The sequence below is a fragment of the Sylvia atricapilla genome, chromosome 6 (genome assembly GCF_009819655.1).
Source record: "Sylvia atricapilla isolate bSylAtr1 chromosome 6, bSylAtr1.pri, whole genome shotgun sequence".
NCBI lineage: Eukaryota > Metazoa > Chordata > Aves > Passeriformes > Sylviidae > Sylvia > Sylvia atricapilla.
Genome location: NC_089145.1, coordinates 5,822,925 through 5,967,103, shown reverse-complemented (window position 1 = coordinate 5,967,103; position 144,179 = coordinate 5,822,925). Strand labels below are relative to the sequence as shown.

At 39.8% G+C, this 144,179-nt stretch overlaps 3 protein-coding genes across 4 annotated transcripts; all 3 read right to left on the bottom strand.

The window, feature by feature from the left end:
• Positions 1-11,201: 11,201 nt before the first annotated feature.
• Positions 11,202-31,151, bottom strand: CCDC34 (coiled-coil domain containing 34). The gene is made up of 6 exons (XM_066320293.1): positions 30,994-31,151; positions 27,199-27,331; positions 24,718-24,825; positions 13,454-13,612; positions 12,871-13,012; positions 11,202-11,681 (listed from the first exon to the last, which is right to left on the bottom strand). Exons 1-6 carry the CDS (start codon positions 31,149-31,151, stop codon positions 11,467-11,469), a joined length of 915 nt encoding a protein of 304 aa, XP_066176390.1. The 3' UTR covers positions 11,202-11,466.
• Positions 31,152-37,565: 6,414 nt separating this feature from the next.
• On the bottom strand, positions 37,566-111,854 carry LGR4 (leucine rich repeat containing G protein-coupled receptor 4). The gene is made up of 18 exons (XM_066320526.1): positions 111,302-111,854; positions 79,451-79,522; positions 64,728-64,799; positions 63,123-63,194; positions 53,753-53,968; positions 53,038-53,109; positions 51,521-51,589; positions 50,866-50,937; positions 50,708-50,779; positions 49,974-50,042; positions 49,516-49,587; positions 47,690-47,755; positions 46,994-47,065; positions 46,057-46,128; positions 45,635-45,760; positions 44,392-44,513; positions 43,769-43,843; positions 37,566-40,536 (listed from the first exon to the last, which is right to left on the bottom strand). The coding sequence occupies exons 1-18, from the start codon at positions 111,484-111,486 to the stop codon at positions 39,260-39,262; spliced, it is 2,853 nt and encodes a 950-aa protein (XP_066176623.1). The 5' UTR covers positions 111,487-111,854; the 3' UTR covers positions 37,566-39,259.
• A 13,339-nt stretch (positions 111,855-125,193) lies between these two features.
• LIN7C (lin-7 homolog C, crumbs cell polarity complex component) lies at positions 125,194-138,232 on the bottom strand. Of its 2 annotated transcripts, XM_066320524.1 has the most exons (5): positions 138,172-138,232; positions 132,932-133,050; positions 131,768-131,839; positions 131,214-131,423; positions 125,194-128,711 (listed from the first exon to the last, which is right to left on the bottom strand). In XM_066320524.1, exons 1-5 carry the CDS (start codon positions 138,206-138,208, stop codon positions 128,556-128,558), a joined length of 594 nt encoding a protein of 197 aa, XP_066176621.1. In that variant the 5' UTR covers positions 138,209-138,232; the 3' UTR covers positions 125,194-128,555. The 2 variants fall into 2 exon arrangements, with proteins under 2 accessions (XP_066176621.1, XP_066176622.1); XM_066320525.1 differs by lacking the exon at positions 131,768-131,839.
• Positions 138,233-144,179: the final 5,947 nt, after the last annotated feature.

Here is a 144,179-nt window from a genome sequence, read left to right as displayed (position 1 = left end):
TACCGCTCGGTGTCCACACGGCGGCAGCACTGATTCGAGCGCAACCCGCGGTTTCCAGGGGCTGGAGCTGCAGTACCGCTCTGTGTCCACACGGCAGCAGCACTGCTCGCAGCGGCGCACGGCAGGAGACAAAAAAGCACGTGGCCAAAAAAGCCCTTCCGAACATCCTCTCGAATAAACGGCCCAAAAGACCCACAACTGCAAGCATTCTGCTTCTAACACATTTATACCAAAAAAGCCTTTCTTTAAAGCTAAGTGCCAATATTTTTGTATTTATTATTTTTATATTTGATTTATCATTATGATTTGGTTTTTTATATTCATATCTGTCTACCATATAGAATACATTATAATATATTTAACATATAATTGTAGTAGTTGTACTTATTTTTATTATTGATATTTTTTGTATTTTATTTTTCTATTTTTGTCACATTTTTCTATTTTTGTACTTATCTTTTTAAATTCATGTTTAAAATATTAACAAATAAACAATATTTTAAACTAGATGAATTCATTAACCTTACCCAGCAGAACCATAATTAATTAGAATTAAATGAGTCTGGATTCCAAAGGGATCAAGATTTAATTTTTATATAAATAATATGTGCATATTTTCTCTTTCAGTGTTTTATCTGGGGGAAGTGGTTGAAAAAAAACCCGTAAAATAAGTAACAAAATAAAATGCAAAAAGAAAATAAAATTTTAAAGCAATAAAATAAAATGAAATATAAAACCAAATAATATTGAATAAAAACTAAAATTAATTACTAAAAGTAATTAAAAATTAAGTAAAAAATAAATAATTAAAATTTTCTTTTATTTTTAATTAAAAAATAGAAAGAGAAACACCTTAAAACACAAGACTAACAAAAATAACACAAAAAAAAAGACAAAAAATAAACAAAGACAAAAAAACACCCAAAACATAATATATAAAATACAAAATTAAAAAATGCAGCTCTGCCCTCATGCCACTGCCTAACACAGCTCCAGGGGTTTCCTGGATTATGCTGCAATATGGAAAAAAAAAAAAAAACAAACCCCAGTGCCATCCAATGGGATGACTTATCCCAAGAACCAAAAAGATGGATGCCTGAGAATCCTATGGTCAGAATCCTCTTCCGAACTTTGCATTCCTATAAGACCTAATCCTCAAGAATGGATCATGGCAGTGCACTGCTGTCGATACAGCTCAGAACAAGACCTGAAGAGGCACCAGACTGCATGCTTGTGAAGAGAGATGGACTCTGATCCATTTCTCAGCAACTGAGTCAAAGGTGCCTGGCCGCGGAATGCAGACATCAGAGATGCTAAGAGTGATGCCAGGGTTTTGATAAGCCCCTCTAAGGGCTACGGCAAATGACATGAAAGACAAGACACCCAAAAGACATGGAGCGCACACCAGACAGGAGACACGACATGCCCTGGGACGGCTCTGCTCTGCACATTTCAACATTCGGGGCAAAAATGAGATTTTCCCTTCCTGTAGCCTAAAGGTGTCACATCTTGGACATGCCCGCCTCCAAACCCGACTCAAAACTCCCTCCTGGTGACCGCTGCCCTGGCACCCCACTTTCATCCCCTCTGTTAGCTGTAGCCCTCCACTTATCTCTCGGACATCTGGGGATCCAAATCCACACAGGGTGCCAAAGAAGGCCGCCTTGCCCTCAGGGAAATTCCTGCTGTCGCTGGGCTGCTGTCTTTTAGTCAGCTACAACAAAGAAAATGAAATATCAAGGCATAACATTAGCAGCACATCAGCTAAAAACTAGCAATTCTGGTACTCACTGTCTCCTAACCATAGGTCCTCGGGCAGCACACTTCAGCTGTACTCAGAGGCTGACATAGTGCCAAGGTCTTAGCAGCATTATTGGCACTGCGCCCATGCACCAGAACTGCCATTCGGGGTGTGAGAATCCTCAGTTGTAGCAAAAGAGGGAATGCAGGTTGGACATCACCAGTGAACCGCCGTTATCCCAACCTTGTTGGATTCTGCTCCCCACTGTCATTCCCTACCTGGCCCTAACCATACAGTTAGTGTCTGCACACCTCAGGGCTTCTGGCATGATCCTGCATAAGGGTTCCTGCCTTCACCTCCTCTCAGGGAAATGGGCATATCTTTGCAGGTACACCGTAGGGTTTGGGGTGGGGTGAGGGCTGGTACACCTGTCCCCTAAATGGTCACATCTTGGACATCCCCATCACCAAACCTCACTCAAAAACTCCTCCTGGCAAGTCCCAACCCAGCTCCCCGCTTTCATCCCCTCTGTGGCTCCAAGCCCTCAGCTTATCTCTTGGATGTCTGAGGACGAGAATCCATGTTGGGTGGTTGCCAAAGAAAGCTTCCTTGCTCTTTGGGAATTTCCTGCTGTCACTAAGCTGCTTTCTCTTACTCAGCTACAATAAATAAAACCAAACATCAATGCATGATCTTAGCAGACCTGTTGACCAATCGGTCAGGGCATCTTGATGTAATACAAGTGGACCACCTAAAACATACAAACAATTACAGATGCTTAAAGGTGTACCAGAAACACCACTACACTAACTGCATAAATATATAAATTTTCAAACAGACAACCCCAAAAAAATTTCCAGCAAAAAAAGCCAACTCTTATTATTAGTTAAACTACCAAATACAATAAAAATAACCTCACGTCCAGTCCCCTTAAAAATACTCCATAATATATACCCAGAACTTCCCCTAAGTTAAAAAGACCTGCCTCTAACTAAATAAAAAGGAAAAAGCCCGTGTCTTTCAAACTGTATCAATTCATTAACCTAACATACCAAAACCATAAAAGTTTAAATCCTCAGATGACACTAGTACACCACATATGCTAATCCCATCACTACATACAAATGAAAAACCTATTTCAACCTTTTGTGCTGCTGCTTGGCACAAAGGTTTGTCCCTTGGCACCTCCTGAAGCAATGTTCCGCATCCAAGGAATCTCCTAGCCCCGCACAGGTTGAGGGGAAAAAAAAAAAACAACAAAAAAAAACAAAACCAAACACCTCACCGTCCTTCCATGAGACACACCCGAAAGCCCAGCATAAGCTCCTCTCCACCAGCAGCTTCATGCCAAGCTGAGCTCAGGCTCACCTCTTAAGCAGTGCCGACAGGACCCACCCCCCCATTATCCTTTACAGCTTACATCTGCAGCTGGTCTGTCTCCTCATCATGTTAACAGCTCACACCTGGGGCCGCTCTGTCCCCTCACCACCCTGTGACAGCTCTCACCTGCAGCTGCTGCCACCCCGAGTGTGAGGGCAGGGGCACAGGGGACTTGCTGCTCATTCCCTGGAGAGTTCATTGTCTGCAGCTGACCCGCTGGGGGTCCGGGCTTCCCTTGCTATGGATAAGGACCCCTCTTCTCCCGCAGGTGCCCAAGGCTGAAACTGGGATTCCAAATCCCAAACTACACATGCCTGAGATCCATAATTCTCAAGGAAATTCCCCAGCAACCGTTACCCTCCATTTACATTTTTTCCTTTGGAACCATTACTACCTTGTCTTTCTGTGAAAGTGTTTCAAACATTCATTGAGAGTTCAGGAGCTGGCTGTTTATGACTCAGTTGACAAGCCCAGGTTAAATCCAAACACCAAGAACTACACGAAAATACAGAGACAGTTTATAAATACTGCTCTCCCCTGCACCGTAGTTCTTCCTTGCACATCGCCCGAGGAGATTTACTGCATCCTTTCTTCCGAACAGCACCTCTCCTGCACAGATCCCACTTCTCACACACTAAACAGAAATCTACGTGAACGCGGACCGGGGAGGGGGGGGCCGGGCCGGATCCCGGGCCGGTGCCGGGGAGCGGGCCAGGCGGGGCCAGGCAGGGCCGAGGGAGCGGGGCCGGGCGGGGCCGGGGCCGGGGGGAGCGGGGGCCGGGCGGGGCCGGGGCCGGGGGAGCGGGGCCGGGCGGGGCCGGGGCCGGGGGAGCGGGGCCGGGCGGGGCCGGGGCCGGGGGAGCGGGCCGGGCGGGGCCGGGGCCGGGGGAGCGGGGCCGGGGGAGCGGGGCCGGGCGGGGGCCGGGGCCGGGGAGCGGGGCCGGGCGGGGCCGGGGTGGGGCCGGGGCCAGTCTCGGGACGGAGCCCCCGGCCCTCAGCGCGGGCCGGGGCTGTTCCCGGGGCCCGCTGTCCAATCAGCGCTGCCGATGCCTCAGCGACCCCGCCAATCGCGAGCCCGGGGGTGGGCACTCCAAAGGGTGCCGGAAGTAGCTGCTGCTCTATGGGCTCGGTGAGGAACTCTCCGGTGGGGAACTGGGGCCGTGCACTTGGGACCCGCCCCGCGCCCCTAAAGCCACGCCCCCGGTGCTGCCTGGCCCCACCCCCGGTGCTGCCTGGCCCCACCCCCGCCGCCCCAGTGCCCCGCCCCGAGCCCGCCCCAGCGCCCCGAGCGGGCCGGGATGGGGGCGGGACCATAGCCGAAGGCCCCGCCCCGCGCCGCCCCTCACGGCTGAGCCGGAGGCTGCTCCCGGCCCCGCGCGGAGCCCTACGGGGCCGGGAATGGGACCGGGCGTTCCGGTTCGGGTCCTGTCGGTGTCGGCTGGGGGTCCCGAGCGATCCCGCCTCTTCCCCGTGTGTCGCGGGGCCAGCGCGGCGTTGGAGCTGGGATCGGGACGGGGATCGCTGCGGGCGGCAGGAGCCGCTGCTGCTCCGACTGCAGCCGGCGCTGCGCTGGGCTCCTGGCGGGGCTCCGGACACCGAGAGGACGGCGGCGGCGATTTCCTCTTGCTGACTGGGACCGGCCGGGGCGAGGGGACCCCCTGTGCTGGTCCCGGGATCCCCCAAACCTCTCCGCGGGGCGGGGAATTGTTTTTTCAGCACAGGCAGTAAATTCTTTATGAGAAAACTCAAAATTGAACGATACGGGGTCTGAGGGGAGAGGAGAGATTCTGGAATAAATTCAAAACTCATTGGGAAAAATAAATCTATGACACAGCTCATCTGCTCTCCCAGACTGGCTTCTGTGTGATCGTCTGTGACTGCAACTGCTCCGATGGGATTTTCAACCTGTTGTGGCTATAATGACCTGCCAGATTCTAACAGAAAATAATGGCAGAACTCTCTGGATCCCGCAGTGGAGCCTCTCAGTAGTGTCCCAAAGGTCCAGCAGTGTCCAGCATCTCTGACTGGAATTTGAGGTGTCTCAGCACAGCCGGGCAGCGTGGGGGATAGCTCCCAAATACACAGGCACAACTTACAGATGATCACAGGGTCCTTTTATGTACAAGAGTATTGAGTACCCAAAACACAAATGCGTATTCATAATTCTGGTCCGTCCCATTCCCTGCTTCGTATGGTGTGGAGGTGGGCGGAGCCTCGGTTGCTCTGCCCTGGAGGGAGCTAAACTGAGGAGTTAAGGAAGAATTTCGCAACTTCAGCCAGAGCACCTAAGACAAAGACAAACCTCCTAGCTACTGCGACCTGGCTGGAGACCCACAAGCCCCCTCGAGATTTTATGTAGATCTGTTACAATTGATTGGTTCTGTACCCTTTTCCTCCCACCCTGGTGTCCCATAAAAACCCCTGAGTTTCCTCTGGTCAGCAGAGGTTCCTCGTCCTTGGATCCCTTTCGCTGGTACCCTCTCAATAAAGTACCACCTGCGGAAATTCCATACGAGACCTCTCTCTCTCTCTCACCACGACCAACTAAAAGAGGAGGTAACTAGCAAGGGCATAAGCTAAGAGCACTGAGCTGAAATCACTGAAAGCTGAAATCACTGAGCTGAAAAATCACTGCTCTGCCCGATGCTGAGAAGCCCCTCTACCCAGCTGAGGAGCGCCCTGACCCCCCAAGGAGCTGTTTCTAACGAAACATCCTTTGAAGTGGCTGTGGCTCTCTGGGTCCCAAGCGGCGGACCCCATCCACCAGCTGGCATATTTGGCACCCGAACCAGAGGAAACTCAGGGGTTTTTATGGGACACCAGGGTGGGAGGAAAAGGGTACAGAACCAATCAATTGTAACAGATCTACATAAAATCTCGAGGGGGCTTGTGGGTCTCCAGCCAGGTCGCGGTAGCTAGGAGGTTTGTCTTTGTCTTAGGTGCTCTGGCTGAAGTTGCGAAATTCTTCCTTAACTCCTCAGCTTAGCTCCCTCCAGGGCAGAGCAACCGGGGCTCCGCCCACCTCCACAGTATGGTAATTAGCCAAAAAGCAATTAAGCATGCGTAGTTTGTTCTTTGAAATGGGGCGGTGGTCCTTCTTATGGGGTGGGGTCTCAAAATGATGAAGTAAGATGGGTCTTCCTCGCTTTGACTTTTTAACCTTTTAGTGTTGGTGACACCTGGATCCTGTTTTCTCAAGACTATCTGATTTATGATCACATTGTGTTCTTGGAGTCTATTGATTAAGTTGACAGGCCTCCTGATTTATCGGTTCCTTAAATCCGGCTTCTGTTAACAAAGGGAAGTTTACCTCAACAATATCTAGTTAGCAAAGGGAAGTCTACTTCAGCAATATCTAGTTTAACCAAAGTCCTTAATTCTTCAAAATTAATGTCTCAAGATGAAGAGCCTGCCATATTTTCAGTATTCAATCCCATGATTTTCCACTAAAACCTGAGAGGAGACTGACTGATGAGGCCTCCAGAGCTCAGTCAGAAATGATTCCTGGCTCTTCTCCAAATTTCCTCTGTGACCTTGTCTAAAGTGAGTTTATTCTTTCCTGCCTCAACCCTCTGTCTAGCTGTAAAACACAACTTAAGTCTTACTTGGCAAAACAAAAATACTGCACTTAGGTAGGATTAATCAGCAGGATGAATTCAAAATAGGGAGTGATTAGTCAAGGTTAGGCCTGTTGTTTTTTATAATAGTTCTTGGAGGTTGTAACGGGTCTCCAGCTGAGCGTGAATAAACTCAGTAATTGGTTATGAAAAAAGCACCTCACTGGAACATCGACAGGAGTGGAGCTTACAGACACCCTTCATCTGGTGGTGGTATCCCAGCTAGAAAACAGCATCCCACTTTGGGTGCATGTCTGGGAAGGCAAACCACTAGGAAGGCTTTTGAAAAGGGAGAGAGGGAGACCAGAATGGCAGAGACACAAGAAGAACCTGAATTAATTGCTGTCATCTAGCCAGAAAGAAAAATGAGACCGAGGAAAGCAGGGCTGAAATATTGAATGGTGCAATCTCTTAATAGTATTTGTGGTGGATAGGGAAAGAAACAAAGAGCTTCAATTGCAATAAGAGACATTTATATTAATAGATGTGGATTTATATTAAATGTGAAAGAAGTTCTCTAGCAGGAAGAGGAGAAAACACTAGATTAAATCATCTTGAGAAGTTGGGAAGCCCATCCTTGGAGGCCTTAAAGAAAGGGTTGGACAGACATCTTCCAGGATAAAAATCGGGATAATTAAGAAAAAAAAATTTCTGTGATAGAACAAGAAGTCAACAATGCAGCAGACTATAGTGTGTTCATCCTTACAGATGTATAATAATAGGTGGGACAATATCTGTGAGGACTCATAAATACAGACTGTCTGGATTGCTTTGAGGAAGAAATTACAGGATTTGTCAAGGTCCAATTTAGCCCTATGCTTCTTCAGTATTCAACACTTAAAAAAAAAAAAAACAAAAAAAACAAAAAAAACAACAACAAAAAACACCACAAAAAACCCCCCAAAATTATAAGAAAAGAACTCAGCACTTCCAGTTCTATAACGCCCAAATTAGAGGTGGTATAATTCACTTGTAGTCAGTCACTTTGCATAGTGAAGGCCTGATACTACAAGGAAAAAAACAGTGAGAAACAAATCTGTGCTAGTTTTGGCTGGGGTAGAGTTAAATTTCTTTGCAGTGGTTGGTATGGGGCTGCGGTCTGGATTTGTGCTGAACACAGTGTTGATAATATAGAGAGGCTTTTGTTATTGCTGAGCAGAGCTTATGCAGAGCCTTCTCTGATTTTCATATGGCCATGCTGGTAAAGGGGTTAGGTGTGCATGGGAAGGTGGGAGGAGACACAGCCAGGACAGGTGACCTCAACTGACTAAAGGGCAATGTGACATCATGCTCAGTATAAGAACTGGAGGGAAGAGGGAGGAAGGGGGATGGGGATATTTGGAGCAATGGCATTTGTCTTCCCAAGTAACCATTACCTGTGATGGAGCCCTGCTCTCCTTGGAGGTGGCTGAACTCCTGCCTGCCCTTGTGTCTTGGTTTAGAGCAAATTTGGGAGAAAACCTCCGAATGGAGCCCCTCCCCTCCAGCCGGTCCGGGAAAAAAAAATTTCCTCAGAGAAAAATGGAAAAAACTATTTATTTAACAAACAAAATGCCCAAGAGCATGAGGAATGAAAAAAAATTGAAACAATAAAACCTCTCACTGCTCCGAAGAGAGATGGCAAAACTGAGGAAGTCCTTGCCAGGAGTCAGCTCAGCTCCCTCAGTCTCTTATCAGTCCCAATCCCTTCGGTGCTGGAAAATGTCGAGGTCCAGGCCCCGGTGTGCCACAGGTGCCAGATCCCAGTCCTCTTCTGGGTTTTCAGTTCAGAGCAGATTTAAACAATCCCAAGAAAAAGGAAAAAAAAACAGTCCAGGAAGCTTATTTACCTCAGCTAGCTAAATGAACTAACAGGAAAAAGAAAAACCCTCTCCCTGGCTGCTGTAATCCCATCTGTGTATCCGATGAGCACACAGTCCCGAGGAAGAAGTGAAAGAAAAAGAATGCGGAGGAGCGAACACTGTTTTCAAAACAAACGGCGCGCTCCTTCTTTCCCTGCTTCACTCTTAAAGGTACAGAACACAACATACAGCACACACCCAACAGACAATTGGGGATACAGAGGCATCATAGTCACCCCAGGACACCTTGGATGGCAGTGAATTAATTCCTTGCTTGGTTCACATGTGCAGCTTTTGCTTTCCCAATTAGACTGTCTTTGTTTCAACCCACAAGTTTTCTACCTTTCACCCTTCCCATTCTCTCCCTGATCCTGGTATTGGGGTTGTGAGTGAGCAACTGCACAGGGCTGCATTTCTGGCTAGGGTTAAACCACAACAAAAATCCAATAGGCCATATTTCTGTGGGGCAGAAAAAAATTTCTGTTATGGGGCAAGGCACCACAAAAAGCCTCCAGAAGAATAAAAAGCCCAGACATGAGCCTCTTGGATTCCTGGTGACAGCCCAAACTGCACTAGCCTTCAAATAAGCACTATGTCAATTCTCCAGAATTATCTTCTAAAGGGACAGGTCTGGCTTGCCCTGACTCCACTGGCACATTTTGATGGCTGACTGTAAACCAGTGTGAGGCTTGCCGTAAGAAGCAACCAAAACGATTTCTGTGACTGATGAGCTAAACCAGTTAACACTGGGGAGCAAGCAGAAGGCATTAGCAATCTCCTTTGGTCATCTTTTAGGACAGACAGAGTTGGAAAAGGTGTTTTAGGGTGCCTTTCCCTCCAGCTATGGAATATTTACCAACAGGGCTGTTACTGGATTCCTGAGGTCTTAACACTGAGAACAGTGTCCTGGCTGGGAAGTAAGAAGTGAGCCTCCACCCAGACCACAAGCAGCAGAAGGAATGATACCTGACTTCTTCAGCAAACTAGCTCTGGGAAAAGGAAAGAAAAAAGAAAAAAAGAGAGAGAAAGAAACCCAGCAATACAAAGAAGGCGGGAAAGTAACTCTGAAAGTCAGGAGATACAAGGGGAGAGCAGGGCAGACAATAACACTGACCAGAGGGAGATAGGACAGCAAGGTAATGCAAAATGAAAAATGCATTGGTAAGACAAGGTGTTTTTATTAAAGCTGTTAATTCAGTCTTCACGTCTCCTACTCAAGTCATCCATCATAACATAATCTAAATAGAACTCAGAGTATAGCTGCTCACCACTGTAAATGAGACCTCTGTACATGGAGCAGCTCTGCTGTGGCACGCTGGCATCCTCAGAGGGAAAAACCTCAGCTGCAAAAATAAACAACTCAGGTACCACAATCCTCCTCCCTACACTTTTTCCCAGAAAACTGTCCTACTATGTTTTAACCCCTTCTTGCTTGTTAAGTAAGCTTAGTATCTTTTCTTTGCTTTTAAGCACAGACAACCAGTATGGTCTTGAAGCACTGAAGTTGTTAGTGTATTTTACTGAATGGCATAAAGCTTTTCTGAGGGCCAAATCTGGGCTCAAATTTTACTAATTTTTCCTCCATATCAGAGAGGGCACAAGGCAAGCTCCAACTCCCACTGTCAAATTTATCAAGCAAATATCCATAGACCTAAAATTCCCTCAGTGTCATAAACCCCCATATTTTTCAGTCCCTCCTGCAGGCTTCTTAAAACACTGCAGTTCATGTCCTTTGCTGCAAGCGTTGCCTTAGAGGTAAATTATTATTGACCCACTTTACTGCATGTAGATTTTCAACCCTGAAACAGCTGCATGAAGATATGCTATCAGTTACTGGAAAGTCAAGCTTCTTTATGGAGTGCCTACAGAGAAATTTTCAAACCCAGAAGCTCAAAGGACATATAATCCCTTCACAGTGAGGTTGAGCATGGCATTCTATATATGATCAACACATAGAGAATTGGGAAAGCTGTGAATCCTAGAAGGATGAAACAGTCATTATTTTGAAGTGGTCTAAAAATTCTTACAACCAGAAGTTCTGCAAAAGCATGAGGATGAATAAAATCTGAGGTTAAGCTTCATGTTATTTTAGCAGCATAGGCATCAAGATGCAAAACCTTGTGTTGGTTCCAGTGAGTAACTTGAGATCTATAACCTGATCTACTGTGAAATTTTGTGAGCAGAGAAATCCAGGAGTGACACTAACAACAGACATACTCATGTATGTCATTATGGTCCCAATCTTCACATCCCTGATCAGTTCTCCCTGGTTTGTACATATCAGGTCCAGCAAAGAGCCTGCATCCATTCGTTGCAGTACTCCAGCAAGGTAAGCTATCCCACTCTCTGTAATCCCAGTGACATGATAACCCTGGAACTGATGCAGGCCTTGAATTCCTTCTGCATTACGCGAAGAATTGTTTTAAAATTTGTTGCAAATAGCATCTTTAAAATAACCTAGTTATTTATTTTTATTATATACATATACTATATTTTATATATATAATTATAATATATATATTTATATTATTATTATAATATAGTTATTTAGTTAGTCATTTTAGCCTTCTGCCCAAAAGAATAATCACATATACAAAATAACTCCTTCAACAAGAGAGGAAAGGAAGTAACAATCCTGTACATTTTATTGGCATTGAGGTACAGTCCCATTACAATTCATCTTTTCCTTTTCTTTTTTTAACCAAAATGCAACATAGAAAAAACATTAAAAGCCTGATCGGTCAACTAGCAGTAAACACAAAACCTGCTCAGAAAAATGGAAATAAAAAAAGAAAGGCACAAAGCAGTCTGCTTTGGACATATAACTATACAGAACTTCACATTTATGGCCCAATTTGCTCAAGATTGTAGGAACATTTTTTCTGGACTATAACTTCTTTCTGCACAGGCATCCAGTACAAGGGTTACTCCTGGGCTTAGAAATCACCATTGGTAAAGATGCATGTGGCTGACAAGATACTGGTCTCTTACTCTTCTTCATGGTAAGAATGTTGTCTTCCTTTGGGGGAGGAACATGTACCGGTTTCCAAGGAATGGGGTTACAATATCCTGGAGCTGGATACAAATTTCTATCAGCACTCCCTAAAACATTTAGAAAATACACATAACTAAGAAGGAATATTTACACTACAAGCTTTCCAATGCAAGCAGTTATAGTAATTATCTAGACTAAACACAACACAAAAATGTCTTCAGAGAAAGACAGCACAGGCACAGCACATAATTTAAGTGATCTAAAATAATAAATATTCCATCTTTTTGTTTTTTTAAACAGTAATTGGCATATTCTTCACTTCCACTTAAATAATAAGGAGATTGAATGCTCAGTCCTTTGTGTTCTTAAAAACTGTAAATGCCTACAAATTGGCTATTTTGTTTTACCCAACCACATGATGGATACATTTCAAAGTTTGTAATACATTATACTGAATGACACAAGTGAGTAGACAAATATTTTTCAAAAAATCATTTAAACAAATGATTGCAGCTGTCAGTATGTAATGCAGGTCCAACCAAAACATGACAGCAATGTACATCACTATTTACAAATAAATGTAAGCAGAATAGCAAAGGTTGTTCACCTGCTTACATGTTTCAAATGTTTCTTAAACATTCAGAGACCAGAATTTTGGTCTCAAAATTATCTCTGTTGCAAAGTCAAATAGAAGCAATTATTTTTGTTGCACAGAAAAAACAACGTGTTTTCAAACAAAAAACTGAATAGGAATACAGAAGCCAAGGAGGTGTGATGCAGGTGAAAAGCGAAACAGAAAGGAAATTTTAGCTCAGAATACAGGTTGATGCCCCTGTCTCCTTTTTCAGACAGGACTTCTGTCAGCTTCTAATTGTTCTTGTGTCTCAAATCCCCACCTCTTTTCTAAGAGGGATTCAGATGTGCTAAGGTGACACACACCTTCTGTAAGACAAAAATTAACTTTACAAAGATGCTGACTTAACTAATTTGCTTCACAGGACCCAGTGATTTGCTCTAGTGATTCCTATGCCTGGTAAGAAAAATCAGATAAAAGCATAATTTGATATGCCATATAATTATCTCAAATAATCTAATTTTTCTCCCATATAAAAAAAGGCTAAGAAAAATACACAGATGGTCTCAATTTGTTTCCCTGACTTATAGCATAGTATAAGTAATCATTCCTATGTGCCAGAATACTAGGTATCTTACACAGTCTTCATTTTTTATTAAAATATAAGAAGGAAGGAACCACAAACCGAAGTCACTACATATTTGTGTACTATATGTACAAACCTGTAGATGTCCCATGTGGGAAACCATAACCATATAAAGCAGGTTGTGGTTTATTTCTAGAATTTTGCAGCCACTCCTTAAAAATTTTCTCTGATCTTGTTCTCTTTTCCAGTAGTTCAGCCTCCCGTTCTTTTTCTTTTTCCTAAAAAGAAAAAAAAAATTAAGGTGCTGCTAGACAAAGCTTTGTACAATATACACAAAACAGTAAATAATTTTTTGCAGATTTCCAGACTGCTGAATACATTTCAAATATTTCTTCAAATACAAGCACCTTTTCCTAACAATGGTTTAAGTCTGAAAAAAATCCCCCAACCCCTAAACTCCATGTCACTCCAGTGTTTCCCTGAGAAAAAAAATTTAATGCATTTTGTTAATAGCCTTTATGTTCATCTTACTTTGCTGGCCATACCACAGTGTCTTTAATGCACTAACATTGCAATTCTTGAAAGATCCTTCTTCATGTACAATACTGCCATTTGATGTCAGTATATTCAGTGTAAGATTTGAACACACAAAAATCTTAATCTGTAATAAATTCAAGATTAAGTAACTCCATCCAAATAAATAATCAGTTCATTAATACCTTCTCTTTTTTCTTCTTTTCTGCCTCTTCAGCTCTCTTCTTCTTTAACCACTCTTTATACTTGATGTCAGCCTTTTCTTGTAACTGCATTTTTTCTAGTTCACTTGTGACTTTTTCCATCATTTCTTTGCTCAGCTTTCGTTTTCTTTCTCTTCGTTCCTACGTGAAACACGTCAAAGAAACAGAATAGAAGCTTTTTTCAATGAGCAATTATTTTGAGGAATACAGTTAATTTTATTACACAATTACAAAGAAAATTAGCATGAACCTGAAAACATACGTAATATTGTAAGCTCTCTGAAGTCAGAGCGTATTCATTGCTAGATTCCAGGTATGATAGACATATAAACTTGTCAAAAAAGATGCTAAAAATGCTAATTTTACTTTCAGGTCTCCTCAGGTTTACTACTCTGTTTTATTTATTCCAGAGATTTTTTTAAACACTTCAGACACGTCTCAATATTTCTGGGAATGAAACACATGTTGCAATTCTCAACAACTATGTGTTAGCTTTACTTGACAGTGAATCTAGAGGAAACTACAGTTCCAAATGGAAATCACATAAACTGACCCGTTCTAAGAGTCATTGAGATATGCAGATTGTTCAGCATACTTAAGCATAAATTAACAGGGAAAAAAAAGTTCACAGTTCACGTCTTGTGGTATTTTCTTATGTTTTTTATACTCTTTAGTTTATTCACATGAGGACTACTTCAATAAATCAATCCTCACATTTCTGTTGTTCAAATTATGAAAGGGAAAATGAGAAAACACATTTTAGGGTAGGAAAAATGGTAACCTAAATGTGGAGTGATATTGCTGCCTGTATGATTTGGAAGACAGAATACACCAGGGGTATCATTCACTTCTACATCTTTTCAGTGTGTGCGTATCCAACAACAATGAGGATCTTTCTCTATGCAAACAACCACGTATCCACTGGCCTTTTCTTGATCTAGAGAGGGAGGTATTCTCATTTGAAGAGTAACAATAGCTCTCATTTCTGTTCCTTGTAACCTTTATGAAGTGCCTGGAATCTACTGATTTGATACTATTTCTGCTTAACTCAGCTCTGAAGCAACTGCATATACATTCAGAAGCAAAAATCTACTAGACAAACTGTGCACATGACTTGGAGGTGAGGCACAAGACTAAGACCAGTTTCCTCTTAATAGAAAAGAGCTGTTTAAAAAATATGTTGCTTTTCTTTTAAGAAATCGTCTACTTACACACTTCCCTGCACACTCCTCTTGAACAAAGGAGATATGTAGCTTAGCAGAAACTTATACTGACTCAGAATTATTACAGTTGGGAGTATGGATAGCAAATGTCTAGAACTACAGCTGCAAAGAGTAATAAATAAACGAAATATAGGAAAAACACATTCTCAAGAAAATCAGAAATATATTCCCATTTTACCATTATATACCACCATTTTTCCCATTAAAAGAACAAAAAGGCAGAAAACTAGAGCTCTCCCCATGTGCCCCTCCCCCACCTTTTTCCCAGGCTGACTGCACTTACGGAAAATCCAATTACGCGTTATGAAGGAGAAGCCATAATACTGCAACTGGGGACCACCAACAATTTCTTCAGTCTGGTCTAAAACAGGGTACCTGCTGGTTCAGTGCTTGTCCCGCCATACCAAAACTACCAACAATCCAATAAAGTAGCACATAGAGAATAAAAACTTCAGCTCATATTGCTCTGCAACACACTTACCTCACTTCTGCCAGAAAAGAAGCCAGTTTACAGAACTCCTGGAATTAGTGTATCCTGTTCTGTTTGCCAGCACCAGAAGCATTAGTACAATTTTAACATCAGCAGCTATACTGGACACTGTGGGATGTCCCCTCACTGCACCCACCTCCTCTTACAAGCTTGTGGTTGGATAGGGACAGGCGGCTCGGAAGACATTCAGGTTGTAACGGGAAGGGAAGGACACTCCAACCCCCCTAAGATAAGCCATCACCATAGGAATGTAAGCCCCTACTAACATGTGCCAGTACTTTTCCATTCTCCCTTCTAACCCAGGAAATGTAGCAATACCCCTCTGACGTAGTAAAGACCCCAGAGTATATAAACTACATTTTTGAGATAATAAAAGCCTTTGTAACCGTCCATGATACCGGCGTAAGCCTGTTACTAGGTCTGGCTCCACTCATGCAAGTAAAGTGGACGCCGTGCTGTCGGTTCTGAACCAAGCCTCCACAGTTGCTGAAAAGAAACAGCAACACAAGCTATGCTTTATTAGCTCTCTCTACTATAATCTCCAAGGTGGGTGTTTCTTCACCTAAAATCATAAGGATACTTTCAGTAGTACTGCTCTGGTATACTCTTGTCAAATATTTTTATTTGATAACAAAGACTTCGTTGTATACACAATGCACACAATTTCACAAAACAATTACAAGCAGCTTTTTAGCTAGTTTTCTAGCTATTTTCTCCTTGATTTTTTGTTATTTGGTGAGTTTTTTTCCATTTCACTTCTAATACATTCTAGCAAACAGCTTAATCTGTTTTGTATTCATATTAATTCAAATATGAATACACACCAATTTCAATGCATATCTGTCTTGGTTTAGGAAGACAGGTATCTGCCAGGGAAAGCTGGAGTTTCCCTTGGAATGGAGAATGTAAACCACTCTCCCCTTTTTCCAATTATAAATTTGCAGTTAGAGGCTTTTAGGCAAAAGATTTGGGAATAGAAATAGCAGTTCTTTACTAGTATGTATAACAAAGCAAACAAAACCAACAACTACAGCATTAGTAACAAAAACAGTACCAAGAACCTCGAGGGCTTTGCTTCACAAAATCTCAGGGCAGTTTGGTCTCAGTGCCCTTGTAGGATTCTCAGAGCACCAAGCTGGAACAGTGGAAAGGTCCCAGGTTGGTAGCTGGGATGGCAGGATGTCCCAGCAGGGCAGGGTGTCCCAGCAGGGCAGGGGCAGGGTGTCCCAGCAGGGCAGGGAGATGCAGAGTCACGGTGTAGCAAGAAGAGCTCAGAATTCCAGGGCAAGCAGATGATGGCAGATTTCCCAGGACTGGACCCCTCCAGTGACAGTGAACTCTTCTAGCAGTGAGCAGTAACCCAGCCATTGTCTCTCCCCAAATGCCAAAAAACCAGAATGCCAAGCTGCCTCAAGCTCGGTTTTTTACCTGCCCTAAAACTTGTGTTATCTCTCCTGAGCTTTGGCCACCCCTTTGTTTTGGTTGAGTACTCTTAAGTATCTAACACTTAGTTTCCTTGGTAACTTACAGGGGAAAAAAATTCTTCAGAGTAAAAAAGGAATAAACCTAATCCCCAGCAATATTCTGGAATAACAACTTCATAACAGTGAGGCCTGTACATGTGATAAAACTATTTACAACCAAGACCAATGAAAAAATACATTACATTCTGGGAACTAAAAAGGTTGAGATTCTGAAATGTTTCTATGCTAATGAAGCATGGCAACAAGATCTTTCTTAATATGAAACAAACACTTCCATATTTTAAAATGTTGGAAAGAAAAAAATAATGTATTTTTGGCAAATTATTCAAACATCACCTTCCTGGGAAAAAAACCCCACAACAATTGTCTAAGCTTTCCCTCTTTATTAATCTAAAATTCATCTCAATCTCTTTTATTCAGAGCTGTTTTTCTGTTTCTTCATTACTAAATACTCCCCAAATGCACCAACAGCCCCAGTTTTGAGACAATGATTGTCTGGGACACATAAAAAGCATTAATGTAAATGAGAGACAGAGGTGAAATGAGTGATTTAAACCATGCAAGAAGGTGGCTTACAAAGATTTTGCACATTTTGTTGTTTGCTGACTTACCTCTGATGTACATGAAATTCAGTTACAAAACTAAGGATCATCCAAAACTACAGTCCTTAGCTAAGGGTCTTACTGTATAAAAGACATGAAAATAAATACAGGAGAAAACTGAAAAAAACCCCCATGCTACTTCTATACCTAGGGAAATGGTTGCGTAATGAAAAACTACTATAAGCAGAAAATAGACCAAAAAAAATTCTAAATACTATAAAAGACAAGGAAGCAATATATCAGGTTATATATCTTAAATCACAATGCTTAGATGAGTTTAGCTATCTAGGCTGGCTCAAATTAGGTCCTGTGTAAACAATAACATGCTAATACACACTACAATGAAAGCCACAGCTATTGCTAATTGTTACTTTCAGTGAGACATCCTTAAGACAGGGAGACTCCCTGCAGAATTGAAGACTTTGTCTAGAAATTTTTCTGCTTTCTCTCACAATCAGAACAGATTTTCCCTCATAAAGTTAGTGTACACCACGTTCCCAGCTGCTTTAGCAATCTGTTACACATCAAGCTTCTATCATCCTGACCATCTCAGGTTTTCTCCCATTCTCATTAAAAAAGTTGATCAAAAATGCTATGAACGTGCATATTAATGTACATGTTCTTCACTCCTTCTTTTACTTTCCTTCCATGCATATGTGAGGGAAGAAATTATTTGGTTATGCTTGGTGTTGTTTTAGGTTGGGTTTTAAAAATTCTCTTTGATCTTGTGTTCAAAACAGTCAATCTGTTCACTAAACCACTAATAAATTTACATACACTAAAATATGGTTGCGGGTATTATATAAATTAAGGTATTGATAGTAAAACATCCAATTGCACATTGCAAGAAAGGCTTGTTCTCCTTCCACCCTAGCCAAGCACATACTTAGTAAGAAAGGATACAAATCTACCCTGAAGGTTCACAGCTCTGGGCTGTGATTCTGTCAAGTCTCAAAACCTAATGAAGTCTAGGTTAGGTCGGTATTGGGAATCCCCAACCCAACCCAAACATCTGTCCCACAAAGCAGTGATGGTGACTCTGTTCACAGTATGTGTCTTACTGAGTCACTACTAACTACCAACTTTCCAAGAAAAAACAGATCTATGTGTATGTGGGGAATGGTCAAAGAATTTTAAAGTTTGAAGAAGCATCCCACTTCCTTCGTGACAGAAAGTAGAAATATTAAGTGATTTTCCATGCAGGAAAAAAAAAAACCCTAATTGGTTTCAAAACAGAGGCATTATATCCAACTGGAAGAAAATTACTAAAATATGTATTTCTGTAATTTCACATCAGTGACTAAATGAGAGGTTGGAATGTGTAAAGTGCAGAGGTGCTTTCTGTTCTGCATTTTCTATGTAGATTACCACTGAATAGAAGTATTTCCAGAGGTTAATGATGCAATTGATATTTTAAAGATACTTCTCAAAGCAATCCTTTCTGTCTTATAGTCTGCAGAATGTGACAACTTTTTTTTTTCCATATATAAGTGTTCTACTTCACAGCTGTTTGCTGACAGCTAGCATATTCTAGCATCAGTTAATGCTGACTGATGGCAAAATATAGGAAAAGCCCATACTGCCAACATCAGAACACACATCCAAATTTACCTTTTTATCCTCATAATAATCATGGACATCAACCACTTTTAACAGTCTTGGAAATCTGGGTCGTTCAAACAACTGTAATTACCTTTTCAATTTTGCCCTACAACACATCCCACTGACCAAGCCTAGCCCACACAAATACTTAAATGTCTCTAGAATTTCCATGTGAAAACAACAAGCAGCTAGAAAGGAGGTCAACAAAGGTCTGAGCTGCAGATGTCTCTTGACAAGCTGGTTTACATCAATTTACTGCTGAAAAATCACACACAAAGTCAGTGCAGACCCTACTGCAGTCTGGGAACTGGAGAATTACTGGATCTTTCTCCCAGACTGTGTTCATTTCATGTGGGGACTCAACGCATGTGACAAGCATAAACTTCAGTGTACTTGGTTCCTGGAACACTCTTGGGATCTTCAGAAGAATATGGACTCCACAAATGCTGCTGAAATACGTGAGCACTCATATTCACCCATCACACTGAATTCCTCTGCCAAAACTCCGACAAAACTCATTCTAACATTCACCATGAGAAATTAGTTCATTCTACTTATAGAAAGCTAAAGATAATTAAGATTCAGGTACAACCTAAAATTATAATCATGCCATTGGTCATGCATGACATCGGGCATGCATGACATCACAGAAAAATTCTGTGTAAAGACTTTTCAGGTACAGAGAGTAAAAGACCCACAATATGCAAAAAAAACCCCCACAAAAACCCCATAAACAATAAACCAAAAAAACAACAAAACCCAACCAAACAAAAACCAGCAAAAAAAAACCAACCCAAAAAAAAAAAAAAAAAAAAAACAAAAAAAACAAAAAACAAAAAAAACCCCCAAAAAAACAAACACCTTAAGAAATTATGCCCAGACTCACAAAAGAATTTAGATATTTAAAGATAGACTTAGGTATGTAAACAAAAGATTTTAATTCTTAAATGCAGTTGGTTCTCATGATTGGAAAGCATTTCTACCAGAAGCTTCCCTCACAAACACACTTCTTGAAAGGGTTCAGTCTTAAAAAAAGTGGACGTCTTAGCATCTCTTTAAAGTCTAAACTGTCAGCAAACCATAGTACATGAGGTCTACATTAGCAACCAGTGCTTTGACTCAACAACAGTTCAGCTGTAAGAACATTAACCTTACCTAGGGAAGATCAGGATTTCATTAGATTTCTGCCAGAGGAGATTTCAACTAACATGTCCCCAAGCTGCAGGCTGGGATGACAGGATTCTCCACCCCTTCTGTGGTAGTGGTACCATTCCTCACAAAATAATTAACAATTCATTGGATGAAATAAAGAACATGAGCAAGCATAGCTTTTGAACTTGAAAGTCATGCTCAAGCTGCTGAACAATCTGTGCTCTGTATTAACTATGCTGAGATAAAATATGTATTCAACAAAAAGCCTTTGCTGTAAGAGTTGGTATCTAGGTGTCTCTTCTGGGAGGAATCAGCACATCAAAAAGGGAAGTCTGCTCCAAGAACACTGTCATTCATTACTATACAGTGTATTTGTTGTAGGCTTTCATATACTTCTTACTGCTTTTTGCTTCTCATAAAGACTATCAGCCAACAGCACACTAAATGGTAAGAACAAAATTTTCAATGAAAAAGCATTCAAACAGAACTTTTTTATCCCATACCAAGTTTCCATTAAAAATTATATTATTTCAGTAAGTAAAGGGGACTTATTGAAAAAAAAAAAAAAAACAATAAAAGCCACTGAACATCCAAACTCTATTTTTAATGCCTGCTTATGCCTGGTCAAATTTACTTTTAAGAAAAAAAAAAAAAAAAAAAAAAAAAGAAATGCTGCCTTATTCACCATTTAACAATGCAAAAAGTATTAGAAATGCTACAGTCAATTTCAGATTGGTATTAGAACAACTGGTTTTTCCAATGGGAAACTGTAACTTCACTGCTTGTGCTCTTATAACTTTGCTAGAGCATAAAGAATTACATGCAAAGACTTAAGACAAGGATGCTACCAAAATGAATTTCAGAATTACAGTTATTTTGGGATGCAAGCATTCCTCTGGGGATTTCTGTTACTGCTGCAGGCACATACATAACACAGGTTTTGGTTTGGATGGAGTTAATTTTCTTCACAGCAGCTCCTGTTGTGCTGTGTTTGGATTTGTGAACAAAACAGTGTTTGTTGATAACAGAAGTTATCAATAAGCAGTGCCTACAAAGCTCCAAGATCTTCTGCTTCTTACTCCATCCCACCAGTGCATAGTCTGGGGGTACACAAGGAGCTGGGAGGGGGCACAGCCAGGACAACGGACACCAGCCAATCCAAGGGATATCCCAGACCATACTGCTCAGCAATAAGAGCTGGTGGGAGCAAGTGAGGGGCTATGTGGGGTCTCAGCTGCCTCCTGGGGCTAACACACAACAATATATAAATATTTATATGAACACACACATATATATACGAATTGAATACTCTAGATATTTCTAAGTTCATGTTCTATTGACATTGTAAGAATGAAGCAGCTTTGCAGAGTCAGTAAAGATGGATTAAATATGATTCGAAAATACCATATTGGATTGGAGAAGGTCAAGTGCAGTGCATCAGAGTTGTTTTTTTAAAAATGCAGTCAAAATGCTGTTGTCATCAGGCCTGACCTTTAAAACTAATATTTTATTCAGCAATAATTCATAAGAGGTTCTGAGTGTGATGACAATGTTTAATTCTTTAACAGTCACGGCAGTTTACAGGCTCTTCCCAGTTTATGCATTCACAGTGCATTTCTCTAAAGTTTTTCATACTTTGATTTAAAACCAGTACTTTGATTTAATGAAAATTTCACAATTACAGGTACCTTACTAAAGTGTTCAATCCTACAGCTGATGATAAGAATGAAAGAGACTTCACATTACAGGATCAGAAATTCACATAAAACAGGAACTGAACACCAAATTTACTTGCTCAGCATTTCTAACCATAACCACTTCATTTTTTTTTCAATAAATCTAACAGTAACTCAGAAATAAAAGTTTTAGTTACATAAAAAATCATGTTATATTCATTTTTCTTCAGGAATCAAAAGTATGCTTAGAGTTATTTTAAAGTTAAAATATTTTAATTGATACTTGCTTAAAAGCCAACAGTCAATTTACTGTTTGCCCACAAATGGTTCAACTTTAAGAGGGAGAGAAAGTAAGACTCTTTTTGTCCAGGAGAGATCCAGTATCTTACTGAAGATTTTAAAGGCATTATTAGGTCCAAGATTGTGCCTAAAAATTGATTTTATTAAGCTTTTAATTCCTAGTGACCTGTAATATTTTGCCATGAACAAATACTTGTACAAACATCTTTCATGGCTTAGAATGTTCTTTGGTGGCTCATATTTCAAAGTATTACTTCTAGTTAATTTACAACCTTAAGAACCACAAAAGCCATTTACATAGAAGAATGATAAATAACTAGGTTTCCTGTACTTTCAAAAATAGTTTCTGTAAAGTGATTAGAAGAGTAAGACAATCATATTAACATATAATTTTTTATCTATATTAAACAATTTAAAAAACAATAGTGAAGAAAAACAGTGTTCAAGCTTTGCTTCCTAACCTTGCCCTAAGGGTCTATATTTAACAGCTGGAGAGGGCATCACAACTGAAACTGTCATGCAGGAACACTGGCTTGACATACAGAAAACCAGAATTCTTTTATGTGTATACAAACATTTTACTTCTGACATAAGTGTCTCTCACATTCACAGCACCAAGACTCTTCCAGCAGTGTCTCCTGGTGCTGGATGCTCAAGATGAAGAAAGAAGTTTCATGTATGCTCAAGCGTGCCTTACTTTTTTTATCACTACAGTACTGAGCAATAGAAAAGGATATAGACTTGTGGAGATTACAGACATAAGATCCCTGATAGTACTGCCTTTTGCCAAATAAAGCGTTTTCTGCACTCTACACATAGGGCTCAGAATCAATAACTGAGTTTCAAAAAGGTGAGTGCTTAATCCAAATTCCAGTAAAAAATACTTCAAGTACTGCCTCAAGAAGCATCTTTTGATACTTCTATGAGGAAATGAAGTGTTTTCCAAACAGGAGATATATACATGCTCCCCAAGAAAACTCTGTCAACTGTCAGTACTCATGACTCTTACCTTAACCACAGGTGAAAACTTGATGCATCTTAGTCACTGAATTGACATATTAATCCATCAGCCTGTGTCCAGATCGACAAATAATCTTGCAGAAATTAAGTGGGACAGTCCATGCAGCACAAATGCTAATATCCCATGGACAGCTGAGCTTTTAAGTTCAGTTTATCCTCGATTTGATGTGGTTTATAGGAAGGATTAGCCAACAGATCATCTGATTTAAATGAAAATCACCTTACTTTTCTAAACACTTGGGACATGCTCTAAGGATGACCCTATGCTTCCAAAACATAAAATGACAAAGTCCAGACACAAGTATGTTTTTTCTCATGTCCTCTAGGTTGGTGTGATTACCATAAAAAAGACCTCCTAATCCCACTGACAACAGAATGTAAATTGTTAACCTGCAAATCCACAAAGTTACAAGGAAAACCCAATTAAGTAGAAATTTATGGAAGTTGAAGGAGGTGGTAGGAGTAATGAGGAGGAGACAGAAGGAAAACTACTGCTTTTGAACTGGAACTATTTTAAGAGGCAGACCAACTCCTTCAAGCCAATGAACAGTTACAGACACCCAGAATTTAATTTCCATTTAAATTTCATTTTGGAAGACGAAAATGGAATTCTAGGTGCTGAATAATAAATCTACTTTTTCCTGTGTACTTTAATTAGTAATACACATCATAAGAAATTAACAGACTAGGATAGGTTCTGCAGAGGATTTTTGCCAATTATCCAACCAGCACTGAGACTAAGATTAATTAGGCTGGATCTAAATATATGTTATTCTAGTGGTTCAAGGCTGAATCTGAAAGAGTTCTAAAATCATGAAAAAAAAATGTATGAGATCTCCCCACCCAACCCAGCTAGTGCTGTTGTGATATTTTTAGTGAATTTTCATCTGATTTCATTCAGAAACAGAAGTACATAACAGTAAACAACTGGTATTGCTACAGACCCTAGCACAATGAGCACACACACCCATGAACTACCAGGAGCTGAACATGCCCTTGTCTCCCAAGCATTCCCATTTCTGCCATCCAGTGCATAGGCTCACTTGGTGTGACACAGCTGTTACAGAGCCCAACCCAGATCATGATTCTGTCTGTTTCTGACCCTGGACTCAGGCACCCCCTCAAGAGAACTTAAAATTTTGGATCCCATCCAGAAATTAATTACTGCCTGGAGGAATTCCCAGTTACTAACTGTGGTCTACTGAGAATTCCCTCAATCAGGCCCCCCCACATCTCAATCCCTCCTAAACTATACCCTACAGTAAATACTCTTTGCCTGTCCATGGTTATATTTAACTAAATCCTTCTTCTGGCTCTACTTGGTGTACAAACAACATTGCACACAGTCAAGATGTACACTTAACCAATAATGTTTGGGCACTGACCCTGGGAAGTCTGGGTACATTAAAGATCAAAACCCCAGCTATAAACAGCAGAAGGCTACTGCACAAGATGTATACCAGTTGTCAGTTATCTGACTACTCAAGAAAACAGATCCCTTTGTACCCTAGAGGGGAAAAAAAATCAATCTTGAAAAAACGTTTAGCTGCTTTGGCATGTTTTTGTAATTTACAGTTAAAGCAGCCATTTACTCAGCAAACTGAAAACATGGATGTCCAAATAGACTGAGTAAATTTTACATAGGCTTACTCAATCACGGCATGTACAAGAGTATTTCCAGCCAAAGCAATACTTACCTCTTCTCTTTTTTTTTGGACCCATTCCTTGTGTTTCTCTTCAGCTATCCTTTTTCTTCTTTCACATTCTTGATTTTGCTTCATTTTCTCAAGCTGTTTCTTCATTTCCTAAGTACAGAAAAAAGTATAAATTTCAAATCCATGATGACCACTTACAGCAATACTGGCAATAGTGCTGCAGCTGAAACAACAGAAGCATTAGATTTTGGTATTTTTCCTTCATCATGATCTTGGGGAAGAAGAATGGCAGTCAGCACAGAAATACTATGAAATGTAATCAATGAAAATGTATAAATTTTAGAATATTAATTGGAAATACATATTTTAATTAGGCTTTGGAAGCAATTAAATGTATCAAATCACTCCTCAGTTTATTGAAATGCCTTTTTAGTCAGCAGACTCTTAATTTGCAGCAGTACTTTCCTACAACATTTAAAATTTACACTGTATACTGCTCTGCACTGTGGAAGGTATTAAAAGCTACATGAAATATTATTCACCTGTGATTTTTAGTACCAGAACTACTCAAACTCTAGGGCTTAACCCAAGGCTTACTAAAGCCAAAATTATTGCAGATTTTAGCAAATTTTGAAACAGGAGTTTTATTTTGAAGATGAAAGAAGAAATTTCAAAGTATATTTATATGACAGACAGTATATATACAATCATTCGTATCTCTTCAGCAAAGTTAATAAAGAAAAAATATAACTAAGGAGACAATTTGAGATGTCTAGAGTCTCCAAGAGTAGCATGTAAACCAAGTGCTACTTTTCAATGTAAATTCATACATTCAAACACAGACAGATGGAATTATTTCCATGAAACTGATTTTATGGTCTCCCACACTGCAGACAGTTTCAGAGAGAACTCCCTTTTTTTTCAACACTGAATTTCCATTTAGTAAGACATCAACAGAAGCTCACAGAAAGCTCAAACACCCACAATACAGACATGGTTTGAAAATAAAAGTTATTGCTGTATTGAGGTAAAGTTACAGCAAATAACATTTTTGAGTTCCAAAACACCTGCATTGCAGGGATCCCAGTTTCTGCAAAAGCTGATGGCACTGTAAGCAACTTAGAAGACCCAACCTAATTCCACTCAAAATGTTTATCCACATTTTTGACATTCAGGGCAGACTTGGTACTACTCTCAGCAAAAGATCTGGGATTTCACAGCTGTTTCTCAGGCTATCAGTTTAGAATACTTTTAATATAAAAACGTAACAATAGTTTTTAATGAAAACATCACATATTTTATTCTCTTCTGGCATCTTACAAAAATGCTGATTATATTTTTCCCTCAAATACAAGCTTTTCACACTGTCTTGCTGCAGTTTAACGTTTAATGTTCTCAAAATCTTACAAACTAAAAATATTTACCTGTATGACTATTTTCCACATGGCTTTAAATAATGTTTGTTCTATGACGGTTCTTAATACTTATTTGAGAGACATCTGCTAGCTCACATTGATATTATCAATCCAGAACATAAATGGGAAGTCATGAAACATTTGGTGGATGTGGATTAACAGATCAAAGCATATTCCTCAAGTTTAACAAACTACTTTGATGCACTGCTAACCTGTAAAATTCTGCTCCTGAACCTTCCAGTGGTAGGTGTTTTATAAACAACATGAGGTAGCCCACATAAAACAGGTGTATGCTATATCCACTTTACAGATAATTAAAGAAAGGCTGGGAAAACATTCAAGGTCAAATAGTTAATGAGTAACTAAAGTGAGAAATGATCTAATTTTGATGTGATTGTTCTAGTCACTACCCAGTACTTCCCATTTGATTTTCACCAACAGTATAATTTAACTAAGTGTAACTACAAAAAAGTAATCAAGGAAAGATAGAGTGCTCTCAATTGTGTCCCAGCCCTGGTTCTCAAGAACTGTTGATCTGCAAGGGGACAAAAGACAGAATGAGGGAAAAAACACGCTGTTACAGGGATCCCAACCTTGGGAAAGGACACCAAACAGCTGTAAAATTACATGCTACGTGGGTAACAACACTGTGCATCAAAACTAACCAAGTAGCTTGGCAACCTTACAGTCAGCACACACCCCATTCTGTTCTACAACTGAAATGCAGGCATACATACCCATGATGAAAATCAAGGAAGTGAATATAAAAATGTTTTAATCTTCTAACATCAAACCATTAGCTCACAGTTGGATAAACAAAATATTATACAGCACCAGTTCAATGAAGCGTAACATTCAGCAAAAGAAAATGCACATAACATGAATCATGCCAGCACTGCCAAACACAAACACTATGGAGGCCTAAGACACTTAAAAAAAAAAGGAAAAAACAGTTACTCATATTTCTACAACCAAGGAAAAGAAAATCCTGTGTTTGCTATCTTTTATTAGACTTAGAATTAAAATAACTGTTTGCTATCTTTTATTAGACTTAGAATTAAAATATTAAAATATTTAAATATTTAATAAAATTAAAATCTGTAACCACCTCTGCAACTCTAGCTTGTAAGCGGGCACGCAGCTCCTTCTCTTTGCCAATGAACCATTCTTCCCATGGTGAAAGGTTATCTTTCAAAGGTGACACTTTTCTCTCCCGTGCTATTTCAGGGTGCTCAGCCCTTCTGAATTAAAAACAAGAAACATAAGAGAATATTATCTATAATGTACTTGATTGAAAAATTAAGCAGTGTTACTGCCTTGAAAAAGTACTTTTATGGCATAATGTGACGACGACATAATTTTTCTACTTGCTTAGTAATCTCCCTAATGAATAAATGGTATTTATGATGCACTTCTGACCATCCCCCTTACATTCTACATTTTACTTACTAACTTCTAGCTTGTTGGTGATTCTACTGTAGAACAGATTCAAACATTACCTTTTGGGAACTAAACAAAAAGAATACCCTTAACATCAAAGTGTCACTTCTCACATCTGGAAACCAAGGAAAAACAGAGATTTAACATCAACATCCTGTTCTTGGTCACAAGATACCCCATGTATCAAGTGGTCTTCAGCAAAAGCGAAGCAAAAGCAAGAATATTATTTTCTTTGTTCACGTCTTATACAAGTGGATTCTTGGTACCAAGCAACCTCATCATAAATAATCCATTCATTATGAATCCATCCATTCAGTCCAGAAAGTTTTCCACCTAAAAACACTTTCACAGGAGATGTGCTTAAGAAATAGAGCTAGCATACAATACTTGATGGTATTAAACAAGGTCCTATTAGACACTTAATAGGACATCTTATGTAAGTCACTCATAACTTTCTGACCCATGAACAATGCAGCAATGGGAGCCCCAGGTCAGAAACATCTTTTGTAATATTCTATACAAGTACTATTCCATAAATAACACAGTATATTAGGGTCCAAGTCAGCAAAAATTGAAAATATGCCAAGAGATTTTTAAAAAAAATTTCTTCTATCAGCCACAGAAACTTTTCTTGAGAACAAGAGGTGAAACTAGACTTCACTTTAGTATTTCATATGGATGTACAGGCTCTGGAAATACCTACCTACATACATACTTCACTACAGTGAGGAATTCTGTTTGCTGAATCTAAGCTACAGAAAAAGCACCCAACAAGCACATTATGTCAATGCTCCAGAAATCAATTTTTTAAATGCAAGATATCTGGATTTTATCAGTATGAAAATACAACATATTCACAGGACACAGCAGTACTCCAGTACTCAATTGCACAACATTTTCTGTCCCAGTCACCTTTAGAATACATTTCTGTGGTAGAAAGCATTTGAGGACAATGCCAGTGCTGCAGAGTTTTGTCCTGCTCTCCCTGTTGTTTTACCCATACGTGTTTGCACTAACAGGACTGTTAACTGCTCAAGTCAGGGTAGCTCATTTACACTGAAATCTACCTGAAACAGGTTTACCACCCCAGACAAACCCACTTTTACAGAAAAATGAAATTTTACAGTGAAATGCAGAATAACAGAACTGACAGGGACACCCTGATACACAGACAATGCAAGGACAGAAGCAGCACAGACCAAACACTCAAAAGCCCAGCACAGTTCAAGACATTCTGCTGACCCTAGGGCTTTTATGCTACAGCATTAATAAAGACCAAAAATTTAACAAAGACAGCCTAAGCCACCTAAGAATGCCTAATAACACATATTTTACGTAAACAAGTCTCTGAAAGCTTATTAAAGGATAGAAGTATTATACATTCACACTTAGGTAAAAACCTGTAATGTTGTACAGACTTGACATTTTGGGCAGGGATACTTCCTCAATATATTCTCTTGCTTTGTGTGATTTGCATTATGGCACCTATCGGAACACAACTGACAAATTAAACCAACCTTAGAAAAAGTACTAGGAGAATGAATAAATTAGGAAAAATAGTATTTATTATGACTTTTCTTCTATCAGTACTCACAAAATTCAAGCTGTCAACTTCACAAAAAGGTTATTCACAGTACTGGATTAAAAATTTACTGTAGACAAGTATGAAATAACAGAAAATTAACCTTAAAGAGAAGAAAACAAAAGCTCAGTATTAAGACCTGCTAGGAAAAACACTTCTTCAATACTGTGTGTAAAGCTCTCCGATACCACCAGAACCCAGTCTTTCTTGGTGTGCACTGCAGCCACCGGCCACACTCTCCCTGGCACACCAACTATGCATTTTAAACCACACAGACCTTGAATTTCACAGGATCCTTTTCTAAAATTCTAGCAGTTATGAACTACTTCAAAGTAATTACAATGATAGACTTCTTAAAATACCCCATTTTCAAGTGCACATTTATTTTGAAGTATCTTAAATCAAACTAGACACATTTGGCATTTGACCTGAGGTCTGATTAATAGAAAACAGTGGTTATCATTTGCTGTATATTCACTAAGGTTACACCATCAAACGTATCACTGGATCCACAACAAAAGTATGAAAATGCCTAACATCATCAACAAGGCCTTTGTTTTTACCTTTTCTCTTTTGCAAATATTGCATTTCCCACATTGCACATCTGCCTGCAGCTAATTTTTGTGTAGCTTCAAGAGGACAACACGATTCAGAGTGCATGTGTACATGGGGGGCTATGCAAGAAGTGGTTTTTATTATTATACTTCCGAGATCTTGGCAGCTATACACAGAAGCTGCTACATGAACACTTTGGTAGGCACTTAGTACAGCACAGCAGCAGTGTTACTCAGAGGCAGTGTCTGCACCAGCAAAGCATCTATTTTGCCCACAGTTTAACAAGACTGCCAACTCAGGCCCCAAAACAGGCTGTCTTCTGCTGCATCTTACTGCTGCTGGAGAATACTGCAGAAACAGGTCCAAGAATTGGGAGCTACAAATAGCCTCTGAAGCTTGCAAAGACATGCTGTAGCTTGAACAAACTGCAACAGAACTTCAAGGTACAAGAACAAAATTGCTTCCTGGGAAGTAGTATATGGAAGGGTAACAGAAAAACTGAAAGAGAAGGGAACACAGACTGACTGGCAGATGTCTTCACTCTGAAGCTTCTGATGACACTTGAACATTCTTTCCCTGGACTTCTAGCACGTTTTTGAAGAAATGCCCTTAAGTCAAGTTTAGTGTGGTCCATATTCCTTCACTTCTCCCCAGGGAAATTTGAGAACCATGTGGAAATCTGCACCCTCATGAAGCTCTGCTGTCCTTCCTTTACCCTGCCAGCACTTTTAGCGCAGTTCAGCCTTGCTAGTTACATTCACCACCAGTTAATGCACAAGCCTGTGAATTTTCCATCATGAACTTGTATTCCAGAATAGGATAGGTTCTCCCTGCTCTTTCCCCCTTCTCTTTTAAAGGGAAGAACTACTTATTCTCCTGTCAAGCTGGCAAGATCCCAAGTAAAAAGAATGCATGTTATGTTTGCATATAATTAAAGTGGAGTCAGATTTAGCCACTGGAGCAGGAGCTGCACAACGCAAACATACAAAACTGACTCTGGACCAGGCTATATACACTATGCAAAACGCCCCTTTAGTCTGTCAGCACTTTTAAATTAAGGCAGGAAAGACTGTAGCGTTTTATCAGGTTCAGGTCAACTGCTCATAGATAATTTATGAGCCCATAAAAATACTCAGTTGAGTGCTACCACTAAGACTTTCCAAGACACTGAAAAGGGACTAAGCGCTTAGCGCGCTTATCTACGCAAACAAGCCTGTATTTATGTAAAACCATCTTCCGTCTCCAAGGTCTCCAGCGGAGAGAAGCGGGGGCAGGGGCCCGGCCAACAAAGGGCAGCCCGAGGCCGGTCCCTGCCGCAGGGGTTACCTATGGCCCGGCGGCCCGCGGGAGGCCTCCGCCCGCTCCTCCTCCTCACAGCCCGGGGAGCTGCAGCGGGACGCGAGGGACAGCGGCGAGCCTTTGGGGGGGCAGCGGGGCTCCTGGCCCTCAGGGGGCGGCGGGCTGAGGAGCCTGGCCCCGCTCATGGCGGGGCGCGGCGGCGGGGCCCGGCGGCGCTCACCGGCACACACAGCCCGGCCCGCGGCCCCGGCGCTCCCCGCTGCCATAGCCGCGGCCCTGCAGCGGCCCGCCCCGCCCCGCCGAGGTGGGCAGGGCCGAGCCAATGCCGGGAACAGGCACCGGGAAAGGCGAATCCCAACGCCTGAGGCGCGCCGTGCCCGCCAGTCCAGTGCTGCCCGCACATGGCGGCTGACTGAGGCGCCCCGGCGAGGCAGAGGGTGCGGGAATCATGCCTGGCCTCTTAAAAATGGGCCAGGAGACCCGCTCCTTTGAAAGGCCTTCATTAGTCAGCTAACAGACTGTGCCAAAAATGGGTGTTTCTCACATTCTATTCATTTCATAGCCCACGGCTTCTCCAGGGCCATCACTGCTAATCCATAGGGTCTCTTCACAGTTGTTCTTTGTTCGTTAATGTTTTTGCACCACTCCGATAAACAGGAACCAGTAACCGCATCTGCAGGTGACAATCCCAACACGTCAGAAAAAAGGCATCAACGTTTTCGAATAGCCAAGTCAAAATTTGTAATCCACGCTCGCATTAAATTGCAAAATCCTATTTCAGGCCTCACTATCTTGTTTTTGATTCAGAGTTCTAAAGGCTTGATTTTCATACACCTCTGCTAGGAAAACAGTGTCCTTTGCCTTCTCTATCAGTTAATTTTCCACTGAATCTACAACTACCTGTAATAAATAGGTCAGACTATATATCTCTATATATTCCTATACTACTGTTTGATACTACATTCTTTGTCCACCTTCTACTTGGGTTCTAAATTCCAGGGAACACACAGTCCCCCTTCACTGCTTATGCTGGGGCACCTAACCCCCCTCTTTTAGCCAAACCTTAATCATGATCAGCAACAAACATTTGCATTACCAAAGCTTTTCATTACCTTCAAATTTTATCAACTTGCTAATTAAAAATGCATTTCTTGTTAAACTCACCTGAAGAATATTTGCAAGAACAATTAATACGGCAGCCAAATTTACAATCATTTTCAGACTTCTGTATCTCATGTAATTATCAGTAATGCTACAGCTTAGCCACAGCAGAATTACTCAAGAGTTTTATTTTTAAAAAATTAGCAACTGCTGATCAGCAAGTTGAAAAGTAAGAAACAGTATTAAGAATGCTTTGTCTTAATCAAGAAAGTCAATTGTGACATCTGAGGCAGCTGACTTGCCATAAAAATTGAATTTCAGTAGCTGAATGATACAAAAAGGTCATCAGATCTGCATTATCTACATCATATCCAGAGGTGAGGTGTAAGGGATTTGGCATTTCCCCCTTTCAGTGGTGGAGCTTCTGCATTTGGCTTACCATTTCACAAGGAACTGCAGTTTTGACAGTTTGGAGAAATAACATTATGGTTCCTGTAAGAAGAAAAACAAAACAAAACAAACCACCAAATGTTACTGCATCACCGATCACCAGATGATCATACAGAACTGTTTTCCAGCAAGCTGAAAAACACAAAAAAAGGCCTGAATACATCTCTGATCTAAGCACCCCCGAATATTGAATACATCACTATGCACCAAACTGATGCTCATGATGCTTGAATAACTCCATCCAGTTGTGGTACATTGTTGAGCTGATTATCATAAAATAAAGCATCAAGTATGATTAGGCACAGTATCTAACAAACAAATTATATCTGTTGAAATAATTTAGGTTGATGATTCAGGTATTGGAAACAACAGAGTTATCACTAGAATCTAAATTTTATGCCAAGTAAAGTTACAACAGGAAGAAAATTTCAGATTGGTCTTAATTCTTAGGATACAAGTACACAATGCAATGCCTCAGCTTTGTTCAACACAAACCACCTATGGTTTTACAGGAGCTTTTGTGTACGTGCTGCATTTAGCTAAGAAATAAAAGCAACACGAGAGTTGTTCACTCCATGGCTACCCAAGCACTGTGAGCAAAGCTCCAGGTCATGGCAAGCAGAAAAACTTCACGTATTTCAACAAGCTGCAGACCAAGGTAATTTCAAAACATCTCAGGAAGGCTTGAAAACCTTCCCAGACCTGAAAGCCCATCTCATAGTGAAGACTGGCAACAGTCATAAATGAATAGAAAAAATGAAAAGCCCCATGTTGTCTCAGTAAATTGAGGAATTCTGGAACTCACTGCACTAGGCATCTCTTACGTCTAATGGAGGCCTACATCACCTGGAATGGCTAGAAACTATGAAATGGATGTCTCAAGATGAGCAGCAATTTTGCCAAACACAAACATTTGTCTATTTCCTTGCTGTCCTACTATATAGAATATAATAATTTCTCAGGATGCAGGAGCAGATATTGGGCAAATAGCTTATATTAACAAACCTTAGCATTGGAACAAGCTAGTAGCGTTTATGCATCAAGAGTTTATGCACCCAAGAGAGGGGACAAAAGCCAGTTCACCCTTCGGGAAATTAAAGTATTGTTGCAGGAATGGCAGAAGCATTCCAACTTCGAACAGATGTGAAAACATAAAATAATATTGTTACTATCCCTCTTACCATTCTGCCCAACTTGTCAAGCCAGCTCCACAGCCATTGTGCCCTAGTTAACACAGGAAAGGTATGAGCCCAAATAATTAAATTTTGTAAAAAAGGCATTGAAACAACAATCCTGCAGGTTTGGGTACACAACTCCTATAGCCACAGAATGACTGACAATATAAATAGAATTTTGCAAGGATGGCAAAATCTTAATTCTGTGAACTAAATGCCAGAAGCAGCTGCCCTGGCAAGAATTGCAGACCAACCCTGCTAAAACCCACAGACAAAATCAAACTGCCACAATGAAGTGCAGAAGTTGTCAAAAACAACTAAATGTAGTGAAGAAATATATACACACATCTGTATGGTCGACACCGGTGTGAAAAATCAGCCTAATTTCTCACTAAAGAAATTACAAAAAACTATATTCAGCCTTTCAGTGCTAGCTCACTGCCACAGACCATAGAATAAGCAGTTAGAGCTACCTAGCAACAGAGAGTAAAATTCAGAATAAAAATAGCATGATGTGTTCACAGACCTATACTTTCTGTCTGCATGGTCATGCCAGTCAGCGTGTCTGAGCAACCAAATGCTTGTGACAGATTTCTCAGAAGTATTCCCTAATAACCACCCACAGTATTTAAAAAAATATTTTACACATAAAACATCAAGAAAGCAATTCCTTAGGTAACAGACATAGAAAAGATTTATGTTCTAGACACAAATCAACTCCTCTGGATCACTAAGCACCTTGAGTTGCCAACTCTTTTATGAAATTGTTCAGTTTTAGAAATTCAATTGTAATCTGATGAACTCAGTCTCTGAAAACACAAGAGCCAGCAAAAGGAAACTTCTTGGTTCAATTTGATGAATACTAGACAGATTTAATGAAAAGAATGAGATCAGACTGCTTGCAGATGTAATGTCTAATTCCCCACTAGACAGTAAGGAACACAGAAGCATAAAAATAACATGGAAAAAAATTATTAAATTTAGGGAGAAACAGAGGCTTAGACATCAAGCTTTAAACTTGAAGAAAATACTACTTTACTTGCAACCTTGAAAAATGTAGAAAATTTGAACCAAATATAGTTGAATTCAAGTTTTCTTAAGTTTTCTGATTTTCCAGCATGAGGAAAAATAGTGTGGCAGGCATGAGAGCAAGGGAGAAAGCTACTTGGCTCACACTCCATGTCAGAGCTCAAGGAACGCTGTCTATACTTGTCTACTGGCTATTTTTGTGCCTGAATGTGTAGTTCTGCTTGATTAGAGGCTGTGAAACCTGAGAGGTCCTGGATTGCTTCACTTTCCTTCATGGTATGATGTATTCTCATCCTTGCAGTATACTGTATACACTGCTAGTCCCAGCCCAGATTCTGCTGACTGCAGATGTGGAACCATCTGCTTTAAAGTGAGAGGGCCCTGAGATGAGAATTTCTTTTGTCTGGGGAAATGTTCAGGAACTCTATGTAACACATTTAGTTTAAAATCACATCTTTGTGACTCACTAGCAGGATCCCACTCAACCCAGCTGTTCTATGTTAATTGAAGATAACAGCCCTCCTGCTTCAGAACAGCCTTCACTTATTTAGCTGGTTTTATAGTTCTACATAAAGTCTTTCTCTCTTTTTAAGCATCAGTTAGTAACAGATTTACTTGCTCATTTTCTGGGCTGGAATTTTGAGAACACAGGTTATGCTTTTGTTACCCTCGAATCAAAATTAGTTTCCTATAGCAAACACCACAGTTACCACTAACTAGTATTTCTTACATAAAACCTAAACAATGTTACTTTATACTGGAGTAGTGCCATAAATGCAACATATGAAATATGTCCGTTCACCTTCCAAGTTCTTATAGTATACAACAGTACAGAAAACTGCAATCTCTGATACATTATCCCACTTCAGATTTCATTTCCTTATTCATCATCTTCAACAAAAGTCTAGTGTTAAATCAGACTCCACTGTACAATATGTGAAAGGTAATACTGAAAAAAATCTCCTGCTAAAAAAATAAACTTATGCTAAGAGAAAAAGATCAAAAGCATTTATGTAATTAAAAATTGAGAGTGCATATAAAACAAACTCTGCATTGTGCCTTTAATTAAAAATATTACTCTGTAAATTTAAATGGAAGGCTTGAAAATAATAATCAAAGTGAAAAGAATTACTGAAGTATCTTTATGCAAGTTTGAAATTTCTGAGTAAATTCATAAACAAACAGGAAATTCTACTGGAAATTAAAAAAGGCAAAAGGCATCTAGATCGCAAAGTTGCAAAGTATAGTTGCATTACTTTTATAAGAGAATGAAAAAGCTCAATTTCAAATAAAGAGCTCTCACCAGCCTATTGCCACAGAGCAGGCTAATAGCCATGTATAAGAAATTACTCTTAATGGGGGGGGGAGAGGGAATACCTTTGGCAATTTTAATTGTGGCCATCTCCCTGCAGAAAGGTGCTTCCTCACAACAGCAGAAGGAAGAAAAACAACAAAATGCTCTCCTTGCCCTATGTTTTATATTTTAAGTCAACAGCAAAGCCTTTTTGACTAATAAACCCAGCACTGGAGCTCAGTATGACAGGCATGGAGTGGTCTAGAGGCAAGATATGTGACTGTAAGAACAGTTTCATCTAGCTTTAAACTCAAGAAAATTGGAGGAATAATTTTCTGTGGGCACCCCATAAGGGTGTAACTTGTGGTTTCACTTGTTTCAGTCTCAAAACTGAAATTAGGAAACTTTACCTAGCTGAAGTGACTGCCGAGGTGACAGCTCAGAAAGCCACTGGTACACAGGTAACAAAAATCCCACACACTGCTAGCATAAAACAGCTTTAAGGCAAGCCATCCCTACGTATTTGACATTGCTTTTGGAGCAGCAGCAAACTCTCAGTGGATGAGAACATCTGAACATTCCACTGTGCCCTGGCCTGAGATCAGCTTGACCAGGAAAGACATAAGGAAAGCTGGCATTAAGTACCTGGTGGCTGGAGTTGTCTGGATTCTCCTTATGTGATCGCCCATGGGTGTCAATGCAGTGGTCATGTTGAGAGAAGCATGTTTTGCAGCACTGCTTCTTAATAGGCTGGTTTCAGTAGCTGCTGCCCCATATTCTTTCCCTTCTACCAGCAGCAGACAGAACTAGTGTGTGCTGGAAGACACTGGACTGACTGCACTGAAGAGTTAATTGCTAGTGTAACTGAACTCCAAAAACATAATGAGATACAGTGAAATACTAGATCTTCAAATGGATCACATCTGACCTTTTTAAACAGCACAGCAGCAAAGACTCACTTGTAAAATGGAAGAAATAAATCTGTATGCAAAAACACTGAAAATGCAACAGGTTTTCTGGAAGCTTCATGGTGAGATTTCCTTCCTTACTGATTAAAAATGGCAGCTGACATTTACAGTCCTTTTTGAGAAGCATTCTTACTACCTTTGACATATTGGTCAGCAGCGGGAATGTGGGACAAGCTGTGACTCATACAATGATGGCTTTAAAAACCCCCACAATTTTCAACATAAAAAAGAGTTAATATTTATAAAAGAAAATTATAATCTGTATGGTTATTCAAAACATACTAAAAACATTTCCATTGAAACACAATACATAACACCTTTAGAGATTGCTTCATATGAGGGCTAACACTTTGCTTAAGGTTTTTAACCTTTTGCATGCCAAGAGTCAGCATTATTCTGAAATCATAAATCCACTTGTACACTGGCAGCTCTCTTGTTTTTCTGGTGGTTCTTCCCTGAAACTTTCACTGCATGTAGCTAAGAGCAGATGAGACATAATTTATGCTCAATAATTCTACCACTGCACTGTCGTGCAACATTGTGCACCATTTCCAGCTTTAACTTTTGAAAAAGAGATAAATATCCATAGGTATTCATGTACTCTTTATTGGCTTTCAGTGTAACATTCCATGCTAATTGCAGATGTAATATTCATGAGTGTAAATATAAGAATTAACAACCCTTGGATGATTTTCTTCCCTTTTTACACTTGAATATTTTGGCTTACAAAATTAACAGCATACAGTAAATATTCCTCCCATACTTTGTACAAACTACATGACTTTGATATACAAGGATCCTGTTTTTATTATAGTGACAATATACAACCACATCTATTTACAATGAAAAAAGTACATAAACCATATTTTAAACATTCTGCTACTGGCAGCCACTATTATTTTAGGAGGTAGCTTTAATTAACAAAATGAACTGAAGCCACATTTCCCATCTTGGGTTCTATCAAATAACTTACAATACAAACATAAAAATTCATTGTATGAACAGTATATACAGTTTAATTCTCAAAACAGAAATCTAGCTTTAGATCTTAACAAGAATTTCTCCAGGGTAACTGGGATGGCAGTGGATTTACTCTTGATCTAGTGTATTGTCCAAAAACCTTACATATTTACTTAATCATCTATTAATAACTTTGAATTAATCATATTTCAAACTAAATATATAAAATTGATCACTAGTTGTACTTAAATCATTTGGGTCTCAGAACTTAAATGCTTTAAAAAGATTGCACTGATTTATGTGAGAATCAGCGACTTGGCACAGTGTAATTCACTGCCAGTAAAGTGATTAAAAAAATGCTTTCTTTTTTCCTGCCAAATTGCCTTGCATTTTCTCTCCATCTCCCAAAATCTCAGTCTATCCATGCGTATTACTGGAGTGCTGTAACACTCAACAGGCTGCAGAGTATTAGCCAGTCTTATTGCAAAGACATGAGCTGTGTACAGTGACAGCTCTGCCAACACCACGATACACTGACATTCCTTCCAATGGTTTGACTCGACTGGATAATACTGAAGAAACTTGCTGTGGTTCACCTGAAGTAATGTGTCATCACTGGAAAAATGTGTTTAACCCCATTATTCCTGACAGCTGTCATTATTTTTATTCCAATAAATCTACAGAATACTGCAGATTACAAGTACTTTACTGCAACAAACTTTTTTTTTCTTTAATTGAACATTAGCTAAAATACAAAACAGACACAGTATTCTGATATTGCTGTCACAGTTACGTATGGGAGAATTAATCCCTTTTTTGGCCCTGCAATAAAATGCATCCTGAGATTCAATGCTGAATGTACTATACAAAGGTAGCAATAGATTTTTTTGCTTAATTATAGAAAAGTCACATTTAAAAATATAATATAAAACAGCTGTTCTTTACATTATGCTTTTGCAGGAGGAAAGAAGTCAACAGAACTTACCTCACCACCAGAAGAAGCAAAGTACAACTGCAATATGATGTGGAAACACACCACTGGCATGTAAAAACTGTATAAAGGAAACCACTATTGTGTGAAAAGAGTAAAAATATTGGGTAACAGTTTTGGTTTACCAATTATTTACAGTCAGGGCAATTGATTTATTTAATTTTTAAAAAATGTATGGCTCAAGAAATTACTGCCCACTTCCCTTCTTTACAAATGACACTAAATAACAATTACAAAAGTGCTTCCTGCTTGGAAGGTCAAAACAGGCAACAGTCTGCGAAACATTATACCTCTTTATTGGAACAGCTGATGGCAGAAAGCCTTTTCAGTCTTTAATTCTTGGTATGTTGTAGGCATAACGAACCAAAGGGAACCCTCTGCTTTGGTAGAAACATGCACGGCCACAGGCCTGCACTTGGTCTGAGCTGTCTGATACGAAAGAGTCGTCCTCATCCGCATAGTCTGAGTGAGCTGACTGGGTGCCACAGTCTGACCAGTAGCCATCTGGCCTCTGGCAAGGCACCACTGCCAGTGCAGGACAGCTGTGGGATTTTATTAAATGTTTACAGGGCATGGGCTTGGATAAGAGGAGTGATTCACAACATTCACACAGAGCAATGTTACCCTGCAAGTGGGTGTAAATGCCACAGTCGTAGTAAAAATCCTGTGTCACGCAGCCCTCTTGAGCACTGACAGCAATTGCTACTGCCCCGTTCTTCCTGGTCAGATGGCGCCTGAGCAGCTTCCAGTCTTCCTTGAACTTTGGGTTGAAGAATACGTACAGGACTGGATTCAAGCAAGCAGGCAGTGGGAAGAATATCAAAGTAACAGACTTCATGATTTCAGGACTGATAGAAATTGCAGTGATCAATGGTGCGAATGAGAAAAATGCAACAGGACAGAAGAAGATGCAGTTCGTGAAGATTAGCCAAGCAACATGCTTAATCGTGCTGGACTGTGAGTTTTCGGAGAGATCTTCTTTTTCCAAGTTGCAATAGAGTTTAGTGTAGATAATAGCCATTAGCAAAAATGCTAATGAATTCAGTAGCACTAAAGCTACTGTGAAACCTAACAAAGGTGTTTCTCCAGTGGGGAAGGGCAAGCAAAGGGGTGATGCCGAATACTCTGCTTTATAAAAAAGTGGTAAGCATCCCGCTACCAGAGCACACAGGAAAGCAAAAAATGCTGCAATTTGAAATTGTTTTTGGTGATTGTTTTTCCCCTTTTTAATAAACTCCTTTGCAGAGAAGCTCCGTTCAACTGCTGCCAACATCAGAAAAAAAATGGCACTTTCTGATGAAAAAACTGCAAGAAACCCAGCAATTCTGCAACCACTGCCAGTCTCCCACCATATACCAAATTCAGCAAATCTTCCCCAAGATACAGCATCCAAGAAAGTTAAAATACCAGTATAGACTCCCATAAATAAGTTAGAGACAGAAATCAGGCTTATAAACAGTTTGGAAGATGGCAACGTAGTACAGGATGCAAATATTGTTAACATGACAAGCAGGTTGAAGAACAAAGCAACCAAAAAAATAAACCAGACAGTAAGGCGAATCATCCAGCTGCCCAATAAATATTCACAAGGCTTAAAAGCACCTAGAAGAAAACAAAAAACAAACAGAAGGACAACCAATTTAGGAAAAAAAATTCTGCCTTAATAAGCAAGATTTTGAAAAGTGTACACCTCGTTAATTCATTAATAGAATACACAGCTGAACTGCTAAATAGGTCAGTTGAAAGTAAATTATTCTGCTGAAGTTATTTACTAATTAATTATGCCTGAAATAATAATTACTGTAGTGAATGGTCACTTGAGAACATTTTGTATAAACAAGCTAGCTAAACAAACTTAATAACCCTTTAGCTATTCAAAACAGCTTTTATTAGTGGCCCCTAAATACTTCTTTCTTGTATGTAGATTTCATACCTCAAAAAAGGCTGGCAAAAAATATCAAAAGTGAATGTTCACCATCCCCTTGTAAGGGAATAGAAATTTTTAGAAAGAACATGTTCTCTCCAAAAATTATTCACAAACATGCCTTTGTAACTTTTGGTCACAAGGAAACATCTGTAGAACAGCAGAGAAATTCCATTTTGATGAAATGGAATTTAATCAGCTTTAATAAATGGAATGGAATTTAAATGGAATTAAATCAGCTTTAATAGGGACAGAAATTTACCACAAGCTCTGTCCCCCAGCCTCGCCACTGAAAGGCACAGTAAGCTTGAAAACCCATATGAGAAAATTATTCTTGTCTTCTTCTTTTGCCACTTAAAACAGCTTACATAATAAAAAAAGTCCTACAAACAAAATAATAGGAGACAAGACAAGGAGAAAAAGTCCATACTACTGCTTACCCTTCTAATCCCCTAACTGCTATTTATTCTATAGGGAAATCCTACTCATTTTAAGTAACAATTAGAAGAATTTCACTTCTGCTATATCCCCATTAGGCACTGCTAATTGTCCTAAGCACAATAGCTCAGGATCCCTCCCTGCAGTTGAGGACCACTCAGAAAGAAAAAAACACAGTCCAGGGAACTTCTCTGCCTCAGCTAGCTAAAAACTAGAGTTTTAGCGCACTTCTTTTTCTCCCCCTTCACTCTCAGAACCGGTCTAAAAGGTGCAGAACTTGATATCAGCATAAACATAACAGACCATTGGGGTTACAAGCATTATAAAGTCACTGCAGGACAGAGCTGAAGAAAAATGCCAAACTGCAAAGGCTGAAGCTTCTAAACTGGAATCAGCCTGTGACCCTGGCTCTGTGCAGCACATGCCTTTCTCCTTTAGGCAGGGGAAAGGTAAGGACAACTCATCCCTAACGTGGGCAGGAACAGAACTGCCAAGAATGATTAAATGTCAGTGCAAAAATCTCCCAAGGCCTAAAGCAACTTCCAGAAATTAACGAACTGACAAGAAAACAAAACAAAACAAAACAAACAAACAAACAAACAAACACTTTTTGTTTGTTTAAATGATCAAGCTTCATTTCTGGGCACAAGAGAATGGAGCTCACTGGATTATTAGAAAATCAGGACTAAAACCCCTTTTTAGCAGGTATTGCCAAGGAAAACATCAATAATTAACTTTACAATACATTAATGTGACACAACAATACCTGCGCTAAGCTGATCTACTTAAAACACAAATAACTTCCTACTTATGAAATTTTAAAATGTCAGTTCTATGCTTCCAAAAATCTATTTGAAGCCATTTTTCTAGTAGCTGTACTTTAGACAAATAAAAGCCACCACCCTTTCCTGTCTTTCTCTCAAAGTCTAGCTATCCTTTGAGTTAAAAGTTACCCTCCTCTCAACACTGATATTCCCAGCCCATGCTGGGAGGGGGCAAAAATTCATGCTCAGAAGGATGTTTCAGCAAACTTGAGCTACTTGAGCACCACTGCTCAGCAATTCGTTCTTTAGGCAAACTGGATCTACAGGCTGAGCAGTGATTCAGAACTTACATGATGGGTGGAGTATCTTATGACCAGATGGCAGCATGACATAGAAACTTGTTAGTACGAGAGGGACTGGTGAAAAACAAGGCAAGTTGTGAACTTGCAGAACAAGCTTTTTCTTTTAGACCTACTACAGCATTTCTGGCATGGACAAAAAGAAAGAGCTAAAGACTTTAAAAATTTAACTCATGTAACACACCATCTCAATTCTCATTCTGTAAACAGGAGATCAAAAGCAATTAAGCACCTTTAACAAATTAACTTTCAGATTATGTACAATTACATTAATATAGTTGACTTTCTGACTACAGATTTTTTTGGCTGTGATCAAGAAATCCTTGTGATATTCTGGATATTAAAGCCAGAGCTAGCTCAGAAGATAAACAGATTTTCATAACATAAAATAGTAGTTTGGAAAAGAGAAAGAAATAAGACTTGGAAAAATTCTGCTCATGGTGAAGTGACTTCTTTGGAAGTATACTGCATCTGCATGTTCCTGTTTATGAAGACAAAAGGGTACAAGATGTATGGAAGGTATCCTCTGGAGAGGCTGTGGCAAAGGCAAGAAAGCCAGAGGCACCACAGCAAGTCTTTAAGAAGCTGAGTGGAACAGTGTACAGAAGTTTGCTGCTTGATGAAGAGAAACAGAAGGGCAGTTTGTCTATCAAACAAAGCTGCATAGAATGAAAATATTCATTGCAAGATCAAAGACTTTCAACACTCCCGGACTGTTCAAGCCTGAATTGGAGTAAATCTTGGTATGCCCATAAGACTATTCATTGCACAAGTGTCTTCAGCAGTTTAAGATGCTACTGTCTACACCAGCTAGTTCTAACAGCCCTCTGCTCACAGTTAATGTGGCTACAGCAGGGCTGGGGTTCAGATCACGAGTGCTCCTTATCCTCTCTCCTGAAAAGACATCAAGCTTCTACCAGCGTAGACATCAGTTCGAGTTAAGCTTTTAAAGCACAGGCTGAACTCTCACTGGAACAGATGAGCATTTATGCAAGTCTGCTCCACAGACATTTCCTCGACAAAAATAAGGCAGAATTAGGAAGCAGTGCATTAGGAGACTCCAAATATGAGCATTACAATCTTGATTAATCTGCTTAAGGAAAGAAATATTGGTATTTTTCCTAGCACAATTCTCCAATAAAGGGCTATGTGTCTAAAGCTGAGTCAAATCTTTGTGACTGCTCATCATCCAAAACAACATCAAATCAAGTTTTACCAAAAGCACTGGAGAATTTAATCTTCTGTGTACAGAATGACTACCAGGAATGAAAGATGTAATTCTGCACTCAACTCTTTGCATAACACCATGCCTGAAGTTCAGTGTGGCAAAAGCACATTATAAGATTTACCTGTTGCCGGTGTACAGTGAATAATAGTCTGTCCTAATTCCTCGTTTTTCGCATTTCTTAGATTATCTGCATTAGCTGTAAAAGTGAAAAACATGTTAGTTACAGGAAGAAAAATAAGTGAAATGGCAGTGAAGCTGCCTAGGATGGAAGCAGTTCAACGACACCTGAGTCTTTTGACAAGTGAAATTATTCTGGTTTGCCACCTAGGGTCAGATGCTCAGTGCAGAAATTGCTGCTCACAAGGCTTTGTAAAAAACAACATCTTTGATCACTAGGGAAAGATCTGTGGAGCCTGAAGCAGATAGTGGAAGGAAAAGTCCTGTCTGAATAGAAAGGCTGGAACACTGAGAACAGTAAAACCATAACAGAAGAAATACTTGCAATTTGAATTTTTTTAATTACTATTTTTTTTCCAGAGAGGCAAGTCTTACAGCATCCAGCATATCTTTCACATGTTTAGAAGGAATGTGGCACTGCTGATTTGTAAGTAATTGCTAAGCACTTTCAGAGACTGCTTTTCTATCCCTATGAGATTTTTCATATTCCCATACACAAGGCAACATACACATATTCTAGTCTGGTAAAAAAACAATACGGCTGGTTAAGTATGATGAAACATTTACCCTTCTCATGATCCATCAAGGCACCTTGATCTCGATGACTGGAATCTTCAGCATTAGAGTTTAGATAAGAATCACAACCCCAAAATGCACAGCACTGATAAGCATATGGTACAGAGATTGACCTGGAATACAGGCAGAAGAAGGAAGACCATTGAACTGTAACCAAAGTTAAGATTACCACCTATTAAAAGTATTTGTGTAGCAAGCACACTGAAGTGCTAAACTCAAACCCTCTTTTTCCCACAGTGGCTGATGAAAACTATTTCAAATTCGATCAGGTACAACCATTTCTAATGAACAACTTGCACAGAGATATAGGACAGGAAATGTATACAAGTGAGAAGTACAAAGATGATGTTATGATATTTAGTTCTCTACTATTCTTTCTACTCCACATATAAACCAAATTTTGATCAGGGTTAGTTTGTGGCATTGCTGTAGAAATTAAACTGAAAACTATTTAACTAAGCTAAATAAAGAGGAACTGTTTTGTAAGAAAGTTAATTCCCAGATGACCACAAACTTGTATTTCATCTTTCCTTCTCACTCTTCATTCTGTGATACCAAGATAAGATTTGTATTTTTTGTGCATGTGGCAGAAATGGTACATACTGTTATTCTAGCAGAGAAGTAGTACATCTTCACACAGAAGTCTAAGAAAACCATATAAACAATGAGGGAATAGCAGACCAGAATCTAATTTTTTTCACTTATGACTGCAATATCAACTATCCTGAATTCTCTTATTGAAAATATTTAGGAGGAACATCAGACTACTTCTTCTTAGTGTGCAGAAAGATCTTTGTAAAATGGAAAACAGGTCATCACTGTCTGATCCATCTCTCACAAAAATTACAGACTTTCATTTGAATGGTTATTTTTATTCTTATCATTTGCCTCTATGAAAATATATATAAAGCATGGTGATTATGTAATCAAGACACCTGTCTGTCTGTTCCTGTTCTTCACACTGTCAAAGACAGATGTGCTCAGTTCAGTAACAAATGGGAAATCCACCCAAAGCACTACTGTCAAGTCAGATGATACCTTGCCTGAAAAGTGGTGAACGAAAAATATAAAAAATCTTAAGAAAATTATCTGCAACTGGCTTCTATACCAGAACAGACAGATGTCCTTTATATAGACCAATGCTGAGCTACTACGGGACTCAGCAAAGTTTATCCATTTATTATCACATTGTTTGGTACTGCAAGCACTCTGTGGGTGTTATTTACCAACATACCGGAGTTTTGCGAAGTTCTTTGCTGCCAAAGCTTCTTTCAACTCAGAATTGCCTGTGAGTTTAAGCTGGTTCAGTCCACTCAATCCTTCAACTGGAATTGAACTGAGCTCATTGAAACTTAGGTCTCTGAAATGTAAATATTAAGACGGTGCTACTAAGTAAGTTTGAAGATCCTCTGGCATACATTTCATTAAAGTAGGGAAGGACTTTATCCTATGAGGCTGTGGTCTGGAAATGCCTGTCAGTGCAGCAGGCACTCTAAAGAAGTGTGCCCTGTGTATGTATATTCAGCTAGCAAGAGCATTTCTGATTCACGGATATTAAACAAATGATGAATGCATCCCTTTTAAGCTAAAAATATTTATTACCTCAGCAGTTTAATGATAGAGGAAGGGGATGACTGCACAGCACAGCCTACTTACAGGTTAAGAAGAGCTCCAACAGTGATGAAAGCTCCCTTGTGGATCTGATGGATCTGATTTCTACTGAGATCCCTGCAATGAATGCCAAAGGAGATTATTTTGGCAGTTTCACCAAATATAACAGCCACTGTACTGAGAAAAAAAAAAGCTAAGGTGACAAATATATCATTCCTTTATCAGAAAAGCAGAACATATCCCCTTTCTTCCCATTTAGCCAGCTGCAATAGAAGCCAAATTCCATGGTAAGGCAGCTGTATCCTGTTTCATCTCACTGCCGAAGTAGAATCCATCTCCCATTCCTGCTCCCTTTCCCTTTCCTTCTGACACTACCAGTACAACCTGTGCTCCCAAGGCAGAGGCTGGCTCTGGCATCTCCTATTCCCAGCATGAAGGTGGCAGGATGACCACTTTGGTGAGAACTGCATCTGTAGCCCGACATGTTGGCAGAGATGGGGAAAGACAACCAAAAGAACAAGCAGAAGTGCATCTGCTTTGCTGGATTTCAAATCCAGCTCCAGATTCTGCTGGACCACCATGACTTAAAACATTCTTCTCTTAAAATACCAATTTCTGGATTGCTTTTCTGGCTAACTTAATATAGCTTGAGTTGTAAGGGGAGAGGATCATTTTGTTTACTTATCTGCTTCTCCTGAGGAAAACAGATAGGATCTCTCCAACAAATAGTACATAATGAAATAATATAGTTACAATGCAAAATACTACACCACCGAAAATTTTTCATTTTCAGACTTCATCTTTATAAAAATATTTTTATAGGCTAGAAAAATAAAATGGAGAATAGAAAGAATAGGGCTGAAACTGGCTGCTGGCTTTTTGCCATCAATCAAATTTGTAACCCCAAACCCTGACATCACTTTACATGGGAATCAAAAACATGATCTTGTTTCACTCTGCATGCAGCTATATATGCACTTACAGGACACGAAGGGAGGATAGTCCTTGAAAGGTGTCCTCTGCAATTTCATGGATTTGATTATGCTGTAAGGAACTGCAAAGGGAAGAAGCAGAAATAGAATTTTATTAGCTGATTTCAAATGAAGGGATAGTTTGGTGTCTGCTATTGGATAGCTTTAGCCTTACCTAACAAGATTTTACTCATTTCCCCTTGCAGACAGACTGTCAAATGTTTTGCATCAGCTATGTTATTACAACCATGAAGCACTTTTGTGGCACTTCTGCCTAATCCCAATTCACAACTAATTTAATTTAGAAGAGACTATTAAGTGTGGACTGAATTACTTTCAAGCTAAAAATACACTTTGTGAACACTGAAGTCATACTGAAATTTAAAACAACTGTCCATTCTGCATGGAGTCTTTAAGCATATTCTAACCATTTTGTTATGTGCATAGCAATACTGCTATGAAATGCAGGATTAAGCTGTGTCTTTAATTTCTTTTGTGCCACAGTAACAATTAAGCATTAGCTAATTAAGGAAAGCACAAGTGTTTGAATTCTCTGTCCAGCACACTTCTCATATGAGATCACTGTATTATCTCTCTCTGCCCTTAATTTTTAACAATTAGGATCAAACATGAAGCAAAAAAGTCTCTAGAGATGTGGACTCAGAATACTAAGGAGTTTATAAAAATAAACACTTATTTCTACTTACATTTCTTCCAAGGTGTGACAGCCCTTAAAACTTGGGAGGTCCTTTATATTGTTATAAGACAAGTCCCTTCAGAACAGAAAATGGGAGAAGAGTGCTTAGTTCAACTTATTTCCCCTTTAAATACCTCATCACTTCTAACTATTAAATAGATTGACAGAAAAATCATCCTATTAGTACCATTCTGCTGAAAAACTAATGACAGCTTAGAGAAAATCACAGCAGGAATCACAAGTGTGAACTCTACGTCTCAGTACACACATACCCTAAAAACATTTACAACATGCTCCCTGAATTCTGAGAGTTACAATCTAAAAAATGTATTCATAACCTGCTTTTTTTAGAGTAAACTAGGTAAATTGTATGTAAAGCACGAATTTGGTGCCAATTTTGTTTAGTGTGCTGGTAACTGCTTAAGCAAAGCTAGGAAAGCTCAGAATTTTCTGTGAGACAATGCAGCAAAAGAAGACTAGAAACAAGCCGACAATCTTAAAATTTCTATTTGAAAAGGAAATGGCCATTTGAAAATAAATCCCACTTCATCATTTTTTCTCCCCTGTTTTTCTTCTATCAAACAGAACATATTTTTTTCTCCTCCCTTTTTCAGGATTTGCTTTTGTTCTACGTTTTCCTGCGTATATCCTTTGCAAACACGGTTTGTCCCCGTCCCCCTAATGGTTTCAGTTACCAGTTCTCCTGTAGTGAATTTAGGAATCGTATCCTCATTCGTTTCTTTAGCCTAGAAGTAAGATTTGCACCTTTAAAACTAGATCTGAGAGTGAAGAGGGGAGAAGGAGAAGTGGTAGAATGTCTGAGGCGGCTGTACTAGAAAACATAGAGATAAGTTTTTCCTTCTCACGGACTGTACTGTCTGCAGCACAGAGCAGGAGAGAGCTCTCCTTTGCTTTTAGTTGGTTTTTTTTTTTAGCTAGCTGGAGCAGAGAAGTTCCCCAGATTGTGGTTTTTCTTTTAACTGTTCAAACCTGCCCTGGACTGAAAACCCAGAAGAACAGCGAGAGCTCACAGCTGTGGCCCACCGGGGCCCGGGATGCTGCGTTCTGCGTTCCAGAGGAACTGATGAGAGACTAGTGAGCCAAGCTACACCCCATGAAAAGGACTTTCTGAACTTGCCATCTCTTCAGAACAGCAAGAGGGTTTATTGTTTAATACTACTCGTTTCTTCATGCTTGTGAATACCTAGATAGTTAAATAAACAGTTTTTTCCACTTTTCTCCAAGCAAATATTTTCCTGAACCAGTTGGGGGAGGGGCCACTTGAATTTTGTGTCCTAGAGGAACCCCATTCGCAGGTTTTCTCCCAAATTTGCCCTAAACGAGGACACAATTTGGAGTTTTTGCATTAACACATCCTCACTGCTTTTTATGTCTAGCCTTTGTATTACTATCTTCTTCTTAATTCCCATCTCAATTTCTTCTGGTTCCTGATGCTCTGTCCCTGAACACTAAATGTCAAAGCACTATAACTAAACTCTTCTTTAATCTCTGAATGTAGATGACTACTGTTGTGTTAAGAATGAATGATGGCAGAACAAATTTGAAGATAGGTCTCTGCAGCACCACCTTACATCTCTCCCATAACATATGAAAGAAATATAACATATCTCTATAAAGGGGACTCCGCTTAAGGAATGTAAAGCATTACAACAAATTTGCCGAAAATCTTGATTTGAACAATCAAAGAAGCCATATTTCCAACTTCAGTAAACTATTAGGACCAAAAATTCAAAGCACCACTTCTACTTTAATTTAGGTTTAAGTTTCTTTCAAACCATTCTGACGCATGAAGAGAGGCACAATATGTACACTTACAAAGTTCGAAGCAGCTTTTGCTCTTGGCATAAATTAAAAGGAATATTGTTTATCTTAGTCCCTGTAAGAGTTCTGTGGGAAAAAAAAAAAAACACCAACAAACCCATACATATAAATGCTTATTTTGTTTATGACAGATGGCATAAAGGATATATAAGAATAGAATGTTATTGGGGTGCTAGATTCACCCACCAAATTTTTTCTTTATTTGGAAGAGGACAATTTTTCTGTTTTTCAGTTCTGGGAGAGGGGGTTAGTATCAATAGGCTTTTCTCAGCTTCCCCTACTAAAAAAAACCCCATTAAGTGGGCACCCAGGTATCACAGTGAGGAAAACTGTATCACTACATTTACTGAGGAAAAGAACATACATGCAATTGCTCTCCAGATCCATTAATCATATTTCAATTACTTCACAATAGGCAAACCCAAGAATTTATTTCTGCAGAAGACACTTACAAGCTCTCCAGATTTATGGTTCCTGTCAAATTAGGAAACCACTGCACCATGCTGGCACCCCGAATGACCCTAAAAAAAATCCCCATGAAAATTAGCTGTGAGCTATTATAAAATTGATTTGTGAGATTCAGTCTTATTATCTGGTAGATATTTACACCAAGGAGACATTATAACATTCTTACTGCCATTAAATTTTACATTTGAATTATGTGTGAAAGATTGTCTTTTCACTATTTCTTAGGGTACTCATTTGCCTAATAAATTACTCCTCCATGACCAAATAGCTGGAAATCATCAAACTGGAAAGAGTGTTATCAATATACAAATGAAAAATGTCGTTTGTAGTTGAAAGTCTCACTCCATTTCGCTTAATTATCACCCCTAGAGGTGATATCTTCTAAGAGCATACGTGCACTAACCTGCAAAACATTCTCACCATGTACATCCCTGGTCAAAAAACCACCAAGGACATATTGCAGGTTGTTTAACTAGGAATCTGAGCATTTGGCCTTGGGTTATGTATCTTATGAAAGGTAAAATAAAAAAAAGTTGTAGAGCATATTTAATAGAGCTTCTTAAGAAACTAGATATTCCCAACAATAACAATATTTATTAAAACTTACTGAAAAATATCCTCTAATATAAGAGGGAGTCAAAAAGTTTATTTGTTTTGAGTTCTCAGCCACAACATTTCATACCCATTTATTGTACGATATTGTCAACAACGTACTTACAGGGAATGCAGATCTGACAGATTCTGAAATGCTGAGTTCCCCACAAAAGACAAAGGATTATCATACAAATGTCTGGGAAATGAAAAACACATTTCAGTGTTTGTTCTTACAGCCACTGTCTGCTAAAGGCTAAAAATAGATAGATGAAAATTACTTACATCGTTCTTAGAAGGGGGTTTCCTGCAAATGCACCATCAGGAATTACGGAAATGTAGTTACTGTGAAATCCCCTAAAGATATTAGCAAAGAAAAATCCAACATTTAAAACTATACTGCCAGCAGATTCAACTAGTAGTCATTTTCATCATATCTACTGAATTCCCAATCCTGCCATAACAAGGACTACAACAGGACTAAGTCAATCTGTAGGAATAACTTTAAAGGCATGATTTCTATCTACTGCACATATGCTAAACTGAAAATATTTCATTAGAAAGAAACTCTTTGGACCAGACATGATGCTGTACTTTCATTTTTCTTACTCATTTCTTAAGGAGGGGAGAAGCAAACCACGCACTGTCAATGAGTACCTAACCTGCTACTGGAGGCCAAAATCATCTTGTGATTAAGATCTATACTAATGGTTCTCCTGAATAAACTGCCTGCTTATGTAACTCCAAAATAATTTTCAACACATGTCCTCTCTAGATGATGATTATATTTTGTTTAATTATAGCTTTACTTAGCATAACTTAACCTAATTTAGGCTACTGCACAAGGAGACAAGCATTCTTAAATATAGGGTTTTTTTTCCTTTTTATTTATGAAAAGGAGAAAGAGAACTGGTAAAAAGGGAGAATAAGTAAGACTCACAACTCCTTTAGACTCGGAAGTGCTTTTATGGCTTCAGGAAACTCAACCATGTTATTGTAATTTAAATCCCTAGAAAAAACAAAGCAAGAACATTATAAAAATTTTAACAGTAGCCATGAATTGTCAAAATAATTTTTGTTTAAGATAGTCCAATGAAAGAAAAGAGTTCTCAGAACACCTTTAATTAGACAATAGAGTAACTTCAACTTAGTCTCTTGATGTTTTACATGCTTTATAACCAGCTAATAACTTAGGTAAGATATTTTATATTACCCAGGGATTAGCCATATTAAGTCAAATAATAGTTCCTTACAGCAAAGCTCAGTATTTTTCAATACCTCACAGATTTTTCTTCAACAGAATTACACAGAAATGAACTACGATTTCAAAGAGTGAAAAAAAAAAAAAGTAGATACAAATGACTACGTTTTATTATCATCTTACCAAGAATATTTTTGTCAAGGTTTTATAAAGCAAACAGTAAATAAGCCACTATGTAAAAGCAGATCTTGCAGCAAAATCAATTATAAATACTGATTAGAAGCACAGAAAAACCTCATGACAGATTGGTGATGGGGATCTCCTGAATTCTCAGTTAACTTGTCACTATTCTAGCAGTAATGCCAGGACTTCTGCAAAAGGAATTACTTATAAATGGCAAAAAACATTTTCTGAGTCTTATATTGACTGTATCTATTTACAAAGCACATCATTACCTAACTGAGGTTGTAAGAGGATGACAAGATGAAGCAAGCAGCACTTCTGGACTCATCCAAGCTCCTCATGTTTACAGAGGTTATCATCAGCTTGCCCTTACCACCCTCCTTCATTAGTTTTACTTATTTAGCATTCTCCAAAGCATTAAAAAAAAGACACTGCTGAGGGAGATGTTGCTTATTAGACATTCACTGAGTGAGCTGAAGGGGAATGGGAAATGTAACCCAAGCAGCTGAAAGCCATTCCTTGCCAGTAAGGCACTCAGGAGGTTTAGGAAAGGAACAGTGGAGCAACAGCCCTCTGAGATCCCCTCAGAAACCCCGGATTGTCACACAACAGCTTTGGCAACGTATCCTATATATTTAGGATTTATAGGATACATAGGAAATATCCTATTTCCTATCCTACAGGAAATCTGAGAAACAGGTATTTGTACCTGATCACTCATGGGGCCACCCAAACACTTGTGATCTATCCACCTGACTCAGCAGAGTGCTATGCAAAGATACACCAGCTAGACCAGGGCTAGGAACATTAAAGCCACATCGTTCAGCATGACATTTCACCCAGGCTAATCTTTACCTACTTCTTAATGTAGTTAATTAGTTTTAGGTGGAGCAGTACACTGATTAACAGCCTTCAGTTCTGAAACCTGAGCTGGACCTAAGTGTCAGCGGCATGTGTTGCACAGTCCACATATGCCTGATTTGCAGAACTTCCATCATACCAGTATGGCAACCTTGATTAAGCTGAGACTGAGACAAACACTGACCAGAAATTATTTTAGGAAACATACTTACAAGGTTTCAAGGTTGTCTAATCCATCAAAACTGTGTTTTCCTATAGTTTTTATTTTATTATTATGGAGATGTCTGAAAAACAAAACCAAAACAAGTAAATGATTTCATACAAGTTAACAAATTAGCAGATATTTCTATGAAATCAAGAGAGTAAAATAGTTTAGCAAAAAACATTGCATGGGGTGGATGATGCAGAAGAATATCTTTCACTTCCAGACAGACTATTTCATCCACATATGGAAAAAGAAGAAATTCCTTGCAGTCAAGACAATCTATTTTAAATTTTTATTCAGTATTCAGAAATGTGATAGAAATATAAACACAGAAATCAAACTAATTTTTCATATTATTCCAAGGAGATTTTTAAGACTACAAAGAAACAGGTTTCAGATAAAACAGATAATTTTTTTCTTTTAGTATCTCTGAAAGCTTCCTCTGACAACCATTGTTTTGAAATATTCATTATATAATAAGGTGTCAGAAATATAATCTCACTACCCATGGCCCATGTGACTTTTTGTTTAGGAGAATGTCTTTATCAAATCTTCAGCAGATTCTCTAACATACATGGTATCATCTCATGTTGGCAGCATAGGCTGTTACTAGTCAACTGAGATAAAACATAGCAAAATAACTGTTTTCGATGCCACCCTAGATTAATCAAAGCTGTAACTGAGGAGAAAAGCAAAGTATCCTAGGAAATACAAATACTCACAGAACAACAAGACTTGAAAGGTTTGTAAACGCATAGTCAGGAATGTGTGTTATTTTGTTGAGAGCCAGTGTTAAGGCCTGCAGAGAGGGGAGATTGCTGAGCGGATGGATGGGAACTTCTGTCAAACTGTTGTCATCCAGCCAAAGGTGACGCAGCTGCACAAGACCCTCAAAACTGTCCTCTGGTATGGTAGTAATATGGTTAGCATCTAAACGCCTATATTAGAACAGAAAGACTTCATGGAACAAACTCACAAACTACAGATCAGCACCTATAACAGCTGAAGTCCTACTATTCATGAACATCTTTTTTCAGGGTTATGTATCTTTCACTGAAATAATTCAATACTGCAAAGTTTGAAGTTTTATTGAAAGATGCATGAGAACCTTTTCAAGGCGAATGAAGAGCCCATAAATAAAGTTTCATAATAAACTCTTCAAACATTTTAAATAAAACATTTTAACAAATTGATAAGCTTATAATCAGCTAACCAAAATGAATTAATAACCCTATAAGGCATATTCCACAAAACCCCTAGCTTCTAACATGCTTGACAGCATATCTAAGATTACAGAGGCATTTACTCATTTGAATGGATTATCCCTACATCTATCTTGTTGACACCCTCATGTACTGTTGTATGCTTTGTTCTGTGGTACTGCTATGCAGTAACAAACTTTAGGGAGCAAGACTATTAAAAACTGTTTGTGAACAAAGTCAGAGTTACGAATTATCCCAACAAATAAAACATCTCAAGTAAAACTGATTGCTGTCTTGCACCTGATCTTTTCTAACATTCTCCACAACAAAATGCAAAATAGCACATCAGCACTATTAACTATTGTACATCACTGGATCTGCCATCATGCTTTTTCCCTAAATGAATGCCAGTTGCAAAATTAGATATAGTAAACTGTCCTGGCTCCAGCCACACTGGGGTTAATTTTTGCAGTAACTATGAGGGGACATGGGGACATACCCAGGATGCAGAGGTTATTCAATATCCTGGGAAGCAGCAATACATTCATAAAGCAGTGACAGTCCACTGTCACAGGACCTTAATGGGTCTGAGAAGGCACAGAGCAGATAGCACTGGGCATTTACTTGATGGCCCTCTGACCTAAAGGCTGTCTTCTCTAGGTCAACATAGAGCTGAACCATGGTGACTGCTGCAAACACAACAGAAAGCACCTTGCACAACTGATTTGAAATGACTGCTGTACCAGCTATGGTGCACTGTGCTGCCATGCAGGGACAGAGAACACACACACCCTCCTCCATTAACAGGGATGCTCATTAACATACGTATCAGCACAGCTCTGAAATGATGTTAGTACCCTCTGGTTCTAAAGCCATGATCAGATATGCTCCTGAAAGTCTAGCTGGGTTAGTTTCAGAAGTAATTTCCTCCAGCCATTCATCCTATCCTTCTCTGGGCAGGCAGTGTGGACCAAGTGACTTTACTGCATTTGTCCCCAGGCACAGTCAAAACAGATCTGGATCCCAACACTTAAAGGACATGCAGAATTCAAAGGGAGAAGACAACCCTGACTAAGAATTAATGCAGAAGACAAGCCTGATCACAATTTTAACACACTTAATCTTTTTCCTTAAAACAGAGGTTTGTTGTTGTGATGCAAGCGGTTTGCATATTTCAAATAATTAGGAAAAGAAACCCACCAGCTGAATTTCCACGTAATAAAAAGTCAAAAAATACACCAAATTAAGCAACAAATATACTATTACAAGCAGGAACTTACAAAATTGTCTGCTGACAAAGTTGTCTTTTAAGACGAGTGAGGTGTCATTAGCTCTAAAGCTGTACATCAAAGAGGTAATTCCTATGGTTCATATGCTGGCATCCCCTTATCATTTGCCCCATGGTCTGACAGATGTGTATGCTACTCTATTTGAATGCTCTTAGGTTGCACGGAGACTAGAACATTTCAGTGAAATTGAAGTCTGCTGATAATAAAAGAGGAAAAAAAAGAGGCTGGAGGGAGAGAGGAAAAAAGCCTGAGGTTCTCCTTCAGAAAAAAAAACCAACTAGAAATTAACTTTCTTCTCTGCTAAATTTACACAGCTCTCTGAAGATCAAAGAATTATTTCCCAGTGGAATAAATATATCTGAGTCTTCTAATTTTTCCCTACCCCTCCCTCACTTTTTTTTCTGGATGGTGTTTTTTTCGTGTGTGTGTGTTTGTCTTGTTGGCTTTTTTTTTTTTTTTTTTTTTTTTCCTGAGGGAAGGGGTTGGTTTGGGTTTTTTTAAGAGAAGCAGCAGACTCAAGAGACAGGCCTCAATCATTGTACCTACTCATGTAGTCCATTTGTACTTCCACTGGCGCTGTGCTGAATTCCATTTTTCTAGGAGACTTAGGAAAACAAAAGCACACAAAAAAGCCACACGTCTGCTCTGCCTCTCCCAGCCTTAAAGAAGGAGGTGAACAGACAAAGGATGGACACACACAATAAGGGAGATGAACACAGCCAGGGAGAACAAAGACAGTCATGGAGGTGATGTCAGACCCTGAATTTTTAATTTGCTTTGCCAAGACCTCTGTTCCCCAGAACAGGTGGATCAAATACTCAAGTAACCATACTTTAAACTGATGACTGTCCACAGCCATCCAATCTTTTGGTTTATTTTCTCCAGCCCACAGCAGGAAAGATGAGGGGGGGAAAGAATACCACCTACCATTGACATTGAGCAGGAAAGTGGAAGAAATATTTTTAAGTTATTTGGCCTCCTCCACCATTTTTTGTGTTCCTTTATTTCTCCTAAGAGCCTAATATGCCATGGTTATTTTTTTTTTTGCTCTTCCAAACAGTCAAAGCTTATCCACATGATACTGAATGCACAAAACACAGCTGAAACACTCTTACTTAGTTTGAAATGCACGTAACAAAGCACTTAGTAAAACAACTGAAAAGCAAACCTAAAATATTTGACAACCTTCACAAAATATTAACAATTAAAGACTGCAACTTTTTTTTTAAGGTAGGTAAGGGAATATTACCTAGGTCCAATAATTAAAAAAGAACAAGCAATATTCTTTGCTTGGACTGGACTTTGTACAAAGACTGTCTTTTTCCATTATATTGTTAAAGATCCAGGTATATCCTTCAAATTAAAGCTTGCAGCATGTACCTTAATCTCCCAGAAGCATTTTATTCTCTAAATTAAGAGTTCAGTTGTGGAGCTGCCTTTGTCACTTCTATTCCTCTCACGATCCCTCTTCACACAAGCACCAACTCCAGGAGAAGAAAAGAGCAGGAGGATGACAGAAACCTATTCAGCAGCTCTTATATCAGTATTTGATATATAGTTCAAACAGGACATAACAAGGTCTTCAAACAATCGACTCTACTTTAAGGAAACCAGAACTAGTAAGAATGCCCACCTCAATTCAAGTGAATAGAAGTTTCAAATCTAACACACACATACAAATGAATTTTACATACAAATGTACACACACTGCTTAGGGCAACTGCCCTACAGCCTGCATCCCCTATAGGTAAAGCCTGGAGGCCTCCAGGACCAGCCTCCCATCCTCATTAGCTCTCATCTGTGACTACAGGCAGGCTTCAGTTACTAGGAAATTTTAACAGCCTTGTACTAATAGCCTAATTAACAGCCTTGAACATCAGGAGTTTACTGCTGATGTTAATAAAAGCCAAATCACTCCCAGCTCTTGTGTTAAACCACTTCTGCTCAATAGCAGTCATTAATGAACATTGCTCTTTAAAGTGCTCCTTCAAAAGCCACAAAGAAATCACTCCAATAACAGTGGAGTAGATTTTTAGGTCTTGAAGTTGAGTACCGATAAGTCTGGTACCTCAGAAATCCTGCTACAGTGGGAGGCAATAACCCATGTAAACAGAGGTACTTTAAAACACTTTTGAGAGTTTGCTCACTGTATCAAGCAGTGGCTCTCTGTGCATTCATGATATGTTCAGAACATCAATACAAGGATTTGCTTTATTCAAAGACAAATTTCCAGCAGCCCTCAGAAACTGATACAACATACTGAAGCTATTTCAATAACCTGTACTGATATGCCAGCATATCTGTTTCTTCCATCTATATGTTTAGATGGTCATAGTTTGCTGCAAAAGTACCCACAGAGGACTCAGCTGATTTTGCTTAAGTGCTATTTAACTTTTACCATCTCATTTAAGTTTCTGATAATTCAATTTCTAAATAATTCCCTGATGTTATTTAAACTAAGCAATTGCTTAAGCAAGTCCAGACAGTTGAAAAAAAAAAAAAAGCTACAATCCCAGAAATCCCTGAAGTTCACAAAAAAACATGCCTCACGTTCAAGAAAACCAGAACACCTTCTAAAGGTAAAGATGGCATAGAAAAATACGTGAAGTATACAAAGCAGTATATGAAAAGACTTTCCAGCACAATCAGATCTGCTCAGAAAAGCTCTTATACATTCTTAACTCTAAACATTCAAGGAAGAAAAATAAATTCACTGAATTTAAGTATGTACTGGTTTTGCATGTTAAAGAGAAAATGTGTCTATTTCTTCCATTCCCATTCTGATTAATCCCATATCTTAACACAGACTGAATCTGAGGGCTGATGCCCTTGAACCCCTTAATAACAGCAAAGCAGGAAACTAGAAAACCTCTGAAGACAAACCATTAAAGGTTGCTTAGCTGAAATGACACCTGCCACAGTTAGGGGTGCATACTACATATAAAACCCTTTAAAGCTTCTTAACTTTATATAGTCATTGCTGCTGATGAACACCTTCCACAGCCTCCCAGACACTACTGTCCCTACAGATGTCTTGTCCTTCCAAACTCGAAAATCCAGAATCACAAAATTATCAACAGGAGCCCTAAGGCACTCTCTAAGAAGAAAATAGCAGAATTAGAACAGAACTGCGTATTTTTTGATATAAGATTATGTTTACACTGTTCTCTCCAAATTCAGGGGATCTTTCCTTCTGACACATTTTGCATTTATGGTTTATGTTACTGAAATTACTGTCAGCAACATGAACTATGGCTTAGAATTGGGCAGTTTCATTACCAGCAGAATGTTTCTAGATTTGACTTTTTAAATAAATGTAGACATTAACTTGATCTGTATAAGGAATCCTTCCTAAATACAAAAAAGCTAGAAATGCAAGATTGTCGCTGATACGTGCTACAGAACATATTTTAAATGTGTCCTGACTGAAATATGCCTCCATTCTTTGTCCCCATGATTTTATCATACATTTTCACCCTGCTAAGCAGGATTCTACTCTCATTTCAGCTCTACATTAGGACCCTAGTCTTTCCTACCTGGGTCAAGATGATTCCCACTCCCAGAAAATATTATTCCATCCCAGTTGATTCATGCCTCTGGCCTTATCCTGCTTGAAGCCTGCTCCAGCCTCCTAAGATAGTAAACCAGACTGAAAAACTGGTTATGATCCTGCTGTGAGCAGATGGGGCTGTTCAGGAAGCCAGACCTGCCACCAGGTACTGCAGAAAATGACTGCTGACCGCATGCATGAAGACACTTACGTGTGCAGCCCAGGTGAACACCCACACAACAAGAAAGGCAGGAGCTATCACAGTTGAGCATCACACTGGCATGATCCCAAATCCCAGCAATTCGGGAATCTGGCAAAGAGCCAAGCTGCAGTGCTTTGAACTGTTGATGCAGAATGCTCTAATATTCCCTGCACGTGGACAAGTGTGCACATGTGTTGGGACAGTAGAGCTACAGTTATAATAAATAATGCCTAATACATTAGAAGATATTGACAGGCTTTTAAAAGACTCCTGGATTTGATGGCAAATGCACAGTGGCAATTAGGTTTGTGGGGTTTTTATTCAAATGGAATTAAGTCTTCCTTTGTAAAGCATCTGAAAGTCTTTGTTTAAATAGTGTAATTCCAATATTTGTCACACACTGGGAACTGTACTAGAATATTCCTAGTAGTCCTATGTAGCTCTGTTTCTCTGGTCAGTCAGAGCAACCCTAAAAATTGCTGCAGTTTACAGACCCATGTTACAAATCCCCAGATTCTGGGTCAAAGCTCAGAAAAAATAGTGTTACCAAAATAAGTCATCACAGTCAAATATGCCAAGGCACTTAAAGGAGTGACTTTAATGGCTTCCCAGTGGTTCCCAGGAAGCAGCTTCACACACTGCTGAGCAGCACACCACTGTGCTGCTGTACCTCTTGCTCTCTGTCCGACCCTTGGATTGCCCATAAACCTCACCAACACCATTTCCAGATCTAAAACACAAAGTATACCACTTGATGGCCTTGTAACAATAAAAACATGCTGTTGATGCTTTGAAGTAATCAAAATGCATCAAGACTATTGCTTGCATTTGTGAAGCTCTTTGTCAGGTTTTTCTGCTACTAAAAGAGGCAGGCACAAGGTGGACAGCCAGTGGCTTCGCCCTTGGTAGAGCTGTCTCACAGTTCCACCTACCACAGCAATGTGAGCATGTATCATGCCAGATAAAACTTTTCTGGGGTGTTATACAGCAAGCTTCCACTCAGTAAAAGTCTTTAATTTTGCTAAATTTCACCTCCATATAAAGAACCCTATCCCAGTTCTCTTTTGGAAGCCAGAGCTGGGAAAAATATGCAAGGCAAACAGAAAATAAAGAGTTGTCATTTAGTACTCTGAACCAGGCTGGCTACCCACCAGCTGTAATATAAACACGACAGATCGTGAAGCTCCAATTACCATATTCCTTATTTCCACCCAGGTATGCTTACTGAGTTTATTAATAAATACAACATTGTGGCAACTGCCTTCCTATGAAGCTAAAAACTGGAGCATATTAAGACAAAACAGTTGCAAAGGTGTTTCAAATGAAATTATTATCAATACACTATAAACTTTTATGAGGAAGTAATTTGTGCCTTCACCAAGAAAAAAAATACCCCTGAAAGATATGTCAGAGCAAACTGGAAAACTGCCAAAGAAGGACAGTTCATTAATGTTTAAACCTGCAGGTTTGGGATGGAGATTATATAAAAGAGTAGAAGCAGGTTTTTATTCTGCAATGAGTTATTTATTTTCAAAGAAGCTCACAGCAACTTGGGTTTTTCAAATTCACAAAAATTCCTTAGGGAGGGGAATAAATCACTTTTTTCCCTTTTTTTTTTTTTTTTAGTACTGTAAAGCTTGCTGGATTGCTGACACTTATGTTTCCATGTTCTGACAGAAAATTCAGAGAACCACTCTTACATTCCTTTGCCAGAAGGTGCTATCTGCATTACTAGGGGATATGCATAATTAGTGTAATTATGCATGAGTAATGCTAACAGACTTTTCCTAAAATTCACTAAAATCACAGAAATGCATTCTGGTGAAGTAAACAAATTGCATAGAAAAAATGCTTTTCATCTCTCATTACACTTTTATCAAACCCCAAATTATTCTCAAATTCCTGTCCATTCTAACAAATTACAGTTGTCTTGCAGTGCTGACATATCATTCTCAGGAACAGAGAGGGACAAACCAAAGGCTGAGTAACATCAGTGGATGGAAAAAACAAACAAAAAAACCCGAAGTGTTAAAATCTTCCTGAGCTTCAGATTAGCTCAGCTGGTTAGAGTATGGTGCTACTAACACCAGGGTCATGGGTTCAGTCCCTGTGTGGACCTTTCACTAGAGACCTGGATTCAGTGATCCTTCCAACTCAGAATAGTCTCTGATTCTTTGTGACCAGTGACTTCTTTGCCCACCATATTTCCAACAGTTATCTGGAAATCTCAATTTGGTTTTCCTCAGAAAAAGAAATAACAAGCAGCTTGCTACTACTTACTAACCTAATTGCCTCCTTTTTCACCATCCTAAAATTGATATAGTTTATCATTTGCCCTTGAACAATGAAGCTCATAGAAAGGAAATTTCCCCACATTTTAAATTGTCACAATTACATTTTAATTATAAGGATGTTTTGGTCAAGTGATTATAATGATTACATTATAAAACCTTACATAATCATCCTAAGATTTTTTCAAAACTAAAATGTTTGTTTTTTTTAAAAATAGCTCTAACATAGTCACCTTTCAATAAATATTAAAAAACATGGTTTTTTAAAAAAGAGATGATGGCTTAATTTATACATTATTTTTCTCTGAAATTTTGTTTCTTCCTTTCTGCACATAACATCATCACATTGACATCGCCAGCAACTGGAGGTTTAATATTTTAAACTTTAATTAGAGAACAAACATTACTGTAAATATGTATAGGAAAAAGTATGTTCACTGAAAATGAAATGGATGATTGGTAGACAAACATTTTTACTAAAGCAGTTTCTCTTTTCGGCATCAAAGAAGTGATGGAAGCCAGGAAGAAATTTTGTTTTGTTTTAAATTATTACTAAAGGTTTATTCATATCATGCAATTTGAAGGTCTTTTATTACAATGCATAGTATTTGCACCAAGACCAAGGCATTTTCCCTTCTACGCATACGCTAAAAAAAAAAGTGAAACGTAGATGTTGAATTCACTGCTTACTGGAATATCCAAGCTTAGGGAATGCAGAAAAGTACCTCTGCAAAAGTCATGCAATAGTCTGCAAATCTATTTGGCAAAACTATTTTTTTTGTTTAATTACATCCATAACCTGAAAGAAACAGTCTTGGACCAGAAACCTGAACTTTGGCACAGACCAAATAGATAATTTACACTCTCTCTTCCCTTTCCCTCTCTCTGGAGGTAAGCGGGAAGAAGGAAAAATTTTGCAGCCCCTCCCACCTCCTCCTCCTCACAGAGATCGGCATCTAGCACCTAGAGAGCTGTAACTAATTATTAAGGTCTGATTAAGATGCTTTATAAAACATAATAAGCCATGAGATAGTATAAACACATATAAAATAACTTATGTGCAACTAGCAATAATGGCTGAGGTATTCATAAGTAACTGTGAGATTTCAACACCTTCCTGTAAAACCATTACTATGCATGTCTCAAGTAATACTTCTTCCCAGAAATCCCTTTTCCTGCTCTGGATACAAAAGAATTGGGCATCATTAATTTTTGCACAACATTTAAGAATTGCTTAAATACCTCAGGATGTGCAAGAGGGTTTAGAGTTTAACTAAACCACCGCTGCATTCAAACAGCAATCTTGTAACTTGTGTTTGAGTTTTGAAAGAGCTGGCATTTGGGTCACTCCTCCAAAGATGACGAATAAAATTCTTTATGAATTTTAATTGTGAAACTTCATTCCAGTTGCAATTGCACTTTCAGAAACTCCAGGTATATTATTACACATGCATTATTATACTTCTTAACTCTATAGAATGAAGCAAAGGTGTACAGAGTGACTAGAAGTGGAACTTGGAGAACAATCCAAAACCAAAAGCAAAGTAAGGCAACTTACAAGGACTGCAAGCCACTTAATCCTCTGATGGCCTCATTAGGTACAGTCTTCAGCTGATTGTTCTGTAGGGTTCTGTAAAAATCTACTGTGTTAATAAAGTAGAATTTGACAATCATCTTTATCAAAGGTAGAAGTAACAGAAAAGCCCATAGTCCTGTTATGGTTTCCCTGATTTCTAGTGTAGGTAAATGCATGTAGAATTTTCAAGACCTGATACCCAAAGGCAGCAATGAAACAAGAAAATAGTCTATTTCAGTTTTATTTACAACTCATTCATTAACAACATTAACTTGCAGAGAACAAACTCTGACGCAAGATGCTGAAATTCCTTTGGGAATTCACTGAAGATGTTAAGCAACTTAACACTAGGACAAATTTGCTACAAGAGATGATATCTTATTATTTTCTTGTGGAATTATCTTATGTATGCTAGAAAACACACAAACCTCTAATTTTTCCTGAAGTCACATCACTACATAATGCATTAACAATCTAATTTACAAAGTGTGCTCCCAACAAAGCACCATGGGGTCAAATTGAATTAAACTATACTGTTGTGGGTTTCTTCAAAATTCTCTTATAGGACAATGTATGTCATGTGAGTTCTTTTATAAAGAGAATGTAAATAACCTTATAAAATCTTACTTGGTTTTGGCGCATGCTGGGGTAAAAATTCAAGTAGACAAGTTAACTGTTAATTAATAACCATGTCCCACATTCTTCCAAGGACTGCTAAAAAATTCCAGGCACCTCCAGTGTTAGCATTGCAATGGATATGGCTTCAAGGGCATTGACACTTTCCATTCAATTTACAAAATATCATATTAAATGATATTGAAAATGGGAAGTTCCCTAATCTGTACTGTGGTAATAGTGTCTGTGTTTTTTTCTTTAAAGCATCAAAGTCTGCCATTAAAAAAAAAAAACTCTTTAATTAACTAAATTTTAATCTTAATTTTAATATCTCTTTAATTAACTTAATTTAATTAACTCTCCTGCTAGCACTTGGAAGTATCTGCATCATCAGAAATGCTACAGTTTTCTAATAGAGTTTTTTTAAAACCTTAAACAACAGAAAGCTTTATTTATCCTTAGCTATGGAAAAAACAACTGCTATAAAATTTCTTATATAAGAAAGAAAAACAAAAGATTTTTTTTAGTAGTAAGCCATTTTCACTTAGAGAAGCATCAAACTATAGCAATTTTTTTCCTGCCATGGGGAACAATTCAAACAGCATATTAAATCTCTAAGTAATAATACTGCCTGATAATGTCAAGGCACCTGACAGAGTATGCTGAAGGGGTGGAGAGCAATAAAAGCTTACATGTCCTTTTTAGGATTTTTCCTCTGACTTTTCTGCTACAAAATTTACTTCAGAAACAAGTAAGTGTTCTAATAAAATGCAATAGTTGTAGTTTAGTCAAGTTCATCACTGTCATCTTAACTACATCCAGCAGGCTTTGTAAAGAAAAGAAAACGTAGGAGAGCTGTACTTTAGGAGGACAGAGGGCAAAAAAATGTTTTCCAGCCTGCCAGTAAACAGTCTGGCTATGCACTAAGAAAGCATACAGCTAGCTATGAAGCTCTAAAACCCAATTACTTACAGAACTTTGAGTTCTTTCAGCCCAGACAAGGCCTTTGGATGGATAAAAGTAAGGTCATTGCCAGCCAGTCGCCTGGAAAAAAATTGCAGTAATAATTTTAGTCACAAAATACAGTGCTTCTACAACCATCTAACAAGGAAAATCAATCCTATATCAAATCTTGCAAGCAATTATGCATTTTGCATTCAATTACACTACATTCGCAATCTTCCAAGTTTGTAACCATTATTTTACTTATAGCACATTTTTAACAATGAGGATGCATTACTCAGCCTTGTGGACATTCTTTTACAAATGTGCAAGAAAAAACACACCATAGAATGATGAAGAACCTTCTTTTGGTGCTAGGTTTGACAGTGCATTTACCAACACAATCCTCTGGCTTTCAGCATTGTTTCACTGAAACACATGCTCTGGTACCCACATATTTTTAATCAATACAGCAGTTTCTAAAGCAAGTATGAAGTTAAGTAAAAACAGCTAAATGCTACAGCAGCAGAAGTCTCTGTGAGAATCCCAAATATCAAAACAATATTCACAAGCAAGTGGTATGTTCACCCAGTGCTGACAGTATGACCAAGACATAATATTGGTAATATTTCATCCTTTTGGTCAGCTATTTTCAAGAAGGGAAACTCTTTTGGGGCAGGGAGAAATGGAACAGAATTCTCAGCCATACACACTCTCTCTCAAAATGTGGCTAGTTTCAAATATGGACTGCTAGACATTAACACAAAGTCAATTATGAAAATCACTGAGATACTACAAGCAATAAAGACAGGAGATGCTGCAGAATACAAGGCAGGAAAGTCAAACCAGGTGCTTTCAAACAGCTCATTTCCCCTTCCTCCAGTCTTTTTTTTTTTTTTCTTCAGCATTTTACCTCTCCCCTGACCAGCAGATCCTGTGCAGTCTAGCTTTGGTTGAGCTGCTAATAGCTGTATTTTATCAAGGGCAAACAGAGTAATGAAAACACCTGCTAGTCCATAACTGACAAAAGATGCAAAAGTTCCAGCCAAAGTATTTGCTTTTAGACTTGGGTTTCATATCTAAGCTAAGCAAAAGAAATAGTGGACGAGGCTGTGCAATGAAATCATCTGTGGAAATACTGTGTACAATCCAGTCAGTGTTAATAATTAAAAAACAATCAATGTGCTTTAACAAAGGTAACAGAATATCAAAACCTACCCCTGCTGTTACAAGACACTGTGAAGCAAGCCAGACACAGTAAAGGGAGAATATAATTTCAAAGAGGCAAACAAAGGAAGTAACAAGAGCAACATCTAAAGTATCAGCTTGCCAGAACACAGCAATGTTACTACATTTTTATCTTCTTCTCTAACTACATTAAAGAGATTACCAAAGCCTTTAATGCTTACATAGATCTGCTTGCAATAGAATCAGTCACTTAATAAAATGCTGCCTGATAGAGAGGATGCTAGTTATCTTAATTAAATCCATTTCTCAAATGCAGATGGTTATATTTATAAACCAAGGGAGAAGAAGACAAGAACACCTTCATGAACAAGATGACAGTAGATTCTACTTGTTACAAAACTGTGTTACTCTTGCTTGTTAAGGTATTCCTTGCTTGTTGGTTTTTAGTCCTGGTATTTTCACACACCCCCCAATTGCTATGGTTCTGACATCACTACAAGCACATTTAAAAAAACTCCCACATCTGCTGACTGCTGTGAAAAGTCTGTCTGCATGGCTTGAGTATAATCAAACAGCTCTAAAACTAGAAGAAAATAAGAATCTATGTATGCTTATTCTTGAAATCTCCTGTCTGCAAGCAACGTCAGAATTTTAGAGCTGGGACATGATTTTTCAAACACTTTGGATTTTTAACACTAATGCAAGTTTCCAGATGACAACTAAACATTCCCCTAAAATTCATTTTGTTGTCAATAGCTGTCCAAATCAACTTGATTAACTTTATCTAGGGAGATGTAGAAAGAGGCTTGCAATATTTCATGCCTTTCTTTCTGACAGTATCTTAAGAAGTTCATTGTAAGCAGAAAGAAGTACTGATGAAACATGCTGGATCTCTACAGCAGAGAGACAGTAATCTGCAAAACATATTTATGTTAAAATGCGTTTCAAACAGCATAATACAAATCAAACAAAATTCAACTGAGACTGCAGCACCTCATAATTTTGCATACAAACACTACCATGATAACATATTACATGTAACAAGGAGTAAATGTGTGTCCTGGTAAATGTGTCAGGCAGCTCTGGCTGCAGCTCAGCCAAGGTTCCCCATTAATCTGGTGTGTGTGAGGCTTGCCAGGCATCTGTTCCCTCTCCCAAAGAGACTGGAGATTATTATTTTAACTTTAAAAAAGCTAAACTAAATACAGTCCAATAGTCTCCCTCAACCTGAATGTCACCTACAACAGCCTAAAGAGCACTGGAAACAAATTACAGCTGAGCCAGAGCAAGACTTGTGTGACTTCAGATAGTAGGACTTTGCTTTCCTCAAGGCAACTCATGCTTCTTCAGCCTTTTTCCAACCAATCAACAGAAAAACCCCGACCTTTGTGATCAAGTACATTTCCATTTCTCCACTATCTGGCAGTGTTCAAGGAAGTGTGCAAAGGCTTTAGTAATCAGTTTGCCAAATACACATTTATCATTCACATCCTAGCGTTGACTAGCTCATGAGGAGGTTCAAACTGCTGCTCTCAAGCAGGCAAAGATCAGGATATCACACACTGCTCTCAACACATTTCCAGTGCAGCAGCTAGAAGGATGGAAATATTTCTCTTTACATAATCAGGTTCCCTTTAAAGAGAGAATTGAAAAATTAATACTATACAGTATAGCACAAGTACAGCATTGCAAAATTAGGATGTCATTGAAATCATCCAGTCAGGTTTTCCATGTCACCTTTTTTCAGCAAGTCTTTAAAGTATTTATTATTAAATAATTTTAAAGCATCTCTCTTTCTCTCTCTCTTGTGCGCATGGTAAATGGGCTAAGGGAAATCAGTTTTACCAAGGCTGAAACTCCACCACAACAGAAAGGACACGACTTTCATCTCCTTGCAGCAAGACTCACTATCCTGCTTGAGAGCAGCCCTGGAAATTTCTGCTCTGCAGTGGGACAACTTCACATTATCACAAAGCAGCACCTTTAGGCAGCTCTACATTTACACTATCAAGGGCTGAACCACAGTACATCACCATTAATTAGAACTCTTTCTCCAAGAGGCAGTGGGCTGCAAAACAAATTCACCCACAAAGACAGTAACAATTTAATTAAACTGACAATTGTAAAGTGTCCTGCCATGCTATAAGGCCACAAAAAACTTTATCTGCTATCTCTTAATTCTCAAGGCACAGACACCGCAGCAGGCATCATCTGAAGTGGGATGTAAATGTGTACCACATTGACCATGAGTTTTTCTGCTAACTCAATTCTGACTCCTCTAGTTTGGAGACTCTACCAAGGACTGCAGGTATCTGGAATTAGTGCATCTGAGTTAAACCTCGGAGTGGAGTGACTGCAGTGGAGTCACAGCTGTCATGTATGGCCACAGTAGGTATCTTTCTTGTAACTGCTTAGCATTGAATGTTGTAGTCTTCTATTTTTACTTTTAAAATAAATATTGAGTGTTTTAATGGTAAATTTGGATATATTCAAATTTACAGAATGAATTTCAGCTCAGCCGGATAACACAGTACGACACATGGAAAACAAAATCCTTCTGCTAGCCTGTCATACAGAGGTGAGCAATACCCTTTAATCATTATTCTAAGTGACACAGTAAATAATCCCCAGATGTGGAGGACACCTTACTGTCACAGACATCAGGATACAATATAGCTGAAGATAAGCCTTTGATGGTGTCTCGTTGCCAGAGTACGCAGCAAGCCTAGTTTCTTGCAGTGAAACTGCAGCTAATATTGTCTTTTCTCTTTTGGGAAATTAAAACTTCTGCAATTATGAGTCTGGCAACCCAGCTGCATGTTAACCAAGCCAAGTTAACCACTGGTGTTGCTCCAAAAGTCAGGGAGGGTGTTCCAAGGATACATTTTTGCTGTTTGTAACAATTAAAATTTTGTAACAATTAAAACCATCACTCTTATTATATGACAGGACACCACAAAACTTCTCAGAAACCTTTCTCCTTGTCTTGCATCCTAGATGGTAGTGAGCCTTAGGATACTTGAGCAAAGAGTTTCATATCCTTCTGTCCATCTGAAGGTGTAATGCCCATACAGAAGCATTTTGCTGTGGAATTTGGGTTGTTTTTTCTTTTCCTCTTGGTGGTAGGCTCCTAGCCTTTTGTCTATCTTGTCTCTGATAAAAATATAATGGCTACTTTCTCCAGAGATGAAATTCAAATAAATGCCTGATTTATTATTTTTACCTCTATATTAGCTGCTTTGTGGTAAGACCCAAGACTCCTATTTCAAGGTTTAGTCAAGCCTGAACCTCGCATATCCATCACTGTTCCTCTGCCTAGCCAACATCTACTTTTAGCTATCCAACTTTTACCTACCTATTTTCATCCCACTGGAAAACATTAGACTGCTTCTCCACCTCTATTTTTGCAAACTCAACTTTTTGTGCTGTCTTACACTGAACTATTATTCTGCTATTTTTATATGCCCGTCCCTAACTTCCACTTTTTCTGGGCTCTCTGTGTTTTCTAAATATGAACTTGAATTTTACTTTAAGTTTTCCCACAACAGAAGTAATCTTTGAAAATGCCTTATAGATAACTGAATCCATGATGTCCAGCAAGTATTTCCTCAAACCTAAAAAAGAGCCTCAGTTTCCATCAGTGCTAAAATAGCAGTCACTTTGGAACAGAATTCTCGTTTTCTTAACAGATGGTGCTTATTTATGTACTAGACTTTATTAATCAAGGTTTAAAGCTCTGCAGGAGAGGTACAGTCATTTGCAGGAAAATACAGGGTTTCACTACATCCCTTGTGCAGGGGTGGATGCCCTGCCTGGTGGGGGCACATGCCTTTGCAGACAGCTCCTATCCAAGATGGGCAACCGCAGCAGGCGAGGAGCTGGTAAATAGAAGCTGTGTTTCCAGACTAAACCTGGCTTAGCTTATCTCTGAGTAGCAAACAGCCCCTTTGGGACTTTTGACAGCTACAGGCTGCTGAATTGCTGGGAGGCCAGTCAATTGCCTACAGATTACTCCAAATTCCTCCACACCAATTTAACAAAACTGAATGCATGCTTTATTTTGCTTCTGCTAATAGAAAATGCATTTGTCTCCTCCTTTTCTTGTAGTAGTTGTAGTATTATATAACCTTGAACATTATTTATAAAATTGTGAGTACGTACACCAAGATGCATAGTGACTGAAGAAGGAGGACTGTAACTATACGACAGCACTGAAACTGCACCAACTCCACCTCTTGTCCACCTCTTTCCCTTTCCAGTATTTACAGCTTCCTCAAAGTTATATGGGCTTTAAGATAACTGCTTGTTTTCAAAAGGCATTTCTGGTCTAAAAAGCTAAAATACCTAAGTAAACTAAACTGATTGATCAAAAAATCTGAGGCTCATCCATAAGTTCTATTGTTAAATTGTCTGCAAGAGTCACCAGCATCTACCACAAGACAAAATATGCTCTATGGCAATGCTTTTCATGGACTGTCAAAAATGGGAAAATAAATTACAATGGATTTTCAGGAAAGCAAGCATTTACAACCATGCAAAATATGCTCTATCCTTTGATTTTCAAGCAGTATCTGTTTTTGCACAAGATATTGAAGTAGAACCCACAGGCTGCAACACATACACCCCAAGAAATAATATAACATAGAGCAATTATTATACACTAAAAGTTGTTGAAACAAGCAGTCTTTGTAATCTCAACTAGTACTCTGCAGCAAAAAAAAACCTCAGAAGTTTGCATATATTTTTTAACATGGACATATATGTCATAAAGATAAGGAACAATACTACGGTGTCTTGAAAACTGCTTAACACCTAGTCTACAGCAGAAATGCTGAGCTGTTGCAGAAAGCAATTTTGAATCCTCTCTCCTTCAAAGTAAAATGCAGAATATATTTTATAAAATACATTCTCTTCTCCCTACTTGCCTTTGCATATTTTGTACTATGTTGTGGTAACTTTCCCTTGCTTTGCCATAAGCCAGGTAGACCTTTCTCTTGATAGCCATCTCAAGACTCAATGCATTTCACTTACCTAGTGTCTTGGTTTAGATAGACAGGTATCTACCCGGGAAGACTGGAATTTCCCTTGGAATGTAGGCCCCCCTCCTCCCCTTTTCAAATTATTATAAATTTGCAATTAAAAGGCTGTCAGGCAAAGATTTTGGGAATAGGTATAGCAGTTCTTTACTAGGGACATTAAAAATACAAATGTTGTAGCACAGAAGAATAAGCAAACACACAAATAAGAAATCCTAGAAAACCCTGACAGAGTCAGAAATACAACATGACACCCTGTTGGTCAGGGTGTTGGAAACAGTCCAAAGTCAGCCCTCCTGGAGTGGTAGATGTGGTCCTGCTGGAAGCAGAAACGGCCCTGTGGAGCCAAGGGTCCAGAGATGGGTCCAGTCTTCCTTTGGGAGTCCCATGGGAACACTGGATGTCTGGTGGTACTTGTGGCTCTTTTTTATCTAAGTGAAGATGGTTTAGCTCCTCCTCCCTGTGTAAAGCATCTCACAATGGAATGATGTAATGTGTCTTGTCATTGGTGAGATTTACTGGTCCATTAACAGAAGATATTCCCAAGGGGGTAAGTGGAACAATGAACAGAGATAAGCAACACTGCTCCACTGCTCCAGGTTTTTAACAGCTGGCTTCTTATCAGAGAAGGCAGTTACCCCCTCACAACTAGGTTTTGACCTCTTCTTTGCTTGAGTTAAGTGCACTTCAGTATCCAACACTTGGTCTCTTTGGTAACTTATGGGGAAAAATTCTTTAGAGTGAAAAAGGGACAAACCTAACCTCCAACATCTAGTCTGCAGAGCAGAGACACAGAAATGAAAGCCACTGAGTTTGGTTTTGATCCACTGGGATGCAACAGCTCAATTAACCACAGATTTGTGCTTTTAGCAGATAGTGCTATTTGGATGCTCAGAAGGTTTCCAAGATCAAGAAATATGTCAATGGTCAGACATGAGAGGGTGAAAAAACTGCTGCTGAAACAGTAAATCTTCAAAGTTGCTTTGGTCTGCTCATACAGCCTTGTCTCTTGTCCTGACTTTTATTGGCTATTCAGACATGGGATCATTGAATGATCATGCATATAGCAAGTGATACTGCAAAACAGGGAAGTGGATTAAGTCTACAAATATTTGGCAATTAAACTTCTGTTACTGGTTTTCTATCCACTTCAGATGCATATTGTGCAGACACCTTCACAATGAATCACCTTAGAGAAATGAAGGGAATTTTCAGTATGATTCTTTGATTCAGTTTAGGTTGAGGTTAGCTTTTTTCCAGCCAAAATAAAAGCAAATATTTTAACAGAATCATCTAGAATTTTACTTTTATATAAGAAGGGCAAGAAAATGAACTTTATAGGAGTCTGGTTACTATTTCTGTGCCAGGACATCTGCCAAGGGTAATTAGCCAAGAGTACCTACGTCCTAACCACAGAATACAAGAACACAAACATCCGAGCACAGAAGAAGAAAGGAGGAAAAAGAATGACATTACCATGTTTTCTTATGGTAACACAGAGCTTCATACTATGAACTATGATGACAGCATATACTCAATTACTTGCTCAGATGATAAGGCATTTACCTTCAACATAGGACTTATTTTTTCTCTATTTGTGTCTAAAGTTTTCATAGAGCTAATGTGATGACTCTTGAGACCCCAGCCTCAAACTGGCTACCTGATCACTCACACACATACATCTTTTGTTCCACACTCCAGTTTCTGAAACAGAAAGGAGGAGGAGGGAGGACTGTATGGTAGAAGCACCATTTGGAGAACTGTATGTGGAGAGACACAGCTTAAGTGCTTCTCAAGTTATGCTCAGCTTTCAGAAGTTTCTTATCTGGTTTATACCTTCGGACAGCCCCAACCTGGCAACTCAGGCAGCATAATAAATAAGGCTTGTAAGACTGGTCCTGAAGTGTAACACTGCGAAGTTCAGCCTTCAGGCCATCTATCTAGGCCAGCTTCTGTGTGTATGCATGTGAGCAGAACATTGAAACTCAAAAAACCCAAAAGATAAGGAAAGTTTTGTTGTCCTCTAAAAGTACTTGAAGCAGAATAAACAGTCTTGGGATCCTTATACATGACCGTGTCAACTTTGGAAATTAACATGTATAAACAGAAACTAGAAAAAAAGAAACTTCCTCATCTTCTAAAAACAATGGAATTTGCTCAAGCTACTAGCATCTGTCCCCACAAACAGGAAAAAACACGCAGCTGTCAAGCACAGCAAGAACCTTCTAAGCTACAGAAATATTCTTGTATCAGCATGATTAAAACACATTCAGAATCGAACTGATTTAGGACTCACAGAGATAAGAAAACACTAATTAAACACAGGTTGGCCAACATGTTTTGAAACATCATTTAGCATTTAATGCAGACCAAGTAAGTGATGTTTAAAAATATCTTAGCTGACTGTGGTTAATTCTACTTGGGAGTCTTTGCCTAAAGGTTTGTCTTGACTAGAATTTGAAGGTGCAAGTTACAACATGCTGACAAGCTTTCTAAAGCTGCGGCGTACACAAAGCAGTAAGTGTTTCTAATGTGAGCTGGCTGGTCAAGTTGTTGGGCTTTTAACTTGCTTCCACATGAAAAACCTATCCCTTGCAATTTTCATTAAAATTTTACCTCTTGGAATTCAGGCAGGATCAACTGAGGAAATCACCTCCTCCAGCTGTTTAAATATTTAGAGCTGGTATATCAGTGAAGGGCACTCACCGGCTTCCAACTCCATGTCATTTGGCTATTTTTGAGGAACCAACAGCTGGTATCTACACTGGCTGCCTTCGTAAAAAAGCAGCTGAAGAAAGATGCCTGTTCCTCAGACTCTGCTGGTGGGGCTGAATGGACAGAGATGGAGCAACAATGTCTCAAATCATGCCGGTCTGTTTTATAAGAGGATGTTTAACCACAGTTTTAGTTATCACATGTGAGCTAACACAAGGCCTCAGGACAACATAAAGATTAATTCTTACCTTTTCTACTCAAAATATGTCCTTCATCTCCAGTTTCTATCTGTATAAACTTTGAGATTTCTCACATATATGAAAGAGAAAAGAATTGCACCATCTCATCAACATCCGCACACTACCTTAAAAATACTGCTCTTAAAAGACCTAGAACTGAAGAACAAGGCAAGTCTTTCCATCAAGTGTTCCACAGTCAGGTGAGGAAAGACACAGCACCCTAAACTAACAGCCCAGCCTGGGCATAACTCCAAGACATGTCTACTTCATAAAACTCAGGTAATAAAAAAGACACAATACTCTCCCTCCCTGCCCAAGGATAATACATACAACTTGGTGCTGATGAAGAAATCAGGAGGAAGGGTACCATCTAAATTACAAACTGAAACAGATACTACAAAAACAAGCAGCTGTGGCATTTCAGCCACAGGTGGTCAGCTGCAGTCAAGAGGGAAGACAACTAGACATCTCCCTTGCAGATACTTCCTGATTACAACCTTATGGCAAAAACTCACCTCATGTTCACGGCTAGTATACATTTTAATTATTCCTTATGTTCCTGAAAAATACTTTGTCAATAAAAGCCATGATCAGAGACTCTGGCCAGGGAGGGGAAGTGATTAAGCAAGACCTCTTAAGGCTTGTAATCAACATGGATGCAATTAAATAGTCAAGCAAATACTCAGCCGCACTATTTATTTTCTTGCAAAAATTAGTTGCACGTGTGTGGTCTCTTGTTCACTGTTTATTCATTTCTCAAAAAGCAGATTAGCGCTGTTTCAGAAAAGAGAAAACTTTTATTGACCTAATGCTTCCTTTTATTACTTTATTTCCCCAATCATTTTCAACCAACCATTAAATAAGAAAGCTTAGCCCTTTCCTGATAAAACAAACACTATCTGAAGGTAGTGTCACAGGAGAGAGACTATTTCATATCATGTATGAGCAAAAACCAAAACCACAACAACAGGTCTTGGTATCAGTACACATCTGGAAGTTAATCAAGGACTCATGTCTTTTGGTGCTTTCAGGAAGGATTATTTTCCTTGCAGTATTACTGGGTGTGATATGGTTTTTATACCCAACAGTCGAAGAGTGGAGAGTACTCTCCCTAACCCTTGCTGAAGAAGGTCAGGGCCCTGCCCCAAGGCTGACTGTCTGGGAAATCACCTGTGCTCCCCTTCAGACTATCACATCCATCTGTCACAAGTAACCTACAGGTTGACATGGAAAAGACTGCAATCCTCTGCTTCTCACATGAGCCAGCAGCCAGACAGGTAAAAGCTTATCATCTAAATTTTGCCCATGACTGCAGGGCAAATAAGATGACAACATTCTAAAGGGTTAAGAGTGGAAATCAAAACAAACTTAAAAGGTCATTAAGTAAAAGATACTTCTGCTTTACTGGAGTAGTTCAAGTTTCTGAACACAGACTGGAAAACTGGCCAAGAATTGAATTATTTTTGATTTTGCCTTACCCGATGAGAGATTGCCTTTTTAATTAATCTAGCAGATCATTCATAAATAGAGTGTAAAATCCTTCAAACTACTTTAGATAACTTTACATATTGGAAGGACTGCCAACTATAAAACAGGCCATCAAAACATAACATAACCTGGATATTCTACTTAAAACTTCACAATGGAGAATGGTTTCTTCTTTCTAAAAACCCTGCATTATCTAGTTATATTTTCCTCTTCTAGCTTTCTAGAAATACTTTAGGTGTGGTTAGAAAACCACAGCCAAGTTCTTCAAGAAGTTTTCGTTTCTATATCATGTTTAAGGTTGAGGCATATTTACATTAGCATTTTCTGAAGAATACACATCATTAACTGCTAAAGCAGCGTATTTACATTAGCATTTTCTGAAGAATACACATCATTAACCGCTAAGGCAAAACCCTTGGTGGTCTGCTTCTCCCTGACTCTGACCATTGCCATTTCAACAGTTTGCAAATTACTTCCAGATGGGTATCAATTACACAGATATGGAGATTTTTTATAACATTTATAAATACTGCTAAATTCCTGCTGACATATGGTAAGTTTGCTATGTAGTGACATGGACGACAAGGCTGTGAATGAGGGTGCAAAGAGCACTCACCCCAATGGGTGGATTCTGCCCATAGACAAGTCAAAATCTCTTTGCTTGCACCTGTGAGTAATACTGTGATAGGACATGATCTCAAAGTGACAAAATCACAGATTACTCCTACAAATTTGATTCTTTGCTGAGGAGTCAGTAGCATAAACATGGCCATTTGCTGCCATTCCAGATGTCCTCTTCTGTCTGGCCCCAAAACTGCCATTCACAGCATCCACTGGTTTCCCATCTGTGTCAGACCTGTCAGTCTGGTGCAAGCATCTTGGATAATCCAGAACATCTCAAACCAGCCTGGGATGCATAATTGAGGCACTTGAACTGCTTCCTCTTTGGTGACACAGAAGGCACTTCTGAATTGAGCAGCCAGCTCTCCCAAGTCTTGTACTCTGCTTCTTCCACTAGAGTTCATTTTAGGATTTGGAAAATGATCTTCTGAAGTCTCTGCAGACTACTAAATAAATAATTCCACTGAAGAAATTATAACCCCCATTTCAAATGGCTCCTACCACACTTTTTAAACTCAGCCTCTCCATACATGCAACTCAGTTGCCTAAACAATACATTCTAATTGCCTCCCATTTCCACTCAATTAAATTCTATTATTCTATTTTGAAATGTTAATTAGCAAACTCTGCCAGGGGCTAATCGAACACAGCATTTGACAACCAGCAGGGCTATGGCATGGTATGAAGATAAAGGTGTCTGAGGCTGTCTCTTTGATGGAGACCCACTAGACTTCATGCCTGTGTGGGTACTTACTGCATTCCCATTAGTTTGTGGAGTTTTCATTTTCTTTAGTGTAATTCTTGGGAGAACTTCTCAGTGAAAAGTCTCTTCTAGCACAGATTCCAGCACTACTTTAAGCATTTTCTTTAAATTACTTTTCCTTGGCACAGACACTAACTCCCAGGTTTGCGCGCTGAAAAAGCAATTTTGCTAGGGCCTGGCAGACAGAATTTGGATCTGTTCAACTGTGAATGAAAGCCTCGAAGAAACCTTGACAATCACAGAACGGAAAAATTGTAGTTGTACAGTAGGAAGTATGAGAGTTCAGGCATTTCTGTTCATAATCAGCAAAAATAAAGAATAAAATACTTTTGTACCCTCTCCCATAGAGAAAAAAGAACAGGGAGAACGAAGCAGAAATGTGTCATATCTGGTGTTGGTCATTTCTCCTAATGAGGAAAGCTGCTTTTGTTTGAATCTACATTATTATATTCCTGTTTAGGAATAATTTGAACTGAAACAAGGGAATCTGGAGTTGACTTGTGTTTTCGTTTCGGGTTTTTTTCCTAGAAGTTGCTTTAACACACCAAGTAAGCATGCTAAGAATGATTTAAAGCTTCTTGGTGTTCACACATAATTCTGAGCTTACTGCTAGCCTATTTTTTTTTTTTTTTCAAACTGAAAACCTGGAATTAGGAGGTCAATGAGGTACATGTAGCAAATGGCTCTTAGGCAATAGGCACAACAGATGATGGCTAAAGGCCCTGCCTTTCCCCTGTATTTCCTGACACACCCCAAGGTTTATGAAGTTTCACAATATGTACACCCACCCATCAGGTTCCATTGCTTAATTACTTAATGGGGGAAAAAAATGAAGCCTCCCACAGTCATCTAAACTGGAAAAACAGAATTGTTTTGGGTTTTTCTACTTCTGGTCTGATATATGCCTATGAAGAACTAAAATAAAAAAGGGAGTTACAAATCTAGTCTAACAAAACATACAGACATACAGAAGCAGATACGGACTGTTGGCTAGTATATATTCTGAAGCCAACCAATACTTCCTTTTTTTCCCCAATTGACTACTCATGCCATAGAGCCTTTCTTGAATTCTGTCAATTACACAAATGCACCATCTGAAAACTAACTTTCCTTCATAAAGCATTCTTGACTGTATCACAGATTTAAGCAATACCTAAAATCAGAGGGAATAAACCGGAACCTGTTAAACATGAAATAAGATAGCACAGAAATTTTATCTGACATAAATCAACTGCCCTCAAATGCACTTCACCGTTGTAGTGACCTGACTCAAAACTATTTAACAACCAGGTAAAATGGAATTCTTTAAGTGCATTAGTAATGGTAGCTGCTACATTACCAGGATGTAAGAGAGATCAGAATTCTAAGGAGAGGTGCAGCACCTTATTGGAGCAACCAGTGAGGCTGAGGTGCAAAGAAGAAGCTTTCAGAAAGTCAAGTCTTTCTTCAGAAGCAAGCAATCAGTCCCTTATCAATTTCTCAGTATCTTTATTCCAGTGAGGTGCAGTGGTTGTGCTGGTTATAACAAAGAACCAGAGTCAAAGGGTTCAGTGCCTTATCTGCAGTTTTGCTATAGGGTTAATCTATCCTTTTGCCCTCTACAAATGCTTTTCATTCTTTGCTTGTTTACTCACTGGTAAAAGTCAGAAGAACACTTTCCTACCTCATAAGGGTGGTCTCTTTGGGGAAATGAGCTGTTCTTTCCCTAAGGCATTTCAGTGAAAAACCTCTTAATGTGGCATTCATAGTTCTAGTCCTGCCTAAGTCAAAAACAGAGACAGCTTTAATTTGTACTTTAAATGTTCCTTAATATAAGAAATCCTACTTTGTCACTGAAAATATAAGAGGCAAAGCAAAGACAAAGCAGGGGGTTTGTCTTATCTGTTGTTTAGTACTGGAAGTTCTCAAAGCTCTCTTGCAAAGGTTGAACCATTACCCTTACCCTCTCTTCACAGATAAGGAAACTATAAGGCACACAGAAAGCACTTGTCCCATAACAGTACTTAAAGTAGTAAGTGAATGTCAAACCTGCCTTTCTATTTACTGACTCTGAAACACAACCTAGTTAAGGACTATGCTGTAGAAAGCATACTTCGGCTTTGCAAACGCATCTTAGTTAGGACTTCAGCAAAATACAGAGCACATGAGATTGAGGATTCAAAAATCCAAGTATCAGTTAAGTAAAACATTAAAAAAAAAAAAAAAAGCTAAAATGAGAGTAGGACAGAAGGGAGATGGGAAATGGGGAAAAAAATTCTGCCAGAGAAATTAAGAAAAAGAAGCCCTGTACCACAGAATTTCAGATATAGGTCAGGATGGGCTTGTGAGCATTGCATCTGCAACCCACAAAGACAAGAGAAGCCAGCTGTTCAGTAAATGAAGCAACATCCATTTTATGGAACTTATGCAAAACCTATACTGTAGCTCCTTCAGAAACAAAGGTAATTACACAACTCTTGTGTTATCTCTGGATAACACTGTAATTAGTATGTGTCATCACTCTAGCCATGACTAAAATAATTACCATAAAAAGCCTCTTGTAAGTGGCATTTACTGTCTTGGTTTCCAAACATGTACAAGATCATATTTTTAGAGTACAATCGCTTTTTCTGTTCACAACTCAACAGTGTTTCTCCACCCACCTTCCACTTTATACAGCCAGGTGACGTTGTAGCAAAACTGTAACATTTGCAAAATACTTACAGCTCTTCCAAATAGGGAAAGTTCTTGAAGGCATCTTCTGGTAGTCTCGTGATGTTATTCATGCTGATATCTCTGGAAAAGAACAAATACAGATTATCAATAACAAGGAAAGGATTTTTACACTCCATTAAAAGGGTAAGAAAAAGAAAGCCTCATCAGATAGAGATATTACTGTGTGATACTAGAACAGCTTTTTTTCTGTTACCATGCTTTCTAGAAATTGGCATGCTAAACTTTCAAGTCAGTGTAATTTGAGAATCAGGTTACAGCAAAGACCTATAAAATGGGAAGTTGACAAAATAAAGTTTTCCAACACCTCTAAACAAAAATAATTACTTTGAAACTACACGGAACGCACACATGGAAGAGGCTCTACAGTACTGTTATCCCTGGTTCTCATTTTTACCGACTTATGCTTACATACAGTTTTAACCCAGATGATCAGGACTACTCTAAAACCACAATCATATAAAAAAAAAAATATTGTGACCACCCACCACGCAAATTTTCATCCCACAGTGTCTTTAAGAAATATATAAATGCATTAGGACTTAATAAATAGCTTCTGGCAAAAAAGGTTTCTGGAACAACTGGCAAGAATAGCAGAAACATGTCCTAGCTCTACCAAAGTCTTTTTTTGTTTTGTTTTGTTTTCCTTCTACAAAACTTATAAAGTCCTCGAGGTAATAGTTTTAAGCAGATTTAATTCTCAGTCCATGAACAGAGGGAAGCTGGCAGCAAGTGCTTACATGATAGGTATGCGAACCTGCTCAGCTTTTTTCTTTACAAAGCAACAGTAAGCGGCAAATTTGGTGCCATTACCTCAGTTCACACCCACGCAATGCTCACAGACAATCCAGTCCTAAAGCAAGTTATTACTCAATGTGAATAAAAGCAGCATGACAACAATTTGGTTTGATAATTAAACTAACTGCGTAACAATTCATGACATAATCCAAGTTCTTACTTTCCACTTGGTTACTGGTTTGGGTTTTTTAGTATGTAATTAATAAGCAATTCAGTAGCACTTGTTAGTAGAGCCTTCCCCGCTTCCTGTCTTCCACATTTGTTCTCTAGTGTTTGTAGGTCACCTCTCCACATAATTCAGATAAAAAGCAAACAAACAAAGCCAAATTCTCCTTTTATCTCACTGACGGCCAACAAGTACCACTGAAGCTCCTCCATGACATGAACAAGTAACTGGCAACTGATCTGCTGCACCACCTGTACAGCAGAGACTCTCAGACGCTGCCAATGTGCAAACTGAGCTCTTACACTAAATCTAGAGGCAACCATTTCTCTGAAACTGCACTCTTACAATACATCTGGAGGCACCATTTCTCTAAAACTGCCCTCTTATGCTAAATCTAGACACAATCATTTCTCTAAAACTGCCTTCTTATGCTAAATCTGGAGGCAACTATTTCTCCAAAACTGACCTCTTACACTAAATCTAGACACAATCGTTTCTCTAAAATAAATGTTAATTAAACAGGAGTCCAAAAACTTCATTTCTCATTTCCCAGCGTTAACTAAGAAAGTTACTCCTCAGTTATACTAACCTAACTCAAACGCAGTGACATCAAAATAAGGTTCAGCATGTACAAAACAAATCCAACTGTGGTAAGAGCCCAAAAAAAATCTACTATGGTACAAAAGACTCCTTCACTAAGCTTCAGAAGGAGCTGAACTCAAGATGCTTTATCCCCAAATGCTACGGCCCGTGTGTCTCGGCAGCAGCCTGGTCACAGCACCATGTTGCTGTTGAGGACATTTTTCTTCTTGTGCAGGAACATAAATAGATGTATCAGGTACATGAACTGTCATCTGTCTGCTCTGTGGGAGATGGCAACTTCTATTTTCACACATTTTTCAATTTGCCATAAATACATACATTTCATACATCCAGGCTTGTCCTCTCTTTTCTAAAGGACTGCAAATCCACTTTTATTATCAGCTGGGAAGCACTTATGAATAGGGCAGAAGAGTAATAAGGGAGTGGAGACCCTGATCTTAAGAAACCTGTGCAAGAAAATCACAAGTCTCAAAAAACTGTCCAGGTGATTGATATTAAATCTTAATGTCATATGCACTATAATAAATAATGGTAGTAAAAATAAGTCAACAGTACATAGCATCAGAAAGCACTATATGAATGCTTATGCATCACTTCGGCCAAGATTTTGGCTGCACTCATATTTGCTGCACTACATGGTAGCTTTTTTTGACAGCTGAGGTAAGCAAATCACATCCACCTGAAAGCAATGGTCTGGAAATTCCCAGAGCTATAAATGCCCGATTTCAGAAGTGTCCTATGCCCTAAACAAAGTCAGTGGAAACCATGCAGACACACAGAATGGCTGAGATCCAAATTCAAAGCAATTTTGCCTTTCTCTGGGATCTGAAAGTAACTAAAAATGGTTTTTCCCTTGTAGCTTCAAGTGTTAGGCTCTACAATTTTAATTTGGGAAGTAGATTCTTTGGATGTAAGCATGAAATAGATCACCCAAATAATGAGGACTTGAGAACCATCATCAATATTTCTCAAATTCTACTGAAATTTATTTTCAGTGAAGCTGGATTTGTAACAAAACCAGACATAAATACCAACTGCGACTGTCTTTATCATATGAATCTTCAGGGACTGCTTATACTGCTTATCATGATGCCTTACTAAAAAGATGAAATTTTCATGAAGTTTCTGCATTTGCCTTCACTACATGTGATAGTAACTTTTACTAAGTAAATAAGTCAACCTTTATAGCAATGATTTGCAAACTTCGGGGAATATCAAAGCACCAACTCTGAAAGTTTCCTAATGATCATCATATATGTCTTAAAACAATTCTTGTTTAATTAGGAACATTATGTAAAATAAGCTTTGCTGAAATATATATATGCATATATAAATATTTTTTCTTTTCATTTCACTCTACAGAATCTCTTCAAATAATGAGTTCACAGGCACTATGCGCTGGTAATAAAGTATTAAGTAGTTCATGAGCAAGAATTTACAAACAATATTAGGAACACCCATGACACTAAAATTAGATGACTTAATAACTAGTCTATATAAAGTTTACCTGATTAATTTGGGAAGATATTCTTAATAATACATAATTAATAGAAGAATTGCAACAAAAATGATGGAGCACAATATACTATGACAAAATAATGACAAATAATCACAGAACCACAGTCCCAAACAAAAATAGCCCTTGCTACACTTCTATTGTTTGTATTTTAGAAATAATCATTTTACTACTCCTAAACTTAAAAAAGAAAGGGATCAGTCTATCAGGTATCAAGAAGGCTGTCTATTTAATAAATATAAATATTAGTATGCCCCTTGACATGTCAAAGAAATCTCCACTGCGAAGCTGTCATACACCACCTGTTTCTCTACTAAAAAGCCCTCAGGTCTATAATCCCAGAAATCATTTAGAGTGCTAATATATATTTAAAAGTTCCTAAGAATGAATAAAAGAATATTAATAGTATTATCCCAGCCTCTAGTAGTGTTCATGGGAATGATGCTATCATGCAACAGAAAGATCATGTCAGCAGTTGCCTAATGCCCGTTTTCAGCAGGACTAAGCTAGAAGACCTACAATGGATTGGGTTACTACATCCAGATATAAGTCCCCTAAAAACAGCACAACACCTGCAAACCTTTGAATTGCCACCAAACACACATGCACACAGAACTCCCAACAAACAAAACCACCAAAACACCCATACGTTTGCCCTATATTTTATAAACTAAAGTTCAGACTCAGTATCTAAAAGGCTTATAATAAATTTCTTATTCTTCCAACAAGTCCCCAGTACGGTCTGTCAGTCCAGCAAGCTACACCTCTAACTTAAGTTCAGATCCACATTTATATTTGGGACGTTTTCCCCAGGAAGTGCAAAATAAACACAACAGCTCTATGAGATACAAGATGACGGTAATGCCATGGGTTTACACTGCAGATTCATTAGGAAAAGGGAGAAACAAGGGTAGACCTGCACCCTTCAGCAGGCAGCCGTTAACCAAGTTTATCTGTACTGAACAGCCAGGCTAACTCTTGGCTCATTGACCAGCATTATCCAAGGCAGAGGTGGCAGATGCCCTATTCCTGGAAACACTGAAGGGCATGATGGGGCAAGAAGCTGGCATTGAAACTAAAATGATGGCGAAGAAGCTAAAACATGGCATTGGAACTAAAATACGATGTGCCAAAGGTCAAGCCAGTAACCACTTTAGCAAGAGGCTGCATCTCAGGGGACAACATGGATCACAGCCTTATAATTACTCTTAGTTTCACCATTTCAGGTAGGAGAGATATAACACAGAAAATAAATACAACTGCACTCCCTCCTACAGTGCCATGGCTGCAGTTTTGAATGATAAATAAGGCTTCTTACTCTGCCAGAAGCTTTGTCCTTCTTCCAAGAAGGTACTACAGAAAAGAATAAAACTGACTAAAATTAGTAGCTTATAACTGTAAATGTTATTTCACCATCCCAGGTACTGCAGAGGTTAATTTTTACAGGCAAAAGGTGAAAGTCAGGCCAAGGTACTCCAGCACTCTTTTGCTGTCTCCAGCCTGCTCAAGTAGAGCATTTTAGCTTATTCTGACAACTGAATATTCATTTCCAGCTGAGTTTAGCTAAGTTTCCAGCTGTCACCTAACACAGAAACACTTCAAAGTCATTAAAAATACTTATACTAACTGACAACGATAGTAAAAGCAGTGAAAACTTCCCTCTGTTGAAAACAGACATCAAATGAGATTTCTGTGTTCTTGTGAATATGAAACAGTTGGGTTTTCCCCATTTAAAGCAGTTGTGTCCATTGTCCTTGGAAGAGAAAAGCAACCTTGATGGACACAGTAAAAAACACACAGCGCCACGCATCTTGCATAATGATGGATATTTAATCACTTTTCAATCAGCTGGCAGTGGAGACTTCAGAAAACTGAACTAGGAAACATAATGCACTTTAACTTTTTATTGTACTCCTTCTGCAAGAATTCCAGTTTCTGACCTGAGAAACTTTCCTTACAGCTTTGGTGTGCTGGCATGTTTCCTAATGTCCACAGGAGATGCCAGTGTTACACTTTCTTGTCCTTGCTCAGTCTCCTCTCTCAACACTTGGATCTGCACTGATCTGGGGGCACACACACCTTCCAACCATATTCATGCACTGCATCCAAATACGTGCTTATGACCTGAAACACACCCCTTTGTAAAAAAGGTCAAGTAAGATCAAAATATGCCCCTGTGCTTCCCACAGGGTAGCTATCTACTTTTTGGCTTTTTGACTCTGTCAAGTTTAGAAAAGAAGAGAGAAAGGGAAGGAACGAGATAGAAAAAGGGAGGGGAGCGTTGGTTGAGGGAAAGAAGATCATGTTTCAACAAGGCACCTTTAAATTCCTATAAAATACTGCCTCTGAGCAAGCTTAACCTGTTTGTTGATAGATAATAGCATGTAATACTGTAGGCTCCATTCAGTCTTTTCCAATGTCTGGGCCGTCTGCCATTGAGTTATTTAATTATAACACACAGAAAATTACTTAGGCAGAGCTATCCATATTTGAATAAAGCCCTCCTACCTGCTTGTACAAAACCATTAGGCAATAGGTCCTGATCGTATATAAAATTCCCCAGGTAGTAACCATGATGCAGTTTCAGCAATACTAGGAAAAGCTGAGACTGTTAGTATTTTTAGAAACTAGATTAAACAAGGCAGAATACTGCAAATGCACCTCAACATGATGCTGGAAGTACCCAGCAACAATCAGCCATCCATTACCATTTGGACCACCAATAACACGGATAATGACCTGATTACATTAACACTGGTGAGGATAAAGATAAAGCAACAGGTATTTTTCTTAGCATATGAGATCAACCGTTCTCCACCAATTATCAAAAAAAAAAAAAAAATCAAAACAAAACCAAAAACAAAACAAAAAAACCCAAAAAAACCCCAACCAACCAACCAAAACCCCGCCAAACAAACAAACAACAAACTAAAACCAACAAGAACAAAAAACCATAAACAAACAAAGAGGACCAATTATACAACTGCATGGCAATGGTCAGTACATCAAGTTTTGTCCAGGTCATATTTGTGTTAACCCAGAGAACTTCCTGGTCTTGTGGCAGCAGGGAGAGGCAGAGACATTGGAGCCAAGACAAGTGGGCAGGGGGAGACAAGAAATCAGAGAAACCCAAGGTTAGACTAATATTAAGTTGCACTGCAATGCTACCATCTTTAAGAAATACATTCAGTGCCCAACTCCTTGCAGGAACATATTCACATCATGAAAATCAATGTGATTTTCATCCAAATCACACCCCTCAGCAGCCAGTCTCATGGGACAAAAGGAACTGAATTATATCCCTGGTATAAATCTTCTTTCCCATTTAGCCAGTTCCTTCAAGATGGTATAAAACCACTGAAGGGACAGAATAAATGAATTTGCATTAATATTGTCCCATATCTTAATTGTATTCAGTAGGCAATGAAAGCATGGAAAGCCTAGAGGATCAGCAAGAAAAACTCAATTCAAATATAAAAACCAGATTTGGTAGTGAAGTTTTGGTTTATTGTATCTTGCTGATGACAAGAAGCAAACAATTCTATTCCAGAAGCACCACATCACGACTTCTGCTTGGAATGGCAACTGTCTGCACTATGAATTCAAAGAGGGCAGCTAAAATCCAAGGATATACTTCACATGCAACAGTGTATGTTTCCCAACATTGAGAATACATTTCCCAACAGTGAGAAATCATGGACAGGAAGAAAAGAAATACCAGGCAAAGATGATGTTTACAGAGTAATCTACACCTGGAAAGTGTCTGAGTTTGAAATGACGCTTGAGTTCAAAATAAGTTTAAAAAACATGCTGAGAATTAATTTCTTACCTTTTATATATTACTTGCATCTATTATTGCAAGGTAGTGGTATGATAGTGTAATACCTACATTATTAGCTAACATTTTTGTGACGATAGGGCCCCAATACCAGACTGGTACTGTATCTGAAGTTTGGATCCTCTCCATTTCTGACAGTCACAACCACCAGTGCCCATCTTCCAGTGGAAAGCATCCACTGGGTATTCCAGTAACAGAAAGCCTATGAGACATGACATTTTTTCATTTACAAGCATGCTTCGTTTTCCAATTCTTCCAGGAAAACACTCTTATAAAGAAAGGAAATATCCAAATATTTAAAGTTGTAGTCAGTATCTGCTGTGACTGGCTAAGTATGACACAGGTTGCATTCCCACCCAGAAAATACACTTGCCATTTCCTACTTACCCCTGCTATCTCACTAATGAGCACAAGGTCTTATCATCTGTTGTTTGTATAGCAAGGAGAAGCTAAGGGCCCTGTTCAACACATCAATGGACTGGTGCTGTACAAATACACAGCTGGAGACACTCCTCACCTAGGAGTTCGATACCTAAACCACTAAATGAATAGCATGGCAAGGAAAACAAGTAGGCCGAGGTACATGAAGCTGTCCAAAATCACCAGCAGAGCCTGAAGCCCCTCTCCATTTCACCAAGGCTGCTCCCATGTTCTGTGCCCAGCTACTACCTATCACGTCCTTTCCAAAATCAATGAATTCCCCTTCTTCCCCTGAGCCTTTTGTTTCTTTAGCAGGAAAACAGGATAGAATATTCTTCTGTCAATTTCTTGTTTAGGTTCTCTCCATTTGGTAGCAGCAGAAAGAAATTAAGCTCTATGCATAACTTACATGCAACGTTTCCATTCATTTTTCTGTGGCTCTAACTGGAAACTATGTGACAGCTCATTTGGGGATGAAGCACTTGACCTGATTTTTCATGGAAATAATCAAACTTCGGATCACCCACCGACCCTGGATATTAAAGAGGATACTGATTATCAGAAGTTTTAGTAAATAGCAGTACACAGAGCCCTTTTTAAATATATTTTTTTAAGCAGCATATAAATCCTGTAGATTTCAGTAAGCTTTTAGCATTTTGCTGAAGCAGGACCTACAACACTTTCACTGGCAGCAACCGAAAACCTGCAAAATTTCAGGCAAGCCTGTTCCTGCAAGAGAAGTTACATCCCTCTCTTTCTCTCACTCTATCTTGAAGTTATTTCTCCTGCCTACTCCTTCCCGTGTCACATCAACGTGTTGTTGGTTTTTTTCCCTTCCAACATGGTGGTTTAGCTTTCTTTCAGACACAGTAACTAGCTCTAATGTACCCCATTCATGTGCCAATCAAGCCACCATCAAGATCTTAGAGAGAACAATACCTGTATGCAAAGCCCTATTTTGAACTGGTATTTGAGTCACTGCAGGCCAGCCATTAAGCAATCACACATACAGTTAATGGCTCATGTTGACACATGGTAGGTAGGGAATTAACCTAGAAAAGAATGCATTATTATGAAAGTGATCCCATCCCAGAATAGGAATATAGTGCAAATTAACATGCTCATCAGTTAATTTTTAAGAGCCACATTTTGGGTGCAGATTACAGCCTAAAGGAAGGGCTTATTGTAAACTGGAGGAGGAAAGTCTTTCAGTGCAAGAATATTTCTTTTACACAAAGATTATTTATAGCAAAGAGTAAAATTATATATTATTCAGTTTCCTAATTATTTACACTGTAGAATACAGTCATTCCAGGGACCTGAGTACAAAAATTTCAAACCATGTGACAGGCACACTAATCAAGCAATCTGAGGGCAAGTCTGTACCAAGATACTCCTCCTGTACCTATGAGTATTCATCACAAAATATGAATAACTAGTAAGACCACAAAGAGGTCCACGGACAAAACCAGGTGGAACTCGGATCATCTACATTCCTGATCTGTAACCAATTTGCATGTCCTGCTATCAACCAAACTCCTGATAGGAAAGCTTTCAACATGGTTACAACACAGCCACCCTCTGACTTGAGACGTTTTTAAAATCATTCACACAAAGTATGATGATCTTAGCTCAAAACGTATGCATCTAAAACCATGCATTACAACCATCATTTTCGGCAAGACTTGAGATTATTTGTAAAAGCCAGTAAAGGAAGGCAGAAATATTTCTACTTATTTTAACCCATAAGTCTCCACACATAAGGGGAATGTGGCAACAGGTTACACACGTTAGAGTTCAACCAACTATACCCTGGTGATATATTTCTGTGCTATTTTTTTTTTTTTTTTTTTTTTTTTTGTAATCAGATGGTGTTAGCTGTCTTTACAGAGCAGCAGAAACCTATGGTAGTAGGAGAGAAAAGTACTGAAGAAGACAGTGGGCACTTCACACTTAGAAAAAATGTTACATTGTAGCTCATGCCTGTAATAAAATCAACATCAGAAAACCTAAAAGAGTTTTACGGAAGGGTATTTGTTACGTTTTAAGTAAATAAAGTTTAACGCTATACCTGCAACTAAGTTAAAATAGGGTAGCATAGCCAGGTGCATCAATCGTCCTTACTGTTATAAATGATTAGAAGCCAATTCAAAATAACAGAATTTATTTAGCAAATTTCCAAAACCAAATTAAAAAGCCACAATAAATTTGGACAACATCGATCGAATTCTGGGTGGGCAGAGTGACAGTAACAACGGTACGATCCAACCAACCTCAGCCACACACACTGGGTCTCGATGTACGGTTTTTACACAGTTTATTTGTCCTGGGGCTAAGTCCATTGAAAGTCCAAATATTCATGTATCTCTTTATTTTCAAGCGGGGTTTTGAAAGGGATTCCTGTAAGTATGAAAAGATGATTTGATAGTCTTCCCGGATTTCTCCTTTGGGGTGCTGATTTGATCATCCTCCGGATCCCCTATCAAGATTGATATCAGATGTCGAGCAGCTGTGAAGTGGAGCCCCATCATTGATGAAGGGGCCATCTCGAGTCCGGCCATGGCATTTCTGTTGCAAATGTTGTGGTTTCACAGCTTGCACAATAGGCCTTGAATCTCGGAGATGGCCTGGATTAGCTTTTTAATAGACCAAGCCTTTGATACAATATTATATACACGAATTTATCCATTACATTTATCACACTTACCATAATGGAATCATCAGCCACTGAGGTTAACTATGTCATTTTTAAACAACTCTAACTGATTTTTCTTTATTGAGTTGTCAGTTCCAGGTTAAATACATATCTGTGTTTTAAGTTAAAACATATTGCAAAACTCGACATCAACACTTCACACATGACCAAGCCACAGTTTTGTTCCTTACTACTGAAGAAGCTCTCCAGCAATTTTCCCTTATCAAAAACCTTCATGAACAACTATTGCTGAAACACCAGGAACATCACCCAAGTATGTAATCTGACCAGTTTAATGAGATCTGTGTCTTGTCGGTCCCACCCCCAGCCCTCTCCCCGCCGCTCCCTGCCCCGCCCCAGTCTCAGGTTTCTGCTGCATAACCACCAACACCTACAAGGCACGTTTCATTCCATTTAACAGCTTCAAGAGCAGCTCCATAAAACTTAAACTGCCTTAACAGGAGCGTCAGGAGGCACACTCACCCTTTGGACTCCAAGGACATTACATCCCTCTCCAACCAGGAACAGTGTATTTAAAACGAGAAATGTTTCATGCCATAAACTCCTAGTTACAACTCCAGCCACAGACACAGCGAGGTTCAGCGCCTTGCCTTGCTCCAGCAGAGATATATTTTATGGCTTTAGACAGGTTGCTTTCCTTCCCAAGTCTTGAGTTCAAAGGAGAATATTTCTGCATCTCTGTGAGGTAGGAGGAGGAGGCTAAAGCTACCTGTGTTTCTGAGCTGTCCAGACAGAGCCTTAAATCTGTTCACTCATAAAAAAGCGGTGATATCAATTCACACATATATTCATATTAAAATCATCTGTTTCAGTTTCACTGTGTTTTTGCTCTGCTGCAAAAAAGTTCTCTTCATAAGCAGCTATAAATCAAATTCATAAAAATGCCAACTTTCTAAACCTAAGTACTTTGAATTTTATTCATTTTCTTTTGGTTTATTTTGGTCTTCTAGTCTGTTCCACCCAACGTTTAGAAAGCAACCAGAGCCTCAAAAGCCTGGGCAAGACCTACATTTTTAGATGGCTTTTAAAAAAAAAAAATTAAGTCAGATGACAAAATCTAAATGTTGTGCTTAGTTCAAACCTATACAAAAAAGCTTTAGCATTTAAGAATTAATTTTTTTCAATCACATATAACATGTAAATTGGATGCAGCTAAAAATTATTTCTGGCAAAAAGCATTCAAAATATCTATACTGTGGGAAAACCAAAAGCACATAGTACAATTTCCTAGTGCCAAAACAGACTTCATGGCAGCACCTGGTAGGGCCTTTTTAGAACCAAACATGCTTTTATGTAGCAATTTTCAAGGTATCTTAAAAAAGCTGACAAAGAATAACCAATTTTGATAAGATGTAAAACTTAAGTTTTGAAAATTTTTGGTCATCAACTATTGCATAGCATTTTAATGTAAGAGTAATTTCTACTTTATTGACACTTAAAGGATTAAAGTCTGCCTAAAGCTTCCCACGTCGCAGAGCTCCTGTGCGCTAACACACAACCCTCGTGTTTCTCTCAGGAAACTGTAACTTCAACAAATGGCCAAGTTGCTCCATATTGACAAGGACTGTCGCTGAATACAAAAATCCAAACAGCCTCATCAGCCTTCCTGATGTGTAGAGTTATGATAGTTTCAGCTACATTTCTTTTTTTGATTTGAGATCCATGTCCAAGTTTCTTATAGATACGTAGGAAGACATCCATCTTAGCTTCCAGTGAACCTTAGACATGAATTAAAATGAAAGCTGCCCATATCACCTGCCAGGACACTCTTAGAGAAGAGTTACAGGTTCAGCTTCTATTTCAATAGTACAGGACTGAACATGGGACATCAAGGGAGTTTTCAAACCAAATTTATTTTTTTTTTTCTCATACAGAGTGCCAGGAATTATCTTGTTAATTATCTGACTTATCACACAGCTAATTATCTCATTTCAGGAAGCCAAATTCATGTATGCATTTTGCCTCGTGAAAAAACACACAACTCTTCTTGGCTACTTCCCTGAGAGCCAGGTTGTTTGCCCATTCCCTCTGAGAGGCGAGCCCAGCTCCAGGCCCAGGAGAGTCACCCTCATCACTGCCAATTGCTGCTGGCATTATGCAGACAACTGCACAGCCCCACACTTGTACACATCTCTCATTCTCAGGAATTTGGCAGAGGCACAGCCCTACAACTGACACTGGCCCACAAACGACAAGTGCCTCAAATTCACATCCTCTAAGGAGTCAAGAGCCTCAGCCAATGCTGCTGCACTATGCTAAGGTCATGGGTGCACAACTAACTTCAATCAATGTGGGTTAGCAACACAGTAGAATCTGGCAGGAGCAGTTCGGTCTGCGGGTAATAGGCCATTCAAAAAAAATAAAAAAAAATTATGAAGGAAAATAATCAGTCTGGACGAAGAGAAACCAAATGAAAGCATAAGAATTCCTCTTTATTCACCAACAGATGAAGGAGGAATGTACTCAGCATTTCCACTTCCAAAAGTCTGAGGACAAAAGGCAAACACTACTCTCACCTGCAGCACAAAGCCACATAAATTGAGGAACACCACCTTTGTCCTTTTGTTTAGTGTTATTATTGTGAACTATGCCTAAATGCAAAGAGGCTACCACAACCAGCCCACCTCAAGCACTGATAGGCCTGACAAGCAGCTAACATGACAAGAAGTCTTCCAGTATAACAAAGACAGATCAGCTCTGACCCAGACATTGGCTCTTGCTGAGGATTTGGGCAGTGGAGACTTCACTAACTGAAGACTTCTCCAGAATCCTAATAGTCAGAGAACCTAGTTCTTAGTCAGTCCAGTTAAACTGCAACTACTGCAACAAAGACAAATTGCAGGGAAAAGAACACGTTTTTATTTATAAAACAAAGAGTTTTGGGAAAAGATTTTTCTAATGTACTGGACCAAGCAATAGAGATGTGGGAAAAGGAGTGACAAGTTTCAGGCACAGAGATACTTTCTGGGGTCCTTAATGGACGTTTTGCTGTTGTAGGGCTTCCCACTAACCTGCAGAAGTTGTCCCTCTGTCATTACTGCATACAAAGGAGCCAGCACAGCCTGAGCTGCCAAGTCATAAGAGAGTTAAATGCACACTGCACACCAATTAGAAAAACTCCACACTTAAAAGCAACTGCAGTTTGAAGATAAAAAAGGAAGTAACATAATAAAAATAAATTTTAAAAAACCTCACTCATTCGCACACTCACAGAAAAAGCTGAATACACTGGGTAATCCAGTCCCTCAATTCCCTGCCAGCATATTCACAGTAGTTTTCAATAAACATCTACCAAGTCACTGGAAGGCAAAAAAAAAAGAGATCTGTTTTCTTTCATACTATTACACAAAAATAACTGTCATCACAACCATCTTTGTGGTAGAAGAGTCCATATTTGCCTGCAGTGAAATCCGTCTGCAGCTGCCCAGTGGAAAAGACAGCCAATAATTGGCTTCTTTCACCTCTGTTAGCCATGAACAAAAGTGTCATTCAGCTCCCGAAAGGATAGAGGGCACCAATGGATGGTCAGCTCTCTGAGCCAATGGGCTGGAATAACAATAACCCTGTAGCATTTTCTTTTTCCTTTTGTTTAGTCTTTCAAAGCCCTTAATTAAGTCGCTCACAAAGCACCCCTACAGGCTTCTTTCAATGAGGCATTACACGCCTGTTTTCTTGTATTGAAAGAAGAAAAGTAACAGGGATTTCTGAAACACATTAAGCAGCACACACAATTTCCACGTATTCACAACTGAAATACTGTTACATTTTAGCTTTTAAATATTATCATCAATAACAAGAAGTTCAAGCTTACTATGCTCCCTCTTTGCTGTACATCCCCTTCCTAAATACAGGCAGTCATAAAACTAGCCTATATGCAACAGCTCACTCAAACCCATCACAAGACAACAGCTCCCAAAACGAAAGCATGTGGAACAACACGTTGATGAAACATCCCTTGTCATCCTGAAGCAGACAGCTGAGAAAGAACCGGGTACCGTTGACACTGCACATGAGGGATCAGCATTGTCTGAAAATGGAGCTGGTGAAGGTTAAAGTATAAACCCTGTCATGTAATTGGCCTCTCATGCAATTAAATATCTACTTGCCTTTAATATAATGAAGGTAATCTGCACTCTACTGTTCAGGACAAAACTGATGTAATACTGATGACTATGTCTTAAACAGGACATTTGAGGATTACATCTGCTTTTCAGCAGTGTAGGCAGATTCTGTTTGACAGATATGCTACAGAAACTTGTAATGTTTGAGCCACAAACACGAAACAAAACAGTTTGAAGAAAACACCATTGAAATATCATGCTGATAGATACAGGCTGGTTGGAGGAAACCTAGTCATCTAATCCCTTCCCACTCCAAACCAGTCGAAGCAGCAGACTAATGTTGTCTCTGTTTTTTGGGAGGCATCCAATGCATGTGGTGAAGGGCTCGGGGTGGGTAGGGAGCACCAGGTATCCCCTGCCCAGCCATGGCCCAAGGCCTCCAGCGGGGCTGTTGCCTCACTCCATTATCCTGTAAATGCCCTTGCCCTGTGAACATAAGCAGATTCCCCGCGGGAGACCGGCCCAGCCAGTCCAGCCAAAAACTACCAGAGGATATTTTTCACATCAAAGAACCAGGGCTGAGGCTCTGGTAATCTTTAAGATACCTTCTCTCCAGAAAGAAAACTGGAATACTCTTTTTGCAATTGACAGAAACCCCCAAAACATGAAGAACAGACGAAAACATTTTTATTATAAACACCAATCTGAGTGAGTGCAAAACGCAATGTTTTAAAATCCTCTCTACACCACCTACATATCAGGCAGGCACTATTTAACAAGCATCACGTGCCATAAAAAAACCTGTGCATCTAGGCAAAACCTCGAATTTTTCAGCTTGGAAAAAAGAAGGCTTTGGGGTGACCTAACTGCAGCCTCCCAGTACCTGAAGGGAGCCTAAAAAAGAAATGGAAAAAGACTATTTACAAGAGATGTAGTGGCAGAACAACGGGGAATGGCACCAAACCGAAAGACAGTAGGCTTACATCAGATATTAGGAAGACATTCATTACTGTAACGAGAGCGAGACACTGGAACAAGTTGCTCAGAGAAGCTGTGGGTGCTCCATCCCTAGAACATCCCTTGTTCAAGGCCAGGTTGGATGGGTGTCTGAGCAATATGATCTAGTGGAAGGTGTCCCCTGTCCATGGCAGGGGGGTTGGAATTAGGTGATCTTTAGTCCCTTCCAACCCAAACCATTCTATGATTTTATGAAAATTCAACTGTGTACAAGTCAATGTAGATATTTTTTGGTTTGTTTCTTTTTAATAATAATAAAAAAATCTTTTTGTACTTTTTAAAAATACACTGAAGAGTCACCTCCTTGTAACTCTGTTCACATAATCAAAGGAGCAACTTTCCTTTCAGCAATGGTAATCAAATAGTACTCAGTGATTTTGCTTTTCTAAGATAGGATGGCCTACTTAGGCATTATACACCAAAATCTCTTCGTAGTTTTACCTTAGACCACTTAATAAAGGCCACAACAAATATTACATGACAACCACCTGTCCTACATGGTGTTCCTGTTTCCTCCTCCTCCAAGAAAATATGATGTAATTGTACAAAAAAATAAGGAGGAAAAAATCCACAGCAATGTCTGTGTGGCTTGGTCAGAAGGCCTAACTCCAAGCATTTTTGGAAAGCCTTTATCAGAATGTCTCATATCACTGACCTTAACAGAGTTCAACATTGATAAAGGAGGAATTTGCACTCAAGGTCTGTAACATTATTGACAGTTTCTATGATTACTTACCACAGCAGTTCAGGAGGAACTCTCCTCTACCAGCAAAGAGCAAGAAAAGTAATTTACATTCTAAAACCAAGCATGAAAGCTTGTGCATCCAATGCATCAGCTACAACCCAAATTGGTATCAAACTGATAAAAATACCACTAAAATATCTGATAAAACGGCAATATAATATGGGAATATGCCACTGCAGTATAATATAAAAAAGCATAACAAGACCCCATCCATAAACTCAAGGCCCACAAGAGGGTGAGGCTTTCCCTCTCACTGCAACTATGGCCATAAACTAAAACACAGGAAGTTTCACTGAGGTAGCAACGTGAGGAAGTATTTCTTTACATTAAGGGTGGCAGAGCACCAGAAGAGGCTGCCCAGGGAAGTCACTGAGTCTCCCTCTGGAGACATTCAAACCTCACCCACACACGTACCTGTGTCACCTGCTCCAGGTGACCCTGCCTTGGCAGGGGGCTTAGACTGGATGGTCTCCAGAGGTCCCGCCAAACCTAACAATTCCGTGGAAAAACATGAATTTGCAACAAATGTCCCAAAACTACTCAGACATTGGAGGGACTCACAAACATGACTATTGGTTAGGAATTGCATCCCAAACTGGATAGTTGTGCTAACCAAATTTAGTAGGACAGCTCTGGTCTTCTGGATTCTGTCCAAACATTAATAAAATTAGTAATATTGACTATAGCTGACCCAACAATATAAGCCAATAAAAACCTAGCGTATTTTCTAACTTTTAAGGAACATGCATACAAACATATGAAATGTTTCACAGAAACCCTCTACCAAAAAGAACTGATCATTTGCAATTATAAAAAAAGAGGTCAAAGCAGCCCTTATTACTAGTAATTTTCTTGAAAAGGTTCTCTCTTCAGTTTAAATCTGTTCTCAGTATTTAAATGACTACATCTATTTAAAACAAACCAGATTTTAATCACTAAACTGTCAAGAAAAAAAAACAGCTTACTTAATGCAAACATAACATTTCAAGTATTCACATGAAAAACAAAGACCTATCACATTTACTATCTGGTCCATGCTCTTTGCAACGGAGATTTAGGCTTGTCAACTTTGATCCCATAAAATGAATCAATTTTTATACAAACACATCTAATTCACATGGAATCGAAAAGCAAGCAACCCACAGAAGGCAATCAAGTAATCTGCACATATTTCTAGCTTACTTATGGACAGAAATATGCATTTTCCCAGCAATGTGCATTTTACAGATGAACTCCAACAAAAGACTTGGCTTATGAATACTTGTCTCTTTGGTTATTTCCATATAACAAACATGGGCATATTTTTACATTATCATAGCTATTCTGTAGGCAAGAAAATACACTCAAGCTCTTACTAAAGGCCACTGACCAATGTAAATTCACATTAAGACAACTATAATGGATACAAGGTGGACAAAACATATCATTCCCAAGCTCCATTAATGTCATAGTGCATTTTGGGTTTTACCAAGTTTCTGCATGCTTTTGTTCTTTGTTTTATAATTGTTTGTTCCATGTACCCCATGTTTTACCCCATTATGGTTTACCCCACTTACAATCATTGTTTAGGTGACACCTGGGTCCTGCCTGTCACTTCAAAGCCTCACCCTGATCTCTAGAAAGTTCTGGTGAGGATGTCGAGTGGTTGGTGGGGTCCAAGTCCTCCTTCCCCCTTTGTCCCTTGATTTGTCCTATGAGTTGTCATTTATGTTCGGGGTCACTCCCTTCCCATTCTGGATGGGTTCCAAGTTGTACCCTCCCCACTCCCCCACCCCCAGATCTAAGGTGAAAAGCCACGAGTTTGGTCAACTTCAGCGGGCTGACTCCTGGGTGAAAGGAAGTCATACAAATTTAATAAAACCCAGTTGGAGTTCCCCACCGGAGTTCCATCCCTTTCTCACATTGTTCACAGTTCTGCAAACACTCAAAGAAATCAGAACTGTATTCCCAAATACAGGACCGTATCAATTGTGATGTCAGTGCCAGAGCTGGCCAGGAAGTGAGGGCAAAAGCCCTTAGAAAGGCACCGCACCATCGCACATTAATAACATTATCTGGTTTGTCTTATTCTTGCTGATTTTGAAGAAGTTTGGTTTCTCCTACCTTGAAAGACTTTCAGTTTTACTAGATCAGTAAACCAAGCCCAGTAGAACTTGCCACACAGCTTGAAACCTGCTCTTAACACAGACATCTTCAACCTATTGACACCCTGTTTCCTCATTACAAATTTTATCATTTACTTCCATTAACACACCCATTTTTCCAATTTATCACCAACAAACCTACAAAGATGACATTAAAAAAAAAAATAAAAATTAATGCCCTGAAAGTTCACTGCGTCGAAAGGTTTCTGTTGAAACTGGTAAACTATTTTTAATGCAACACATGAAACAGTGGTCTGCAATTACAGTGTCAGATTCCACAATAAATAACAATGTATCTTATATTCACTACCCAAAGTGAAAAGTATAAAGTAGATGCAGTGATTTATTTTAAGTTTTAGTTGAGGGACAGGTGATCAGATTAGAGGTTTAAGAGACTACCTTAGGGGAAAAAGCGAGGAAACATGAAAACATGATCACTTTTTGTCTGTTTTTGAACAAAGACCAGGGTATAATGAAGAAGGCAATTTTATTTAAAAATATATATAAGTCAAGTTAAAAGTTTATTTTTTCCACATACACAAAGACAGCCTACAAATATTTACTATGTCTTTAACAGTAGTTTTAAATAGTCCATCTTAATAAGAACACTAAATATTGAAAGATTCAAGACAAATAGAACCTTTTGATACTTTTCATTATATTTACCAAAAAATAGTTAGATATAAGGACTATTTACAGTAAGCACAGTAGAGTGAAGCAACCCATCCCTGACATATCAGACTATATTTTGTACAGCATATAGATTAATAAGTGTTGCAAATAAAACAACTTTTGAACTAATTCTGTACCACCCAGCTCAAAAAAAATGCTCTCTTCTAACTACCATTGAATTTAAATAAAAATGGTTTTAACGAAGAATGTATGCATCTTATCCCTGTTGGTCTTAACTATTTGTATTTTCTTTTCTTTCATCCATACAATATATTGAGAAGGTAATCATAGAAGGCAAACAGAAGGATATAATCCCAAGAAATTTCCACAAGATTAAATATATGTTTCTTCCCTACCACAGGAGCATTCTATCTGGCAGCATTGCATCATATTCACCTTATAAATACATTTTAATACTGTATGACTAAACAGCTGCCAGTAGAAAGAAATGGTTGAATTAACGGATGCCATTAGGTAACCTCAATGTCTTTTCCTTTGTACCTGTATTGTCCCAATAGAGTATTAAAGAGCAGTGTGAGCTAGTGCTTTCCTGAACTCAGGGCCTTTTGTTAAGGGAGAAATGTTTAGAGCTTGCTTATTCAGTACATCTAGTAGTTTACTTTCCGCAAACTAAAGCTTAACATGCTATTTAAAAGGTATAATTTATGTTTCCAAGACAGCTCCAGGCACTGCCTTTTTTGGAGCTGCTTATCAAGCAACTATGTTTCTCCAAACAAACTAATGTGCAAAAGGGTAAAGGGCAGTAAAGGTAATTATTGGAAGGAAATCTCTCCCTAGGCCAGGAAAGAATAACTAAACTTGTGTTTGTTAAATCAAGTGAACACTGAAATAATAAGTGTAAGTAATAATAAGACCCATCTACAGTCTTCTTGAAAAGAAATTAAGGCAGGGATAATATAAAGTAGGATTGTGTAGGCAACACAAACGCAATATCCCCAAACTTCACTCACAGCTCTTTGTATAAACATTCACATTTTCCCTTACACACACACACACTCCCCCACAGCAGAGAAAACCTTCAGTAACCCAGTAATTAAATCAGTGTGCTGAAAAAAGCAGTTAAACTGCATTCTGCAATCCTGGATTCAACACAGTTTACTTATTGCTCATTAATCTCTCCACAGATGTTATCTTTTTAACAGCTAAAAAAGCTTAAAATATGACCAAGATTTTCAATGTTTAAGATGCCTCTTGTGCTTCATTTGCCACCTTGTCTAAATGCATGCAACATATGGCAATAAGTGTGCTGAGTGTCCAGTCTAGTCCTTCCCCAAAAGCCTTGGGCTATTGTGTGAAAACTTAATGAAAGTTATTTGCAGTGAAAAACTGGTAAAAAAAAGCTGTAACAGAATCTCCTCCTTCTGAGTTGCACAGCTGGAGGAAAAGAGCCTTTCCAAGACAGCAGCAGCACACTGCTGCTGCTGACGCTGACAAGATGGCAGCACAACAGGGCTTGTTGGTGTTTTTAACTGCACATGCACTGATTATTTGCTGAAGCTTCTTGGGTGATCTGCATATAACCTCTGAAATTACACTATGTGTTAACTGCTTTTAAAATACGAAGCAAATATGGAGCAATATCCTGTGTTTCTAGCATCCTATGCACTTCAGGGAGACCTAAACCAAAAACGAACTATATCATACTGACAGCTTAAGAATAACCCCATTTAAGGCTATGCTTATATGTTTGAGCTCCCAAAGGAGTTAAGCAACTTCTATAATACTGACAAATCTTAAGGCTTTCCCAACAGTTTTGCAGATATGAATCGTTAAGATATCTGCTGCCAGCCTCAAAAGAAGTATCTGCTAGTACTGCTCTGCTGCAAGAACCTGTCTCCTTTAGCAAGCTTTAGAGTTTTGTAGGTCACCCTTAACTCTTTTGGCAAAGCCCTTAAATTAAGTTGCTAAGCCAGATATCTATATGTTCCTGCAGATTTCCACTGATGTACAGTAGAGCTAAACAGAACTCACCACTATCATACATAAAGCTTCTACTTCAACACAAACACGAGCAGGGCTCAAATCCCAAGGCAGGGTGCTACTACTCAAAATGTCTTTTTAAATTCGAGATGCAAAAGACTTGTAAGACCAAAAGTGGTCATATGCAAAACCACCTCAACACTTCACCTGTTGATTCACACTGAGATTGATAAGTTCTCTTAAAAAAATCACTTTTGAATTTGATAGTTCAAGGAAGGCACCAACAATTAAAACCTACTGAGCACATGGGATGACAGTAGGCACTACATAATTCTTGTTCTTTTTCTCAGTAACAGCACAATGCAACTAATGTATCATCTTCTGAAAGAAGTGGATTTTTTCAAAATATGGACATGTATCAAAACACTAGAATCTTTAGTTTCTCCAGTATCTCTAAAGTATATCTCCTGATGGGCACTTGCAGGCCAGGGACGGAACAGCAGTTGCCTATTCCAGTTGAAGATGCCAAAGAAAAAACTGGTGGCAAAGTCAATTTGCAGTCAAGTGGCCAACAATACCAATCTTGACCTTTTTATAATAAAATAAATCAGACTGGACACCAAACTCACTGAGGCAAGTTAAATGAAAAATGGCATGAGGGACAAGGGTTTTTTAGGTTTACGTTATTATTCCGCTATTCTCTATTCTTGATGGCATTGAATGAACGCAGACCAGGTGATGCACTTTGCCTGAAGGACATCGGGAATGTAGCTGATGAGGCAAATACCAAGAGTATTTGAAGATTTATCCGATGTTTGTTACAGGATGTTTCTCCCATTCACGCTATTATGGGAATTTTTTTTTTTTTTTTTTTTTGGTAAGTGAAGATACAATCACAGTGCAAGCAGTCCTACTCTTAGTGGTATTTCAGATATGTTATTGTTTTCATGCTAGTCCATTTTGGATACATGGACTTGTTTTACTGCCATAATTACTCAGGAGAGTTGAGGAGTTTTAAGGAGGAAAAACCGGTCTTGCTGCAATACTGTGAAGTATTCTGCTGAAGAAGGAAACAACTGCCACTTATTATCCCAAAAACAAATTAAATCCCTGCTTAATCCTCTTGAACACTGAGATATTGTATGTTTTTGGTCTGAAAACTAGAGACCTGCCTTTGCAGTAGGCAGGTTGAAGAAAAACAAACTAGTTGAAATTTTTGAAAAAAATGTCAAGCAAGAGCAAGTAAATTCTAAATTAATGACTAACCTTATATTGAAGAGATATAATGCCTCTAGCAAACACTTAGCCATAGTAACACAGAGCCAGCAGATTTGCCCTTGCAAAAGACAAGGATTTTCTAAACCCAGCAAGACTCACACTAGGTTCTGTAAAATATTAACAGTTTTGTCAATATTAGCCCTTACATTTCCATTGTGTTTTTTAACCTAAATGCTAAAACCGACAGCAGTAAAAAATTACCAAAAGGCAGAAGCCTGCGGAGGCCCAAATCATCAGTAATTATATTCTCAGAGTAGCACTCATTACAATGGACCATTTCCTTTTCTCTCCCCAGCTAATTCCAGGAATGCCACCAAGACCCCAAGAGGACACCCAACACGACCAGCAATTCAAGTCTCACCAGAGCAGCTACTTGGAGTAGCTACTGTAAATATTTACAGAAGCTGTGAATATAGCAGATGAACAAGAAATATGCAGGTTGCTGCTGAATATGGCTTTGCAAAATTCCCTTAAAAAAACGTGTTATCTGGCAACTATCTTCCAAACAGTGCAGAGCTCCTTTCGGTAGGTTAAAGGACTCCTAATTTGCAGGAGCACTACTATAGGTATGTCCCCCAGTCTGGGAAAGGTTTCCCCAAGTAAAAAAACCCAATTTCTAGGGCTTCCAACCATAGCACCTGAAAAAGATGACAACCTCTTCACAGCTTCTACAAGCACGAGTGAAGGTCATATCCACCAGTTCTGCCACATAAAAAACACCAGGCATGTTTCCAGACAGAATGACCCACTGCACCAGAGAGAGAGAGAGGCCTGCACTCCAGTCACACGTTTCACAGACTCTTCGTTTTCCAAGATGAAAGAACCGCATCTGCTACTTATCTGGATCAGCATTTAGAAATCAGCATGGAAAGTTCACAAGCAAGAGTTATTTTTAAAATAAAATGAGATGAAGTTTTATAAAGGACAGTCAGGATACCCCGTATATCAAATTCTAGTAACAAAGAAAGGACTAACACTACATACCACCGACTTCTTCAGTCAAGGAGCAGCAAGCTTCCCTAAACATCCTTTACTAACTTGCACTATCTCCTCCTCCAGCAACAGGAACAAACTGTCCTGCTTTCCTGCCACAACCCTAAAGGCTGCAGGAAAAACGAATTCTCACTTTACAAGCTAACACACTGCCATGTCCTGTTTGGATAGCAGGGAACAAGTGCCATTTTGTGCTCTAAAAGGGGAAGCAATGGGTGCAGGAGAACCCAATCCCAGGTACATCCCAACAGGACTCACACCTGTGCTCATGCCTTTTGCATCTACTGAACACCAATCACCACAGTGCCCAAATGGTTCAGAAAAAACACTGTATAGTATCACATACACAAAAACGAAACCTATCCACAGTGAACTGCGCTGCATGGTCTCTGCAATACTTTTGCAATACATTGCATTACTGCAGTGCCAAAACAGCATTGTTCTACATCTGAAGTTGTTGTGACACCACAGAACAGTGCCAGGCAAAGCACAACAGCTTCAGCAAGTGCATTTTGATTGCTCAGAGCTAACCTTATGGCTAGCTTAGCAGTCAACCATGAAGTCTGAAGCCCCCAGCCCCCTGCCCTTACAGCCCCATACATCGCTTTCAAAGATGGGAATGAAATATTCCATATGTTTCCATTGTCAGTGACATACCTATTGAAAGCACAGCCATGCTGCTCTCCCCACTGGGGCACTAGGTCAGGCTATTAATCTGTAACGATGCAGATGTCAAGAAGGTAATGGCAAAACTCACAAATTAAAACACGTTTTCAGAGAGCAACCTTATAAAATACACAACTGTATCTGCGGCATTATTAAGCTAAAATTAAACAGGTTTAGGCCTTTCCTGTGTACCTCCGAAATTGCACATCCATTTATGATTCACTACTAATCGCATAACCATTTAAAAGTCCAGACACATTTGCTTAAAAGTTTTAGGGTGAAAAAAGTCCTTGCAAGACCTAGCATTTCACCACAACTGGTTGGAGAGAGAAAAGGAGGAGGTACATCACTTTAGAAGAAAAAAAAGCTTTCATATTTTAGTAAGCAAATCCTCAAATGAGAGGTGCAAAGACGGCTGTTTACTCTCCAAGGACCTGATTTCTGAGGGTGCTCTCAACAGTCCTCTCAACAACTTCACCTGATCTTGGATTTTTCTTCATTTTGGTGAGCTTTTTTCAAGGTAAATAATTAGCACTTGCTCTCTGGGACAGATGATAATTTTTTTCTGCCCCAGAGACAGAAACTTCTGCGCAACTTCAATCCTGTCTTTCAGAGCATAATGAAGGAGGCTCCTCCTTCATTTTTATACAAAGCATGCAGGAATTAGTTACTACATTTGAAAAAAAAGTGATGGTGATCCTCATTTTTGCAACAATTTTCCTAATCCTAAGGAAGAAGTTAGCTTTCATAATCTTAAACTTTAATTTTGATTTTTAGATCAAAAACAAAACAAAAAAAAATTCACACTCAGAAATTACCTCAAGTGTATCTTTACTGGGCAAAATCTTGAGGTTGAGAGTTGTCAAAAGTCACTAATCACTGTCTCAATTACCTAAAGGTGACCAAGCTATAAACTAAGATTTTTAGTTACATGTATTTATCAATATTAGATTTGAACATCCACAAAAACCCCACTACTGAGCCACACTAAACATAAAATTTCAGCAACAAATTTTAGATATTTTAGAGTTATCTGACATTATACCGACAAACATCTGAATACATTTAAAACTGCTATGACTTAAGAAACACAAGAAGGTTTTTTCAATTATGAAAAAGATATCATTCTTATCTTCCAAACACTCATTAATTCATATGTATCCTTAATGAATTGCACTCATCAGATATATGTGCAAAAAATACACAAAGGAAACCTAAGGAATTAACTTTTATTTCTGCCATGCTATGGAGACCATTCTTCCTTTGAGAAGACATCAAATGAAACAAAATATATTTACTAATACACCTCTTAGTAGGTTTTTAAAAAAATGTTCAAAACTTAGCCAAAGTTTTACTAGCTCCAAAACATACTGGAACAGTATGACTGGAACAGGCCATGAAAGAAAAATATGACTTACTTTTAACTCAGTGAATAGCCATTATAAAAACATAGGAGGAAAAAGAGGCTGATAAAAATTCCTCAAGTGATATTCTTATTTCCCAAAATCAAACATATCCCTCACAGATGTCAGATCGCAGTCCACCAGGGAATATATACCAACATCACCTGCTCAAAAATTTGTTCAAAAATCTATATTTTAAAAAACATGTTATCATACTGGCTGACATTATGCATAATGCCATCAGTTGGCTATTACCCATTCAAATTCAACAGCAGTTTTCAGACACCAACTTTAAACTGAGGTCACAGTCCTCTCTGTGGTTTTGTAAGAGATGTATAATATCATTGTGCCTTCAAATTCGTGGTGAAGCTGAAATATAGATTTCCCTTACTCCTTCAGTAACAGAAGTATACTTCTGGGAAGTGGAAAGTCCTGACCGTGTCACAATTCTGTAACAGTTAAATAATTCAAGAGTAAAATAAAATGGATTCTGCTATGTCAAGTATGTATTTTAAAACAAACGACATATGAGTTGAAAATATTGGAAACTCAACTCCAGTGAAACTCACTGACAAGAACTTAGCACTTAAAAAAAAAAAAGGAAAAAGGTCAACTGTTTTGCAGGTACATCACAGGCCATTTTCTCATTATTCAATTATACTTTCCAGGTATCCTTTTCTCTGCTGCTGCATGTTTCCAAATTGGACATACTACCTTTACTTGGAACAAAAGTGAATTATTCTGGACCGGATTTTGAAAGAAACGCTCTTAGACATATTTGCAGTGAGGACAATTTTGCCGTGAGTATTTATACAGTAACACTACAGTATTTATATAGTAATATTAAGATCTTCCTCTCCTCTGTGTGAGCTCCTGTGACAACCATCACTGCACACAATTCTGCATCAACAAAACCAGTGGCCCACCTATCAGCAAAGGAAGTATCAATAGCTACCTCCACTTTTTCAGCAGGGTTGTGCAGGGCAAGTTGTGCTGAGAGTGCATTGAGAACCAACATCACATGACCAGAAATCTCTTTTCAAACCAAAGTTTGAGAACATCTTATCAGAAACTGCAACAGCACCTGAAAGGCAGATATGAAAAACTACAGAAGAGTATTTCTCTGTAGGAAAATCCTAGTTCACTGTTGAAGCAGATGGTGAATCTACCTGGTAGAGAGGACGGCCAGGGACCTCTAATCCATGACATAGTATAGATATCTCTGTAAGCAAAGGTCTCGTAACATTTGAAACTCTGTTGCTTCAATTTACAAGTTTCTTCAAATATGAATGGCCACTTCTGCTCTTATGTATCTTCTCCTATCTTTGTTTCCTATTGCTAGGATCATACAAACCTCTCTAATTCTTCCTCAAGCTATTTATGACTTTCTGCTTCTTCCATAAAGAGACCCAAAAACACAGTCTGGCAGCACACAGCTGCTGCCTGAAACACATTCAGCCGTTAACAGAGTAATTGCTGGCGATGAAGTTTCATGCAGCTTGCTGAAGTGAACCTCCCCATCCATTTCACTCCCTTGCTTGTTTGTGTAACAAGGAGCAGGCAAACCTGGGCTGTTGGCAAATCCCCCAGAATATAAACAGAACATCAGCTCTGACCCCTTTCCAAAGAGGCTCATTTAGGAACAAGCTCGTAGGAAAAGCACAAGGGTAGCTGAGAGGAAGATCTCTGACATTCAGAGATACACCCAGGGCCCTGCAGCTACCATGCTCTCTAAAATGTGATATGGGTGCTCAGCCCTTTGGAAATCTAGGCCAGTAATTTTCTCTGGGTAATTAAGAGCTTGTGCTCTGCAAAAATTGCTGGCTCTAGATGTAGAATACAAAATAAACAAAGATCCTTGCAGTGGAGGTTTTTTTTTAGTTTTGTTTTGTTTTTTAGTCCTTATATTACAGCTTCCATATTTTCCCTCTCAAGTACATAGTTACTAGCAAATTCTTCTCAAGAACTGAAATGGTAATTATTTACTAGCATAAACTTGCTGACACTTAAGTCCAACTTTATACATGCTGCAGACTTATCTTAGTATTTATTCCCCAAAATCACACTTACAAGCCTCTGCCAGTAAGCATCAAACACAAAACTACAAATTGCTGATACAAATAAGCTCAATGTACAAAATAAATGCCAAATACCTGAGAATTACATGCTGTGGCAGAACTGGGGGTTTTGGGCAGGAGGGATAAAAGGTGAAGAGGAAAACACCAAACTTGATACGAACAAAAACATTAAAAAGGCAAAAATATTTAATAAAACTCTGACACACCAATAGCTTCACTCTGCGTACATTACCTAAAAGCATCTACTTTTTTACAAGACTGACAGGTAAATTTGCCAGCTTAAAATGAAAATAAAGACTCCAGTCCTTGGGTGATATATGCTGGAAAGACTTGCTGGAGTCACTGAATGTTCACTAAACTGAAATACTCCTCCTGTCTGTGGGATTTCATGGGCCTGTACAAATGTAACAACATTTCTGCAGACTTATGGGAATATTCAAATTGAAATGACAAGACCATGTCTTTCTAAAAGAAGTATGGTATTATTGCTTGCCATCACATCACCAGTATGTAGCACAGGCAAGTGAAAAAAAAAAAACCAAACCTGCAAGCCTGTAAAACCTGCAAACCTCTAATTAGATAAGGCTTTTCTATCTCAGGAGCACTGCAATTATGCTACATTTTCCAGACTCAAGGTCACATCTGGACATCTTCACTTTTCACCACAACAACTCTACCAGACAGCATTAACAAAACTCAGCTAGGTCCTTACTATATTTAGATATCTGACCATAGCAGTACACTAAATATCTCTATCTTTGTACCAGATGTATCAGAAGAAGACACCTCACACCTCCCTACTATATTTTATCACCATTCTACAAAAAAATAACAGTGATACATAAAAAGGGGGGGAAAAAAGGGCAAGCTCTGCTCAGTTCAAGCAGAACTACATCATTTTGCCATTTATACATAAATAGAGCAAGGCATCGCACTCAATCATGTAGGTACTTCCAGATAGCATGCATACCAAAATACAGATCACCAACTCTCTGTGATTACTGAAGCAACCTGTAGCAAAAAACAAGTGAAAAAAGGATCTCAACTGCCACATCTAGACCTCATACAGCTAGTGCACAACAGCACACATAAATACAGCACTATTAGGTTAAATGAGCAATAAAACCCAAAAGATCAGGATGGCAATTTCATCCTGAAAAATCTATTCCCTAGTCTAGGGCAGCCAGAGCTCCTCACCTTTCACAACTCAAAGAAAGTAAAATCAAAGCAACAGACTCTACCGTTCCCTGAAAATACACACAAGAATGAAACTATTTGTATTGTTTTCTTACTTAAAGTGCCTAAAATATAATATCAGGCACTGAGAAGGGGCTATATTTCTCAAGGTTGTCAGGCAAGATCTAAGTCAGCTAGGCCCACGGAAAATCTCTCCAAAAATAATTATCTAGAATTACTTGCTTTTAATCTCCTCCACAAGACTCCTACAAGTATTAAACCCTCCAAATTGGAATTTGAGCTCTCAAACTGACATATGCATGAGAAGCACAAGCACATGTATGCCTTATCACAATTTCCTCTCACTAGCATCAAGTTTTCTAGGACATGGCATGTGAAACATCACAGCAAAAATCAGGAGCATACAGCATTGAAAAAACTCATTTTTATATTCTAGCACAGGCACCACTTGCACAGACGACAGTTATTTTGAAAGCAAACTGAACCTTCATAAACAGAAAAACTGGCAGATGGTAATTAAGAGTTACATAAACACCCACCTAAATTATACAGAACAAATGGTTGCCTACAGTAAAAGTATCAAGCAATTATCCCTGGTCATGTCATCCCAACTCCCTCTGAGTTCCTCCCCATCTATCCCATCCCCTCAGAAAGTTCCAATCTAGTGCTGTCACCTGCCTCTCCTGAGGATTTGTACATCTCCTAATAATCTCTTCATTGAGATGACAGCAGTTGGGACAGCTTTATTCAAATTCCACCTCTCAGAGTTCACCAATGACTCAAAAGTAGGGACCAGATTCTCCATCTTTTCAAGCTGCTCCGCCTGATACAGTCACCCTCACCATACTTCGGTAATCATACAACCCCCCACTATCACACCAGCCCCTTTCTCCTTGCTTTCAAACCACCACAGTAAGCAAGAAACGAGCAGGGGATCAATCAAGAGCTGAATAAACAGAAATAAGGAACGTGAAGGGTATTCTGTAAGGATGTGCCTTTAAGGCTCTACAGAAACCCCTGCCTGACCATTCATGGCAGCACCAGGGAAGTCAGGCTAAATTATTAGACTAAATACAAAGAAATTAAGACTCCAGGAAAACAGAACTAGTAAAAATTAAATACCAGGTTCCTTACATAATTCTCAATGGCCTTGGAACTCATTCACTGCCATCTTTAATTGTGAGCAACTTGTCTTCAGTTGCTGTCTCATGGCCAAAGCAAAAATCTAGACATACCTTTGCTTTAGTATCATAGAACATCACCTGTAACATTCTTTCAGCCATCATCTCTATGCTACAGGCTCTCTGCTGCTACAGCTACAATCAAAAACTCACCCTTTAGCAATGCTAAGGGGCTTTCCTGACATCATTAAGGTGCCTGACATAGAGCACAGAAAAGTTTTCTTCTCTTCACATAGCTAAGGCGCTTTGCCATGAGACAAACATGTCACGTCAGAGTGTGATTTTATTTTCGTGCCTTGTTCTTGCACACTAATCAACTCAAGATCTCTGGCAAAACTATACATTGTCCAGTTCAAGGTCAGAAGTGAGGTTTTTTACTGCCTCCAAAGCTGTCTCCTACATACGCTAAAGTTCTAGTGGCCTCACTACAAGAGAGGCTGGTTAAGCTCAGAAGTACCAAGAAGTCATCAATTTTTTTCCTTCAGTAAATAAGGAAGCAGGAACTATACACAAACAGGGATCAAGAGTATCCTCCACTGCCACAGCACCAGATAGATTCTTCCCAAGTTCAAGAAAGTTTCTTTTTAAGTTCAAAGAGCATAAAATCAGAAGCTACAAAACTCATTCCCAAAGCACACTGAAGCGTGTGCAGGTCTCCTCTCATTTCTGCCGTGTCACACTGTATGTAAAATTTACCTGCACAGTAAGGAGAAACTTATAAACCGAAACTCTTCGGCAGTCTTATCTCTAAATGGGTGTGGGCTATGGCAACTTGTGCCCATCAGACAACTTATGTCGTGTCGCAGACACTCAGATGTACCAGTCCATTTTGTAAGACAGCCAGACAATGTAGGAGCCACAAAATCTTATGCTTAAATGCAGCTTTTATCAGAGTGACTTGAAGCATTTTATTAATTTGGGTAACTTCCCTGTTTTATCTGTGGAGGAAAGAGAAGACTGTATAGTAGTAAGTCCAAGGGTCCATGATGGCAGCGTCAAACTCCCTACCCCGAACATTCAGAAACCACAATTTCTGCCACAGGAAAAACACCACAAAGTGAGGGCCCACTTAACACCTCATGAGCACAAAAAACCGATCAAAATATTTAAGCACAGGTAGCAACTGAGACCTGCAACTTGTGCCATTCATCAAGCACCACATAAAAAAAAACCAAAAAGGCCCAGTAATCTTTCTCCACCCAGCCTGAACAATCAAAAGAAACAATCCAAATATGTAGGAGAAATTGGAAACCTCCTCAGTAAACTAAACATCCAATAACTAAGAATCAGACTCCCTTTGCATATTAAGTGTAGGCAAACAAAGAGAAAGGAAAAAAGTGCAATTTTCGAGGGCACACACCACTGTTGTATTCTGACAAAAGAGCAATTCAGTACCGATCTGAAACAACGCACCATCATTTGCGGTAGTGTGCTGTATTATATGTTGTAAACACGGCAAAGCTTTAGTAATACCAGACTTGACCACTGGCCCATACTAGACCTTGCTCCACCCTGTGAAATCTGCGCTGAGAAGTGGGGCAAGACTGACAGGTTTTATTGTGAAACTTAACAGGTTTGTGGATCAGCAAAGCTGCCGTACTGAAAGCTGCAAATCCCTCCTCCGTCATGTCTCTACAGAACAGTGCTCATTCCTCAATTAAAATTTTATTATTAAAGCTACCAAAACTACTAAAAAACAAGACGTTCCGGTTTCTGCCTGCTTTACAACACTATCATAGAATACAGGGTAAAATGTTTTAAGAGCTTATGTTTTTCTTCATTCACGAGCAAAACTCGATAAACCTTCGACGTCTAGTTACTCTGGCTTTTTCCAAGGTTCCTCTGTGCTTTACCTTAGCGAAGACTTTGTAAAAGCGGAGAGGCCGTATTTAACCAGACTTAGGCGTTCTTCGGACTGAAAATGCCTTAACTTTTGGGAGGAAACTAGCTAGCCTGGCAACTGGTTTCTAGAGAAAAACTAGGAGAAAGGCGATTCAGGGCGAGGACGTCACGCTGAGGCATACATGTGAGGGCAGCAGCTCCCCCCCCGCCTCAGGACGGCACCGGGATCGACTCGGGCCCCACCGAACCCTTCGATATCCTCCCCTTTCGCTGCCACAGGATCCGAGCAGTTTCCTCCCAGCCTTTTACACCTCCAAGGCCGATCCTCTCGGAGTCGGCCGACTCACGTCCCTCCCCCGGAGCGCCGCTGCACACCCTGCCAAGCTCACCTGCCCCAGCGGGGCCGGGCCCTGCGTGCGGCCTGAGGCCCCACCGCGGGCTCGGCCGCGTTAGACCCGCAGCAACAACAACCACACACACGCAATTGTCGGGGGTACCCGCCGCAGGTACCTCCCCGCCGCGGCAACCTGCCCGCCCGTCCCCAGCCCGGCCCACGCCCCGACTCACAGGGCGTGCGTGAAAGCGCTGAGTCCCGGAGGCACGGTCGCAAGCCCCCGCCCGGAGCAGTCTACGCCGCGGTCGCCGTCGCAGCTGCAAGGGGCCGGGCAGGGCTGGGGTGACGCTCCGCCGCTGTGTCTGGCCCAGCTCCCCAGGCCCCAGGCGACGAGGCCAAGCAGAGCGAGGCACCGCATCGCCGACCTCGCCGGCCGCCCAGCCACCTCGGCCCGGCTCGGCTCGGCCTGCGGCTCTCCCCTGGCGCCCTCCGCGTACCGAGCCTGGCCGGCTACCGGGAAAACGTATAAAAAACCCACCCAAAACAATAATGACCAAAAAAAAAAAAAAAAATCAAAATGAAGAGGCTCCTCCGTCCGGCGCGGCTCTGGGGCTGCCTCAGCGGGAAGTCAGCCCTCCGCCGCCCGCCTGCCCCGTGCACAGCCCGCAGCACTGCTCGCCAACACTCATCTCAGCCCCGCAGGCAGCGCGAGGGGGAGGCCGTGGCGGTGCCGGGCCGTGCGCCCCGGTCCCTCGGCGAGCGCGGCGGCGCTCGGCACACCCGGACCTCGGTCCTGCCGCCGCGGCAGCTCCGCGCCCAGGGCAGAGGTGCGTATGCTAATGAGACGGCCGCACCCGCGCTCCTATTGGTGCAGAGCTGGCGCGGGGCGGGGCACATGCAGAGAAGAGCTCGGGCACAACCAACGGGCGCAAGGGGCGGGGCTGCCGCTCCCGGGCCGCGCTGCTGCCGCACCGCCGCGGCCGCTCCCCGGACGGCGCCGGGCCCACCGGCCGCCCTAGGCCGCTCGTCCCGGTGCCCGCGGGAACGTGACCCAATGAACCGAGCGGCCACGGGACCGGGGCCAGGCTGGCCTGTGAATGAGGGCAGCGCCGAGCCCCATGACCTCAGGACACCATTTCCAGCTACAGCATTGCGGCAGGAGCGTGCGAGCGCCTGGGCCCGCATTCCCTCGCAACCGGCAGGCACCGGTCCCAACGAGGCCCCAACAATGCAGCGGGAGGACATAAAGGCAACTCCGTTCGGAGTCCGGTACTAGGGGATTCCAGCTGGCATGGCACATCCACCCCCTGGGAATGAGCACAGGGGCCATGCCATCCGTCTGCCTCAGGGACAGAAAAATATTTCACACTCCTGTTGCCAAAGCAGCAGTGACTGCAGCACAAGCTCTTCTCAAAACCGGTTTGCTTTGAAAGAACTGTTTCCTTCCCACACAAAACACTGCCGTGGTACCTGGCTTTTGTACAACTCAGACATGGCAACCAAACCTGTGCCAGTCTGGGTCCTTTTCTCCTACCTACTTTAGAAAGAGTATTAAACAAAAATGAAAAATCCTGTCTATCCTTGTCATTAGTGCCTTCCGTCATCTATTTTTTTTTTTTTAATGCTTTCTCTTGGATGTTTCTGACCTTCAGCCACCACCAGGAATAAGCCTGGCCCATTATCTTAGCTCACTCATGCACCATGCTCCGTGCAATCACCACATGTCACTGGGGATGTCACAACAGTAACAGCTTGGGTAACCAGCTGGGACCTCTCGCTGTTGGCTCGCTTTAGTCCAGACCCCACAAGAGGCTCTGAGCAAACAGATCTGGCTGAAGAAAGCACAGCAAAGTCACCGGATCTTGTCCTGGTGCACACCCATCCCACCTATTTTACATGTTTTGTTTGGATGCTCTGAGCTTGCCTGGTGAGTTGCCTGCCCAGCTGCACGGCTGGCACAGCCTGAGTCACACCCAGGCAGTGTCTGTGCAGCTCAACCTACACTGCACACCCACAGAGTCCACTACAGACCTGCACAGGTACCCTTCAGTCCATTCTGTAGATAAATGAGAAAAAGCACAGGAAGTGGTCAGTGACAATCTGCCTCTGACCGCAGCAGGGAAATGGGATGAACCACACCACCGTGTATACACAGAGCTCCACCAACTTCCCTAAAGCCAGGAGCAGATTTGCAGTGGTAACTGAACCCTTAAATCCAAAATAAAAGCAACTGTGCAAGGGTGCCGCATGGCCTGGTAGCAGTTACTTCAAGTTCCTGCAATTGCATAGGAAAAATTCTAAATACCTGCAAATACATGGTAAGGCAAACAGGTCAGGGCTGAGGCAGGCCTGCTTCCAGCAGACACAGAATGAAGAGACAAGTGTTCACGGCAGCCCTGGCCTGGCGCTGGTGTTCTGATCATGTGCTGGTCAGCTAGGAGTTGAGGAGCCCATACCTTACACTACATGTTCCAATGACTGCCTGTAACAACACTGACACCGCAGAGGAGATGTCATGAGGTCTGTGCTAATCACACCTTTTTTGAGCTGACTGAAGTGTGGGGAAAAAAAGCAAAAGTCTTGCCTTAAAAAACGGTCACTTGGTGAAAATTAAAAATCAGGCATTTAAATAGTGGAGACCCAAAGATTTAATATCATCTGTGTCCAAGAAGTGCACAGTAAGGACCCTAGAAATACAGATCCTCCAGCCACCACCACCTCCATCTCCTACATTTCCTATTATCATTTTTCAACTTTCAACTCTCTTCTAAAAGTGTTAACATTATTTTACCTAGTTGAAAAAACCCCATTATTTTCTTGCATTTAGGAATAGGATTCCTAATGCACTGATTTTATATGAACCTCATCACTTATCAGTGAAAAAGTAAGGTCATTTTAGTAACAGGCTATGTGCTTGTCCTGTACCGTGTGAGAAATATGAAGCTCTCAGAGCTGAATCTACTGATGTATGCTAAAACTTTGCTGTAAAAGTACAGACACATATGGTTATCTTTTGTCCTCCCAGGCTGATGTTGGCAGGTAAATGCTGTTGTCGAAGCCATGTTGTTATAAGAAATGTCAAGGTTGAAGACACCATGCATTCATGTCACTTTCTGGGCCTGTGCTCAGGGATAGCAGTGGAGCAGCAGCAATCAGAATAGAAGAGGAAAAATATTTAAAGGAGCTCTCTCAACTTACTTCAACAAAACAGATCCAAACCAATCCCCATAAGAAAAAGTGACCTTTTTCTCCTACTACTGGCAAAGAAAAATAACGAAGCACTTATACTCACTCTGCAAATAGTCTCACTTCAATAACCAAAGATAATGGGAGCAGAAATGGTCCTCAGTGCTTGCTTGGATTTTGGAAGACAAATACTAGGTAGCACTAAGGTTACTGTGTACAGCAGCAGTGGTACCCTACAATGCCCCCAGAAGCTCTCTGGACAAAAGGTCCCTAGTAAAAGCAGAATAGCAGAGCTTTTTTTTTTTATTTATTTTTTTATTTTTCTGCATGCTTTGAAACACTGGAATAGTCTGGCTTTTCCTCTCAATCTTTGCCTGATTTCAATCTTTTTCTTTTACCAGTATCACTTCAATTTTTTTTTTCCTTAGTGCAGCTGTCTGAAGTCTCCATATTTGAAACTCCTGCCCTAGGAGCAATCCACTTTCCCATTTTATCCAGTCAATGCTTTCCTTAATTTTTCATCCTCTGCCTCTCCTTTGCTGGTACTGATGGATGACTGCTCTCTCCTCTCCATCAACAACTCCCATTTCTCTCACTTTCTGCTTAGGCAGACACCTGCTTGCAGGCATTTGTTGATTTTATTTTCCTTTATACCCTAACATTTTCTGTGAAGCTGGCTTATTTATGTAACAAATATCTACATGCTAAGATGTTTTTAAGCTGAAAAAATATGGCCATATTTTTACTAAATTACCTATTTAACAAAAAATTATAAAATAGATTTTGAAATTACCATAGTTTAAAAATCTTGTCTGAAGCAATCCTTAATATCACAAATTCCAAGAAGAATCCCCCAAAATACAGCATAAGGCAGCAATTAGCTTATTTAATATAAAAAAAAAACAAACCAAAAAAATTAAAATAAAAAGAAAAAAGGCGAAAGAGAAGAAAAATCTTGAGGTGTGCTTTAAACCAGGTGAAGAAGATGAGGGTCAAACTATCAAGTCCTTTAAAAATAAAGAGATAAAACTAGCTCGTTTTGGTTGAGCTGTGGAGAAACTATTCTCTGTTTTTCTAGGAAAATGGGAAGCACCATAAACTGATCTATCACTGTGCAAGACCTTCAGGATTTAGTGCCTGATGTATAGACAGATGTATAGATGTATGTTTTGAAAATTTGTCAGACATTTGGTGAAAAGGCATTAGGAAAGCTTGAGATACAAAGGAAAAAATACAAAAGTATGGACACCTGCATTTTTTTCTTCTATTAGCAGAAAACCATCCAGCAATGTACCTGTTTCTGACGAAAATCCCACTTTAGAGACATGAATTCATTTGGATTTAATGGGAGTTTGATGTGGAAGAATATGCAGACCTGAAGCACAGACACAAAAATAAATACCAAGTGAAGGTAGACTGGAGCATCAGAACTCCTTGATGCTAGAGCTGTGCCATGAGAGAATGGCAGTTGAATGGGAATGTAAAGATCTTGGTCATGATAAAATCTTTGTTTTCTTTTAAGAATTTAGTAGACTTTACAGAAAGAAAAATGGGATTTGCATGGAGGTTTTAATTTATAAATTAAAAATGCACTCAGTGTGTTCGTCCTGCAAGATGAGCTGGTTCATCCCTGGTTTCCACCACCACTGGTTTCACACATCGAGATTATCCTCCATTAGCAGAAATGCTAATGTGGCAGGATGTGCCCCAAGGGCTGTTCCCCTCCCTAAGGATTCCCAGACCCAGTTTAGTATGTGTATGTAAACACAGAAATGTATGCAGTTTAGAACAGCTTTAAACTGTATCTCTGTCTAGTGATAAAAACAAGCTTTACACTCCAATAGGCTAGAAACAGACCTGAAGGATTCATCCGAAGTTTACTGTGAGGAAGCATCGTGGCGAAAGCTGCTGCGGCTGCTGTTATTTGGCTCCATTCTTCTGGGAAATTCAATTAACACTTGGATTCTAGTTACACAGTGTGCTGGGTTTGGCTGATTGTTGGCTGGGATTAAACCACGACACAAGGAAATTAAAGTTATGCTGGAGAACAGGACATAGAGCTGCTGTGTGTGGAAAGAGTCTGGAATATCTGCACTGACAAAGCAAATTCTCTTTAAAATGGAAGTACACTTCTTCCCACAAAAAAGGCTGAAACTTCAACTCAGTTGAAGTACAACTGAAAGTCACTTCAGGAAGTAAGTGACAAAAGAAAGGCTCAGCCAAGATCAAAGCTTTGTTAAGAAAATGAAGATAAAGATCCAAACCTTGGTATAGCAGAAATAAGTTAAAACTTCAGAAAAATTATTCGAAAAAAATTATTTTGGTAGGATCAAAAGTTTGCCCAGAGAATTTGTTTCCACATATCTACTTTATGCCTCTGTAAAACAAGAAAAACTAATGAGGACAAGCAAGACCACTGAGATCCTAGTTTTGAAACAGCACATGGAGAGTGAAGGAACAGACATAGAAGTTAAATATTACATGGAAACCTGAAAGAAAATTAATTTAAAAATTGCTTATGATTAAATATTACCTTTATATGTAGACAATGTTTAACTTCTAAAGGTACAGTGTCTCTACCACCTTCTCCTGTGTATGCATTACCTAGATGATCCAGAGCATAATATATTTTTCAGTTTGGCCTGGTGATTTTATCCTTGCTCAATTATTCCAAAAGATGCCTCTGAAATGCAGTGAGCTGGGCTGCAAGAAGGAGTAGCTAAAAGAGAATGACTGCAGGCAGTTTATTCCAACACTATCTCTAAATTGGATAGAGCAAAGTCAAAAGAGAGGACAGCTCACAAAATTGTGGGTGGAGGGTTGTTACTGTTATTATTTTGTTCTTTTTTTTTTGTTTGGGTTTTTTCAGCCTAAATGTGTCAGATCTTCTGCTGTCTAGAATTACCTGTGGAGTTTCTCCAGTACTATGTGTTTCCCTTGAAAAAAGATGGACACTATAATGGCATCATAAAAAATTAATTTTATCTTGTCACTCTAACCCAGCCATCAGCTGAAATTAGGTAGCTATACAGGAATTAAAAAGCAATTCAGGACAAAATTACTTGAAATTAAATTCAGGTCCAATATTCATGCCAGTCTGTATTTTAGCTAGAAACCTTTTGTAATAAAAGAACAGGCTTTAATTCATATTTTGTAACTTTCATAGGCATTCCACTGTAAGTAGACAGTACAAAACACCTCTGTCTTACTGTACAAAAGTAGGCATAAGGCAGAAATCATCTAGTCTCTATTTCTTGGGCACCTTCCCCTGCTTCCCACACCCACTCCACCCAGAGCAGCAATGGGCAGCCTGATCATAGAACGGGTTGGGTTGGAAGGCACCTTAAAGATCATCCAGTTCCAATCCCCCTGTCATGGGCAGGGGCACCTTCCACTAGACCAGGTTGCTCCAAGCCCCATCCAACCTGGCTGTCTCAGTTTAGACAGACAGGTAATTACCAGGGAAGATTGGAATTTCCCTTGGAATGTAGGCCCCCCTCCTCCCCTTTTCAAATTATTATAAATTTGCAATTAAAAGGCTGTCAGGCAAAGATTTTGGGAATAGGTATAGCAGTTCTTTTACTAGGGACATTAAAAATACAAATGTTGTAGTACAGAAGAATAAGCAAACACACAAATAAGAAATCCCAGAAAATCCTGACAGAGTCAGAAATACAACATGACACCCTGTTGGTCAGGGTGTTGGAAACAGTCCAAAGTTAGCCCTCCTGGAGTGGCGGATGTGGTCCTGTTGGAAGCAGAGATGGCCCTCTGGAGCCAAGGGTCCAGTCTTCCTTTGGGAGTCCCATGGGAACACTGGATGTCTGGTGACACTTGTGGCTCTTTTTTATCTAAGTGAAGATGGTTTGGCTCCTCCTCCCTGTGTAAAGCATCTCACAATGGGATGATGTAATGTGTCACGTCACTGGTGAGCTTTAATGGCCCATCAAGAGAAGATATCCCCATGGGGGCAGTGGAAGACTGAACAGAGATAAGAAGCAATGCCCCACACGTTTTTTAACAGCTGGGCTTGCTATCAGAGAAGGCAGTTACCCCCTCCTTTCTGGAGCTACAACAGATAAAGAAAAATCTCCCCAACCGGGTTTCGACAGATGGAATAGAATAAACTTTTTTTTTTTTTTTTTTTTTTTTTGTTATAAAACCCAGGACAGCTTCTCCCACCTTCAGATGAAACCTCTACTCACCCCAAACTGAAGGCCTCTGACAGAACACCATGATGGGGCAGACACTGTGCACCTCTCCTCTCTTCTGACCACTTGCCTCCTGGTTTAGATTTGAGCATCACTTTTACTTTGTAGGCATTTTGCAGTAACTCAATCTATTTTTAAGTTAGACTGAGCTAATGAATTCTTCCTCACTTGAAAGAAATTTGAATGCTTGGTGCTAAAATACAGATAATTTAAAGACAAATTTTCTTCTATAGAATGTTCATTAGGAACACAGCACGATAAAGATTTTCTACAGACATTCTAGAGTGAAATACTTTAAACATTAAGACAAATCAAAGGGTAACTGAAACGAAATGAGCTCATGACCAGGAGCAGTTTATATATGCTGAACAGACTTCACAGGAAAGGAGTTAAAAAGAAGCATGTGGAATTTAATGAAGACAGAGCCACTAAGACCTACATAGGGAAATAACCTGCAAGAACAAAGCTGAGCAGCTCAAAGCCAAGCCTGATCACAGAGTCAATGCAGAAAAGGCAACATCCATATCCACCAATGTATATTCTATTCATTTTGGTGTATTTCACCATATGTGTCCAATTGAGTAGTAGGAAGAGCACTTTGAATGGGAAGTGGGCAGGCACAGATAGGGGCTCTCCAGGAGCATCTTGAGTGGGTTCAGCCACCCAGAGCATCTCCCACTCTGTCCATACCCCCTTCCCCCTGATCCTCTAAAGGAAACAATAAGAATCACTTTTTTTTTTAAGTCACACAACCTATTATTTTTTTGTAAGCCACTAAAATGCTGACCAGTATAAAATCAAATGCAAGACATACACTAGGGATTAAAAACAAAAACAAAGCAGTGCTTGAAGGGTGAAAAATGCCTATGTAGAGGATCAGCTTAAGGAATACATAGATCTGAATTCTATTCAAACCTTATTTTAAAGAATTATAGTGGAGACCAAGTCATGTAAAGAAGTGAACTTAACTTCAGAGGCTTTGGAAAAAGAAATACACATTAAGAAATATAGGGGATCTTATAAGGAAAAAATTAATCATAATGAAGTAATTTGGTAATGAACAATTTTCAGTGTAGTGATAAATTGTTTCTTTTTAATATCATGATGAAGACTTGTTGTGGTTTCAATTCGGTTTCCTGGCCAATGCACCATTTTTGTCGTGGTTTCACATTCGCCAAATTTCGTTTATCAACTGGGAGATAGGACTTTGGCAGAAAAATGCAAAACAGGCACAACTTAAAAGTAAAACCAGATATATTTTATTAATATACACTAAAGAAAAAGAGGGGAAAAAAATTAGACATTCTGAGACATTCAAACACCTTCTCCCCCCACCCCCCCAACTATTCACTTTCCCACTCACCACAGAGAGAAAACCATGATTTTCAGTCAGTCACCACCATTTAAACAGGATCCTACATCACCTTGGGAGAGGAGCCTCTCTAGGGTTATGAGGAACATGCCACAAGAAAAGGTCTGGTGGCTTTCAAGGCCACAGATCTGCAACCGTACGAAATTTTTGCAGATTCTGTGCAGTCTCACCCATATAACAGTTTTCCACACTGTTTATGGGCTTCCACATGTTTCTGGTATTATTTTAAGAATGCTTTTCTAGTACAAAACAGGGATTCTCTTCCATCTCTAAATTCACTTTTCTCTCAAAAGAAATAGAGACCTCCTTGTTCTTTCCCAGGAGCCAGGGACATATTCTATTCAAAATTGTCAATTAAAACCCATATTTGGGTTTTATATCAATACACACAACCCTTTGGCAAGAACTTGCATTCCCCCAAGCAACATTAGGATATTACAAAAACAGTCCATTTCTCCATAATTCACATCTAGAGAAGTCTGGTAAAAAATGTCCACTTCCTCTATCCCATCTTCAAAATAGTCTTTCTCAGTTCTTTCACTGACTTTGTCTCAATGCTGTCTCTCTACATTTCAAATCACTCTGTCTTCCATGGAGGAGGGAAAAGGGTTAAAGTCTTTGCCCAGAGTATTTTTCTCTTTTGCGGATTCTCGGAACTTCAAGGCCACAGGTGATGACAGGAGGACGGGGAAGGGAGAGCGCATGCTCAGGAACACTGATGGACAAAACCTCCTCCACCCCCAGTCCGATCGAAAGCGACTCAAACCTGGATCAGCTCCTTGGAACTCTGGAGAAAAGTTCTTTAAAAGTCTCTCCTCCTTCGGCCCAGCGGCTCTGGCAGCCAAGGCCCAGAGCAGGGCCACCGTGGTCCTGGCGCAGGGCCAGACTGCTGCTCTGCAGTCCTCCTCCTCCTCTCCCCATGGGAGGGGCCGGGAGGGGACAGAGGGGACACAGCCAGCCTCACCCACTGTCCCACAGGCAGGGCCCCCCTCGAGGCCTGGCAGCCCTGGCCCCGGGGGCCCAGCCTGAACCCCAACTCACGAGATGGTGTTACCTTTCTGTTACCTTTCTGCTGGCTGGAAAAGGAAAGGGACAAGTCACTTGGGAACTTGCGATTCAAGACTGTGTTTCCAGAGGCGTAGAAACATTCCCATTTGTCAGCCAAGCTGTCAATCACAATCCATGCTAGAACTTCCTTAGGAAAAAGAACTTTTCACATTCGTGCTAAACCAGCACAAGACTATACACCTCCTAAGGTTTGGGGAGAATTTTCTATTACTATAAATTAGCCCACTAACATCCTGGATGCAATGTGCTGATTTTAAATCATGTTGTATCTATGCCAGATAGCTTTTTTTGGCACATTCTCTGAAATTACTATGTCACTGCATGAAACCAATTTCTTCCTGCACATGGAGCTTTAAAGGTGAACAGAAGTGTTGTGTTTGCTTGGTTTTAGTACACGATTCCTCAGCACTGTCCAGCACTTTATGTTGTTCTTTGTCTCACAAATGCTGCAGCAGAGCAAAAATTTGTATTTTTATTCATATTTTGAAGGAGTATAGGCATTATTAATTTATGGGTGTCATAGTTTCAGTAGAATTGACCTTAAATTGTACTTTTGAAAAGCTATTATAATTGAAAGGCAACTGACTCAATAGGCTTTGGCAGAGTCCTTATTACTAGAGTAAGTGAGGAATACCAGCTTTATTTTAACCTGTTTATATCTTGGTAAAAAGAAGGGGAAACTCATTAACTGACTAGGATTTATCATCAAGTTGATCTATTAGATACAAAGTCTTGGGATTAGGATTTTTTCTTTTGTTTCTTTCTCTCACGGAATTTTGTCCCATCTGTTGCTATGAAACCATAAAGACCTACCCTTAAGAGACAGAAGTTGCTGCTTGGGGGCTAGTGCATCTGGCTGCACTTCTCTTACCTGAGGGTTTCTCTCGGTGAGGCAGGGATACCTGAAAAATTGGGGCTGGGGGAAGGGGTTGGGCGTAGCTCCTAGCTCTCGCTGTCAGCTTCAGAAGAGAATGGTTGAGCTGCTGCTTCCTGGGGGAAGAATTCGCTGCTGCCGCTGGAGCCGGCCCTGTCCTGCTTCTCCTGCCGTGGGTGAACATCTGCTCGTGAGAACAGCCATTGAACTGGGACCCTATTAACACCCTGCCTCATAAAAAAAAAAAAAGGACCTTCACCATCTGCTCGGTACTTCAGGGGAAACCCAGGGACCCGGAGCCCTTACCTGCTCCCAAGGAGCCACTCCTGGCATGTTCGGGAGCCAAGCTGCTGTCGCCCAGCCCCTGCCATGTCTCTGCTACGGCTCCAGGTTTTTGCTGCACTGGAGCCCACATACTCCCTGCCTGCCAGGACCTCCCCCACTGCTTCAGCTACAGCTGCAGAGTTTCTGCTACATTTTTGTTCACAACCCCCGGTGTACCCTCCTCTGCCATTCCAGCTGCTGCTCCGAGGTTGCTGCTACAGCCCATTTCCCCAGTTGGAGGGGCACTGGGCCCGGCTGCCCCTGGGCGTCTGCACAGGAAGCCCCTTTTCCATCTCTCCCGCCAGCCCACCTGCCATTACCCACAATGCAGAGCGGCGGCTGAGCTCGCCCCACAGCGCCCCCTACCGCCGTGGAGGAGTCACCGCGCCTGCCCTGCCCGGCCGGGAGCCACCAGCGCCCCTGCTGGCTGTGCCCGGAACTGCATCAAAGGGGAAACTGCCTGACAGCTGAGAGAAGCTGGCACCAGGTCCCTGGTTCTGTTTGTTGTTGCTGTTGTTGTTTGTAGGCCTCGTTATATCTAAATATACAGTAAAGAACTGTTATTCCTTTTCCCATACCTTTGCCTTGATTTCAAAGTTATAATAATTCAGAGGGAAGGGGATCATAGTCTCCATTCCAGGGGAGGTTCCTGCCTTCCTTGGCAGACACCTATCTTTCAAATTAGGACACCAAACTATCTTCAAATTTTGTATGTCTAATTATGCATGACAACCAACACCTAAGGAGCACAGTGCAGGTTCACAACAATCCAATTTAGCATTCTGCAATAAGGAAATAGTCTAAAAATGTCTGAGCCTCAGATTGTTCTCAATTTCCTTTATGTGTCCATTTTAATTACTCTTTCTGGCATTGCTTGGCTTCTCTGACACTTGTTTTCCATATTTTTGTCATGTCAGGGGAAGGCAAAATAGGTCACTGTATTTCACTGTCATTTACAAGAATGGAAGGTAATACATGCTCAGTAAACAGTGGGCATTTTCAAACTCCAATTCAACCCAGGACTTCTATATGCCACTGCAATGCCAGGAATGCAATAAATTCCTAACTTGTGCCTTTTGCTTACAGCCACTTTAAGTAGGTGGAAGGCCTGATGACTTATTTCCCTGCTGTTACCCAGCTAGTCTGCAGCACAGATTAGATTTTATTCAGACAATGCTACTGTACTGCTCAGGTGGAGAAGCAGAGCTGCAATTAGGTAAGAACCAGGTACAGGTAGTTTTACTTACTTTTAGAATTAGATGACTCAGTCTTGCATTGTTGAGGAAGATGACTTTTTGGTGGGGTTGGGAGGGAGGTGCTTGGTTGTTTTAATCTTCCCCCCCTCTACAGATCTATCTTCTAGAAAGTCAGGGAGAAATAAGAAAGGAACATGAAAGAATGTATGTCCGAGTGCCTAAAACAGGTTATGGGAAAAAAAATTCAGTAACTTCACACAAAACCCTGAGTAACACTTACAGCCATGTTTGCATTTTGTTCTGTCAAATGAGACCAACCAAACAGGAAAATAAAAATGTTCTATTTAAGAAAATTGGGGCGGGAAGGGGAACATGGCATGGAAGTTTACTCTACATGCAGAAAATAACAGTTTCAATATCACTGTTTCTCCATAGGGCACCATTTCCATGTAAGGCATTAAAAGACTGAACAGCAGTATTTGGATGTATCCATCTTTCTCCAGCTTTTATGTAACAGAAGCTATTCTTTAGACAAGATTAATCAATATATTAAATGACACAATTAAACAGATTCAAAAGTCATGTAGAGATCTGAGGATTGCTCAGTTTGGAATTAACAGATACAGTTTCTTGTTTCTTAAGCCTTGCGATGTGTGACAAGGTTTTTTTTTTGTTTTTGTTTGTGGGTTGTTTGGTTGGTTTTTTTGGAGTGGGGGAAGTGGGAAAAATTATTAGCATGTGTCTGTGCAGGCTTATTTAAAACCTCTGTTTATCAATAAAATGCCCAATGACTCACCCCGCCCCCCCAAAAATCCCAAACAACCACAAAATTAAAGCCAACAAAGGTGAGGGATACAGAGCTTGTTTCACTTTTCATGATTTTGTCACCCGAAATCTGACGTGTCTCTAAAGCAACAGGAAACGGTAATATACCAAAACTTCAAATTATTTCTAACCTTATTTTGAAGGGCAGTTTTACTGGTTTTCTTTATGATTACAACTAGCAATCATTTTATCCGGAGTTCCACTTCTGAATCTCAGATGTCTTTTGTCACGTGTGCAATCTCAGACTCCCTAGACTAGGGACAATTCATCTGTAAAAGTGAACACTGCAACCTAGACTTTGCTCTGCAACCAGCTTCTCATCAGGATTTTAGAAGACAAAATCACAGAAACTCAAACTGCACTGTATCTGCAATTTCCCTGTAATTCCAATTTTTACCTACCAACTGTGATACCACCCTTTCCCTGCATCAATTAAATTCCAACTTTACTTTTTTACTTCCTTCAATGTTATAAGACAGGTTATGGAAACTATTTGATTTTTAAATAAAACTGAAAATGAGTTTTTATTTCCAGTTAAGTGTTATCTGTCATCCACATAAAATTTTCACATATTTCTCCATGTATTCTCCATATATTTTCACAGTCCAGCCTACTTAAATTAAAAAAATCAACATAACCCAAACTTATTTTTTATTGAAAACTGAAGCATTTTCTCCTATATTAAACAATTAAAATATCTGACTCAGAATGAGATACTTGATTCAAATAACTAAAAGATAGTATCTGACTCAGAATAATATGGATCTTTGAGTTTATGTAGCTGACTTCTCAAAAATGCAAAAGGTTCAAACTATTATAGATACTTGATTGCACTCTCTTTTTTCCAGCAAATCACAAAACACTGGGTAGAAAAGGGACCAAAAGCAACCAGATTCAAAAGCAACCAGAAGACAAACTAATCACAGATTTAAAGTTTCTCTTTTCGGATGCCCACACACATGCAGGTGTTTATGTTATGCCCTAGAGACTATAAACAGCCAATTAAAGCAGTCTGTAACCTGTACTCAAAATGGAAACTCTTAAGAAAAACACACAAACACAATGCGTATCAGACTGAATTTTTATTTTGCTGTTGGTAAAAGCCAAAGATCCTTCACAGCAGCATCAGATGCAGAAGTTACTTGCAGAAATGATACCTCATCTTAATTTGTTTGTATACCCAAGTATGAGAAGTGGGTAGGGACTGCATATTAACACAGTACAGGCACTGCTCAGTAGTAACAGCGAACAAGTTTCTTGGAGTATTTTAATCAACCCTTTCCTTATTATTGAAGGGTTCTCATAGATGATTATTAATTAGTTGACTGTTACTGGTATTTTTTTTTTGTTACTGCAATTTAAAAACATTTTCTCAAATTCCACACCTACTATTTATATGCCTAGATACACCTCTCCATATTTTGTGGTAGTTGACAAACCATAACCAAATGCTACAATTCAGGATGAAAATGCTACTGTATCTAACAGCTCTAGCTGCAGTAAAGTAAATATTTCATTAGAGTAACAAAACACACCTCTTGTTCAGCAATACAAGGGATAAGGTTTGTAAAATGAACATTCCTATCCTGTATCCATACCTTTCTGTTATATATATATATATATATTTATATATGGCTCTAAAACATATCTCTACTAATTAACAATTAAATTAAAACACATCCACAATTGGTCTAAGTAGTGATTTTGGTCTCAATACTTTAAACATTAGTTGCTCCATAAAAATATACAATTCAACAACATGGTTGTATCAGTAACACAAGGCCCTTTGAAAGAGGCCTATGACATAAAACCAACCATGTAATTCAGTGCTCAATGTCATTCAACTGATAAATATTTATACTGCATTTTCAAATTACCAGTATCTCCCAAACTTCTCTTTGCAGGCTTATCATGCTTACAAACATGCAGAATGCAATTACATTTCTCACTTGCCCATAGCAACCCCCTTTTTTTTTTCTTTTTTTTTTTTTTTTTCCAAATAGGCCAACTGACAAAGCACAAGCTTCAAGCTGTCATTTTTGGATTACTAATCTTTTCCTTTCTTTCACATATTGCTTCATGTGAGATAAGACTAGGGATTAGCCATATAGCAAGAACTGCACTTTTCAGTTTATGTTTCTAAAAAACAAATTACTAACAGTCAATTAGGATGTACTCATAGCTGCCATACAAGTGAACTGATACCCAATATACAATGAAGTTAATTCTTCAAAAGGTGAAGCTTAAAAAAACCCAAACCAAACCCAAACCCAAAACCACACAAGTACAGCATCAAACCTGACACATTCCAAAAAGTGGATCTCTGTCCAGAAATTTTCAAACTTCTACTCAAAACTCATGCCACGACCAAGAACACATGAGATTGGACAGTAATTGTTTACAGATGGAGATGCCCTTATTTAGCAATAGCAATGTAGTGCTTCTGTAGGACAAACAAGAATCCCCAAGTCAGAAGCAGACAGTAATAAAACCCCAGACAAGTTCATGTCACAGTAACCTGGCATATAAAACTCAAAATGTTTTACTCTTAATAACAGTAACAATCAGTAATTTAGGTACTAACAATTCCAGAAACAGTACATTCAATATGTAAATAAGACTACAATAAAAGACGCTAGAAAGACAAGAATGGTATGACAATTAAGATGAATAATTCTTTTACACAGCAGAAAGTCAGGGAAACATCTGGAATTCTTTCGCACTGCACTTATATATCTTCTGTTTCTCAATATAAAAATACATCTAGAGAATCAATCCAGAACTGCATACAGCAATCATGTTTTTTGCCCATAACTGCTTTAAAGTTAGTACAAAATAATGTAAATTACAGGAATGATTGTAAATGTTGCAAATTTGTAAATCTTGGCTATTACAATATCATTATGTAAGAACACCAACTGTAAATTATTTACAGGAGAGGTAATACAATTTCCAGAGTTGTGAATTATAATTTAGCAGAAGTGTAAAAACAATGTACTTACCAAAAACATTACAAAATCTGGTATCATTATCAGCTACACAGTAGATTGTGATTATATTTTGTAGTTGACATACAACATATTCTTCAGAAAAGTGCCAAAATACTGCTACATCTTTTTTCTTTTTCAAAATCAGTTAGCAAAACCCCTGGCATATTCTATGCTAATGTCAAAAGAAAACAGGAAAAAAGGATGCTGATTGTACAACTATGTCTTATTAAATGCCTTTGAAAAATCAGTAAATTCACTTTCTTGCTTAAAAGCCTGACACAAGACTTATTAAAAAAGAACAATAGAAATATCACCATATATGCTTTTCCAGGGCGTTTTAGGCCAGTCTAAACCTATGCATTCCTCCTAAACTGTGAAACACAAGGAGACTGAAAACATTCTGAAACTGGCTGAACTGCTGAGGATTGTTCTCATCAGTGGCAAAATGTCTTGCCATATGCCAGTCACTACCAATGCACCCCAGGGCTCATACTGGGGCCCATACTCTTGCATGTGTTTAGTAACAACCCAGGGGATGGGAAACTCTCAGCAAACCATTCAAGGGGAGCTCAGCAGGCCGGAGAAATGGGCAAAAAAGAGTTTCATGAAATTCAGCGAAGAAAAGTGCAAAGTCCTACACTGGGAAGGAATAACCCCATTCGCCAGTGAAGACTGGGGGACTGACCAGCTGCAAAGCAGTCTTGAAGAGAACAACAGCAAGTCATGTGCCATCGCGTGCCCTTGCAGCAAAGAAGCCCAACAGTCTCCTGGTCTACACTGGAAAAAGCATTGCCAGCAAGCTGAGGGAGGGGGTTCTTCCACTCTGCTCAGTCCTTGTGAGACACAGCTCAAGTGCTGGTCTCGTTTGGGGCTCCCCAGCTCAATACAGAAATGGGCATACAAGAGTAAATCTATTTAAGGGCCACAAAGGTGATTAAGTAATTGCAGTATCTTACAGACAAGGAGACTCTGGGAGAACTGGGATTGTCTCTCTTGCCTGGAGAAGGCTCGAGTGATTTTACCAACCTGTGTAAATGCCTGAAAGGGTGGAGGAAAGAAGAGCCTAACTCTTCCTGGTAAATCTAGTGACTGGGCAAGAGGAAGTGGAAATAACAGAAACTCTACTTAAACACAGGAATGGATCTTCCAAGTGTAAGGGAGAGCAAAGCACTAGAACAGACTGTCCAGAGATCTTCTGGAGTCTCCATCCCTAGAGAAGTTTATTAAGCCAGTTTGTCATACTCCTGAGCAACCTGCTCTAGGCTGGCCCTCCTCTGAGCTGGGCAATGGGGAATGGACTAGACCTAGCCCCTCCAACCTCAATTGTTCCATGATTCTACGAAAAGGAGAGGGTCTTATAACAGGCATTGGATCAACTGAGTCACAAAGAAACTATAAAATGTAAAAGGAATATATATTTTCCCTTTAAGTTATTGCACACTTAATTTTGCTGCCTTCGTTTTGCTGATCTCATTTTTTCAAATCTTGACTCCATTTCTTCAAGAACTTTTGGTGTGTATCGCACAACTAATTTAACCTTTCCTTGAGCTGCCTTCAGCAGTTCTACTGCTTTTTCATGGTGTTCACCTTCAACACTCTGTGAAGTATAAACCATTTAGTATTAGTAAAAATACAAACTGAAAACAGATTTTTTCTTTTTTTGTACAATTCTATACAAACAATTATATTTATGTATTTATTGATACGTACTCTATTTTCAAGACTGCATAAGGACAACGTAACGTAATTTCAGGACTTATGTTTCAACAAACCAAGTGAGGTGGTGATAAAAATGCTAATTAGTATTAGCAAAAGAATAAAAATCTTGCAAAAAACTTGATTAGATTTATGCTGAACAATTAAATTCTATGATAACCTTAGTCAATGAGGAAATTACACTTAAAAATCAAAAATTTCAGGAGAATACTTACTTTAAATTTAATTCTATTTTTCTTCTTTTGCATGCATTTTAAATTTAGCAGTCATCCTCAATTTGCTTAATAAATTGCCACAGACAACTGCAAGACATTTGCCTTCTTGATGTTACCTTGCATGACAACAAGGCAAAACAGTGCACACTGGGTGCTTGCAATGGAGCAACCAACATGTAGTGTGTTGCTTATCTTAATGCTCCACATGTCTCACAGTAAACCCAAGACATTCAAGTTCACTTCCTCTAAACTGATTATCAATAGCCTAGCCCAACTCAGGAAGACCAGAATAAAAATGCTTTCTTAAAACAACTCTCTCAGAATTTCTTAAAATTACATTAGGTTCATCTGATTACAATTTTTAAGCAACGGTTTTCAAAAACCGCATTCCTGGACAGCATATATTTTATCAGCAAAACTTGTTTCTCCCAAACTTATTAAACACAATGATGGGACTACTCCAAGCCTACCTCCCACTGGTGCTACTAGAAGCTAGAAGGCAGGTGATGTACCTGTTGATTGGAGGGTTTCCCCGTTACTATAAAGTTACTTACAGAAAGAAAAACAACAGTTAAAAAAACCCCAAGTTATTTCTCTTCTATCAGACTTAGACAACACATGCATTTGAATGTTTTCATTTTTGTTATTCAACTGGACGTGTAGGCTGTTCAGTTTAAAACTCGTAATAAAAGGTTTGTAAAGTTCTGTTTCATACTATCAAAACACCTAAAATTCTGGAGTACACTCAAAATCTCCCACCTGAAAGAAATAAACTTGTTTTTCAGTCATATTCCTTGTAGTCTTGGTAGCAGCCTTTATTATTATTATTTTTATTATTGAAGTATAAATTACAATCACAAGAAAATGCCTGTCATGTATTATGATGACAGGATTTCCTCTGTAAATATCAGATGACAATAATTTTTCTGAGACTACATTAGCATTCATAACAGCAATTTAAGTAATCACTGTATTCCTACCACGGTTATATATCTTTACACATGTGCATGCACATACAGAGCCATTGTTAGCTGCACCAACTTCCTCATGATCAAGTTCAGTTTTGGGTGAAGTGGTGATTTTGTTGTCTTTAAAAGAGTCTGTGGGTGAGGGAAGGACTCATCTGAAGACAATTTTGCACCAGTCCCTCAATGTTTCATAATAACAGAAGGCTAAGGCAAGGACAGTTGCATCACTACAGCTATGATTTCTCTCATGTCTCTTGAAAAGGACAGCTGGACTTCCAAGTAACAGCCAGGAGCCAAGTATGTCAGAGATTTGTGCTAGCCAGGAGTTCCTAGAGTACAGATACCCAGTATCTATACCCAGTCACTATTCCTTTCAAGAGCCAAAAATCCCCAGAATCTAGTTTGACCCTCAGTCTTAAAACAAAATTTGGTTTACAGATGTAATGATGAGAATATTAATTTTAAGCCTGCATAAGGCCTCTCTGTAAATATAAGCAAGTGTTTGGGAGATATTTACATGCATTTGACTGAAAGCTGGCTCAAGTCAAAACCTTTTCTTTCTAGCCTCCCTTTGTCTTTTTGTATTGTTAATTCTTCAGAAGAGGATACTTACTAAAAAAAAAATTCCCATCAGCACTTCAGACATGTATTTCTTAAAATACAGTAAAAAGCCTGCTTCTGAAGCTCAGTATAGTTAAGTGAAGGAAAAAAACAAACATACAAGGTAACATCACCTTGTAGTTTCATCTCATTACAGTTTTCATCATGCAGTAGCATTTTTACTGGGAAAAATGAGCATCTGGTCAGCCAAAAGCAACACAGCATAATTTACTACCTACCTCAGAAGGTGCAGAAAACTCTATTAGTAAAAATCTGTATCATGAAATTTCGATGAAAAAGGAAGGTAGTTTGTATTTTACAAAACTCTTTGACTACATTTATATAACCTCTCGGAATCTGAAATACTGATATAGCTAGTACAGTTCCTTTTTGAGACAGATTAACAAAGCATAATCCTAAAAGTCTCAATGCACACAACTGTACAGAAACCTAAGCAATTTTGTCTTGTGAGGACAAAAAGCAAGTATTTTGCCAAGATTAGAAGACACAACCAGCTTGCACCATGTGTGTTCCCTGTGCCCCCTCAAGTGGAAACAAGCTGTTACTGCTCCATAAAGAAAAGAGAAAACCAGTTCCTACCACTCCGTTTACAGAAAGCAGCTGGTCTCCACGTTTCAGGCCTCCATGTCTGTCAGCTATACCTCCAGGGATAATTCGAGAGATATAAATTGGAGAATTTTGTTCTTTGCCTCCCATAATGTTGAAGCCAAGACCTTCTTCAGTTTTGGGTAGTTCAACCACTCTGGGATGAGAATGACCTTCACTAGCAGCAAAAGCAGCCACCGTGGCCTATGAGAAACAAGATTTTCTCATTTATAAGAAATTAAATACAGTCCCTTTAGCTAGACACAGTGAGCACACTGAAAATGTATTTTATCTCAAAGTACTTAAGTGTTAAGAGAAATGAGAGAATTAATTCCCTACATACCAACACTAGCATGAAAAGTTTAGAACTCCAACAATATTAAAATGAAAGAAATTTAAAAACAAGTCTTGTTATACCTTTTAATAACCTGTTAAGCTTATCCATTTTATCAGACATCTAGATAATATCCTTCTGAATTTTATATAATCTTCTGCTTCTGAAGTAATAAACAACCGTATTTTTTGCAAGTTATTTGTCTGGCTTTTACCTTTGCTGTTGCATTAGCTCTAACTTCTGGGCTACTGCTGATATCCACAGTTTCATACACATGTTCGTACACCTTTAGAAACAAAAGAGTTTCAGTATGAGTAAAGCAGACATTTTTCTGCTCAGGTAATGTAACAAAACATCAGGTGCAACTCAAAACAGTGTGAATTAAATGTACAGACCTGTAATGTTACTCCCTGATTCACAAGGACAGGCAACCTAACATTCTATGAAGAAACAAATCTCTATGCATCTTTATTACTCAGTCTCAACTTAAATGTTCCTCTCCTTCTGCAGTATTCAGACTTCACCAGGACTTTGGAAATGCTTAGGGCCAGGCTTGCACACCTGACTGGAGGCATGTGACTGTTTTCTCTTGCTTCATTTAAGCTGGAACTCTTCAATATGGATGCAAGCAAAAAACACTTAAGGGCAGCTCTTCAAGGCTTTGCTGACAAGTCATCCCCCCCCACAAACTCCCAAATTTTCCTTCAATTTTAGCAACTAATTAAATCTCTTAAGAAAAAATAGGACCGAATACACAGAGACAATAAGAATACTAATGCTGAGGTGCTTGCACTGAAGGCTAACGCGCACCTCTTCTCATTTCCCTGCCAACCATTTGTACTTGCCAAGCAATAAGTAGCGTCCTCAACAGGATGATAACTTAAAGATGACACCTGTGTCTACAAACAGATGTTTTAAAAATCATTCCAGCTGTTATCATCAGTATTAACATAAGCAACAGCAAGGCACATCCAATCACCTAAAAGTCTCCAAAAGAATACCTGGAATGAAGATGAGGTGGCACAAGACCCCATCTAAAAACGGAGTGGATTTGGCTTAAAAATAAAATAAGCAATTGGTACGTTGTCTATTCTTACACACCAACTGGATAACATCCTGTTAGCTGCCAGTAAGGACAGACTCTCAAAATAACCCTGAAGAAGTGATTCGATACTAAGCCATTATTTTATACACCTATGGTGCCCCAAATTATTTTATTTTGAGATTACTTTAAAATAAGGCTTGTTCTATTAAGCTCTGTAAATTAAATACGGCTTTATGAAGCTCAAAATCAGATCACTACACTGGGCACAAAAAGGATAAAGAAAATCATACTTGTATTTAACTGAAGGTAACTGCTTACATCAAGCTAACTTACCTCTCTTACAGCATTACAGAATTCACTTTGAAGGACTCTTTGCAAAGCCTGTAGCTTTTGTGGTGGCACTTCTCCACTTCTCTGTAATTTTTCCAGCAATTCAATTGCTCTGCAGATGTCTATGAAAAAAATACAGCACCAGTAATGAGGAATGCCTGGGGAATCTCAAGGTATCTTTGGGGGTTGAGGGTTTTTTAAATTAAGTTAAATGGAGCAGTCTGTGTGTATGCACTTGCATAGACTTTAAAACTATGCTTTAAGTTTAGTTTCCCATCAAACTATGTATTTACAAAAAGCTACAATAAAACACTGTACTTTCAGCCTGTTATAAATCAACCATAGCGACAACCCTGTAACATATCTGGAGCTATCACGGACATATGCATATTGCAAAGACAATCCAATTTTTCCTCAAAGGACTGAAATATTAGTATTTCTATTAAAGTATTGGTAGTGTATGCTTTGTAGTACTCTATGGATGGCATTTTGTTAACTCCAGCTATAATATTATTAAATATGCTAACATTCCTTTTATATTCAAAAATTAGTTTAGTAAGGTATACTGAATAGTTCTCAGCCCTCTTCTATGGGAAGTATCTGGCCAATTTCTTTTTCCTCCTCAAGTGCTTATAAAACCAACAGAACTCCTTTTGATATTCTCAGCTGAGAGACAATATCTCCATCGTCCAGAATCCTGAACCCCAAACAGCTTTCAGTTCCTTGAAATTTGTTCCTGAGAGTTCACATTGTCCATTTTCTCATAAATGCTGCTTTATGAAACTCAGCCCCATGAAGGACTTGATTCCAGACCAGTATGACTCAAGATAGGCATCAAATGCAATGTGACATTCTCTTGGCAGCACCATAAGAGTGGAATACATTCACATCCCTCACTTGTATTTATAAACTGTTACATTAGTGATTATTCCAAAACATAGAAGTTCTCGAACAGAACCAGAACGTCTCTTAGAAAAGCACGTAGAAAGGACTGCTTTCATTATCACAAAGACAAAGAAGCAGTGATTAATCTACTATATAAATAATGCCCAAATCTTTATAGAACAGGACGAAGTCTGGGACACTGCTATGTCCCAAATGCATTACTTCCTTTTTTCAGTAATTAACCTCTAGGTACTAATTTTTCATGTGCATGCACATCTACTCAGTGGTATCACATCAGCACAGATCATGTGCAATAGCCATGAACTTCTAAAATACTGAGTGTAAAAAAGAGAGCACTTATATAACAGGATGAAAAGGTAGTGGGGTGCACATTCTGAAGTTAGGGTGAAGTGCACGGGCAAGACACAGCCCATGGCAACGTTATGTCCCCTCCCATGAATTATCAGACACATCTTATAAACTACTAGATCAAGAGCAGGTTGTGCAGTTATTAAAAAAGGTGTACCTTAACCATGCAGACTGGTCATTCATGGACTGGAAACAAATCCTTTGTGGAAAAACACTCAAGCACTACAGCCATAAGACTCAGATTATTTCTGATGATAGTTAACATTTCCATGTGCCATGAGAGCTTGTTGTTTTCTGACAAGTATTTCCAAACTTTACAAGCATCAGTTATCAAATGCAAAGCAATATCAAAACCTAAATTATCTACTAATAATCCCATGTTTTACAGAGAACACATTTTACACAGGCATGCGTATTTGCTACTTGTATAATTGCAAAATGAAAAAAACACACACTTTTAGAGCTTATTTCCTAATACATATTTTATATTTCATTTGAAATCCAAAATAGTTGGTGAAATTAAAGACATTCTAGATGACGCAAAATCACCAACGTTCTCAGTAACCTGTGTTCAGCAACAGCAGTATTGATTCATGTAGTACTTAATTCATGAGGCAGCCCACTGATCAACTTGAAGTAGTATGATCAAGTGGCAATCACAGCATATCCAATCTGACAACAATCCACATACTAATGAGAAATGTCTAGCAATGAGAAATGTCTAGCAAATCTATAAATTACACCACCACTATCATTTAAATACTTGTAGACGTTTTCAGACAAATGATTATTATATGCACATACAGACTACAGTTCTACATAGCCATTCTTCAGCCTGTGGTCTATGAACCACATTAAGATGTAAGGTGTACAAGCTTGTTATCAGTTTGATCAGGATTCTGCAAGAAATTTTAAATGGTGACAGCAATGTACTGATACAAGGAACAGCTGTAGAAATGAAGACACCAGAATTCCATGTGATAATTTTTCTTTTTTTCACCTTCATGTTTTGTTACTAAATTAGATATGCTTCCTACCTGTATCTCTTAACAGACAAAACATTTAATGACAGAGCACTTTTTACCCTAAGGTAAAATTGGTTTGTTTGGGAAACAGCTGTGTCTTTCATTAACTAGAGGCTAAGAACACAGAATCAGCTTTTCAAAAAGTGATTAGGATACACTGAGCTGCATTCATTTTAGATGAAACCAAAGCAGGATACACTTTAATAAAAAAAGGGTTTTCAGATCAAAGGACCAAACTATTGCTATAAAGTAAAAACCCAAAGCAGTCAGACACAGCATGAAACTTAGAGCCTCAGTACCCAATAAGTCTTTTATCACACCACACTTCTTACTCAGGTAGACAGAAAAAACAGATCCCAGCAGCAGGACACTTTGTTCCCACCACTTGTTTCGTTGTATGTTATTGAGAGGATCCCATTATACCAGTGTGGAAGTGCAACTGAGCACAACCTTCAACTGAACTGCATTGCACACCACAAGTCAAAAGCTGAACATTCAATCTATCCCAGCAATATTGCTTTAGGAAAAAGAGCTTTGCTAGGAATATGGGGCAAAACACACCTTCTTTCATTTTTCAAGAAAAGCTTGACTACTGTGTCAAATTACGCAAATTACTGATGTAATTTGCTTCCTCCTGAATTACTAATTGGAATATGATTAGCTGAAAGCTGTCTTCCTCACAATATAAACACTATATAGCTTAGCAAACTGTTCAGCACCAGAGACCAAAATAAAAGTGTTCCAATTATGGATTTCAACAAGGATTGATGTAGATGTAACTCCAGAGGCGGACAATCAAAAAAGCCCAAACCATAAAACTAACTGTAAAAATGAATCCACACATAATGGAAAAAATACTTTTCTTTTCATCTTTTCTTCCCTTTTATACCAAAAAATTGCCTGTTCTTCACACACAATTTTTTGTAATCATGGATACTAGATTGAAATCCTGAAAAAAACCCATTTAAACTAAAAGAATGTCGGGGGGAAAAGCCAGCAAGATGCTATCACTCCAAGCATGTGAGACTGAAACACAGAAAGGGAAAAAACACAGCATCCTCATAGATACTCCTGATTAACCACCTCCACTGCTTATGTTCAAGTATTCTAGATTCCTAAGTTGTATGTAGAGTTAGCACATGTCACCACTAAACTGTAAGAATAACTGAAATGCTAACTGTTGTTTCATTCCTGCCCTCTAGTGAATTTGGGTGGCGGTGTTAGCAATGCAGCTTGGAGGAGAAAAGACACAAGAATTTCCAATTGCCCTGGTGGTAACCTGATTTGAAATCAGCTCATTTTCTAAAGTATTCTCTCTTCTCTTATGCTATATGCCAACAACATTAGTGACATTCACTTTCAGGCTAATTATGACTCATCATCAGGTTTTGTGCAGTCAGTCCCACACAATTAACAGTTACTAATTTCTGTACATAAAGCTCTTGCAGATCCATTACAAAACGGTGCTCTTTTTTTTTTCCCTCTCTCTTCTTAAAAAGACCAATATGCCTAAAAGACCAAATAGCTCCTTTGTTTCATTGATCCCTAAGTAACTCTGCAGATTTGTTTGTTTTCATGGACAGGGCACAGTGGCAGGGTAATGAGGTGAAGGGTAGGATCTGAGTCTTAAGTCTGCAGACCTTCCAAACAGCAACTAATCCACTGCTGAAGCAGCTACCCCAATTAACAAGCTTTGGAATAGAGAGTAGATGAGCTGCCGACTGTGAAGCAAAGACCTTACATAACTCACTACTTACAGGCCAACTCTCACGTTACAAGTGGTTCCCTTGTGGAATGGCAAGCGGGGCTAGCAAGAAAAGAATACCTGAGTTCTTCAGTAGGTAATGCGGCAGTAGCAGAAAAATAGAGTGGGTATGTACAGGGTATATACACCTACAAAAATACACCTAGCACTCTGAGCAAAAGTGGTGATCCTCGTGGGAATGGTAGCGGGAAAAGTCAGATCATTCAACCACCTATACTTCACCTACTTGTTCTTCTTTCCAGAAACATGATTTCTAACTATCAGGAGTAATTTCCCATGTAAACTTGATTTTCCAATCCCTACTGTCCTAAATACGCACCAATAAACCAATCATCTATATTGTTATATAAGCATCTGTGGACCTTACACAGTACCAGATAATCACATTGAAGAGAATTTATAAGTGTTTTTTAAAAAACTGTGCATAAATGTCACAAACTTACTATACAAAAATACCCAATTAGGTTTTATATTTCATCTGTTTTGCTCTTCATTTAAGTTACACACTGCATATATTAACAATACAAATTAAGACTACGTACTGAAAAAACGGGGTGAAAACATAAACACGAGAGGGTAATAGAGGACAATCATGAACAAGTGTAGAGGGACCCTTTCCTGTGCCAGATGGCGTCTATAAAAGAAGTAAATTATTATTCTTAACACACAACTAACGGACTGAACGTAGAATTCTAAGAATTCTGCTGTGTCCAAGATGAAGCCTTCCCATGAGTGAAACAGAAACCAAGAGATGGCAGGCTGAGTAAGAGCCGGCTGAAGCGTTAATAGCAGCGAAAGCAGAGCAGACGCGGCCACAGAAGCCTTAGGCGAGCGCACCCGTGGAAACTCCGCCGCAAACCGAAACGCGAGAAAAAAAACCTCCGCGAGCCGCACAAAGCAAAGCCGAAGAGGTCAATCCCACCGACACGCTTGAGAGAGCCAGAAGCGACGGAAATCAGATCAGCCGTTCAAAATAAGCTGCGGCTGCGCCCGAAGGAGAGGAGTGGCTCAGCACGGCTACTGCTGACGCTGCCACGGCCCCGCGGCCCCGGGCCGGAACGGGGGTGGCCGGCCGGGGGCTCGGGTCAGGCCACGGCTGTGTGACGGGGCCCGCGCCGGGCCAGGGGCTCCACCACCGCCACCACCCGCCCGCAGCACAGAGCGGCAGCAGCGCCCGGCCGGGCCGCGGCCGCGCTCACCTCGCTCCAAGCGCACCGGCTCCCCCAGCGCCGCCATCTTGTCCTGCCCAGCCCGGCGGAAGTGACGTGCGCTGCCGGAAGGGCGCGGGGCCGGGCGGGGGCGGCGCCCCTCTCCCGCTGCCGCGGGCGACCCCGTACCTCGTGAACGGCGGGCGAGTCCTGTGCCCAGCCCCGGTGTCTACAGCAGGACTGACAGTGCAGCGAGTCCTTGCGGAGGCCGGCAGCTGCCTGACTACCCACCAGTGTTATTCCTCTGGACTGTGTGATGCCCATATCCTGATGGGAATTTCAGTAGAAAATGTCCTCTCCGGATTTTTCCCCATCCTTTGGCGTGACTGAGGACTATTTACGCGCTAAAGATAGCACACTGCGAGGGCAGATCTTTCTGTGCACTCGGAGATGGTATCTGGATGATGGGATATAGATGGCATCTGGAGATAGGGTATATGCGTATGTTAAATATGTAAATGATGTTAAATACACGTACATAAACACACTTGTATAGAGAGAAATGCTGTTTACCTTGACTTCAGCGAGGTTTTTGACACTGCGGAAAACCCAGTGGAGACAGAAGAGTCTTGCAACTTAATTCAAATAAAGGAGGAGAGACCCCTGTGGGCCTGGGGTCCGCTTGGTCTCGCTCAATTTACTCGACTGAAGTCACAGGACTCCTCTGTTTCCTTTGTGGACACTGACTTCTCACAGCGTGATTTTCCGCACAGCATTCTCTGCCACGACACCCTCGTCGGTAAGCTCAGGAAATAGGGGTTAGAGGAACGTACAGTGAGGCACATCAAGACCTGGCTGAGGGGCAGAGCTCAGAGGGTCACAGTCAGTGGAGCAGAATCCAGACGGAGACCTTTGCCCAGGGATGTTCCCCAGGGATCGGTTCTGGGTCCAGTCAGCCTGTTTATCAACACCTGGATGAAGGGGTAGAATGCCTGAAGGCTGTGCTCCCACCCAGGGGGACCTCCATAGGCTGGAGAGTTGGGCAGAGAGGAGCCTAATGGAGCAAGTGTGGGGGTCTGGAGCGTCTGTCATGAGGAAAGACTGTGGGAGCTGCACCTCTTCAGTCTGAGAGGTGAGCTCCTCAATGCACATAAATGTGCAGGTGTGAAGAGAGGGGTGCCAGAATTTTCAGTGGTACCCAGTGACCAGACAGGGAGCAATGGCTAAAACACAATAAACTAAACCACAAAAAGCTCCACCTCAACATGAGGAAGTGCTTCTTTATGTTAAGGGTGGCAGAGCACTGCAACAGGCTGCCCAGGGAAGTCGTGGAGTCTCCCTCTGGAGACATTCAAAAGCCACTTCACAAGTTCTTATGTAATCTATTCTAGGCGATACTGTTTTGGTACAGGGCTTGGACTGGATGATCCCCAGCTGTCCCTCCCAACCTTGACTATTCTGTTATTCTGTGGTTATTATACTTGTATTATATATTAAAGTATTGTATTATGCAATAAATATAATAATATATTAAATAATATAAAATTATCTGATAATATATGGTGAACGGTGTATATATTATGTATAATACACACATTTTTATATCTCTGTATCTATAGATATAAATATTGTTCTGCCTGTGTGAAATGTGAGATGTGTTTTATATTTCTTGTTTGGCACCAGTTTAATTTCTTTGTATGATGTAATGTATTCAAATGTATTGAATTTACCATCTGTATTAAATCACTGCAAGTACAAGCATGACATACTTACTGTGTGAGTTTCTTGTGGAAAAGAGATTGACTACTTCAGAACATGTATTTATATGCTCTTAATTTATTCTGAGGGTATAAATTCCCATTTGGCTTTGATTTAGTCTGCATTTTGTATTTTTTTTGCTTTGAAAGAGAACAGTTCTCAACAGGTCTCAAAGTATCTGCCAATGTGGCAGTGATGTACTCAGTTCTTTCTGTGATTTGTTTTAATGTCATTTCAACTCAGTTTGAGGGCTGCTGCATGTGCATTTCAATGAAAAGGTCATACAAGTGGAATTTTGCAAGTGAAGAAAATTAAATTCTCATAGACTAGTTTCTGATGAGAAGAAGTGTTTTAGCAGCCAGAATTTTAGAATGCTTCTGGAATAAAATCCAAATGTTTCTATCAGTGATGCAGGAGCTACCATTCTGTTAGAAGTGACTGAAATTTTAAATAACCTGCGCAGACTTTGGGCAGATTAGCCTTTGGAGAAAAATGAGTGTTCAGCAATATTGCTTAAATCCTAAGACTTTTCCAAAGGACATGTATAAGAGTGCATGTTTAAACATATCTTTAAGGTACCGTTAATCTGACTTCAGTTAGGAGTAAAGATTCAGGAGTTAAAGCAGCTACTCTAAATTTCCTGTAGACCCAGTGAACTGGACAATGACATTACAAGAATAAGAAAATCTGAAAAGCAAATTCTAGGGAATGCTACCACTCTCCAGCTTAAACCATATTACATGATTTATACCTACAGAAAAAAACCCAGCAAAACAAAAAATAAAAAAACAAAAAACAAAACCAAAACCAAAACAAAACCAAAACCAAAACAAAAACAAAACAAACAAACAAAAACCCCCAAACCACCCAAAAAACAAAACAAACCCCAAAAATCACAACAAACAAACAAACAAAACCCCAACCAGAACAAAGTTTGAGTTTCTAGGTTGTGATCTGTGAAGGATATTGATAACGTAATAGTTAGTGGGAGACAGGCTTCAAGTTCCAGTTGAAGAAGTGGAATGCCAGTGTAGGTCCAGGTGGTAATTTTTAGGTAATTAATTTGTGTTTTATAGAAATATGTGGTATAAAATCATTTTGAATCCAACAAATAAAAAAAGTGATTGTGAAACTGCAGCCTCTGCTGGGAACAGGAGAAGCAGTGCACTTGCAATAGAAAGAAGGGTGTCTCCACCAGGAGATGGATCTCCTCCGAAGATGGGATTGCCAATGACCTAGTGACCAACACCTGATGGAAATCTTGTCTACATCGGCCTGGGTGTGCATCTCAGTGCAGAGTTCCTGTAAATGAAATCAGGTGTCCAGCCCTGCCCGGAAAGCTGTTCATCGGACCGGGAGACGGGAAGAAAAGAAATGTGCATATGGAACAGTGACCGAGTGGACAAAAGGATGAGGCAACCTTCTTTCTGGGTGAAAAACTTCATAAAAACCAGCCCTGCAAAGGCAGACTGTGTGAACCAGGGAGGATATGGCACGCTGCTGGTTCTGAGGTTCACCCAGTACCAATCCCGGGCTCGGTGCTGACCTTTGCTTGTGACTTTTTCGAATTCCTATTTCGCAATATTTCTTAATAAAATTAAGATGCTTATTGGTGAAATGAAGGCTTATTGATGAAATTGGCTGATCACTTATTACAGACCACAATGGAGGGAAGAAAAACAGGGCTACAGATTGTACAGAAAAAGAAAAAGCTATGCATACCCACTTGCTTTTTCCTTTCTGAGGTAACATTTAAGGACACTGCTGCCTGATTTTTACAAGACTGCCTGATTTTTGCAGCGGTGTCTTAAGTTACAAAGGCATTGCTATGGAAGAAGTACTTTAGTGTGGTTTATATCTTAAAATTAAAAAAAGTACTTAAAGAAATAGTCACTGTGCGAGTTACAAGTCTTGACACACTAGAAGAGAATAAACTGCTGAGTCTATACCATGCTATATTTTTCTTAAAAACAATTCTATCCATAAATGGATGCTGACAGATTAAGTATTAATGTGACAAACTATTTCTGACAATTTAGTCAGAAAATCCCTACCCTGCCAAGTATTTGGAGGAAAAGAAGGTCTCAGAAGGGATTCCCAAAGAGTGGGGGTTGCATCTCTTGAATTAGTAGGTAAATAGCTTTGTATTTGCACACTAGTAGCTGAGAAGCATGAAAGAGCTAAGCATTAAACTTTGATGTATTTTGCTAATTATAATGAAATTATTAATTTAGACCCTTTTGTCTGTCTCACTCAAGCTTGTGATATTTTTACCAGTGTTATTTTCACTTGTATCTTTTTTTGATGAGTGTTGGGGGTTAGATTTGTTTCTTTTTTACTTATAGATTTTTGTTTTCCCTTAAGTTGCTAGGAAACTAACTACTGGGTACTTATTGGTACTTCAGCAAAAAAACAAAAGAAGTGGCCAGAGGAGAGGAGTGTAGCTCCTGGCTACACTTCTTTTTTTGTCTTTGTGGGTTTTCTCTTGGAGAGGGAAGGTAGCACGAGTTTTGGGGCAGGTAAAGGATGGGGCTGGGGGCAGCTGCGCTCTCTCGCTCTGAGGATCAGAAGGACGATGGGCAGGCTGTTGCTTGCTGTGGGGAGAATCCACTATCATCACTGGACCCCGGTCCTAGGGACCTTCCACCATCTGTTCGTGTGTGCGGGAATTCTGAGCTCGCTTTCTCTTGCTCTGTCGAGGCTGGGCCGCCTCTGTCCTGCCCCTGCCGCTTCTCCGGCGCTGCTCTGGGTCTATCTGCGCTGTAGTGCCGCAGCCCCTGCCCTGCCATCCCCCCGCAGCCCCTGCCCTGACATCCCCCCGCAGCCCCTGCCCTGCCCTGACATCACCCCGCAGCCCCTGCCCTGACATCCCCCCGCAGCCCCTGTCCTGACATCCCCCCGCAGCCCTTGCCCTGACATCCCCCCGCAGCCCCTGTCCTGACATCCCCCCGCAGCCCCTGTCCTGCCCTGACATCCCCCCGCAGCCCCTGTCCTGACATCCCCCCGCAGCCCCTGTCCTGCCCTGACATCCCCCCGCAGCCCCTGTCCTGACATCCCCCTGCAGCCCCTGCCCTGCCCTGACATCACCCCGCAGCCCCTGCCCTGACATCCCCCCGCAGCCCCTGTCCTGACATCCCCCTGCAGCCCCTGCCCTGCCCTGACATCACCCCGCAGCCCCTGTCCTGACATCCCCCTGCAGCCCCTGCCCTGCCCTGACATCACCCCGCAGCCCTTGCCCTGACATCCCCCTGCAGCCCCTGTCCTGACATCCCCCCGCAGCCCCTGTCCTGACATCCCCCTGCAGCCCCTGTCCTGACATCCCCCCGCAGCCCCTGCCCTGACATCCCCCCGCAGCCCCTGTCCTGACATCCCCCTGCAGCCCCTGCCCTGACATCACCCCGCAGCCCCTGCCCTGACATCCCCCCGCAGCCCCTGTCCTGACATCCCCCCGCAGCCCCTGTCCTGACATCCCCCTGCAGCCCCTGCCCTGCCCTGACATCACCCCGCAGCCCTTGCCCTGACATCCCCCTGCAGCCCCTGTCCTGACATCCCCCTGCAGCCCCTGTCCTGACATCCCCCCGCAGCCCTTGCCCTGACATCCCCCTGCAGCCCCTGTCCTGACATCCCCCCGCAGCCCCTGTCCTGACATCCCCCTGCAGCCCCTGTCCTGACATCCCCCCGCAGCCCCTGTCCTGACATCCCCCTGCAGCCCCTGTCCTGACATCCCCCTGCAGCCCCTGTCCTGACATCCCCCTGCAGCCCCTGCCCTGCCCTGACATCCCCCCGCAGCTTCAGCTACCACTGCAGACCTTCGGATACATCTCATCTACCAGCCCGGGATTCCTGCTAATTCCTGCCCTTCCAACTACCGCTGCAGGGCTTCTGATCCATCTCATCCCCCAGCCCGGGATTTCTGCTCATCCCTGCTGTTCCAGCTTGATGTTCCCCAGAGTCCTGCAAGGGCACCGGGCTCAGACCGCCCCAGGGTTTTCTGAAGCAAAGCCTCTCCTCCATCCCTTTCCGTCTCCACCGAGAAAGCTGTCACGAGGTTCCTGATTCTGTTGTTGTTAGTGCTGTAGTTGTTGTTTTTGTTGCCTTGTTATACATACTAGTAAAGAACCGTTTATTCCTATCCTCATACCTTTGCCTGAGAGCCCTCTAATTTAAAAAATCTAATAATTCGGAGGGATGGGGTTTACATTCTCCATTCCAAGAGAGGCTCCAGCTTTCTCTGGCAGACAATGAACTACCTAAGGTGTTACCAGCTGCACTTTAATGCCACATGAAATGCTGGTGCTATG

Excerpts from the sequence above, each read along its gene's own strand:
- CCDC34 (XM_066320293.1), bottom strand. The coding sequence starts at position 31,151 with ATGAGCGGGGCCAGGCTCCTCAGCCCGCCGCCCCCTGAGGGCCAGGAG. Across the intron at positions 27,332-30,993 it reads CGCGGGCCGCCGGGCCATAG|AAGGGCTGAGCACCCTGAAA; the intron begins GTAACCCCTGCG and ends TTTTTAATTCAG. Across the intron at positions 11,682-12,870 it reads CCCACATGGGACATCTACAG|GGAGTGCTGATAGAAATTTG; the intron begins GTTTGTACATAT and ends TAAATGTTTTAG.
- LGR4 (XM_066320526.1), bottom strand. The coding sequence starts at position 111,486 with ATGCGGTGCCTCGCTCTGCTTGGCCTCGTCGCCTGGGGCCTGGGGAGC. Across the intron at positions 50,938-51,520 it reads CTTCCGAGTCTAAAGGAGTT|GGGATTTCACAGTAACTACA; the intron begins GTGAGTCTTACT and ends TAATATCTTTAG. Across the intron at positions 50,043-50,707 it reads CTGTCAGATCTGCATTCCCT|GGTCATTCGGGGTGCCAGCA; the intron begins GTAAGTACGTTG and ends GATTTTTTTTAG.
- LIN7C (XM_066320524.1), bottom strand. The coding sequence starts at position 138,208 with ATGGCGGCGCTGGGGGAGCCGGTGCGCTTGGAGCGAG. Across the intron at positions 133,051-138,171 it reads GCCGGTGCGCTTGGAGCGAG|ACATCTGCAGAGCAATTGAA; the intron begins GTGAGCGCGGCC and ends TTTTTTTCATAG. Across the intron at positions 128,712-131,213 it reads TGCTTTCTGTAAACGGAGTG|AGTGTTGAAGGTGAACACCA; the intron begins GTAGGAACTGGT and ends TATACTTCACAG.